At 36.7% G+C, this 144,179-nt stretch overlaps 9 protein-coding genes and 2 pseudogenes across 11 annotated transcripts; 5 read left to right on the top strand and 6 right to left on the bottom strand.

Moving 5' to 3' along the window:
- Positions 1 to 4,218: 4,218 nt before the first annotated feature.
- LOC127516171 (GTPase IMAP family member 7-like) lies at positions 4,219 to 6,753 on the bottom strand (annotated as a pseudogene).
- Positions 6,754 to 13,619: 6,866 nt separating this feature from the next.
- LOC127515644 (apolipoprotein L3-like) lies at positions 13,620 to 17,817 on the bottom strand (annotated as a pseudogene).
- A 1,088-nt stretch (positions 17,818 to 18,905) lies between these two features.
- LOC127516161 (uncharacterized) lies at positions 18,906 to 26,214 on the top strand. Its single transcript, XM_051900531.1, has 3 exons — positions 18,906 to 19,292; positions 20,089 to 20,133; positions 23,827 to 26,214. Exons 2-3 carry the CDS (start codon positions 20,123 to 20,125, stop codon positions 25,421 to 25,423), a joined length of 1,608 nt encoding a protein of 535 aa, XP_051756491.1. The 5' UTR covers positions 18,906 to 19,292; positions 20,089 to 20,122; the 3' UTR covers positions 25,424 to 26,214.
- A 2,888-nt stretch (positions 26,215 to 29,102) lies between these two features.
- On the top strand, positions 29,103 to 36,190 carry LOC127516160 (uncharacterized). The gene is made up of 3 exons (XM_051900530.1): positions 29,103 to 29,281; positions 30,140 to 30,188; positions 33,265 to 36,190. The coding sequence occupies exons 2-3, from the start codon at positions 30,178 to 30,180 to the stop codon at positions 34,862 to 34,864; spliced, it is 1,611 nt and encodes a 536-aa protein (XP_051756490.1). The 5' UTR covers positions 29,103 to 29,281; positions 30,140 to 30,177; the 3' UTR covers positions 34,865 to 36,190.
- Positions 36,191 to 38,747: 2,557 nt separating this feature from the next.
- On the bottom strand, positions 38,748 to 63,991 carry LOC127516156 (uncharacterized). Of its 2 annotated transcripts, none has more exons than XM_051900527.1 (8): positions 63,834 to 63,991; positions 52,410 to 52,494; positions 51,739 to 51,785; positions 51,511 to 51,596; positions 42,140 to 42,297; positions 41,923 to 41,957; positions 41,594 to 41,730; positions 38,748 to 41,284 (listed from the first exon to the last, which is right to left on the bottom strand). In XM_051900527.1, the coding sequence occupies exons 7-8, from the start codon at positions 41,629 to 41,631 to the stop codon at positions 39,688 to 39,690; spliced, it is 1,635 nt and encodes a 544-aa protein (XP_051756487.1). In that variant the 5' UTR covers positions 41,632 to 41,730; positions 41,923 to 41,957; positions 42,140 to 42,297; positions 51,511 to 51,596; positions 51,739 to 51,785; positions 52,410 to 52,494; positions 63,834 to 63,991; the 3' UTR covers positions 38,748 to 39,687. The 2 variants fall into 2 exon arrangements, with proteins under 2 accessions (XP_051756487.1, XP_051756488.1); XM_051900528.1 differs by having other exon boundaries at positions 51,739 to 51,809.
- LOC127516173 (uncharacterized) lies at positions 46,074 to 49,427 on the bottom strand. The gene is made up of 2 exons (XM_051900548.1): positions 47,708 to 49,427; positions 46,074 to 47,481 (listed from the first exon to the last, which is right to left on the bottom strand). Exons 1-2 carry the CDS (start codon positions 47,728 to 47,730, stop codon positions 46,599 to 46,601), a joined length of 906 nt encoding a protein of 301 aa, XP_051756508.1. The 5' UTR covers positions 47,731 to 49,427; the 3' UTR covers positions 46,074 to 46,598.
- A 1,338-nt stretch (positions 63,992 to 65,329) lies between the features above and the next one.
- Positions 65,330 to 68,151, bottom strand: LOC127516154 (uncharacterized). Its single transcript, XM_051900520.1, has 2 exons — positions 67,875 to 68,151; positions 65,330 to 67,575 (listed from the first exon to the last, which is right to left on the bottom strand). Exons 1-2 carry the CDS (start codon positions 67,934 to 67,936, stop codon positions 65,982 to 65,984), a joined length of 1,656 nt encoding a protein of 551 aa, XP_051756480.1. The 5' UTR covers positions 67,937 to 68,151; the 3' UTR covers positions 65,330 to 65,981.
- A 3,014-nt stretch (positions 68,152 to 71,165) lies between these two features.
- LOC127516159 (uncharacterized) lies at positions 71,166 to 77,027 on the bottom strand. Its single transcript, XM_051900529.1, has 2 exons — positions 76,652 to 77,027; positions 71,166 to 74,829 (listed from the first exon to the last, which is right to left on the bottom strand). Exons 1-2 carry the CDS (start codon positions 76,660 to 76,662, stop codon positions 73,236 to 73,238), a joined length of 1,605 nt encoding a protein of 534 aa, XP_051756489.1. The 5' UTR covers positions 76,663 to 77,027; the 3' UTR covers positions 71,166 to 73,235.
- Positions 77,028 to 85,765: 8,738 nt separating this feature from the next.
- Positions 85,766 to 90,445, top strand: LOC127516172 (macrophage mannose receptor 1-like). Its single transcript, XM_051900546.1, has 5 exons — positions 85,766 to 85,837; positions 86,185 to 86,541; positions 87,613 to 87,975; positions 88,718 to 88,809; positions 88,884 to 90,445. Exons 1-5 carry the CDS (start codon positions 85,801 to 85,803, stop codon positions 88,986 to 88,988), a joined length of 954 nt encoding a protein of 317 aa, XP_051756506.1. The 5' UTR covers positions 85,766 to 85,800; the 3' UTR covers positions 88,989 to 90,445.
- A 1,577-nt stretch (positions 90,446 to 92,022) lies between these two features.
- si:cabz01007807.1 (uncharacterized) lies at positions 92,023 to 125,105 on the top strand. 2 transcript variants are annotated; one of them, XM_051900516.1, is made up of 38 exons: positions 92,023 to 92,144; positions 93,152 to 93,193; positions 93,646 to 93,690; positions 96,287 to 96,346; positions 96,440 to 97,267; positions 97,632 to 97,700; positions 99,626 to 99,688; positions 100,700 to 100,759; positions 100,843 to 100,878; positions 101,769 to 101,822; positions 101,901 to 101,951; positions 108,439 to 108,504; positions 108,635 to 108,706; positions 108,789 to 108,836; positions 110,059 to 110,106; positions 110,192 to 110,272; positions 110,360 to 110,407; positions 110,895 to 110,954; positions 111,606 to 111,674; positions 112,878 to 112,955; positions 113,057 to 113,122; positions 113,222 to 113,269; positions 115,735 to 115,794; positions 115,876 to 115,935; positions 116,020 to 116,076; positions 116,155 to 116,202; positions 116,300 to 116,395; positions 116,479 to 116,529; positions 117,673 to 117,717; positions 117,828 to 117,881; positions 117,964 to 118,062; positions 118,142 to 118,195; positions 118,272 to 118,346; positions 118,479 to 118,565; positions 118,700 to 118,739; positions 118,820 to 118,874; positions 121,469 to 121,802; positions 122,671 to 125,105. In XM_051900516.1, the coding sequence occupies exons 2-38, from the start codon at positions 93,188 to 93,190 to the stop codon at positions 123,082 to 123,084; spliced, it is 3,585 nt and encodes a 1,194-aa protein (XP_051756476.1). In that variant the 5' UTR covers positions 92,023 to 92,144; positions 93,152 to 93,187; the 3' UTR covers positions 123,085 to 125,105. The 2 variants fall into 2 exon arrangements, with proteins under 2 accessions (XP_051756476.1, XP_051756477.1); XM_051900517.1 differs by having other exon boundaries at positions 108,635 to 108,697.
- A 133-nt stretch (positions 125,106 to 125,238) lies between these two features.
- On the top strand, positions 125,239 to 138,965 carry apold1b (apolipoprotein L domain containing 1b). Its single transcript, XM_051900535.1, has 13 exons — positions 125,239 to 125,505; positions 128,675 to 128,722; positions 130,269 to 130,314; positions 130,419 to 130,493; positions 130,716 to 130,775; positions 131,222 to 131,272; positions 131,413 to 131,448; positions 132,785 to 132,841; positions 133,757 to 133,834; positions 133,922 to 133,961; positions 134,048 to 134,099; positions 134,884 to 135,298; positions 136,532 to 138,965. The coding sequence occupies exons 5-13, from the start codon at positions 130,725 to 130,727 to the stop codon at positions 137,000 to 137,002; spliced, it is 1,251 nt and encodes a 416-aa protein (XP_051756495.1). The 5' UTR covers positions 125,239 to 125,505; positions 128,675 to 128,722; positions 130,269 to 130,314; positions 130,419 to 130,493; positions 130,716 to 130,724; the 3' UTR covers positions 137,003 to 138,965.
- Positions 138,966 to 144,179: the final 5,214 nt, after the last annotated feature.

The following is a 144,179-nucleotide window of genomic DNA, read 5'->3' on the forward strand; positions in this document are numbered from 1 at the left end:
TGCTGAGATACTAACATAAAGCAGATGTATGTTTACATGAAGAGTTTTATCTCACCTGTAACACAATATACACCACAGCTCAGGAGGGTGAGAAGAAGCCTCTGCTCCATGACTCTGTCCTGTCAACAGCAAATATTGACAAACTAAGAACTCAAATAATGCCTAAAAATAATCCTCAGGATTTTTTGTCTTGTTTTCTGGTACAAATATCTAAACATTCTTAAATCAAGATACATTTACTGGATGAACAAAATGACACCAGAACTGTTGTTTTGAACAATTTATGAAAATTACAACACAGTGAGTTTATAAAAGTAAGCAGATTAATGAGAAGAAATCTCTACCAGTGAGGTTAGACAAATAATCTTGTTTTAAACAACTTTTTCAGAAAACAAAACCTTTTATCTAAAGTCATTTTGCTTATCCAGTAAATGTATCTTGAATTAAGAATGTTTACATTGAGGAAGAACATCTCTTTAAATGATTATGGCCAAAAAAAAAAAAAAAAAAAAGTAGTTTTTGTTGTTGTTGTTGTTGTTGTTGTTGTTTATTGTTTTCTAATAAGACTAAAAAAAAAGACTAAAAAAACAAGTTAAACTTGTTTTTCCTTTATATTTGTTCTTGTTTTAAGCAAAAACTCACTTCAGTTTGATACAGTTTTGAATATTTTATATTTTATTAAATTAGGGCTTGTTTTGTTTAATGGAGAGTTTGACTAATCTAATCAATAAGACAAACTTTTAAATATAAATCATAAAAAAAAAATAAAAAAAAATCATAAAACTGATCACGATCAATAAAAATCATATGGTTCATAGGTTCACAGAGATTCTGCCTAGTGGTGAACCATTAAAATTTCAAAACATTTATGACATAACAAAGCCTCGTTCACTAAAACGGGGATTCCCCCGAGGGAAAGTGCTTAGGGAAGTTCGCAAGCATAGGTCTGTCAAGTTTTCAAGCCACAAATATTTAGATCACCTTTCAAGAGAAGAAAAACAAAAATATGTTAACATAGCGCAAGTTCTGGGCATTTGTGATCTATATACAGCACCTGCTGTATACGTTTGAATCATTAAAAAGAATGGATATTCGAAAATGCTTAACATGAAGAACATTAGTGCCTTAATGTACTAAAACAGAGATATTAAAACATCAGTGTCTGTTTTACAAACAAGGCTTAAGCTAGTCCTAAATGACTGTTTGAGCTGTCATAACTGAATGCAACTTGTGATGAGATATCTTAAAATATTTCAGTGTCATTGTTTTGTCTCAAGATGAACACCAGTAATGTTTTTGATAATACTTTCTATGAAGACCATGCTTATAATGAATTATAGCTTCATTTATACTTATTTATAAGCAAGTATTACTATTTTATAAATATATTTATAAAGGCTTATTAAGACCCATACCACATTATAAGAACAGTTATAGTTACATTTATATTATTTTTATAATTACTTATAAGTCATGCATTTTCCTTTTCAATGCATGTTCATAATTCATTATACACTGATTTATAAGTATTAATTAGCCTGTCGTATGGTTCCATGAATCTATTTATAAAGATGCAGCTTGTATTGCTATAATGTTATTGTGACAATTCAGAAGTGTATTGATCCATTTGCAGTTTATTCAACAGTTCAGTCAGTACAGAAATCATAAACCAGTAGACAGGCAATAGGTCAAGGCAGGCAGCAGACAGGGATAAACAAAGCCAGGCAGGAATCGGGGCAGGCAGCAAGAATCACAGATCAGAATTACCGTCCAAGTCGATATCAGAACAGCAAACAGGGTAAACCGCTCAAAAATGCACACCATGGCAATACAAGACTTCGCACAGGACTGCGTGTGAGTGTGGGCTTTATAGTGAGTGAGAGATGATGTGATTGGCGGCAGGTGCACGGGTAATCAGTCCCAGGTATGTGGGTGCATGGGAAATGAAGTCCAATAGTAACTAATACTCTGGTGACGGCTCCCTCTGGCGGTTCAGGAGATCTGGTGCAGGAGACTCAATCGTGACAGTTATATTATAATTACAATGACTTTTTATTCAGATTTATTTGTCAAATTAGTGAATATATTGTTATTAATAGCCGTGTTGTGTTCTTATAAATACTTATTGTGAGTAATAATAGTTACTAATCTCTATAAATGCATCATTGTTGGCTTTAAGTAAAATGAAAACATAGGATGCAATTTTCCTAAATCAAGGAAATTAAATTAAAAAATCACGAATATGTGCTCATTTTACATTTACATTTAAGTTTCTTACTTCTAAATGTAACTAATGAACAACAGTTCCTGTAATGAAATAAAAAAATGGAAATCATTAATACAAACAGTTGAAAAAAAAAAAGGTTTTTTTTTTTTAATATTACATACTAGCAAAACACTGCAACAATATTTTTAAAGTATAATTCCAAACTGCTATGAGCAATACCATGCAAATGGCTGAGGAGATATAGATTTTAACAAATCAAAATTACCATTCATTACCTCTAATGCAAACTTTAGGCATTAAAGACATAACTAGTTGATACAGCAAACAAGTGTCTCTGGAACTATTTTATATTTGATCATTTATAAATCAGTGTATAATGGCTTATGAGCATGTGCATTGAAAAAGCAAATGCATGGCTTATAAGTTATTATAAAAATAATATAAATGTATCTATAACTGTTCTCATAATGCAGTATAAATCTTAATGAGTCTTTATAAATATATTTATAGAACAGTAATACTTACTTATAAATAAGTATAAACGTAGCTATAAATCATTATAAGCATGGTCTCCATAGAAAGTGTTACCATGTTTTTTTTCTAAGGCACGTTTATAAAAGCTACATAAACGTTCTAATTTAACGAAGGCCTAATCCTGGCTTAATCTAAGCCCTGTGTTACGTATCCGGCGCCTGCTGGTTCCTGCTACTCCCCACCAGAGGTCGCCGGTTCACCATTTCAGTGCACGCACAGTTATACATCACTCTGGACTACATTTCCCATAATTCCTCATCTAGGAACCAATCACACACTCGCACCTGTTTCCCATCAGTGGACCCTTTATAAACTGCACCCAGACACACACATATGTTGTCATATGTTTTCCGTGTTAATCCTAGTTCCTAGCCTTGTTTTTGACCCTGGACTGTTTATTCCTTGTTTGATGATCATTTGCTGCCTGCCTTGACCATTGCCTGTGACTTGAATTACTCTTCTGCCTTGCCCTTATGTCTCTGTTTGCTGGTGTTGGACCCTTGCCTGTACGACTACGCTCATTCTAATAAAGCCTGCTTTTGGATCTACCCCTTGTCGTCACGACTCCCAACGTTGCACCCTGTCTGTGAAACCAGACCAAATTTCACTTTATTGACATTCTACTGATGATGGATATACAGGCGAGAAGATGAGTCCAGAATATGAATGCAACAGACTATGGTTAAGTGTTTTCTATGGAAAAACACTTAACAAGAAACTGCATGTTACATTTATATTCTGGGTTCATCTGCCTGCCTGTACATATTATGAATCATCAATAAGTTGTATTTTGAAGTTGGTCTTAATATCAGTCTCACTACACTAGTACTTAGTACAACCCTGGTAAAATAAATAAATAAATAACTGGTTGGCAGTGGAGGAAAGCCTTGTTTTTTGATGACACATGTAAATCATGAATAACCAGTATACAAATAGAGGGGTTTTAAGCTGACATAATGTTTAGATATTTTAAAGTGGAAGTTAAACTCATTTTAAACTGTAAAACATGAAATCATATTCTGTCTCTTGAAAGGTCCCTTACTAAAAAAGTATACTTCAAAATAAGTTCAAATGTATTCTCTGAATATATTTTATGTAGTAAGTGTAGTAATACAGTATGAATGTTCTAGTAGTATAGTTCTAAGTGTACTATTTTAATACTTTTTGGGACTAAATTGGCCTTTATAAATTAAACTTTTAGTTTATAAAAGTATACATTTATGTGGACCAGAAGCGTAGTCAACTACACTATGCGCTATACAACAAGTGAACTTGTTTACTGTTAGTTTCCTCGATATAAATACTACTAGTTTTTCTAATATACTCGCAAGTAAGCACAACTACAATCCATGTATACTTAGAATAGTTCAGAATAGCAGCACAGCATTTCCTTCACCCTGAGAATCTGGTTTGTTGTGAGATTCAAAATGAGAAACAGACATACAAATTGACATTTCTGAAATTGTTTAATGATATGCAAGTAGTTGTGCTGTGTGTGACAGTATGTGTGTTTGACATCAGTGAATCTGGGCCCACTTGATAACTACTAATAGCTTATTGTGAGCCAAGGCAAAGCTAGAAAACTCTAAAGGCTGATTTATACTTCTGCGTCAGACCTACCCCGGAGCCTCTGCGCCATAGGTTATGCGTCTGCTTTCATTTATACTTCTGCGTCGTTGTCTGCGTCGATGTGCATGCAGGCCACAAGTAGACAGTGTCCGCGGTCATGTTGCGTATCAAGGCAAAAGCCGAAGAAGAAGCAGTTTGTCATGTACGCTGTCAGAGAAGCTTACAAATAGAAACGGCAGAGAAGTGGCAAATAGGTAACGACTTTTGTTGCAGTATGTCTGCATGTGTCCCCTGAAACAGAGCGTATGTCATTCCTATGGAAGTTAAAAACGCTCGCTCTTCTCCTATTGCCCCGCGCCAGTTTTTTGATCTGAGGGAGGGGTTCTAGCAGACCAATCACAGCGCTTGCGGTCCGCGTAGAATTGACACGTTGTTACATTTTTGAAGAGGTGCACATCAGGCTACGTCATAGGCTACACGTGGTACACACAGCCTACGCTGTAGCTACGGCGTACACTCGACGCAGAAGTATAAATCAGCCTTAACTGTGCGTTCACACCGCCGCTGGCGAGAGCGTCAAAATTCGCCTTGGCTGCCCTGCCAACAACACTGTACTGTGCGTTCAAACCGCCGCCGGCGGGAGGGTCAAAGTGAATGACAAGTTGTGGCAACCAATCGGAATCCTCTGAAGTGATGACCTCTACATTCCGATTTGTTGCCGCTGAACCGCGTCATAGCTCATTACCATAAAGTTGACCTGACTTCAACTCTCCTCGACGCTCTCACCGTCCAAGACTCGCCGCACCGCTCTCGCTGGAGCTCGCCGCCGGCTCACATTGAAAATGAATGACTTCTCGTCACTTTGAGGCTCTCACCGGCAGCGGTGTGAACGCACAGTAAGACAGTGATTTACAAACAGACTGAAACATGGGGCTATAAATACACTGGATGATGATTGTGTGAACTAATAAATCAAAAGCACACGGGTAAATAGTGACAGATACATCAAATGGTTCTAAAATGTAGAAATAGACATTTTAGCATTTTATTCACACGTGTCATCTATTCCTTGTAAAAAACATGGGAGGTTTGCCATTCCAACAATGGGTTTTGCATTCTCATGGTTTGCTATTGCTGCCCTTTTTATTGCATCACAGACAGAATCAGCTTCTTCCGCCGCTTTGTATCCAGTGATTCCTCCTCCAACACCTCCTATGATAGCTGCAGCTCCACAAATACAACCTGCTGTTGCTCCGATGCCGGCACCTGCAGCAGCCTCCATCCCAATGGCTTTCACAGCTGATGTAAACTTTAAAGCTTTCAGTAGAGCCACAACTGCTGTCACTGCGACACCGATTCCCAGAAAAGCACCAATCAGTGTCCCTGTGGTCACTCCGGCAAGCCTAACAAGAAGTTTTTTATAAACATTTTTCTTAGCTTTTTTTCGTTTCTCCTCTTTATGCAAATTGTCCTCCTTTATATTTTCAATCTCCTTCTGAATTTCTTCCTCCACCATCTGAAGCAGCTCATTGTTATAGCAGCCGCTCTCACTGTCCTTCAGCTTCTGCTCGATGGTCTTCAGCAGTTTTTTCACCTGAAATCTGTTGCTCTTGTATCCCCACCGGCGTTTTTTCCAGTGTTTATTGTCAATAACATGACAGTGACCTCCACATTTATCGATGAGCTCCTGCAGTTTTGGACTCTTCTTCACAAAGTCCTCAATAGTTTGACCTTCTAGATCATCACCGTGAGTGAATAAAATTGATATATGTTTAAGGATATCTCCACACTGCTCAAAATATGAATTCATAATATCTACAATCTCCATTTCTTGTTTTGTGTACCTTGCAACCTTTAGAATCATGATACACGTGTCAGGATTTGGACCCATTTCAGTGATGGATTTAATGATTTCAGCTCTGATGGCCTCCTCACTAACAAGGATTGTTAGGATCTAAGGATTGTATTCCCAGTGCTGCTTTTGCCATCTCCTGTCTTCCCGAAAAGGACAATCCTTCTTTCAGGTTTAGATTCTTTACCTATTTGAAGAAGACAATTTGTTACTAAAGATTTCATTTAGAGTTTTGTTAGGAAACATTTTTTTTATAGATTCATAACATAATTATTTTAATGCATTGTAATATAGAGTTTTACAGTGGTGTAACTTTGTTTTAAAAAGTGGGTGGGACAGGAGTGTATGCGTATGAAATGTGTATGAAATGTTCAGTAATAAATGCACAGTATTAAATGCACAAAATGTATTGACATAGAACTCATGTTTAACGTGATAGTGTCATTACATATACTATAATACAATATATTGTTAGTCTTGAGAGTATTTACATTAGTCAATAAATAGATCTTAGATGTGTGTATGTCTGCGCAAGCAGGTGCGCGAGGGTATAAAAAATACTTACGTTAACAGGCAGGTGGGACATTGTATCATTGCATATGGATCGAATGCAATGATTGGATGAACATTGTATGGTCCTACACCTTCCACAGGTGATCTATATATATATATATATATATGTATATATATATATATATACACAGGGCTTGACATGAACTTTTTTGTTCACTAGTCACTGTGGCTAGTGGTTTTCCATATATTTTAAATATCATCTCATAATTTGGCAGCAGGTATATTAGGCTGCTGTCACTTTAAGACCTGACACATGGATCCATTATACTGTTACACATGCGTTTTCTTTCTCAACTGTTTATGTTCACTTAAAACATAACTGACTGTGTTTACGTGAATGCTCGCCAAGATCGGCATTTTGACATTATTTTGTGTATTTGACTGTTTAAAGGGATAGTTCACCAAAAAAATGCAAATTCTGTCATTTATTACTCACCCTCATGTCATTCCAAAGACCTTCGTTCATCTTCAGAACACAAATTAAGATATTTTTGATGAAATTAGAGAGGTATATTACTCGTCCATAGACAGCAATATAACCGACACTTTCAAAGTCCAGAAAGGTACTAAAGACATCGTTAAAACAGTCGACGTGACTGCAGTGGTTCAACCTTAACACTTGTGCGTCAATTAAAAAAAAGTGACACATAGGTCCATAGAGGACAAAAATGTCCATGTCAAAAAACTGTCATAAAAATTTGAAACTTGAGAGCACAGACTTAAGTTTTGTCTCATTTTAAAGAAGACCCTTGGCAGATTATTGTTGAAGTAAAAAAAAAAAAAAAAAAAAAAAAAAGTTATAGAGGTTTAAGTTTCTGGAAATTATTTATGAACATTATTTTATATAAAATACATATTTATGAAACATGTTGAACTCTAAAACTACTAGAAAATCAAAGCCATAAATCTAAACAAGTTGTGTTCCAAATTTGAGGTTGATATCTAAAAAATAAAAAGAGCTTTCAGTAAGATTTTGTTTGGACGCCTTTTCAAATTTTCCCCATTAGACGCCAACAAAACTCCACTGGTACACACAGTGGTTGGATTTGTGATTTGGAGTAGAGTTTTTCTCTCTCAAATTTTACAACACACATGCACACACTAATTTTTTTTTTTTTATAACAATTCATACAAACACTCAGACATCCATACCAACACACCCACACAATTATAGCTGCATAATTTATCCAAATGGGTCTATAATATACAGAAGCAGAAAACAGGAATAAAGTGAGTTGCTTTATAGGCCAAACTTGAGAAAATGGCACCATCTGGTAAAAAAAAAAATAGTAACAATTTTAAATTTTGAAGCTTTGCCAACAGAATGAAAGCCTATTAAAAATGATTGCAACATTTTATAGTTAAATGGCTTTTAATGGGGACATTTTTGTCCTTAAGGTCCTGAGAGGAACTATTTTTTTGTACCAAGGAAATTGGGGTGAAATGGTAAAATTCCAATAAAAATACACACCTGTGCCAAAATGTATGCAGTTGGCATTAACATGGGCAAAATGATCAAAAAAACAAAACTGAAACGTCGCACAAGGGTTAATGTTAGAGACGAGAATACTTTCTGTGTGCAAAAACAAAACAAAAATAAGGACTTTATTCAACAATCTCTTCTTGGGTGAACTATCTCTTTAAGCGCAATAAGCAATGAAAAAGAACTCAATTTAGCACTGAGAGTCGGCTTTATGTGGTACACTTTGGGTGTGAGCACAAAATTTGCGGGAATGAGTAAAAGTATGCACAATATGAGCAATCCTACACAGAATTTTTGACCACACTACATTGCACTTAGTTTATTATTTCAGATGCCTTTTTAAAAGATTACAATTGAAAAATGTATATATTTTATATAAAATTCCTCCACCAAAGTGGACTTTTAGAATTTTGTTAGAGGTTCTGGGTCCAACAAGCCCTAGTATAGTTTATTTATTTATTTATTTTTACTCATTGAAACCAAATATGTTCATCAGTGATTGTAGCACGTTTATGTGCATTTTGTTTTGTGATTTCTCTGGAACGAATAGAGAGTCTCTGCAACAGCATTAAGCGATAGATTGAAGCACTCGTCTGTGTGAAGTGCACAAGTGCCAAGAGAACAGTGGCGATGAACGCTCAGCATGATTTCAAAATGCATTCCAGCGCCAGATCGCCTCTGATTTAACACAAAGGAACGAATTGTATTGAAAAGTATTAGATACATTTGTGCTGTGAGATGTTTAAAAAAGTGGTGGGAACAATATCAACTCTGGCAAAAAGTGGTGAGGACATTACGTTTATGGAGTTTTATACTGCATTACTATTTATTGTATCCCAAGCTACTTGTCAAAGCACTTGTTTCAAACAGATAGGAATTCATTTTACTTTTCTACCAATTTTTATTTAATGTAATTTACAGTGCAAATCAGTCAAACATGTATTATACAGTTATTTTATGCCATCATTTCTTACCTCCCATTATCCTTGTCCTTTAGTGAAGTTATGCCGTGTAATCTATGAAACAAGAAGTGTTGCATTAATTAAATTGTCCTTCTCTTTATACAGTCTTAATTTACTAAATGTTTAAAATGAGCATTGCTCTGAATGCTGAAACAAATCTGTACCAAAATGTATCGAGACGCATGAAAGTTTTTGTTTCTCATTATCTTGATCTCAAGACTATTGCTGAAATTTTCTAAAATTAGTTTTGTAGACAAAAATAAACATTCTGCATATGAATTTCTGGTGACACTTTATTTTACGGTGTCCTTGTTACAGTGTATTCATACATTTAAGTACTGAGTTATACTAATTAACTTCATGTACTCACTATAGGGTTAGGGGTTTTGTTTAGGCTCATGTAATTATGAATAATTTACTGTTATTACTATAGCAAGTACATGTAACGTGTAAAACTGTAAAATAAAGTGTTACCAAATTTCTTTACAAAACAAAAATGAAATAATTAAAATAAAAAATAAAAAAATACATGCATACATGTACCTTCTTCAACAGTGTTTAAAAAAAATCCCAGTATGCACCTGATGAAGTTGGCTGATGAATCCAGAGTGAGCAGAGTTGAAATCTATCAAAGAAGAAGCTCAAATATGGTGTCACATGTTTTGCTGACCACATTCCCATATGCTTCCTTTTGTGACTTTAAGTAGATTTGTCTAGACTTCTGTCTGTTAATCTGAATCTTTTTTTTCTTCATTGCTTGGAATGCAAAATATCTGTAGTTACAGAATCATCCATAAGCTTTTGGTCTGAAGCACTGATTAGAGCTGGAGAGAACTGAGGTTCAATCACCAATCAACAATGATTCTGAAAATCTCAATAATTAAAGGTTTAGTTGTTTCTGGAACAGTATAATGATAAAGTTTATTTTCTTATAAAGTTTACTTTCATCACATTTCTTTTATAAGATTTTAACAACAAAATTCACTTTTCTTAGTAGAACAATGCAGTAAATTATATGAACTTCCTCATTAAAAACCACTTATTGTCAGTAACGTTCTGAACTTCCTCACTAATGTTCTGCTTTCAGTTAAGATGTTTCAGTGGGTACAGTTCACACACAGTACTGCACACAGCATGTGAATACAAGGACTAATGCAAGTTGTGACATTTGTGGTTTAAACTTCCCCTCTGATTTTACACACACTTTCTGGTTTCTTGCAAAGGTAAGTGTAAAACATTCTCTCTGAGGTTCTTGAGGTCACTGTTGACTGGATGGTAATTGTAAGGGACGCAAGGTATTTTCAACATTTACAGGGGCTAGTCTGTGATTTTATTGCCGTAAGAAACCAGAATGTCAGAGTATTTCTCTTACCACCCACGTAAAAACCCACGGCTGAATTACTTACTGTTTTTTGACAAACGCCAAGGTCGTGTGGTGATTTAATTGCAGAGACCAATTAAAAATTCACCATTTAAATCTATTTTGACCACTGCGAAACACCGTATGATAACTGTTGCGCTTCACTGTAATTTGCATGCAATTTAAATATGTACACTTTTATTACTGAAATGCTGGGAAGGATTTAGAAGAACAGTATTTCATCACCACTCCACCTCAGCAAAAGGAGAAAGAGGAAAAGAAGCACATAAACATTTGAAATGGGCCGTTACAGCAATGCAATTTTAAAAAGTATTATACAATTCTATACATTAAAAATATAATAAATAGCAGCATTTACTAGAGCTGTGCTTCACTGACAAGCTGCGCATAAAATAAAACGTAGCCTTTGCGATTTCATAATCACACTAAGCAAAATCGGTGTAAGCACGATTTCAGGTTAATTTCGATTAATCTTGCAGCCCTAATAATAATTTTTTTTTTAAAAATTGTAATTTCATTACATTTATTTAGTTGGTTCATGCATTATGTTTCGCGCTTCAGAAATGTGATGTAATTTTCGGCAAGGGAGCATAGTGAGCATCGATGCACCCTGTTTTTTGTGGTGCATTGTGGGTTTTTGCAGGGAGCTAACATTCCAGTGCACTGGAATAATTTTGCCATTGAGACAGCCCTTAAAATGGACGACTCCCTGATCAGTGCCCTGACTAATGAACTAGGGCGCTGATTGAGGCGCACCCATTGTCACTTCATTTTTGTAATAAATCATTATGAAAGTGGCTCTGTTACAGACAACAGACAACTTTTCATCTCATTGTTTTGTTTAACTGCCGCACTGCCAACCGTACACTTGCTTGCTAAACTTATCTCTATTTATCTGTTTTTATTTTTGTTGTAATTATACTGCTTATTCTAAAAATAAATAAATACATAAATAATACAAGAAGTTTATACTAGTAGTCCCATGTTTATAATTGTGTCCCCACAGTCTGTTTACATTACAGCTATTGTGAACCAATGGCTCGGTGAGCCATTTGAATTTAAAGGGTTAGTTCACCCAAAAATGAAAAGCCTGTCATTTATTACTCACCCTCATGTCGTTCCACATCTATAAGACCTTCGTTCATCTTTGGAACACAAATTAAGATCTTTTTGATGAAGTCTGAGAGGTTTTTGTCTCTCCATCGAGATCCAACGCAACTACCACTCCAAGGTCCAGAAAGGTAGGAAACAGACATCATTAAAGTACTCCATGTGACTCCAGTGGCTTAAACTCAATGTGACTGCTTTGTTTGTGCAAAAAAACATAATTTACAACTTTACTTACAAAAATATTGATCTGCAACTCGCGTTCACAAGAGTTTCATGACGCATACGTTTTGTGTTCACGCGAGAGCTGGCATTGTTGCGTGAATGCTTTGGATAATATTATTTAAAGTGGTAAATTATGTTTTTTTTGCGCAAACGAAGTACAAAGGGTTTTTGCCTTACCCTGATTCACTATGCTAAGTCTGTTATAAGTGTATGGTGTTGGAGTGGCATAAGTTAAGGCGGGCATAAACTGCGATTTTCGTCCGATTTTGAGCCGAATTCTGGCTCTTTTTTTTAAGTCGGGCCGATTTTCATCTTTGTCGCGCGTCATTTGTCGTGCAGTGTACATGGGGAAACAAGAGGCAATAAACCTTTCCCAACCGGCAATCGGATGGTCGGATGAATTTCTGGCATGTCAGAAATTTTGGTCAACCCCCGTGAGGATATCGCACAGTTGAAGCAGAGCTACGAACCGATTGCCCTAAACTCTGTGTTTCTTCCCTCACTGCGCCTGCGCAAAACCAGAAATTAAACCATTTCATCTTCAATGCAGCAAAAAAAAAAAAAAAAAAAACGAAAAGAGGGTGATCTTTAAGTTATGTAGCTATCAAACTAGCTGCAATTTAGCAAACTGCTTACCTCCAGTTCGTGTTGCATAATGGATAAACCATAGGCTATTATCGTCTTCCAAGCCACCTGGATGTAGGCTACATATACACCAGTGCCTCTTGTATTAATTTACTTAATCATTAATTTACTTGTTTCACTTTTCATTTTCTATTTACTCATGTAGGCTATTTAATGTTTACTTAATTTTATTATCATTGTAAATGCGGAAATGTAAACCGTTGTCCATCATTTGGCAATTGGTGATAGCCTAAAGAAAAATGTCACGTTGCAATATTGGAATTTTTTAATTTTTATCCTTTTTTTATTTTATTTTATTTTAAACCATGAAGACGACGAGTCAGTGTACTGTATCACGCAAGCAATGTGCAAACTTTGCATGAGAGTTATGCCGTCTCAATCCAATTATTCCTTTACTGAAAATAAAAGTAAAACCGACAAGCTTTCAGCCTCATTTATAAAATGTTGCGTAGAAACTGTCCTTCATTTGATCTTACGATCATTTCTCAAATGTGCGTACGTGCGATTCGGAGAACGAACATACGCACAAAAAACATGCGTACGCCTCTCTTCCAGAAGTGACATTTACAAATCGCAAATGATCTTGAAATTGTGCGCAGATTAATGGTTTCAGATCACCTTCTTGTAAATGCCACTTAATTAATGTCATTAACATATAAAAGAGCACCAGTCAACATCCAAATGCTTTACTTGAGAACGTCGAGCGGAAAGAATGCTCTCTGCCACAAGAAAAAGTGTGTACGTCTGTTCAGACCCTGATGTGGCGCTAAACACATTTCCACGTCAAGGACAATTTTTTATAAATATGAACATTGCCGTGGATTTTAGCTTACACACACTCTAAGATCAAATCTGTCCGTACGCACATTTTAGAAACGAGGCACGTGAAGTGGATCATAATTTTACATTAAATTTTCTTTTCACCATGACACTGTAAAATCATTGTATGATTTTCAATTTAAAGTCAAACTTTTATTAGTTGGAACTAATTAGTTTTCTTTAAGGTTATAATTATTCCAAGACCACACCTGAATTTACGTTTTTATTCAGCAATCGCCTGTCTGTCTAACGCCAAAATCTCATCAGACCTGTTCATTTATACATTGGGGGGAAAAAAAGCATTAAAGAAACCTAAAGATGCGTCACAATGGGTTTGATGGGCCTATCAGGTTACACTCTGATCCTCAATCAAAATTATTGCACCAATGCTCTCAGTTCTGTGTTTATTTCACTTCAAGTGTACTATACAAAGACAGCAGAAAATCAGGAAATATTGTGTTTACATTTTCAAAAGATGAAAATAAAGGTGAAGTCCCAATGTACATTATTAACATAATTAATTGGTAGTGAAGATGCTTCTTTTACTGCTTCCTAAGTTTACTCTGAGCATTATCCTAACTAGCGATATTGATTTAGAGACTAAAATCATGAAAACCTGAATATGCAGTTACCACTAACTAACCTTTGCTACTACAACAATGAATACATATAAATCTATTGATGAAAGAGCACACTGAGCATTACAAACTGCCATCTCTGGTAAGTATTAGTCATAATAAGTGTGTCTCAGTTTGGGTGCAATGCATCTCGTAATGTATCAAGAATCACTTGAAGCTCCTCTGTAGTCTCCTTGATTTTTGTCACAAATTTCAGCTCTTGCTCTGTGGACAGCAGATTTGTTGTGTCTTTGTGCTCTGAAGTCTGGTCAGTTGAAACAGTGGTTTGGTTGCTGGTGGATTTTGATTCTCGTTGACTCTTTAAAAGCGCAATCTTGACGGATGTTGTGGATTTCCCTTGAGTTGAGAAAAACAAAGAAGACGTCAACAGCAACAAAAAGTGCAGATAAAATCCTTGTGGCTGCTTCAGCCACTCGAACGGCTCTCGCAGCCTGAGCTGCAACTTTCCCAACATTTACAACTTCATGTAAATGGAAAAGCTTTGGAATTACTCTCAGTCGTTGTCCAAGTCCAGCTTTAGCACTCTTTCTAGCAAGTGGATTGGAACATGGCCTTTTGTTCATGGAAAACACACTTTCTAGAGTTTTTATTGCAATTTGGATGTTTTGGACGCAGCAAATTGTGGATGTAATTTTTTCTTGGAACTCTGTTATCGTCATTTTAATCATTTGCCGGTTTGTTTGCTGGTTAACCATGTTTGTTATGTTGCTCACACCAGCTGTTACTCCACCAGCTACTGCTACACCGATTCCCACTCCTGTTACTATCAGAGACACTCTGAGAGTGAACGGAGCGAGAATAACTCCAACCACAGATGTGATTCCTCCAGCCAATCCTACTACACCTCCTGTGAGGCTGCTGACGGTTGTGTTGAAGTGGACCGTCTCCAAACCATTGGCCAGCTCTCTCAGTGCATCTAGAGTCTTACAAAGCTCTTCAGTAGTTTGTATGCTCTGAAAAAAAATATCAAATTTTAGTTCATTTGCTTAAAATCAGTGCCAGTGTCTGAAACATTGTTACTTTCTCATTTCAAAAAACCTGTTTTTGTACAATAAAATGTAAACATTAATAAGATAACTCACCATTTTATGAAGGTGTTTAATAATGAAAGGCCTGGTCAAGATCTCACTGACAGACGGCCGGTTCTCTGGATCCATCTGAAGTGTGTCTGTTACCAGCTGACGAAGGTCCTCAGAGAAGGTGTCGGGCAGAGCTTCATAGGAGCAGTTAAGTATCTTTATAATAATCTCAACTGTGCTTCTTGCTGAAAACTAAATGGAATTAATATTCCAGTTGCAATCTTAAAAACATACAACGTTTACACCCATTGAGACAAAACAACCTACTGTCAAACCAACAAACACAATTTCAAAACCAAAATTTAACCCGTACCCTAATGCTACCCAAGCTCATGTTGGAAATATGCTCTAAGGCACTGAAACTGCAATATGAACACAACATGTGTAGAACGAAATATAGTTCTACTGGGATAGAAAAACCTTTTCCAAATACAATATAGTACGTATAAAGGAACTGAACACAAAATTTGGATTTGTGTGCTACTTGTATTTGTTTCTATATATCATGTGAAGAGAAACTGGAAAAGCGTAGTGCCAGATCACAGTCCAAACAAATACTCGTACATACAACGTACATACAATAAACCCAAAAAAGCTTAAACAAATTTATTTTCCAGAGGCCACAAAAAGTGCAAGTGCAAAACGTTTTCAGGATCAACTGATGAAGGGTTGATCCTGAAAACGTTTTGCACTTGCACTTTTTGTGGCCTCTGGAAAATAAATTTGTATTTTCATCTCATTTGCATTACATCATCTGCATATCATTTTCATGCATATCCCATTCACGTGACACCGTGTTTAACGGTACAAAACATTAGGAAAATATGACAATAAATGCCGTCACATTACATTGCTAAAAAATCATTCACTATCCTTGTCTTGTTTTAGAAAAATAAATAAATCAAAATTGTATAAAATACTGTTCAGAAAAAGTTTAATAAAGAGTTATTCTCATTCTTTTCCAAAATATTTTCTGTCTGCTATTGAGTCGCACATTTTAAACTAAATGTGGAAATTGAAATGTTCAAATGGAAAACAGTTTAAAATCATTCTGTTTACTTCATTACTTCGCTCACTCCAGTAGTGCATACATACAGTATGGTCCAGAGCTCCCGTACGGTGCGCACATATTTACGCTGTTTATTTTTTATAAATCCCAGTATGTGCGTGGAAAATGAAGTATGCACATTTCAATGCCTTTCTTGTGCATACGCAACATTTATACATCTGAACTTTTTTGGTTACATGCAAGAAGAGACGAGTACTGTATATGCAAACTTTGGTTCTCGTGAGTATGATCAATGTGCCAGACATGAATGTACACAATTTGAAAACTAATTAATTACAACTAATGATTCATTTAATTCGTAATTTCGTTCGGGAGATTCTGTACTCATTCAGGAGATGCGTAATAGCGCCCCCGAGTGTATAACAGTAAAAACATGGAAACCCGTGGGGAAAACAAACAAACAAACATACTGGAGAAGAACCTGACTGAACTTAGTAGCCTACCAGGTTCGTCAGTGTTGAAATATGTATGAGGACATCCCAAATTAACTTTCTTTCATGACTGTGTTTGGTTTTGGTTCATGTTTTTTTTTTTTTTTTTTTTCATTGAAATTTGCCATAGTCATGTTTCCTGATATTGTGTCATGTGATTCCCTTGTTTCTCATGTCTTCATATAATTCAAATGATGATATAAAATCCTGGTGATATTACAAATACAATATTGTAACATAGGCCTACTTATTAAATTATTTCTCATGAGCAGATAGAGAAAGAGAAGTGTGACACTTATTGCTTCGCTGTGATAAATATAGAGGCGAGAGAAATACTTTAACCTTATGCCATAGTATTCCTGTTCTTCAGAAACTGATCAAAAAAAGGATATTATTGGGGGCAGTTACCCATTAACTGAAGAAAAATTATTTTTTCAGCTGCACACCCTCAGAAACCAACTGCACGTTTCTTTATAGAACTTTTGTGACCCCATTTAAGAAAAGTCAGACCTGTCCAGTAATCAAACAGTGAGCATGAAGAAATCACGAAAAGACACTGGGACTGGAGAGGACACACCATCTGCAAGACCTGAAAGTCCCTCTATAATTTCATCTTTTAAAACTAATCTTTATTCACCAAAATTACATATTTATTTATTTATTTTTCCTGTGTGAAAAAAAAAAAAAAAAAAAAAAAACATGCCTTAAAATAGCTTGAATGTAACTCTTGCTTTATTTAGTATACACGGATCTATGAATATGCTAATTAGCCCCGCCTCCACTTACTCGCACAAGCTCAGATCTACCCGATCAACTTACTGAGGTAAACACTGCACAATGGTATGGCTTTTTACAACATTGGGCACAACAGTAATTAATATGATTAGCCCTTTTCTTGATTATGTTATCAAACAGCTGCTAATAATGTGTTGCATGTGCTGGATTTTTTTTTTTTTTTTTTTTCTGAGACCAAGAAAAAGGCATTTAATGAATCATTATATTATGAATTATTTTGGAATAACAATACAGCATGAACCTCTTAGGTCTAAAGAAGTATATTTCTCCACGGGAAAAAAAAAAAGAAAAAGAAAAAGAAACAGTCTCACCTTATTTTCAAGAATATCTGCTTGTGTCTCAAAACTCTCAAAGGCAACAGTCACTGAACTCACTTGGTTTGTGACAAGACATTGGTCAATGGCAGGTGAATTTACTGTACAGGCCATTAATAATATCATACTTTTCATTATAGGGCCCGAGCACTGATGGTGTGAGGACCCTATTGGAATTGCTCAGTTTCTTATTCTTGTTCTCTGAAATGAATCGCACATTTGAGGGCCTAAACATGCTTGAAAACTCACAAAGCTTTGCATACGCCTCAGTAGTGGCAAAAATTTACATCTGATATGTGTTTCAGAATTAGTTGTGGCAAAATAGCTCAATAGCGCCACTTACAAAATGTTTAACTGAGTGCCCCTCCAGCTACATTTCACATACAAGTGTGAAATTCAGTACACGCATGTAATAGCACCTACAAAAAAGTTTCTTGGAGCAAAATCTGAAAACCAACGTGAATTCAGTTATTTTGAATTTGAATTTTCTTTGCAACATTTTTGCCATTTCCAGATGTTGAACTTTAACGAACTAATTGATTTAACAATTTTAATCAGATTAACATTAATAATACCTTTATTTTATATAGTGCCTTTAAAAGCAGCTTCTCAAAGCGCTGTACATAAGAACATAAAATCACAACAGAATATAACAACAATTTCAAAAATACAACTAAAAGCAACATTATATTTGGTCAGTCTAATCTAAAGGCCTTTGTGACGTTAAATTGCAAAGATCTTGAGTTTTTGCTAAAGGGCGTGTCTGTGGTGGCCTGACAAAGTTCAATGTTTCGCCATGAAACAGGACATGTCATGTCCAGTCATGGCCTGAAGACATCTACATGCTAATATTCAGTTAGTCACAGTGCCATCTGCTGGCAACAATTAATGGCATGCTTTACACTGTAATTCACTGCCAGAAACACATTTAAATATGCCATGAAGTGCTAAACATACTAGAAACACGTTAAATGCAACACTTGGCTAAGTGCTAATTAGATTAATATACGAGTATGTGATTAACGCCACGAAACAGGAAGTTGTTGTAACTCAGGCATACAATGTCCAATCTGCCCAAACTTCACATATTTGATAATAGTCCTGACCTGAAGACTACATGGCAGTATTCAGTTACAGTCAAAGGACCATTGGCTGGCAGCAGGAAGTGTCCTCTTATATTTACCTACTTAAATGCATATCGCCCACCGCGCTCTGTTTTCCTAAAGCCACCAGGTGACATAATATTTCAATATGAACCTTAGAACTTTTGAATGAACTTTAATATTTCATAGCAAAGCACTTATCAGAACCCGGAAGATTGTAAAACTTTCGTTGTAAGATAATTCTCGAACATCACACGGACCCTATAATGAGTACAAAGGTTGTTTTCATCAAACGAAATCAAGGATGACTATGATTTTACTGTATGTTGGTTGAGTACCTTCTAGTGTCATTTTTGCCTTACACTTTTCTGAAAAAAATTGTATACCTGTAGGCCCACAATAGTCATCGTTGGCTCTCTGACTTAAAATATCTCAGCTTTTCTGGATTATTCTCTATCCTGACCCGGGACCATTTTCTCTGAGGAGGTAAGGGAGATCGTTCACTCGTAGTCCTCTGTATGTTATGAGCAGTGCATAATCTGTGTATTTACCCTTGATATGTGTGACATTTGAAGCCATGAAGTAGTTTGGATTTGATAAGAGAAAAATAAGAACATTACAGGAAAACACCCTGCAAATGCAAATGCAAAAAAAAAAAAAAACTATAAAAATGCAAACATAGAACAACATTTGAACAATGACTGTATTGTATATTCAGTTTGTGAAAAAGAAAATTGAAATACAATTAGAAATTGTTAAAAATATATTGTTTTGGTAATGGGGAAGGATATAGGGTTTTTTGACCATACAAAGGGCAGCTTGCAATTTGGGTTGTTTTGCAACATACTGATGGGTCAAATATGGACAAATCCAACCGTGAGTTATTTAAACTTAACATGTTGAGATGTTCATTTAACATCACATAATGGGTTGATTTATGCTAGTTCATTTTTACAGGGATACTTATTTTTTGTTTACATCTTAACTTATCTTGTAAAAATTTTCAAAATACAGTACACAGACACTGTTTACACGATACGTCCTTTATTTCAGAAAAAACACACTTCTAAATACAGCACATATATAGTTTGTATTTATGCAAAAAAAAAAAACAAAAAAAAAAAACATTTAAACTTAAACATTTTTAGACACTTTGTGAACCTCAGACCACCGCTCAGCATTTCTCATAGCTGAAGGATACTGTGACAACATACAAAATACTTTTTTACAATTAAAACAGTCATATTCTGAAGAAACTAATGAATTGTTTTGCTGTAAGCAGACTGGAGAGTGAGAGTGAATGTCTTCTGATCACCATGGATTCCAGGTGAGTTGAAATGAACATGCTTTTACAGGAGGGTAAATTATTTACTTTTTTAAAATCAAATTGAAGGCAATAAATTGCTACGTTTGTACATATAGTCTGTTGTGATACTATGTGAACTGATTTTTATATCATTCCAACAGTCGTAACCTATATATGTCACAGCTCTGACTGTCATAATAAGGGCCAGACTGGGACAAAATTTCAGGCCGGGAAATCTCACGCTCATCCAGGCCATCCCATACACCCACAACAAATTTTGGAACCACTGACAACCCTATTTTTTGTATGGGCATCACGTAAAAAATGTCTAAATCCTTAGGCTGGGGCCGCGCAAGATACTGTAATTACAGTTTTTTTTTTTTTTTTTACAGTCACTAGGACACATTTCTCAATAGGTCATTTTTTCAAAACTCTTCACACAGTTCTACAGATTTCCAACTTGGCACAGCAGTTAATTTCACATTAAGTCACAGTAATGCTGCTTCAAGGTTTTTGTGGATACTCGCATGGCCATGATCCAGGAGCTTACAGGAGAGAGAACCTGGCGCTATGTTGACTCTGTGCAGAACCCGGAAGATGATGTGATCCGAGGAAAGAGCAGAGTTAGCCGAGCCCTAATCGCTGGGGCTAAGGGCCCTCTATCCTCCTCAAGGGACCTGCTGAATGGCTATCCTCACCTGGAGAGGTACCAGAAGAGGATATCACAGAGTATAAGAACTCGGCTTCATGTGGAATGATATCTATAGCGGACAGGCAGGAGATCCATCCGGGCCAATCATACCTGTCTTGGAAGAATATGCTCGAGGAGCTGCATGAGTTGGTAGACTTAGATGAGCCCTTAACAGCAGTGGCCTATCGGCAGGCTGAGATCTTCCAGAGAGTCTTCCCAGAGGAGTTGTGTAGTTGCCTAGTTCAGTATTTATGATGTATTTTCAGTTGATTCCACTCATCTCAGTATAGCAATATACAGTAGTTTGGGAATAGCAAATATGGCATGTTTACTGATGTAAGTTATGTATAGTAAACAAAATCAGGCATCTGCGCCATTCATACAGAGACACACAAAACTTGCAGGATTCATATTTATACAGTCTTTTTGCAGTTTAATATTCACAGACATCATATCGCGTATAGAATAAAGAACTTAAGAATACAAAAAAAAAAAAAAAAAAACGTTCACAATCATCGGCTTGATCAAGTTCTTCCAGAATTATTCCTCACTTCATCTCAAAATGATGTACATGAATCTGACTAAGCTTGATTCGTTTTTTCGAGTTGATGAGGGCGTTGCCTCTGTTGCATGGATCACCTCAGAATTTGCCTTTGAATGCTGTGTGCTCTCCGTGGGTGTGGCCGCATTAGCGGATAATGAGCTGACTCGTGAATGACTGACATCTCTCTCTTTTCAAACAGATTACTTAAACAGAGAATATTTGTATTCGTTTTGACTTAAAACCTGACATTTCAATGTTTCTTTAGACATATGTCTCATGTTTGTGTGATAAATATTCACTAATATTCACTAAATATTCAGTTACAGTTCATTTTCTAATGACTATCAGAATAGACTTCATTGAGAAAGAGACTGCAGCACGCGCATCGTGTTAGTTTTCTTTATTTTGCAAAAAGCACAACATTTTGTTTTTACTGTGAGTGTACTCAAATAAAAGAAGACATTCCACAGTTTTTATCAATGAAAGCTCTTATTTGTATGTCCAAAATTGATGGAGTATTTTGAGTCTCTTTCGCACTGGTAAGAAATAAACCGAGGTGGTATCGCCGGCATGACTGCCGACCCCTGAGGGTTTAGGCAGGGAAAGCGGAACTTTGAAGTAGTCATCTCCTTTCCCTGTCCCTGCATTCAAACATCCTATTGTCATGGATCCATTGCATCCAGCAACAAATCTCCTTATCCAGGACTGTGATTGCCGTCTCTGTCATCCGGTCCCTGAGCGAGTATTCACGGAGATTGCCAGGCCTTTTGGATTCTCCGTCGAAGAGAGGCTGTTCGGAGGTTGCAACACTAATGCTTTGGTCCCAAAGATGGCCGACATACATGTGGCACATCTGTGCTTCTACAGACATCGACTGATTTGGCCACTTTCACATCAGGATAGGAGGACGCTCAGAGAAGAGAGGGGGCATAATCTATAAATTCCTTACCACACGGGCGGTGCATCTAGACATTGTCCACAATATGGACACTGACTCCTTCCTGATGAGCTTCAGGCGGTTTATTACTCACAGAGGGACTCCAGTTGAGCTCTATTTTAACCAGGGTACAAACTTCAAGGCAGGAGAGAAGGAGCTCTGTGAGTCTTTTAACATCATGTCCTCCGACCTCCAACAAACTCCTAGACAGAAGATTAATTCCCACTTCAATCCCCCTGCAGGACTTCACTTTGTGGGAAAATGAGAGAGGGAGATCAATAGGCGCATAGTGTTTCTTTACAAAGTGACTTTGCCAACTACTGGCCTGGCAGTTTTTATCATTTTTGTTGATCCGTGTGAACAGGGATCGTTTTGACAATCTGTACAAAGGAAAAACTTCTGTTTTTAGTATATCGTTGTCATATAAACGTACCCTTAGTTCAGTTTATGGTGCTCTTTCCTAATGAGTTGATGATCTGAATCAGGTGTGTTAAATAAATGAGACATACGAAATGTGCAGAGAGTGACTAAATCAGGATTGAAAACCACTGAATAATAATATAGGTTAATAATATAGGTTTTATGACTTTTAAATCAATCTCCTAGTGTCCATGTCGTGGTGATATACAGCATCGGTTCACACAGAATGCATTTTTGCAGTCCACTGCGTACTTTTTCATTGTTTTAACAAGCGCTAGACGGACATGACCATTGCACTTTTTCAGTGTCTCACACTTGAGACTGCAATAAAAAAATGGGGCACTCAATTTTAAAGAAGTTACATTTTTAAAAAAAACAAGCATTGAGAATTTGCGCTCTATTCCATTACATTTTGTGTTCATTCAGCTCATGGCAGATGTAAATCCCTATTTTTATGAGGTTTTTATCCTGTTGAACACAACCTGTTCCAGACAGTGGGTAGGGCTGTCAGTTAAAAAGCTCCTTTTCTCCTCCAACCCTTTTGCGAAGAAAATGATGATAATGATAAGTAGTCCCTAAGGAGCCCCGCACATGACATGCAAGAAAAAAAATTAAATCGTGTGCACGATTTACTAATTTGTTTGCACAAATTACTAATGCGTTCCCTCGATTTACTAAATCGTGCGCACGATTTACTAAAACATGCGCACAATTTACTATTTCATTCCCTCAATTTATAAATCATGTGCATATTATAAATCGAGGGAACGAAATAGTAAATTGTGCGCAAGATTTAGTCTACTATTTTTTTCCTGCATGTCATATCCGGGGCTCCGTAGGTCCCATATGTTTAAGTCAATTTAATTGATTCAAAAACTCTGCATTCCAACAGTCTATATCTAAATGTAACATGGAAATGTCATGAGAAGACTGCTGACCTCAAGATAATTATTAATGTTTTAAATATTAACTGTAATTAGAGTAAAATATTGGTTCTTTACATTACTATTCATGTTAAAATTCATGTTAAAACTCAAAATGTCTGCATTTTGATGGGTGTTTATACTCTTTATTTCTTTCTATACAGAATTTCTGACATTTGTCTCCATATTTATTTTACAGAGATTTGAGTCTTCCACTAAACAGATCAACTCTAATTCATGGAGGTCCTCCAAAACGATACCGTCTACATACAGAGAGAAAAGTTCTTGATGATCATGGAAAAGTCAGAAAATGGACTTATGGGGAAAAAGACACCAGTAAACAACAGAAAATTGTTCTGTTGGTGGGAGAGACCGGCGCTGGCAAGACGACTCTCATCAACACCATGGTCAACTACTTACTGGGAGTGAAGTTTGAGGATGAACTATGGTATGAAATCACAGAAGAAGAAGCCAAAGACCAATCAGAATCACAAACATCTGAAATCACCATGTATGAGGTCTGTCCTGTAGAGAATCCTGTATCTCTCACCATCATTGATACTCCAGGATACGGAGACACTAGAGGTCTGGAAAAAGATCTGGAAGTTGCTTCAAACTTATCCACTCTGTTTCAGAACAACGATGGAGTTCGTGAGATTGATGCAGTGTGTTTTGTGATTCAAGCATCTAAGAATCGTCTCTCAGACAGACAGCATTACATTATCAGTTCAGTTCTGTCTTTATTTGGAAAAGACATTGTGAACAACATTGTGTTTTTAATCACACACTCTGATGGTCTGCCACCCAAAAATGTCATCAGCGCCATTAATAAAGCTAAAATTCCCTGCAGACGAGATCAAAGTGGCCAACCTGTTTATTTCTTATTCAACAACCGGCAGGCTGAAGCCCACCACAGTGAGACACGTTACGTCCGTGCACAAAGAGCTGCTTGGGAAGATAGCATGGAAGAGACAAAGCATTTCCTTCAGCATCTGGATAAAAAGAACAGAAAAAGTTTAGAGTTGACTTCAGATGTCCTGATCGAGCGCATTATATTAGAAGCGTCCATGTGCAACTTACAGCTGCGAACTCAAGAGAAAGAACTGAAAAAGGCAGAAAAACTTCAGATTCAGAAGGCAATGATGGAAAACAAGGAAAAGATTGAGGAACGTAAAAACTTCACCGTTAAATTCAGAAGGACTATCAAAGAGAAGGTGCCAATTGAAAGCGCATCATGGAAGAGCAGGATGGCGACGACTTGCACCGTCTGTGAGGAAAACTGCCATGAGTTTGACTGCTGGTGGGTTTCTGATCCCAGCAAATGTGAAGTCATGAAAGACGGATACTGCACCGTGTGCACAGGGAAGTGCCACCACAGTAAACACGTCAAAGAAAACAAGAAATATGTCATCAAAAAGTCAAGCATGATGATAGAATTTGATGATTTTAGAAAGGAATATGAAAAAGCTCAAGAACAGTTAAAGAGGTTTTTGGTTATAATGGATGATCTTGACAAAGATCTGAAGGAGCTTGAGGACCAAAAATTCATTCTTCTGTTCAATGCTTACAAGACCATCAAGCATCTGTCTCAGATCGCATTAAAGCCAGACTCAGCCTTCACTCTTCAGCATCTCGACTTCTTCATCCCCAAACTGAGGGAGGCTGGGAAGAAAGACTGGGTCCAAGAGCTAGAGGAATTAAGGAAAACCGCAGAAGCTGAAGAAGCAAATAAAGACGCTCTGAGTTACCTTCAAGCAGGTCTGTCAAACTGGAACATTTCTTTGGTGGGCAAGTGAAGACAAGAGATGAAATGGTGAAAATAAAGAAGACTGCTTACAATGAGAAATCAATGCAGTCGACTTTCGGTAGATCTGAATGTAGTAAAAAAATTTGCTTAATCAGAGCATCAAGCTATTTTCATCTGTTTTTAGTGTTAAAAGACAAGGCATTCCAATCCAATCAGTTTATCCATGAACTGTAAAAATAAATGAATATCTTTCATTTTGGAGTAATGGATGGAAGTTTTAACAAAAAAAAAAAAAAAAAAAAAAAAGTAATCTATGAATGTTAATGTGTTTACTCTCGTGGTAATCCTTTGTGTTGAACTCTTCATCATTTGCTGGAGTCTTTCCTTTTTATCTCTTTTTGCTTTTATTATGTTGTTTCCCTCAGATTGTCTGTCTTTCTTTTCTGTCTGCCTGTTTCTTTTCTTTATTTCTTGTTAAATAAAAAACAAAAATAAATACAAAAATATTTAAAAATATATTATAAGTGTTTATAATACAATATTTAAAATGCATTTAATGATCTAACATGTTTAATCAGTAATAAACCTAGGGATGAAATCTGTGGCCCAGGATATTCAGTGATGATGATGATCAATAAATCCCCAACAGATTGTCCCCGGCATTTCTCTAGACGTTTTGCCATAATGACTTTATCTTACAGCTACAGCAGCCAGACAGACAAAAAATAAATAAATAAATAAATAAAAAGTCAGGGGTCAAGAGCCCAACTAAAGCAAACACTGATCACCATAGTGGTGACTACAAACTTTATTATTTTCAAAAAAAAAAAAAATCATCAATATCTAAACCTTCATTAATTTTCAATAAGAACTTCTATGCTTCAGTCCAGGAGAAAACCAAGAATCACTGATGTTATGCTGCATGTTGTTTTATTTAAAAGGCAGTAACTGTATTACAGTGATGTTTATTAACTACCTTAAGTGTTTTTTTGTTGTTGTTGTTGTTGTTGTTGTTGTTTTGTTTTTATTTATTTAGTTAAGTTTCCGACACACAAAGTATTTGCAGCTTAATAAATACAAATAAATGCACAGTCTATTATTTTCCCAACACTCTTTTGTATGTCTTTGTATTAACAACTTACAACTTCGAATAAAACATCCTTGAGAAATTTAAGACAATCGTTTTCTAAGTACACTCAATGTAATTACATTTTACAGTGTAAATACATTGTCACATTTTTCACTATACTGTATGAAAAGCAGCAGTTCCTTATGTATTATTCAATATATTATAATATATTACCTCAATATATTGCATTAATATATAATACAATAATATTTGCATAATGACTTCACATAAATGAATTAGTCCACCATTCTGTGTCATGATATCACTGATTGGCTGATGTCACCATGCGGAAACATACCATTCCCACAAAATCCCAATCCTGCAGGTCCATGCATGAATGCTGTGCAGACTAATCAATATCGGCTTGATCATAATAATTTAAAAAAACAAAAATAACAATGTAGCTGTCACATCCACGCCTTCCCGGACTCCGTTTCCCAGTATCCTCCTGTTCCGCACTCCTGTTTGCACTTCCCTCATCAGTCTTCCCGCCATCTCCCCGGATTCCCAGCACCTGTTGTCCTCGTCAGCACTCCCTTTAAGTTGGACTCACTCCCTGCACTCCTTTGTCAGTTCTTACGTTGTCCTGCATGTGTATGGTTGTGTTACTTGCTCCTTGTTGATTAAATACCCGTATTATTGTGGATTTCCGTATTCGCCTCGTCTCTACACCACCTACACGTAACAGAAGAACTGACCTAACCTTTGGAAGTCTACAACAATTATGGGATTATTCCTGGTTCCCGAGCCTCCCCAGCAAGCTTCAGCGGTGGATCGCCTGTGTGGATGCCGGCAGGACGGTCGCCCGCTGGAGAGGTATGTGGAGGAATTTACCGAGCTTGCTTATTTGGTGAACTGGCCAGATGCCCCGTTAAACGCTTGTTTTCTAGCGGGGCTGGACGAGAACATGATTCGTTTTATTGAACCAGCGTGTTTTTTTTCCCTAGACAATTAATCTGATTCTCTTTCTGAATTGTTCTGATTTTGTAATTGAAGAGGTTCAAGAAAAGTCATGTATTCCTCGTCCAGTCCCCACAGAAAAACAGGCGGCCTGGCCAGTTCGCCAACCGCCGGTTTCCTCCGTCTACCCCTCCGGTGGGTGTTCTCCTGGGGTCCTGCCGGACCCAAACCCCAAGCCGGCAAAGAAAAGGAAGAAGGCCGCCAAGCAGCCCCAGTCTCCTGAGTTTTCTGCCTCCGTGCAGCCCCAGTCTCCTGAGTTTTCTGCCTCCGTGCAGCCCGAGTCTCCTGAGTTGTCTGTCACTGTGCAGCCCAAGATGCCAGTCCTGGACACGGAGGACTGGTTAATAGACTTTTGGGCTGAACCAGCTCCCAATCTCCTCGACCTTGTTTCAGCCTTCCATGTGCCAGCCCTCACCGAGCCCGCTCAAGGGTCCGCCGAATCTGCTCCAGCCGCCGCCGCCGCCGAGCCAGCCGCTCCAGCCGCCGCCGCCGAGCCAGCCGCCGCCGCCGCCGAGCCCACCCCAACCGCTGCTGAACCCACTCCAGTAACCCACGAGCCCTTTGAGCCCCTGAGTCTCCCAAAATATATTTTTTTTTTGGGGGGGGAGGGAGGGTATCTGAGGGTGGGAAAGATGGGGGTGGGCTAGGAGACCCGCCGTGGCCTGCCAAGGCTCCTGACCCGCCGTGGCCTGCCAAGGCTCCTGACCCTCCGTGGCCTGCCAAGGCTCCTGACCCTCCGTGGCCTGCCAAGGCTCCTGACCCTCCGTGGCCTGCCAAGGCTCCTGACCCGCCCTGGAGACCTCCGCACCCGCCTGCACCCCCGCACCTGCCTGTAGGTCTCCAGGGTGCCCACCCCCCCCTCCCCGCTGTCTCATCTGAGGCGTGAGGACACGCCTTCCGGGGAGGGGGAGGTAATGTCACATCCACGCCTTCCCGGACTCCGTTTCCCAATATCCTCCTGTTCCGCACTCCTGTTTGCACTTCCCTCATCAGTCTTCCCGCCATCTCCCCGGATTCCCAGCACCTGTTTTCCTCGTCAGCACTCCCTTTAAGTTGGACTCACTCCCTGCACTCCTTTGTCAGTTCTTACGTTTTCCTGCATGTGTATGGTTGTGTTACTTGCTCCTTGTTGATTAAATACCCGTATTATTGTGGATTTCCGTATTCGCCTCGTCTCTACACCACCTACACGTAACCGTAGCTAGACTTCAGCAAGGTGAGGTGAGCCACTGTAGTTGCTGCCAATGGGTAAAATTTAGCTGCTTAGTGGTCCAATTAGCAGCTGCTGGTAGAAATCCTTACTACACCATCTGGCCAAAAAGTGATGTCTCTCTACTGCTGGCCATTCAAAAGTTGTCATGTTTCTAATGAAACATTCTGTGTTATTTTGTTTATATATTTTAATTAAATAAAAATAAAAAATTACTGAGAATAATTACTGAGATTTGTTCTGCAGTGCACCAAAAATAAAACTCACGTTTGCACAGCTGTGAAAGTATTTTAAAAGTTTCATAAATAAACTGGATCAAAGTGGTTATCAGAACCAGGAAGTTTATAAAACTCTCTGTAGTTGTAAGATAATTCTTGAACACCACACACACCCTATAATGAGTGCAAAGGTTGTTTTCATCAAATGAAATCAAGGATGACTATGCTTTTACGTTTGGTTGAACACCTTCTAATGCCATTTTGCCTTTCTAAAAAAAAAAAATCGTACACCTGTAGGCCCATAATAGTCGTCTTTGGCTCTCTGACTGAAAATATCTCTGCTTTTCTGGATTATTCTCTATCCTGACCCGGGAGCATTTCTCTTAGGAGGTAAGGGAGCTCGTTCACTCGGAGACCTCAGTGAATAATCTGTGTATTTACCCTTGATATGTGTGGCATTTGAAGTCATACAGTAGATTGGATTTGATGAGACTGTTTTGAGTGAAAATTTGTCCTGGATTATCCTGGCCCCTCAGTCAAGATGAATGTGAGAATGGATTTTAATGATGAAATGGACTATTTAAAAAAAAAATCTGAAGTGCCAAGTGCATAGGCTTTCTAGCATTAATATTAGGCTACTATAGCAACATTTTAGTTACGGACAGTCTGTCTTGCAAAGTCACACTTTTATTGGCACATTCGACATATTAATCTATGAACTTCCTGCACCGCAAAGAATGCAGCTCTACTGAGTAGGCTAAAGGCATGGTTATTTATTTATTTATTTCAGGTTTAGAGGGCTAGATAATTGGTTGTAGTTAGTTGATTATTTCACTGTGTATTGTTTGTCACCGGTTGCAGTTCAGGCTGTTCTAACGTACCATAAAGTTATGGTCACAAGTGTGTGTTACGTGTTAGCTCTCAAAATGAGCATGTGTTTTAAAGCAGACGCAATTACTTTTGGTAATGGAGGTATCATGGTAACTTGTCTGTATTCATGGTAAAACCACTGAAATTGTATATCTAAGACATATTTATGTCTGATGGTCTAAAATGTGTTTATTTTATGGATATTGATTAGTTGAATTTTCGAATATGTTGGCCTAAGCAATTTTCCTGTTCATTTTATATAATATTATTCCATGCTCTCTGCATTTGCTCAGTATGTGTGTGTATACAGAAATGTGTGTGTGAATATATATAAGCCATCATATTCTGAGGAAACTTTGAATTGTTTTGTTGTAACAGATTGGAGAGTGACAGTGGTGTTAGTTCAAGCGATCACCATGGCTTCCAGGTGAGTTGAAATTCACATGCTTTCTACGGGATTGCAAGTTATTTACCTTTAAAAAAAAATCAATTTGAAAGTAATTAACTCTTTCCCTGCCATTGACGGAATTTTCTGGCTATCTATGTTTTCGCTGTTATATGGTAGAGGACGCTATTACACATCTTCTGAAAGAGTACAGAATCTCCAGATCGAAACACAGGCGAAGAAGAAGCAGAAACAAGCAATAGCATATGTAAGCAGATGCATATGTAAAATAAAATGATCATCAAATATTAAACAGCATATAAATCAAAACTGCCTAACGTTAATTACTGAAAAGTCCACCCAGGACGAGCTATAGGACTGTGAAGCCTTCGTGGCATTGATGGACTCAATCTACTCCATCTACTCCATGTTTTGATCATCATTCTGAATACGATCTAGACATAGTCTTTGACAAAAGCACGTTTTTTGTTCAAAATGTAGCTTTTTTAAATTAAACTTACAAGTGTTGATAAAAAAAAATAAAAAAAAAAATGGATGAAGCTAGAATCAAATATATATATAAAAAAAAAAAAAAAAAACATATTGCATGTTCAGATATTCATACAACAAAATATTCTGCGGGCCATGAAAGTTTTGTGAAAATTAAGGGTGTTGCGATATACCGGTATTGATGATAACCGTGATATTTAAAAAAAAAAAAAGAAATATCATTATGTTAATTAGGGGTGTCACAATATACCAGTATTGTCAATAACCATAATATTTCAAATGAATAGTAGTACAAACGATAATGTGGCATGTAAATGATCCAGTGCCAGTATCTGGTTGACATCCCCAACGTACAGTAGGTGGCGGTATTGCACCTTAACTTGTTTCCATCTGTCATAAAACACCAGCAGTCACAGTGTGCAGCTGTTACTGCCGCGTAAAAGCAAGTCTTTGGAAATGACAGATGAGACTCTATTCTACCTGCACTCCAAGAAAGTTAGAGCTCGCCAGTGTGGAAGGGTTATAAATTCAGCGAAAATGACCCATTAATCACCCCAGTCTGCAGGACCTATCAACAGTGAGCGCAAAATGGGGCAAAACAACCACCCTGTTCACCCTCTTCAACCTCTGTTACCTTTCAGATTTGTACAGAGAGTAAGTTGCCATTATTTTGCTAGTCCTAAAAAGAGAAGTGTTAAATTAACCTGTTGACACAATTCTCTTTATTTATATTAAAATAGGGTGATGTGAGCATTATGGAGCGCTAAACTCTCACATGTAATTTATGTTTCATTCATACTCAACGCCGGAGGGCGCCCTCTTGCAGAAAGTCTACAAGTGAGATTTGTGAGTAATAAGTAGGGATGGGCCACTTATTATACCACTTATTTTGTTTTCGATACAATACCGATACTTTCAAGGCCAATATCGCCGATATCGATACTGATACGATACCTCTAATATGAACTTATAGATTTTAACATTTATTCAATTATTAAATTACTAAGAGTAAAATGGGTAATGATACCCACTCAACATTATATTTGAAAGGCATTTTAACATTCAATATGCCTTAATTGCAGTTTATTAGATTATATTTTTGTTTACACATGGTTAAAATGTTTACTTGGAAAATCTACAAATAAGCCTACTATATGCCTAGCTGAACTGTGGTCACTGTAGTAATGATTCATTTTCATAAGGGACTGCCAGTGACAGGCTGTTGCATGTTGTTTGTATTCTGACAGAACATCAATATGAACTTTTAACGTTCAATTTAAATAAATGTAATTGCACAAACTATGTAGGCTATTATTTCATTTGGTTTATTGTGAAATAACTAATAATAATAATATTATATTGTATTGTAGTGTCGGCAGTGAGCGAACGCTCTCTGTGATTGATTGGTTCTGACTTGCAGCATTTGTGTGTTCAGATGAGCAGGAAAACACTTCTATAAATTATTCGCTAACATAGGTTATTTGTACAATTCAATGCATCTAGTATGCATTAAATTTATTGATAAATAAACAAAATAACTGGTAAAAAAAAAAAAAACACACCTTAGTATCGATATTTTAATTTGAGTATCAATACTTTCAATACTCAACGTCAGTATCGATATATCGATACTTCATATCGATCTGCCCATCCCTAGTAATAAGTTCCAGGAAATCCCTAAAATGGACAAAGACTTTTGTTGCATCCCAATTTGCATACTATCTGTCTTAAATAGTATTCGAAATAAGAATTAGTGCATCCCAAATCGTAGTAAGTTGAAATGAGTATTCCAAAGATACCCAGATGGTTTACTTTTTTTGATTAGAATCCGAAGTGCAGATCCATACACACTCTAACAGCTAATATTGCCCACAAACACATGAGGAGAGTCTCCGCATGAAAGACACATGACTAGCGTGCTGCTACATTTCTCTCCGATACGGTAGGAAATTAAATGAAATTGAATGTGGATTATTGTAACTGTGACAAGATGATTGACAGGGCAGTCTAAATGGTGACAGGATGCCCGTAACTAAGCGACAGAGCTGTCTGTTATAGATGACGAAGTAGTTTGTCCCAAGCTTCTCTTCTGCAACACACTCTAACATATGTACTTTTTCTTCACAAAAACAGTACATACTTTTAGGGCGTAGTATAAGTAGGAAAATTTGCATTTTGTGTTCATTCAGCTCACCATGATTAGCCCTATTTTTACCAGGAGGTTTATATTTTGTTGAACAGTACCTGTTCTAGACAGTAGGTGGGGAAGTCATTTGGCTGTTTTTTTTCTCTTCCAACACTTTTTTTTTTTTTGATAATTAATGATAATGTTAATGATAAATGGTCCAAACTGTTTCAAATTAACTGATGCAAAAACACTGGCATCCAGCCATCTACTGTATATTTAACAGTAACATGGCAACATGTCATGAGAAGACTGCTGACCTCAATGTGAATATGAAAATCTTTTCAATGTCAACTGTACTTACAACTGTCAACTATTACTATGTTCATGTAACACAAATTGTCTGCATTTTGTTTGTTTTTAATACTCCAGAATTCTTTCAACACAAAATTTCTAACATTTGCCTCCATCTTTACTTTACAGAGATCCGAGTCTTCCAACAAACAGCTCAACTCTGATTCATCAAGGTCCTCCAAAACAATACCGGCTACACACAGAGAGAAACACACTTGATGATCATGGAAAAGTCAGAAAATGGACTTATGGGAATAAAGACACCAGTAAACAAAACAAAATTGTTCTGCTGGTGGGAGAGACCGGCGCTGGCAAGACGACTCTCATCAACACCATGGTCAACTACTTACTGGAGGTGAAGTTTGAAGAAGAACTATGGTATGAAATCACAGAAGAAGCAGCCAAAGACCAATCAGAATCACAAACATCTGAAATCACCATGTATGAGGTCTGTCCTATAAAGAGTCCTGTATCTCTCACCATCATTGATACTCCAGGATACGGAGACACTAGAGGTCTGGAAAGAGATCTGGAAGTTGCTTCAAACTTATCCACTCTGTTTCAGAGCAATGATGGAGTTCGTGATGTTGATGCAGTGTGTTTTGTGATTCAAGCGTCTAAGAATCGTCTCTCAGACAGACAGCATTACATTATCAGTTCAGTTCTGTCTTTATTTGGAAAAGACATTGTGAACAACATTGTGTTTTTAATCACACACTCTGATGGTCTGCCACCCCAAAATGTCATCAGCGCCATTAATAAAGCTAGAATCCCCTGCAGACGAGACCAAAGTGACCAACCTGTTTATTTCTTATTCAACAACCGGCAGGCTGACGCCCGTCACGATGAAAGACGTTACCTTCGTGCTCAAAGAGAAGCCTGGGAAGACAGCATGGACAGCATGAAGCATTTCCTTCAGTCTCTGACTCTAAAGAACAGAAGAAGTTTAGAGTTGACTTCAGATGTCCTGGTAGAGCGCATTCAATTTGAAGCATTTATTTGCAACTTACAGCTGCGAGTTCAAGAGAAAGAGTCAAAGAAGTCTGAAAAAATTCAGATTCAGGCGGCAATGAGACAAAACAAGGATAAGATCGAGGAACAGAAAAACTTCAACATTAAATTCAAAAAGACTGTCAAAATAAAGGTTCCCATTGAAAGTACTTCATGGAAGCACAGGAAGGCGACAACCTGCACCGTCTGTGAGGAAAACTGCCATGAGTTTGACTGCTGGTGGGTTTCTCATCCCAGCAAATGTGAAGTCATGAAAGACGGATACTGCACCGTGTGTACAGGGAAGTGCCACCACAGCAAACACGTCAAAGAAAACAAGAAATACATCATCAGAAATTCAAGCATTGTGCTAGAATTTGATGATTTTAAAAAGGAATATGAAAAAGCTCAAGAAAAAACCAAGAGGTTTTCAGTTATAATGGATGATCTTGACAAAGATCTGCAGGTGATTGAGGACCAAAAGTCAATTCTTCTGTTCAATGCTTACAAGAACATAAAGCATCTTTCTCAGATCGCATTAAAGCCAGACTCGGCATTTACTCTTCAACATCTGGACTTCTTCATCCCCAGAGTGAAGGAGGCTGGGAAAAAAGACTGGGTCCGAGAGCTGGAGGAAATGAGGAGAAATGCTGAAGCAGAGGAAGCCAATAAAGATGCTCTGAGTTATCTGAAAGCTGGTCTGGCAAAACTTTTCTTTGGTGACCAATCAGAGGCGTAGCAATAGGGCAGGCAATTGCCTGGGACCCTGCATTTTGAGGGGACCCCCGAGGGCTGATTATTTAAACAATCAGAAATGTTAATATAAATACACAGCAATGTCTCTGCATCCCCCTTTGTGGGCCCCCTCTCGTTACACTAGTTATGCTTTTGCTGCCTCGCCTTGGCCGCCTTTTTCAAACTGGCACAGCACTTACTCACAGTACTGTAGGAAATGCATGATTTCATCTGTTAAACATGAAGAGGATTCATCCATCTGGCATAGCCACTGGATAAATGTGCACTATTATTAGATACATATCCAAGTGTTCATGTGGAGTGTGAAAGTATAGCGTGCTTACTGCATAAAACGGAGACGCTGGCACGACCACTTGCATTTTTTTTTCCTGATAACAGCGGAAAGAACTTAAAATACTCTGTCATTTATGGTCATACGGATAAGAGTGATACATCATTTAAAACTGTTAAGGGTCTACTTTTATTTGTGTTAACTCACAATAATGACAAAGAAAACAGGGTGCGCTTTCTGTTGTCTCTGTCTCCATGAACTGAAGAAATTAACGAAACTCAGCATATAGGCTACTTGCCTCACAGACATATGAAATGTATCTATAGAAAGCTTGGAATTTCTACTTTTAAACAAAACAATTTGATTTGAAAAGAAATACTCTCTGATTATGTAATCCATATGAAAGGCGCATTCACTATACTGCGGAGATGACGAGTCAGCATCGCCATCTCCATCTTTGCAGCTGACATTGACTCAAAAAACATTAGTTTATTGATAAATTATTAAAATGTCTCCTTGTTATTTTTTCCAACACATTTATGATCATTACTTTTGCTGGTGCTTTGCAGCTTTATGCATACGCTTGAGTGCAGAATAGGCTATATTCCTCCATGCAGCCAAATGAAATTAATATAAATGTGTAATTAGTTGCTTAAATGAATGACTACTAGTCGACTAGAAAAATCTTTAGTCGGGGGCAGCCCTAACCAATACATTTACTTAACTGACATTATTTAATTAGTAATTAGTTGTTTATAGCTCTTCTACAATAAATTAATTATGGTAAACTAATAAAATAAAGATTAAATTAAGATGCTAACCATACATTTCTATATGTAGGAGCTTTATTTGTTTATGCAACACCACATAAATCACTGTTTTTAAACTGAGAATCCGTTATAAATAGATTGTAGCCTACTGTATTTTGAAGATTGTATTGTATTGTATCTTCTGTTATAAAGATGAAGATTGGCATTTTATTAATTAAAACATAAACCCTTTAATGTTGTCAAAAAATAAACAATTTATGTTCCGTTAGATGTGTTTTGCCTACTTTTTGTATGTTGAATAGTATCTCTAGGTAATAAAGCTATATTAACAAAAAATCTTTTAGAAGGGCCTCAATGATTAATTTTGCCTGGGGTCCCCAGGTTCGCCTTTGTGGGGCAGAGAAGATGAAATGAAGACTGCTTAAAATGTGAAGTTAATGCAGGTGACTTTCTGTAGATCTGAAAATAATTAATGTCAAGTTAATTTTCATGTCTGATTTTAGCGTATATTTAAAACAAGGCACTCTTGGCAAACATCTCCAGTCTGTTAGTTCATTTTCTGTAACAATAAATGAGTATCATTACATTTTGGGTAATGTATGATAGTTTACGTAAGAGAAAAAAATGACAAACAGTGATTTGTTCACCATTGTGTTAATTCTGGTTGAGCTCTTCTCTATTTTATGTCCATCAAATTCCCGTTATCTCTTTTGCTTTTATGTCAGTTATTGGTCTGTCTCTTTGTACAAACTCTTCTTAAATAAAATAAATCAAAAACTAAACAGTGATTGCTTTAGTTGGGCTCTTGACCCTTTTATATTTTTAAAGACATTACTACTAAACTGTAATGGAATATTTTTTCAGGTGATGTTCTGGCTGCTTTTAGAGTCTTTCTATAACGGGAAGTGCTGTCTTTCCACGCAATTCTAAAGAACTCTAAATAAGTTTGTCTCCACTTGCACTCTAGATCACGAGTTTCTCTCTTGATAGCGTGAGTAATACTGTTGTACCATGGTGCAGTATTTTTCTCTCTAACCTTTTTTAATCTGATGGGTGCAACAGTTTCTAATGTACTAGAGAAAATGGTGCCCATACTGCTAGTAATTTCCTCAAATTTATTTGTGTGTTTGGGTACACTGAGCAGCTGAGACAGATTATTGAGATTTATGAGATTATAGTGGTTGGGATAATGACCTACCTATTTGATAATGTGGCGCAATATAGCAAATATCAGCAGTACGCAGTATGCACGTTACAAGGTAGTGATCAGTGACATCGTCACATTGAGGTAGAATATCTATATCGGTAGGATTGGCTCCATGCAATATAATTACATCTAATGTATGACAAAAATGATGGGTGGTCTAGTAAATCTGAAATGCAGCCCCTAACACGTCATTTGTATTATCTACGTGAATGTTAAAATCTCCAACAATCAATGTTTTATCAGTGTTGACCAATAGGTCTGAGACAAAATCTGCAAACTCTTTTAGGCGGTGCATTCCAAACGGAATATAGGGCACTTCGGAGTGAAAACAATCATGGCCACCATATTGAAGGGTTGTTCCAAACCGAAGTGCTTAAAACTGGCCACTTCAAAGGGTCCTTCAGAATAAAGGATTTCGAAGGGTACAACTGATGGACACTTCGGGCCCCCATGATCCTTTTCACAGGGAAGTTGTTTGATGTCACAGAATGGGTACAGGAGGCTCGGAGTTCGATTTTACCTGTAAATGTATGTGTAGTATTTCCTTGATTGTCTCGTTTAAGATGACTCAGAAGTGAGTTCCAAAAAAAGAGTTTTTTACCCCTATACCCTTCATCCCTTCAAAGCTCTCATTCCGGAGGGTAAACCCTTTGAAGAAATTAGGGCATAGGGATGAGCCCTTCCGAATGGAACGCAGGGAGGAAATCAACATAGGGCTCTGGAGGTCTATACATGTTAGCCAAAGCAAGAGATAGTAGGGACTTTTATCTGAGTGTTTAACATTTAGCACAAGCACTTCAAACAAATTAAATCTGTGTTCAGTTCTCCGAGTAACATTAAGAACATTAAGAATATCTCTATAGATAGTTGCAACACCACCACCATGACCAATCAGATGGGGCTCATGCTTATAACAGTAGCCTGGTGGAGTAGACTCATTAAGACCGAAATAATCATTTGGTTTAAGCCAGGTACTTTAATCTGTCTCTTTTGTCCACTTTCAACCATGTTGTCCTGATTTCTTCGAGGTGAGGGTTTTTTTCAGATCTTTAGATGTAATGGACAAAATAAGCTTGTGCAATTTACATATGAACGTGCAACACACGAAAAGCAGCAGCTTTCGTTTCTGATCTAATAGCCGCAAAGACCACGCTGAGCGCTGTGAGTGTGTGTTAGAAATCAGGAATGGTGAAAGAACATTGTGCTTGGTACGTTTTTCGTCTTCAAACCAAACTTGGGCCATTAGCCGGAGAGTAGGCAGTCTTTTGTGGCTGTTCAAACACATTCGTTTTCGACTACCTCTGGAAGTGATCGAAAGTGGACAAGCTCACAATGTTTTACACCCCGTTTACACCAATCGACCAAAATGCATTGTAATACCGGGTGTAAACAGGGCCTTATATAGACATAATTATGAACATAAAGGCCTACTACTACTTCAGATGAAGACTGTCTTTTATAAGCATGTCACGGATCTGGTCTTTCTTCTTCACTTTGCATTGTGGTTTGCTCTATGTTTACACATAGGAATATTCCTGAGATCTGACTCTATACCGGACTTAATCTCTGGCCATACTCATAAACCCCAAAAGAATGCATGAACACAAATGTTGGTTGATGTAAATCTTTTTACTGTTGAATAATAATAATAATAATAAGTTTAATTTATATGGCGCTTTTCCAGAGCTCAAAGCGCTTTACAAACAAAAAATGAACACAAGTATACAATACAAAGAAACAATACAGTATACATATCAAACATAACAGATAATCATGGTATTGGAATAAAATGCATAATCCGGAGTGAGACATATAAAATTATCTGACTAGATTGTCTGTGCAACAGAAGCAGTAGAATAAAAATGCAGCAAACAGTCCCTTGTGCAAGCAAACCGCGTCAAACTGCACCTCGAAGTTTGAACGCAACGTCCAAAAAGTGCAAACTCCAGGACCTCAAGCGGCAAACGGGAACACTCGATGATAACTTGATGTTCACCACAGAGCCCGATCGAGTGCAGAGCAGACCCCAAACGGCAAGCGGGAAAACTCGACATAGGGACATTCCGTCCATGCATCCACACTGCAAACAACGACAGGCAAGCAGGCCGGCGGGTTCAGGTAGGCCAGATGAAACACCCAACAAGCGGCATAGTGGGGCACACCATCTCTGCGCACCAGCGGGAATCATAAAATGAATTCTCCAGTTAAAGTCCAGGTGAAGTGTGTAAGACGTAAAAACACATTTTAACAGGACAAAACAGACAAACAATGAAATAAAACATCCTCTAAGTGGTTGTGTTTCACTGCAGGCATAACACACCCACAGCACTACTCACGGCAACTGCTGTGTTGCGTCATCTTTCGTCTAACTAAACATTTCTGCAGTCCCCATACAAACACACGAGGGCACCATACAACATGGAATTAACAGCTGCTGCTGAATTCAGAAGAATTCACAATAAGACTAATTAAAATCCTAACTTTGTTACACATATAGGCTACAGTATTTCACAATTCTTCATTTTCATTGATTCTTCTCTTTTCTTCTCTGAATTTGTTCACTGCCCACCAAAGAAATCTCCCAGTTTTGCCAGACCAGCTCTCAGATAACTCAGAGCATCTTTATTTGCTTCTTCAGCTACAGCTTTTCTCCTCATTTCCTCCAGCTCTCTGACCCAGTCTTCTTTCCCAGCCTCCCTCACTCTGGGGATGAAGAAGTCCAGATGCTGAAGAGTGAAGGCCGAGTCTGGCTTTAATGCGATCTGAGACAGATGCTCGATGGTCTTGTAAGCTTTGGAAAGAAGAACTGACTTTTGGTGCTCAATCACCTGCAGATCTTCATCAAGATAATCCATTACAACTGAAAACCTCTTGGACAGTCTTTGAGCTTTTTCATATTTCTTTTTTATGGAGTCATATTCCAACTGTTTGCTTGAGGTGCTCATGACATATTTCTTGTTTTCTTTGACGTGTTTGCTGTGGTGGCACTTCCTCGTACACACGGTGCAAAAGCCATCTTTCATGACTTCACATTTGCTGGGATTCGAACCCCACCAGCAGTCAAACTCATGGCAGTTTTCCTCACAGACGGTGCAGGTTGTCGCCTTCCTGCTCTTCCATGATGAGCTTTCAATGGGAACCTTCTCCTTGACAGTCTTTTTGATGTTAATGGTAAAGTTTTTACACTCCTTAATCTTTTCCTTGTTTTGTCTCATTGCCGCCTGGATCTGAAGTTTTTCAGACTTCTTTGACTCTTTCTCTTGAACTCGCAGCTTTAAGTTGCACATGGACGCTTCTAATCGAATGCGCTCTATCAGGACATCTGAAGTCAACTCCAAACTTCTTCTGTTCTTTTCATCCAGAGACTGAAGGAAATGCTTCATACCATCCATGCTGTCTTCCCAGGCGTCTCTTTGAGCACGGACGTAACGTTCTCCAGTGTGACGGGTGTCAGCCTGCCGGTTGTTGAATAAGAAATGAACAGGTTGGCCTTTTTTGTCTCGTCTGCAGGGGATTTTAGCTTTATCAATGGCGCCGAGGACATTTTTGGATGGCAGACCATCAGAGTGTGTGATTAAAAACACAATGTTGTTCACAATGTCTTTTCCAAATAAAGACAGAATTGAACTGATAATGTAATGCTGTCTGTCTGAGAGACGATTCTTAGACGCTTGAGTCACAAAACACACTGCATCAACTTCACAAACTCCATCATTGCTCTGAAACAGCATAGATAAATTCTCAGCAACTTCCAGATCTCTTTCCAGTCCTCTAGTGTCTCCGTATCCTGGAGTATCAATGATGGTGAGAGATATGCGACTCTTTATAGGAAAGACCTCATACATGGTGATTTCAGATGTTTGTGATTCTGATTGGTCTCTGGATGATTCTTCTGTGATTTCATACCATAGTTCTTCCTCAAACTTCACTCCCATTAAGTAGTTGACCATGGTGTTAATGATGGTGGTCTTTCCAACACCAGTTTCTCCCACCAACAGCACAATTTTGTTTGCTTTTCTGGTGTCTTTTTTCCCAAAAGTCCATTTTCTGACTTTTCCATGATCATCAAGCACTTTTTTCTCCGTATGAAGACGGTATCGTTTTGGAGGTCCTTGATGAATCAGAGTTGGTCTTCGTGGTGGAAGACTTGGCTTTCTGCAGATGGAGGAAAATATTTCTCAGAATGTATGTGTAGCAAGAATTTAAAATTAAATACCCATTAAAAACTGTAAAAAGTTATGTAAAATGTAAACATTTAATTTATACTTTTTAGCATGAACATAATAATGTAATTTGTAGAAACTGTTTTAAACCAGGAAGTTCCACTGAATATAGTTAACATGTAAAAGATCAACATGTACCACCAGCCATAAAGCCTTAATACAACAGGCACATTTTTGTTTAAACACCCAATTATTCTTGTCTTCTGAATCAAGCAAGTAATTCATAAGGACATTCTCTTACATACTGCAGCGCAGACTGGTGTTACGGCGTAAGTCCATTGTTGCTGAGGTTAAAGGTATAGTTCACCCAAAAATACAAATTCTGTCATCATTTACTCTCCCTCATGTCGTTCCAAACCTGTATGACTTAATTTTTCTCTGTGAAACACAAAATAACACTGTAAAACAAACAACATTGGACCTCATTGACTTTCATTGTATGGACAAAAAACACAAACATTTCTCAAAATAAATTCTTTTGTGGATAATTCTGAGGTTCTTGATCAAATAATAGCAAAATTCACTCTGTGTTACAAGTGGATCAAGGAAGTAAATAACAGAAACACTTACAACGGTTGCTGATTTTGTCTGTTGAGTTGAAGCTCCTTAAAAGTAAAGAATATATGATTTAGTATTCTGTATAGTGGTATTTTGAACACACTTCTTCTGTTTTCAAAACTCTGGAAATCCAGTTGATATTTTTCACAATTTTCATATATACACACACAACAAAATTAAGAATAATATAGTTTCCTTGTTTTAGAGAGAATTTATTTATAATACTTACACCATTCGAGACCATATTGTTGTGGAGATCTCACAGCAAACCTCATCGTGAGTCAGTCTGAGAAAAAGACGTCTCTCCTGCTCTAGTATTTCCAGTAAAACCAGTTCATTTTCAGTTTGTCACGATTGAAAGGAGCATGAGGCACATTTGTGAAATAACTGAAAACAAAACAAAGTTAGTTTAAAATGTAGTGAACTGAATTGTAACAACTAATTCAACAATTAGACTTCTTTTCACAAGCCAAACCTACTGTACATGAACCTACTGCAAGCACTCAGCTCTCTGTAGTCAGCGGTCTACTTGTATATTGTGCTGTTTTACTTCAGAGTTTGTGCCTTTGTTTGAGAATATTACCAGTTTTGTTTCAGAAATTGTAATGAATGAAGTTCCCAATAAGAACTTGTTTGCTGTTTTAATCAGCGAAAAGTTAATTAGTGGTGTGAGAATGTAGTTTTATGCATGTATTAAGTAACTATTATTTAAAAAAAAACACATATATAGAACTTGAATTAAACTGACTGGAACTACCTGTGCTGGTCTGAACGCCAAAAAGAATCCTACAGACCATGGTTATAAACGCAGATATGATTTTTTTTTCAAAGCATTTAATTATTTTTTAATTGAAAACATAATAATGATAGAAGAATGAATCATTTAAACAGGGAAGCCCCTAAATACTTCCCAAATCATGCTGCCATTTCTATTGCAAGTCGCTCACAGGGCAGTCAATGTAGTGAAGTGTTTGAAACTGTGTGGCTGAGCTTGAAATAACATATTAACATATTACTCTTGGTTTTTCCTACATAGTTTTCTATGGCAGAAATGAGAGTAGCTATATTATTCTGAAATCAGCCTGTTTTTGTGGTTTCGTCTTCCAGAGTGTGGTCTTGACATCATTTGCACCTCTAGCGTCATTACTCGTAAAGTCGGCTGTTTCTGGTTAATGGAATTTTGAGTATTTTTCCTTGTTGCTTCTTCATTGTTTCAGACTGCACTGCTTATGAGTTTTGATTTTAATTATCTTCATTTTAACAATCGCGTTGTTGATTCTCAAACCTCAAGATCGATTTTTTTTTAGTTTAAGCAACAAGTGATGTGAACCCTCTTAACTACAGTATAGTTGTGGCATGAAATAAACTTGAATGAAACTCAGAAGGAATGTTGACAGAACAACATACGGAAACGTATCGGTGCTCAAGTGAAGGAGGAGATTCTGGAATCCACTGCTGCTTCATATTTTGAGTGATTTATGATCAAGTTATTACTCAGGTATATCTTGATAAGAAGAGGACATCTCTCATGCTCTGGGATTTCCCGGAAGGTCAATTGTCATCAGTATGTCACGCAATTTAAAGGAATTCTCGGCTGTATTTTATTTGTTTTAGAAGAACTGTTTGTGCAGATCTGTAAAACCATGCACAGCTAAATTAAAATTGACTGAAAAACAATTACATCCTAATTCAACATTAAACTACTGTAAGCATGTCGTTTTATCTTTTTGTTCGCTCACATACAGACACCGTGTGTCATCCTGATTTTGTTGCCTGTCTGCATATTCTTTCACATTGGTAAGTACAGAAAATATTTAATGGTGTTACTTGTTTCCTTATGCATACAGGTTTCTTTGTGTTTCAGGCGTGGTGGAGTTTTCCTTCAACTACTGGTTATCTACCTCCTGCGAGGACTCCAGATGAAGCAAACTTTCAGCTTTTCAGAGTAGCTACTTTTAGCCACTCTGATCTCCTTTGTTAGTCTGTTTCTGCCTGGTTATAGAAGATTTTATCTCCACTTCTGTAAGCATCCTCTTTGGCATGACAAAGCTGTTCGAGTTTCCCAGTAGAACATGGTTTGTCATTAGAGAATGATAAGAATGTCCTGGTAGGAGTGCACCAGGGGCGTTTCCTCCAAGGAGGCAAGGGAGGCAGTGCCTCCTCAAAAAAAAATAGGATGAAAAAAAATATAATACAAATTATGACATTAAAAAGAGCGCAAGTCACTCGTATTTCTTAAGGAACACTGCCCAACAGCGACACCCGCAGGTAAAGTTATTGCAGGAGTCATGCCTCCCTTTGCTCTCATAGAAAACCATTAGACCCCTATGGCGTGCGGTGGGTTTTGTGGGGGGTAATTGAGAATGAATGGGGGAAAGTCACGTGAGAGGAGGCAATGTCTCCATCGTGCTACGATTGGATGTAATTGGTTATGATTGGATATGATTGGTTTGTGTGATAAATCCCGCCTCTTGTTGACGTTCACCGCTCCACACTCAGTTTGAATGAACAAATGATGGCGTCAATGGGAAGACTAATTGAAAAGTAAGTAAACAGATCACCAAGTTAGATATCACACTTTGTCACGTCAAAATCAAACTTGAAATGGACTGAAAACATGATGACTGCGGGGGTTTTTAGTGCAATCAGCTTGGTGAAATTAAAAATCCATCTTCGTGTCTGTGACAGACGGTGTTTACGGAGCATGACTGATGATCCAAAATAGCTTAAGCTGACAATTAAAAAGAAAAACATCAATACACAAATAAAATATATTGTTTAAATTGTTACAGCCTTTAGTTATTATTTTGGAATGAATGTAGAAATGCTTAAAACACTAACTTGATGAGATTGACTTGGTTTTGATAAATAGAACATTTATTACATTACATTGTTAATGTAAAATTACAAAATAGAATTGTATTTGGTTTCTTTTTTGATGTAACGTAAAGTAATGTTCATTTAACAAGGAAGATGTGTCAACATGTTAAGAGTAATGCATATGAATTTACATTGATTCATAAAAAATAAAAAAAAATGTGCCTTCTCATTTCAGAACACCACTGCACGCCACTGGAGTGAACATATCCTCACAGAAACTGATATATGATGTTACAGTATCAGTGAGCTCATCCAGCCTCAAAAACACTCCAGTCAGTGCAATCGAAGCAGGCTTATAAATACCGCTCTGTTTCATTAGTCCATCTTTTAATATACCATACCATAAGCATAGGAAAACTTACATCCCACTTAAACTTATGTTTTGGTCTAATAAGAAAAGGTCAAACAGACTTATCCATTATGTCATAGTTGGTGTAACAGCTAGGTCAGAGTGACTGGTCAAATGTCAAAGATAGATGAAAATACAAGGTGTTATTTTGACACCTTTAAGAGAACATTGCAGATCTTGCATTATCTCATGTCTGCAGAGATGGAAACAGACATATTTTGATACAAAGGTATATCAAGTTCAAATGAGCAGCAATGTCTCTCTGTGATTGGTCGGGTAATGTGTCCATCATGATGAAACGTCCAATCATTAACTGGTTCAAGATAAAAGACGCCGTGGAGAACGGAAGAGGAGGGAGCTTGGAGTGTTTGTTGGCTGTGCCAGTTTGTTTGTTGATGCTGCTGTTTAGTGGTGGTTCGCTTACTTTACTTTGCTTGCTTGTTGTGTTTGAAACAGAGAACGTCTTATATGACCTAAACTTCACCAGCCCGGAGATAAAGAAAAGGGATTTCACGTGATTTACACCTTACAAACACGCAGAATTACCTCTGTTAGACACATTAGGGAAGGAGCGTGTGCAACCTTGTGTACGTTTTGTTTGTCAGCTAGTGAAGCTTTAGTTATGGCGTGTTGAACGCCAAAGATTTCTTAATTTTCTACTTTTGTTTTCAGTTAGTTTAGAGGGCGGGGATTTAGTTAGTAAATGTTTTGGTTTTGTTATTTTTGTTTGTTTAGCACCGCTCATTTTCTTTTTCTCTGTGGCTTTTCAATTTATTATTATTTTTCTTTTCTTTGTATATAGCTGTAAATAATGATTTTGGTTTGTATGTTTTCATTTGTGTAAATTATATTTCCATTGTAAATAAAGCGAACCACTTATTGTATGTCCGTTGTCCTTGTGTCATTCTCCCACAGTACTCCCCAGAGACCAAAATTAAAAGGGTTGTGTTTAAATTTTATTATGTAAGTCTTCCTCGTACCTCTACGCCACCAGGGGACATAACAAGCAAGCATACATACTCTTAAAGATACAAGATACAATGAAGAATAACCATAAATGAGTACAATAAAGAGTAAATACTTAATATATGGAGTAGGAGTACATGCATATATGAAATCAAAGATAATGTTGATAAATCATAAGCCATAAATGATTAATATGAAATATGAATAAAAAGCATGAATATGAATAATGACCATTTTGGATCCACCATACCTCAAAACCCTTTGTAATGATTCTCAAAGTAAACAAAACTTAAATAACCAAAAATAATCACTTTTCAAAATAATATATATACCCATTATATTAAATAATACAGAGAGTTTATTCATACGTCAACCTTTTCCGAAATTTTTCATCAAAATAACTGGATGAAATCCTGACTGAGATTGAACATATGTGCTGTTACCTTTAACTTGAATAACTCGAATAACTCCTGTTGTTCCGGGACCTCTGATTTTACAGATTAAGCTCTGGCAACAGGTCAAATGCAAATAAAATTCCAATTAACGGAACACATAGCAAGGGAATATATAACTTAAACATTCTTGTCAATAAAGATCTTTCTGGTTTTAATCCTTTTTCAATTATGTCTTTTGTTTTCTTAAGCTCATCCATGATGTTCTGTAACTCATGAATTACTTTCCTCATTTTAACAATGAATTTCCCAGCATTGGTATTGATCTCACTTTCACTTATTTGGCCATTTTTTGCAAGATTGTCCATGTCATCGAGGGCCTCGTTATCATCGATAACTGAGTGAATGTTGTGCACAAGACCAGCAAAAATTTCTTCCAGGGTTCCAGCCAATTTAGACAACTGTGCAGCCACTTTATCAATGTCATACATACATATTAATTCACTGGCGGAGGCAACACATTTACTAAAAGCACTGATATCGTACTCTGGTTTATTAAGTTCGCTCAGTATTTCATTAGTGCATTGACAAATGCCTTTCAAAATGTCAATCATAGGGATGATTTTGTTCTGAAATTCTTCAAGTCCATTTTTGATGTTTTGACATATTTTTTCCTGCTGGTTCATTTTCAAGAAATTGAAGATTCCACCACCGATTCCACCAACTGCAGCCACCGCTGCTCCTGCTCCACCGACAACAGCTGAAGCCCCCAGAGTGAATGGAGCTAAAGCTAATCCTGCAATCATGGCGACTCTTCCACTTATTCCTGCTATTCCTCCAATTCTGGATGCTTCAGTAGCACATCTGAAATCTTCTTCAAAAGTTTTAACGAGACGACTCAGTCTCTTTATGCACTGCTGGAGTTCAAGGTGATCTCTCTCATAGAGTCTAATGAATTGCTCTTTGAGATGAAAAACATCAGATCTAAAGAGAACATAAATATTAAGAATTTATTATTCTATATTACACAATTTGTAATATGAATATTTTTAACTGTATTAGCTGATATGTTGATGAAAGTTTCTTTAGTAGTTTATTTTGATTCTTTATGCTATATTGCTTCATAATGAAATAATTCATTTTTTGCTTAAAAATCTAGTTATTCTGGTCTATTGAACCAAGTGAGTAATTCATAAGAACAATCTCTTACAGCATTCTGGGAGGTTCATCCATTCTGCTGCACCAGCGGTGACTTTTAAATAATGCCAGCTGTTGCTGTGATTAAGAAAACACAAGTGAATACATTATATGTTTGCATTTATTATTACGATCACATAATATAACTATAAACAAAACAAAATGGTTCTTTCTGAGGTTCTTTGTTTTATTTCACATATCTTTTTCAAAATTGTTTAAAACAGATTTAAAATCTTAAAAATGTGTTTGTGCTTTTTACACTGTTCAAGAAGAATAATCAAATCTGATCAAAAGAAATAGAAATCAGTCTTTGGCATTATAGTTCACACTAGTCAAGGAAGTAAATGTGCCAGGTCCCTTACAAAAATAAGTATATGATACTTCGAGTTCACTTTATCAAATAATCCTACTTGATTAAAGTTCAAGTATATTTTAAGTATACTTTATGTAGTAAGTATACTAATATCAATGTACTAGAAGTACACTTGAAAGTGTACTATTTCAATACTACTTGGGACTATATTGGCCCAATTATTATGGTGTGAAAATGTATACTTTAAATGCAACAGTAGTAAACTTTGAGTACATAACTGCAACTATACTACAAGGGAACTTATAGGCATGATATGATATTTACTATAATATTTGTAGCACGTTTTTAGTTTATGAAGTATACTCTCAGTAAACTATTAGTTTAGTAGTTTTGTAGTGCAGTTATACTTGTAAGTTTCCTTTATAAATCAGTATTTTCAAACAGTGTAAGTTTATAAGAGACAATGTAAAACTGAAAAAAGTAATAGGCTACTTAATCAAAAGAGTAAACACGACTACAATCCAAGTATACTTATAATACTCAGCAAAATCCCCAGTGTTAAATTAACACCACCCAGTGTTCATGTGTGCACACTACAGGGTGTTAAAATAACACTGAAACAGTGTTGAAGTTAATGAGATAATTAAGTGATTAATTAAGTGATGATTAGTGGTGACACCTGATGTTAATAAGCAGAATCACTGAAGGAAAGAGAAACAACAAAGATAACACTTTATTTTAGGTTCTTTTAACTAGTTGCTAATTATGATGCATATTACTAGAATATTTGCTGTTTATTAGTACTTATTAAGCACATATTAATGCCTTATTTTACACTCTTAATCCTACCCAATATCTAAACTTAACAATTAACTTACTAAGTATTAAATTGGGAGTTTATTGAGGGAAAAGTCGTAGTTAATAGTGAATACATGTTCCCTATACTAAAGTGTTAGTGTTTTAACATATTGGGGAGCCAGAATGTGTATCCATTGACAGAAACATAGGAGAGCGCGGGGCACAACCTAACGCGGGGTTAATTGTAACACACATGGTTTAAATACTTCCACATATGCTGGCGTGATGAATCTTTGTGTATTTACTAGTTGCCATATGGACAATATATATAGAAAAAAAATGTGCAAAAATTCAGAAATCTTTGGGAGATATCACTGAACATTATTGCAAGAAATTTACAGCATTTGCACTGGCTCGTCTACTTATCTTGTGTTCTGTGAGAGCTGTGAGTGGAGGGAGGGGAGTGTTTTGTTCAGCTCTGTGTTTTTCTGAATGTCTGAACATGTTTCTTCATCTGTTTGGGTGTATTGTTTTGACTAGTGCTGTATAGCTGTGTTTTTCAGAGTGTTCATTGTCAAACTACAAAATTATTTAAATTTGAATTTCTAAAAGAAAAAAGAAAAAAAAAAAAAAATATATATATATATATATATATATATATATATATATGAAAAAAATAATAATTGTCTTTTATTGACAAAATATTTTAGTTTATCATGTTTATTTATTTATTTATTTATTTATTTATTTATTTCATTAAATCAGATAAGATTTTAAGCTTTCATATGATCTTGTTCCATATGGGGCATGTTGTCACATTTCACTTCCCTTCTTTCAGAGTAAATAAATAAAAAAGTATACACTACATTAATGAAACAAAGCCATATTTGTACCAGACATGTGTGAAATTAATGTGCAACAAAAGGAACCCTAAGCAGATTTACACAAACTGTGAAAGTCAAAAAGCGAAAAAAGCCAGTCTGTCTTTTTTACTCGTTATTTTCAATGAACTATATTACAGATGCGTCGTCAGATTTACAACTATTACACCTCTATACAACGAGACTAAAAGCATGCCCTAATAAAAAGAAAAAAATATATATGTTTATACTGAACATTTATGGAGCAACAGATTTTGTGTGAAAATAAAGTTTATTTTGTTTAAAAATCTTATAAATGTATGATGTGGTGAGGGGGCTTTTTACCCCACAGACACATGGGGTAAAACCAGCATGGGAAAAAAGACACAGAGTACTGATGCAAATACTTCAGCTAAAATAATATATTTTAATAATGTTGTACAATCACCAGCTGGAGTGCTCTGGTTTTCCACTAGAGGGCCCCAGACTATTGCCACTCAGTATTGGACTTCATTTCCCATCATCCTCTGCCCGATTTCATTATCAGCTGTTTCTGATATATCATTACCCTTGCCTTCAAAAGCCAGCTATCTATCAGTCACTCTTTGCTAGATCTTGTATGCCTGTTTGTTACTGCATTTCTGAGCCTTTGCATCTCGTTTCTCCCATGTCTTGGATTTTGGTTGGTTTGCATGATCTCTGGAATTCCCTGTTTTTGCCTATGCCCTGGACTTTATCTTTGTTAGGAGGACTGTTTACCTGTAGTTTGACCTATGCCTGGCTTTCTGGATTAAGTTTGTGGATTACCCTTCTATTAAATACTGCATTTGGATCCTCGACCTTCGAGTCTCGGAGCAGTTTTGTTACATAATGTCTAATTTAATACTTGTTCAAATCATTCATTTTAGCAAAGTTTGTACTATATTTTTTAAATATACTGTCATTAAAATGTTCATTTTAAAAACACAGAAACAAATTTATTTAAAAAAGTAAAGATTCTGAAAGCATTGGAGGAGATCCCACAATAATTTATATAGGTTTACAGTAGTAACAAATAAATATATTTATTATATGATATAATTAATATTTAAATATGGTGATTTATCTCTAAGGTGAACAAACAGATTAATATATGATATTTACCATCTGAATCTTAACTTGTCAACAAATGGAAAAGTCATCCAGCTGTTTATTATCATGTTAATTATTGTGCCTTTCACCCCAAATACCATACTTTTACATTTTCTTCCATTATTGAAAAATTGTTTAATTACCTTGAGCAAAACTAAAAATCATTAACGACACCTTTCAAAATATAGAAAATAAATGAGAATCGATTAGCGCAGAATCAACTTTACTTTGCTGTCTGTGTGCATCAGAAAAGTGCTGAGCTGAATATTTGTGCCATCTAGTGGTTTAAAAGAGAATAAAGTCAAATGCGCCTTTTACCCCAGTGCGCCTTTATCCCCGTTGTACCCTAATGTTCATTCATGTTTTCTATAGCTTATTAAAGTCTGATCTCAGTGGAGAGATTTGTTTTCAGCAATCAGCAGGCAGATACAACGATCTGTCACGCCACAGTAAGGCACGTCAAAGTAACATTCCGACTCAAAATGAACTGTGTGTCAGATATCGCCTAAATAATCACAAGCTCACATGTTTTTATTCCAAACAAAATCGTAAAAATTAATTTGCAGTTACAGTTATATATTTATATATATGCTTTCAATTTTTGCCCTAGTTTCGCTTTGGCCATATGTTTTCATTTCAATGCGTCACTTACTGGCAAATTCAAATACAAGTTACAGCAAACTGTACATCAGCGCCCCATTAAACTGGACCAACCTTGTTTCAGTCTTTCACTCGAAGATCTTGTGTGTTTTGTGTCGATGTGATGAAGGTGGAAAAGCTGATGTCCAAATGATGACCCCCTAAAAATAAATAAATAAATAAATTACACTTAACACACGGAACCAATGCATCCAAATTAGTTTAAAACCATTTACCTAACACAAATAAAAGATGAATAAAGTTAGTCATTTTGAGTTATCCAAAATAAAGTCAAACTTTCACCTTCATTCTTCCTCTTCTCTTATACTCTGCTCTCTGTCTGTCCTGCCCTAAAACAGGTTGAACAGGTTAACCTAACAGAGCGGACAACATGGAAATGATGTTTCAAAATATTCAGCAGAGATGAGACAGACAGACAGTAAAGAATCTTTCATGCCAAAATCAAAACCAATGCACCAAAAAACTGTTTTCAAAGTGCTTTCATGTGTGGTAAAATAACTTAACACAGTGAAAAACGTGTTTTAGATTAGGGAAATATATATAGCTACCACAATAACAAATGTTGTAGATAATTTATTCTGAATATGAAAGTGTTTTACTGAAACAATTATTATTTTTTTTTTATCTGTCATTCAGAAGCTTCTAGTCTGCATGTTGGATAAATTAAGACTTGTCCAACATATTGCTATAACAAGCAGAATCACTGAAGAAAAGGGAAACACAAGAACTACAACTGAATTCAGTCATAGCCTTAGATGAAATCAACTGAAGATAAAAGAAGACATTAAATCTCTCAAGATCTAATTAAACAACTCTGCAAACAGCATTACCAGCTTCACTTATTACTAACCAGATTGACTTCATTTCTGTCATATGTCATGTACATGTACAGGTTCTTATTGAGATAAACAGAGCTTTAGATGTTAATAATTTATTGTTTCATTTGAAGTCACCATGATGGAGGTCAGCGGTTGGTTTAGTTGGGTTCTTGACTGCACCAAAATGCCGATTAACAATCCAATGAAACAAACGACCATTCTGTGAAGAAAAAACCCCAAAACAAAGCAATGAGCCAGTGGTAAAACAGGAAGTGGAAATCATAAGAGATAAATCACTCTCCAGGTATGTGTGTGGTGGATCCAAAATGGTCAATATTCATATTCATGCAATTTATTCATATTTCATGTTAATCATTTATGGCATATGATTTATCAATATTACTTTTGATTTCATATATTCATGTACTCCTACTCCATATATTAATCCTCATCATATTCTCAAGTATTCACTTTCTATTGTACCCTTTATGGTTATCCTTCTTTTATCTTTAAGAGTATGTATGCTTGCTATATTCAATTGTTCTTCAAAGTGTTCCAGTGTGACAGGTCACGTTGACACGTTTGTGGTTAGATATTGGACGCCTACCAAGTACTGCAGAAGTGATGTTTTCGGAATGAGTTGCTCATTTGAACTCGATGTACCTTTGTATCAAAATATGTCCATTTCTATTTCTGCTGACATGTGATAATGTAAGAACTGCAAAATTCCCTTAAGGGGGTCAAACATCCCCTATATCTATTTTCATCTATTTTTTTGACATCGGACCAGTCTATGACATAATGGATAAATTCATTTGACCTTTTCTCATTAGAACAAAACATAAGTTTGAGTCGTTGATAGTTTAGCCTTTCCCTTTGCTCTTTCCTTTGCTTTTCTTTGCTCTTCTGCTTCTTCTCTTCTATCTCTCATTTCATTCTGCAAATGTCTTTTTTTTGTCCCTTCTTTCTGTATATTCTGATCTTCATCTATTAGATACAATACTCTTGATTATACAATACTCTAAATTGTATTATTAACTATTAATTACTTAATGAATTTGTGTGTCTCTATAATTTCTAATTAATACATTTGTTATTCCTTATTTAAATTTGATCTCTGACATAATTATTGCTGGACTGCCTGGATCTCATTTTCTCAAGTTTTTGCATCAGTTTTGGTGTTTCCGCCCGGTTCTTCATGACCCGTCGCTTAAATAGAGGTGAGTAATATCCTCTGTTTTATCTGGTCTTCTATTTTCTAATTGTTTGAGCCTTGAAGCTATCTGCCTGTGGATGTGGTCTTTCAATTTGGCTGCAGACAAAGAAAGTACCACGAGTCCAGGCCTCTGCTGAATATTTGAATATTGAATAAATGGTGTTCATACTGAATTATCAATTTTATTCTAGAGTGTGTCAGTCGGGCAGAGAGCATAAATAGGGGAGCGCTCTGTTGCGAGGGTGACTGCCGTTTGATATCAATACCTACTGTTGGTTTCCCTGTGTAATTTTCGGGTGGGACTGTGTTTGTAGGCTATTGAAAGTCTGTTTAGTCAACTCATGTTAAGGCGGAAGCTTCTGTTGAGGGCTCAGCAATTACGATAGCTGTGGACTGGCCTTGCTTGATTACTAATTGAGATCCATTTATTAAACTGAGATCCAGAGGTCAATAATATATTACTTTTAAAATTAAAACCAAGAAAAATTTGAAGTTTGCCTTAATCCAGAAACCAGAAATTTAAATTGTACAAATTTGTAGAATTTATTGTATATATATATATATATATAAAAAAATATTAACAATGTGTTTAGCCATATATTTTCTTTGAGTGTTTTATCTAATGGATGAAGTTATACGGTCATGACATATTCTATTGTATAGTGAAGTCCTTGCAAGGCACTAAAACCTAAAACGCTAAATAACTTTTTTAATTTCCTCCATAAATCGATCTTGTCAGAATGGGTGTCAAAGCAGAGCAGTACATCAGCAATTATTTTTGTATGTGGATGTCCGTATCATAAAGGAGATTGGATTGTAAAAAAGGCTTACAAATTCAGCTAATGGCTATTTGCCACTATTTCCTCTAAGTCACTTTGATGAGGTGAAGTTAGTTTTGAACCAATTCCTGTTCTGCTTTGTTTTGTCCCAGCTGTGTTAGATCGAGTGTGCTGCTATCTTTAGATAATTCTGCTGAAGAGTTTATTTTTTTATTTTTTTATTTCATTTATGCATTGTATCAGATAGGTTAAAAGTTAAAGAACATACTATATACATGAAATGTGGAGCTAGTTAAAAAGAGAAATTAATAAATAGTACAATAGTAACTGAATGAAGCAAAAATATAGTTTTTTTTATTATCCTGTTATTTGTAATCTGAACACGTCTGAAATATGTATTCATAATCCCTGGTGGACAGCTTGAAGTTTGATCTATTGTAGAGATTTTAGTATGTGTTAATGGAAATAACTTTTGCAGAGAAACACAGGCACTGGTTGATGGGCCTTCAGCTCACCCCTGAAAGAGGAAGCTGACACTTCTGAGGGCTGACAATGAAAAGACTGAGTTAATGCAGAAACAACAATGGAAACAACCTGCCATGAGATGCAGAAAGAGAAAGACAACTGCATTCAGAGTCAACCTCATGCTCCACCTGGTCCTCATCACAGACTAAGAGACCCAACGCACGGGATGAAGAGAGACACTAAAACAGCCAAACAGGCTCAACTGACTGATGATACAAGTGGGGGACTTCCATCTCTTTTCTCGTGTGTGTGCAGGTACTACATATACAGTGATCACTACAGAGAATGCCTCAAAATTGGACTTGTCATCACAAATTACAAAATTGGTAATTCTCTAGTCTCATAGCAGTTCTTTATTTTGTTAACCTACCGCACTTTTCTTTCAATAAGCACCAGTCCAACCCTTTATGAAACGGAAGTTAAGTGTTTGCTTGACTCATGTTCAGTTAAAACTGGGTCTGGACTCAGTTAGAGAGCACTGAATTCACTAACTAGGAGTAATTCTGTGCAATGAAGAGAGTTTAGACTCTGCTCTCAGGACAGACATTTATATTACAGAGTTCACTTAAATAGAAAATGGATGGTAAAGATATGATATTAGTCACTCCATCTTGGTTAATAGATATTTATGTTTTTATTATAGGGAAAATTCCAAAAGTGTGAAAACATTATATTACAAATGCTGTCATCAGAGATTATGGTTATAGTTAGCCATGGATCCAAAATTATGAGATCCCCAGTTTTATTAGAACAGCTCATGAGCAACTGTAACAAGGATACTTTTTTTTTTATTATTATTATTATACAGATGAATGATAAAATATATTTAAGAAATTGGTTCTCTTAACTGACATGCCAAGGCTTAAAATAATATTTCTTTAAAATTGGTGTTCGTTACCACAGTGTTAAAATCAATTCTATTGCGACCAACGTTGTCTGACTAAATCCTTCCAAGAACTTAGACACTGTTGCACGGGGAATGCCACAGTGCCTATGTTTCGTCGTTTCCAACATCATCGAAAGAGTTTTATTCGATTCGACTTGGTGGTATTCCACCCTTAACAATATTCCCCATTTAGTTCACTGTTTGCAGAGGCAGTGACAAAAAAAAAAAGATACTCTGGCCAGAGACAGAAAGTGTGTGAAAGTGTGTGTGTGTGTGTGTGTGTGTGTGTGTGTGTGTGTGTGTGTGTGTGAGAGAGTGATGGTGCACCAAGGCAAAGAAAAATGCCATAAACAGCTGTATTCAATTTTTCTAAAATGGGCACATTATGTGGATTATGCCTAATAAAATAATGGTCATGGATGAATTTGGCTAACTATCCTGACCTGGGTTATTGTGGCAGAAGAAAGAAACAATGCCACACCTGCGCAGGGGATTTTCTTGGGAAGGCAGAACAAGCAAGCTTGTCCTGTTTACCCCACACCTAACGTTTCCTTTCTTTTCAGCATGTCATGATGGATTCCACTGAATGAACTGATTCTGTTCTAAATGTATAAAATATTGTCTTGTGATTGTTAACATGTTGAAGGTGGGATGAGTGTTATCCAGATTGAAAAATCGATATTACTGGGTAAAAACAAGAAATGATTTAATGATAATGGATTTATTTAAGCCAACAAAGAAAATATTATAACTATAAAATCAAATTATGTATGAGATTGCCAGATCAGGGAATATCATGGGTTCAAGCCCTGAACAGCCCTGGATAGCCCTCAAACCAAACGAAATTTCACAGGTTTTGTTACCCCAAGGAGGAATGGACTGGGTGATGTGTAAATATATGTTGTCTCTAACAAAAGCATTTCAAGGTTTTCATTCACAGGTCAAAGCCGTGCTGTTAATATTGAGGAAATTCATCCTACTAATCCGAGTGCTAATGCTATTGTTAACTGTATGAAAAAAACGACAATGTTGTTGTCTTGTTTTGTTCCTGTTGTTTTTTTCTGTGTCCACTCCATCTCCTCCATGTTTAGGTACGGTACGAGTAGATGAAATCAGAAGATTACGTGTGGTATATTCATCGAACCAGTTTGCTTTTCTGTGTGACGCCTGATTGTGACCACTTGAAAGGAAGAGTCCCTTAGGGGAACCAACGAGGAGAACGACCAGACTCAACTGGTGGCTTAAAAGCCCAATGTTTGCTCCAACTGATCAAGAGCATCTTAGAACCAAGGAAGGATCAACAAGCACCTCAGTGCTTAGCAGCACAAGGGGAATGCGACAGAGAGACTGTTTAAATCATCCTGATGCTGAAGCACAGAATGAAGGGATTGAGACTTTGAAGGATTGAGTTGTTTAGATTTATCAAAGGATATATTTTGTCTATTTTGTCCATTTGTGTGATACATCTGATAGTGATGTTATGTTACTTGGTTCAAGTATTGATACCGATTTCACAATTAATTTTGGCAGATTAATTTGACTATTAAGGTACATTACTAAAACTGGCTAAAATTAAAGATTAGTGAAAGAAATTTGACCACACCTTTATCCACCTGACAGTTGCGGTAAGTCCTCAAGCCAGCAAAAGTCCAGGGGACGTTCGGGGTCGGGTTCTTTTAGTGGCCCTCATCGGACCAGCCTGGTGAAAGCTTCCAGTCAATATTCTATGCAGTTAGCTGGGGTTAGAGAGGTACCCGTAGCTTCATTTACAGGTGCTGGTCATATAATTAGAATATCATCAAAAAGTTCATTTTTTTATTATAAATTATTTTTAAAAATGAAAGTTTCATATATTCTAGATTCCCTACATGTAAAGTAAAACATTTCAAAAGTTTTTTTTTTTTTTTTAATTTTGATGATTAGAGCGTACAGCTCATGAAAGTCCAAAATCCAGTATTTCAAAATATTAGAATATTTCCTAAGATCAATCAAAAAATGGATTTGCAAAACAGTAAAGTTCAAGTATTTTAAAGTATGTTCTTTTGTGCACTCAATACTTGATCGGCAGGACATATTACAGCAAATGACTTGCTCCTAGCACAAATTACTGCATCAGTGAAGTGTGGCATGGAAGTGATCAGCCTGTGGCACTGCTGAGGCACTATTGAGCCTTCAGATCATCTGTATATTGTTGGATCGACTGTTTCTCATCTTTCTCTTGAAAATATCCCATAGATTCAGGTCAGGCATATTGGCTGGCCAATAAAGCACAGTAATATCATGGTCAGCAAACCACTTGGAAGTGGTTTTTGCACTGTGGGCAGGTGCTAAAGTCCTGCTGGAAAAGGAAATCAGCATCTCCATAAAGCTTGTCAGCAGATGGAAGCATAAAGTGCTCCAAAATCTCCTGGAAGATGGCTGCATTGACTTTGCACTTGATAAAACACAATGGACCAACACCAGCAGACGTCACGGCCCCCCCAAATCATTATTGACTTCAGAAACTTCACACTAGACTTCAAGCAGCTTGGATTCTGTGCCTCTCCAGTCTTCCTTCAGACTCTGGGACCATGATTTCAACATGAAATGCAAAATTTACTTTTATCTGAAAAGAGGACTTTCGACCACTGTTCACTGTCCAGTTCTTTTTCTCCTTAGCCCAGGTAAGATGCTTCTGACGTTGTCTCTGGTTCAGAAGTGGCTTGGTAGTCCTTTTCCTGAAGATGTCTGAGTGTGGTGACTCTTGATGCGCTGACTCCGGCTTCATTCTACTCATTGTGAAGCTCTCCCAAGTGTTTGAATCGGCTTTACTTGACAGTATTCTCAAGCTTGCGGTCATCCCTGTTGCTTGTGCACCTTTGCCTACCCAATTTCTTCCTTCCAGTCAACTTTGCATTTAATATGCTTTGATACATCACTCTGTAAACAGCCACCCCATTCAGTAATGACCTTCTGTGACTTACTCTCTTTGTGGAGGGTGTCAATGATTGTCTCCTGGACCATTGCCAAGTCAGCAGTCTTCCCCATTAGTGTGGTTTCAAAGAACAAAAGATACCCGGAATTTATACTGTAGGGATGGTCATTTAATGAAACTCAAATGTAAATATTCTAATATTTTGAGATACTGGATTTTGGACTTTCATTAGCTGTACGCTCTAATCAACAAATTAAAAAAAAAAAAACTTTTGAAATGTTTTACTTTACATGTAGTGAATCTAGAATATATGAAAGTTTCATTTTTTAAAATAATTTACAATAAAAAAATGAACTTTTTCACGATATTCTAATTATATGACCAGCACCTGTATATTTGATGTTTTTATATCTCATTCGTTCTGTATCCATTTTGTATCTTTTAAATTTTGTAATGAATCAATACTCAAGTGGGGGATTGGTGGATCCAAAATGGTCAATATTCATATTCATGCATTTTATTCATATTTCATGTTAATCATTTATGGCATATGATTTATCAATATTACTTTTGATTTCATATATTCATGTACTCCTACTCCATATATTAATCCTCATCATATTCTCAAGTATTCACTTTCTATTGTACCCTTTATGGTTATCCTTCTTTTATCTTTAAGAGTATGTATGCTTGCTATATTTAATTGTTCTTCAAAGTGTTCCAGTGTGACAGGTCACGTTGACACGTTTGTGGTTAGATATTGGACGCCTACCAAGTACTGCAGAAGTGATGTTTTCGGAATTAGTCGCTCATTTGAACTCGATGTACCTTTGTATCAAAATATGTCCATTTCTATTTCTGCTGACATGTGATAATGTAAGAACTGCAAAATTCCCTTAAGGGGGTCAAACATCCCCTATATCTATTTTCATCTATTTTTTTGGCATCGGACCAGTCTATGACATAATGGATAAATTCATTTGACCTTTTCTCATTAGAACAAAACATAAGTTTGAGTGGGATGTAAATTTCCCTATGCTTATGGTATAAAATGGAGTCGTTGATAGTTTAGCCTTTCCCTTTGCTCTTTCCTTTGCTTTTCTTTGCTCTTCTGCTTCTTCTCTTCTATCTCTCATTTCATTCCGCAAATGTCTTAATTTTGTCCCTTCTTTCTGTATATTCTGATTTTCATCTATTAGATACAATACTCTTGATTATACAATACTCTAAATTTTATTATTAACTATTAATTACTTAATGAATTTGTGTGTCTCTATAATTTCTAATTAATAAATTTGGTATTCCATATTTAAATTTGATCTCTGACATAATTATTGCTGGACTGCCTGGATCTCATTTTCTGAAGTTTTTGCATCAGTGTGTGATTTTTATTTTCTTTAATCTATATTATATTAACATATCAATTACATTACTTACAGGATACAGATGGAGTGATTGTCCTGAGATAATTCATGTCTGATGTTATCTGTTATCATATGTCTGATGCAAATGTCTACGCAGATACATGGCAATGGACACATTACTCTTTATACCACACTCAATTCTCAAGAAATACCTGCTCTAAATCCATAAACACTGTAACAAAATAAATCTAAATGTGTTCGGTGCTCACTCTCACAAGGTATAAAGGAAAGGTATGATGAACATCACTAAAGTTACTAATCTTTCTTGGAGTTGATAACACTCTTGTCCGCCATTTTAGGTAAGACACTCTTAATCACGTTTAAAGTCAACATTTCTTAATATCTCAGGTGCGAACTATGACTCTATAAGAACTAGTGATGGGACGTTTGACACCGAGGCTTCGAAGCTTGAATCAAACGGTTACTTTTTTAAAATGAGACCGCCTCGATAAAGAATTCAGTCTTCAAATGCAACCTCCGGAGGACGCAGCCTTCGAAATGAGACGCAGCTAGTGAAGCCCTGTACCGGAGCTTGATTTGTTTTGCCATAACCACGTGATCAGTGACATCCGAAGCTCCGTTTTCACACACAACCACATGACTGCTTCTATTCTGATCCGCGAACCCCTTGTGTGACACGTGAAAGAGTATTTATATAGATTAATTATTTTTATTGCCTTTATGTTTTTCATAGCACAAACTGATTTATTAGGCTAAATGAAAATCAAAAAAATGGCTGGGTCGCATGGGAGGCAAAGGCAGCTTTTCCACCTTTTGACTACAAGATGTTGTTAGTGTGCGTGGTGTTGAAAAGTACAGAGCCCCGCACATGACATGCAAGAAGAAAAATTAAATTGTGTGCACAAATTACTATTTCGTTCTCTCGATTTAAAAATCATGTGCATGATTTATAAATCGAGGAAACAAAATAGTACATTGTGCACACGATTTAGTAAATCGAGGGAACAACTTGGTAAAGCGTGCGCATGATTTAGCCTACTATTTTTTTTTCCCTGCATGTCATGCCCGGGGCTCCGTAGAAAAGCTTAGAGTAATGAACCATTTTTTAGCACAATTTGATGAAAGCCTCAAACGCACAGGCGTAGCCACAGGTGTGCCGGTGCCACCCACATAATGAATCAGCGTGTCGAATCATGATTCGGATCGCGTGTCAAACCGCCAAACTGCTGAAATCACGTGACTTTGGCGCTCCGAACTGCGGATTCGACACGCTGATTCATTATGCTCCAAATCTTCCTGAAGCAGTGTTTTGAAATTGGCCATCACTAAATAATTCGTTATTTTGTTTTTTTTGGAGCACCAAAAATATTCTGGTCGCTTTATAATATTAATATTGAACCACTGTACTCACAAGAACTGATTTAAATATGTTTTTAGTACCTTTATGGATCTTGAGAGTAGAGGTCGACTGATATATCGGGCCGATATTTGTCTTTTTTTAATATATCGGCATCGGCCGATATCCGTGTTTAGTAGCGCCGATTTAAAGCCAGGCACGTCCGCGGGCAGTCCTGTGTTATTGGTGCGGTGGAATGTGCTGCTGCCGCATGTGAATTGAAACTTTTGGAAGATTCAACAACAGTCCTGGGAGATAAAGGTAGCCTAAGGCTTAAATTCTGATATTTTAAAGTCTTATGGCCATATATTTACTATATATTACTAGTAAACTATGAAGTGTTGCTTCACTTAGTGAAAGAAACAACGGATAGCATAGAACCGTCGGGAACTGGCATAATGCTACAGCTGGTTGAAGGTTCGCTTACTTGTAGTTAACTTTAAGGACTGTAGTCCAACACTACCAGCAGCTTGCTTGCTAACATATTAGCCCCAATGTTATAAGTTCTGTTTTATTGTTCCTGTATCGGAGTCGGAGAATTTCACTCTGTGCTTGTGGTGGAGAAGGCGGCAGCTCTGACAAACACTGCAGCGTGATTGAGGGCTACGTTACTCCGACAAATACTGGCAATATTAAGAGGATTTGGCATTTCCAATTAATGTAAGCCTGTTACATTCTTCTAGTCTATTATTATTACTATTAGGTAAGCTACTTTTATTATTAAATTAATATTATAATAAATTTGCCCCGCAATAATTTCACAGCGCATCACCGCATAACTGACGTGTGAGGATAATAAAAGATTAGGCTATCAGCTCCTCTTTGAAAATGTTTTAAACATTTTTTTTAGGTCTATTATACAATGAATTAGACCTATAATTAAAATTATTAACAGTCTATAATATTTCCTAACACTGCAGTCATAAATGAAAATTAAGAGCAGCTTTAGGCTACTTCATCAACTTAAAAAAAAAAAACAAAAACAAAAAAACAAGCTGTTTAACACGAAATACTATTCTTCTCATTTGTTTCACTATATGTACGGGCCACAAAGGAAATTATGGAATAAATTAAGACAGTTATATACCGTTATCAGCATATTATGTTGAAATTCGTGTCTGAGAGAAAATGCAGCGTCAGGCAGCTCCGTCACTTTTACTTTCACTTTGAATACTGACCGAGGTTAAGCTTTTACCGGCATAACTTTTCCGCAAAGTTTGCACGTTGCTTCTTGTGTAATATCCATTGGCTCCCCTTCTTGGTTGAACCTTCCTTCGGGTGGCCTCGGACTTTCGGCTCGCGGGGGGCCCCGCGGATTTGCGCTACGCCACTGCGCAGAAGTGTATGACATTTGTTCGGAAGCATGGTTTGAGGCAAATAATAGCCGGGTTTCCATCCAACTTTGCATTAATGAAAATTCAGCTCAAAAATATGAGCATCTGCGTGTATTTCCATCAACTGTGTAATGCGAATAAAAATGGACATCAGCCTAATAAAGTGATGTGTTCCGACCAATGACTATATATATATATGTATATATATATATATATATATATATATATATAATGTCGCACAGTTATTATCCTCATTAAACCTGTCTAACGTTAACCGTCAAGAATGTCAGAAATCACTAAGAGTTTAGCACTGTCCTTGCATACAAGGCTGTGCAACATGACAAAGTTTTTAAATGATTTTTATTTATAAAGTTGTATTTATTTTATTTAAATGTATATTTAAGTTTACATTTATGTTCCAACAAACTTGAAAAATTCAGCTTGATAAATGCTCTAAAACTTTTATGTAAATCAAGCCAGTGTTCAATAAATGATGTTAAGTTTAGAAATGTTGTGCATCCACTTATTATTAGTGTGACATTTTAGCATGCAAATGAAGAGGAAAACGTCAAGATATCGGCCCTAAAAATCGGCAGCACATATCGGCCATCGGCTGACCCTGACCTCTAAACATCGGCATCGGCATCGGTTATAGAAAAACCCATATCGGTCGATCTCTACTTGAGAGAGGAAATGTCATTGCTCCCTATGTAGGCCTCACGGAGCCATCGGATTTAAACAAAAATATCTCAATTTGCGTTCCGAAGATTAATGAAGGTCTTACGGGTCTGGGACGGCATGAGCGTGAGTAATAAATGACATTATTTTCATTTTTGGGTGAACAAACCCTTTAAAATCACAAAAAAAAAAAAAAAAAAAAAAAAAAAATGTTTTATGTGCCCCCAGACCCCCCTACAGCAATTTAGTCTGTAAAAATGTCAACTTTTTCACCCATTTTACAGTTTGCAGGACTGAGCCCAGACTATTCTGTAACTTCAGTGATTAATAGGACAATAAATGTGGCACACCCAGAGTCTCTTTTCTGGCTAAGCTTCGGTTTCCCATCACTAATAAAAACACAGTACTGTTGGGCATTAGTACAGTAATGATTATTGTCAGCTTACCTGTTAAAGAACATGAAAAACACATGTTAAACAAGGAGCGCGTTCCGTTGCATCTACACCGACATTAGACCATTGGACACTCATCACGTACTGAATGCTATTTCTGTTCTGTTAGTCAGCTGCTGATGCGTAGTGTAAAGCTTGGGTGCCCCCTGCTGGCAAACATGAGTTTAACAAGAACAATCTTACACGGAACAAGTGCAATTCCGTCATGCAATTTAATGTCAAAATAATTTTCATTGTAATGACTGTTGTCAATGAAAAGAGTTCAAAATTGTAAGGGGTATTTTTTAAAATCTGTCTTTTTTAAATACTCAGGGCTACATAAAAGGTACCCTACCTCTCAAAGAGAGATCTCTTTGTAGCCATGGTTAAATCTCTTCTGAACTTTATCCGTAAGAGGTTGAAAATTAAAGGTGCATCTTTTTTTTTTTTGGTCCTTTGCTATAATAATAATAATAATATCTCATCAAGTTATGGTTGTGTTCATATGTTTTTGTTTTGTTTTTTTCAAAAAAAGTTTGATCATTTCATCTTGTTAAATATGAAATCAGTTTTTATACATTCCTCTGAACAGGCATCATGACCGTTTTACAGAGTATCATGGGTAATGCACAGAGTAAAGTCTGATGAGCAACAGTGAGAAAAGTGACATTAGATATTAGTAAAAAAAACACAAATAAATCACCCTTCATTCTCACCATAACAGTATATTTTTGCTGCATCATTAAATAACTAGAAATCTGGTTCTGAGTAAAATATGTGAATAAATACATTTATTAAGCATTTATAACATGTGAGTTAAAAATGGCTCACTATTTGGCAGGTATTACATTAAAGTCACCCTTTTTATTAATGCAGTTCTAACTGCTTATCAACGACTTATCAAATACATATATTCATCATCATTAATAACACAGAAACACATACATTTCAAACACATATGATCACTCTATACACAAGACAATGGTTTCAATGCTTGTTTCAGGATAGTGGGGAGCATGCTATTGAATCAAAGAAGATGAAAGTCAAAAGGAATCCTAAAAACATTTTCTGTCATTCTTAGAACCCACTGAGAAACATTTGGAAGAAGTTCCCATGTTGCTAAATGTCATAAGAGAGGAATCACTTTCTTGATCTTGATCTTTCTTGAAAGAGGGTTTATTTGTTCATGGCCCTGAAGCAACATGCTCTCAGGAAACCCACAAACTTTGTTTAAGGGGAATTTGTTGAGAAGGGAGTGCCCAATCTGCTGGAGGGGACAGACACCCTTGTGTGACAATACTTGAAGGGAAGGCGGGTGCCACACTCTGGTAGCCATGATTCGCAGAGTAAGTTTTCTGTGGTTGTTTATCACATCAGTTTGCACTTTGTGCTCACATGTCTGCTTACAGTTTTCATATTGTAGTTAAATGAGACTAAAGTCAATTCAAGGACAACATTATTCACCTTTTAATGATACAACACAGTATACAAGAATATAAATATAAGTCAAGTCAAGTCAAGTCACCTTTATTTATATAGCGCTTTTTACAATGTAGATTGTGTCAAAGCAGCTTTACATTGATAACTGGTACATTATTTGGCTGCACAGCAGCTCTTAAAAGAATAGTGTCAATGCAGGCAGATCAAAGCACTGTTGAATATCAAATGTCAAGTTAAATGTCAAGTGTCCCCAACTAAGCAAGCTAGAGGCGACAGTGGCAAGGAACCCAAACTCCATCAATATAATACAATACTTACTGTATAATAGTGTAATACAGCACGGATGACAGTCTTGACATATTTAGCATGTATAGTAATTAAAATTGCTTAAAACGGATTACTTATGGTTAAGTCCTTTGTGTATTTATAACGTTTCAAAAAATTTAAATCTATATTTATATTTTTAAATATTTCAGATTCTAAGAAAGTTTGGAATAAGGGTAAAATATGTACACAAAAGTAGCACAAATAAAAGAAAAGGATTGACAAAAGGATTCCAAAGCATTTTGTGTGTGACCTTCATATTACAAAAAGAACATAGCTGAAATCTGTTAGTTGTAATAAAAGTCAACCCCTGATATACAAGTGCTGTTGAAACACCTGTGTACAGAAGTAATTGATTTCTCTTTTACCAGTTGTTTGTTTCACTTGTACTAAATCTGTTCATTGATGCTCACCAAGGAACAGTTTTGCCAGACCAGCTCTCAGATAACTCAGAGCGTCTTTGTTTGCTTCTTCAGCTACAGCTTTTCTCCTCATTTCCTCCAGCTCTCTGACCCAGTCTTCTTTCCCAGCCTCTCTCACTCTGGGGATGAAGAAGTCCAGATGCTGAAGAGTGAAGGCCGAGTCTGGCTTTAATGCGATCTGAGACAGATGCTTGATGTTCTGGTAAGCATCAGACAGAAGAATTGACTTTTGGTCCTCAAGCTCCTTCAGATCTTTGTCAAGATGTTCCATTAAAACTAAATATGTCTTGGTTTGTTCTTGGGCTTTTTCATATTCCATTTTTATGGAGTCAAACTCCATTGTCGTGCTTGAGGTGGTCATGACATATTTCTTGTTTTCTTTGACGTGTTTGCTGTGGTGGCACTTCCCTGTGCACACGGTGCAGTATCCGTTTTTCATGACTTCACATTTGCTGGGATTAGAAACCCACCAGCAGTCAAACTCATGGCAGTTTTCCTCACAGACATTGCAGGTCGTCGCCTTCCTGTGCTTCCATGACTTGCTCTCAATGGGCACCTTCGTTTTCACAGTCTTTTTGACTTTAATGGTAAAATTTCTACTCTCCTCAATCTTTTCCCTGTTTACTTTCATTGCCTCCTGGATCTGAAGTTTTTCAGACTTTTTCAGTTCTTTCTCTTGAACTCGCAGCTGTAAGTTGCAAATGGACGCTTCAAATTGAATGCGCTCTATCAGGACATCTGAAGTCAACTTTAAGCTTCTTCTGTTCTTTAGAGTCAGAGATTGAAGGAAATGCTTCATGCCATCCATGCTGTCTTCCCAGGCGTCTCTTTGAGCACGTATTTGACGCTCCCTAGTGTGACGGGCGTCAGCCTGCCGGTTGTTGAATAAGAAATAAACAGGTTGGCCACTTTGGTCTCGTCTGCAGGGGATTCTAGCTTTATTAATGGCGCCGAGGACGTTATTGGGTTCCATACCATCCGAGTGAGTGATTAAAAACACAATGTTTTTTACAATGTCTTTTCCAAACAAAGACAGAATTGAACTGATAATGTAATGCTGTCTGTCTGAGAGACGATTCTTAGATGCTTGAGTCACAAAACACACTGCATCAACTTCACAAACTCCATCAATGCTCTGAAACAGCATAGATAAATTCTCAGCAACTTCCAGATCTTTTTCCAGTCCTCTAGTGTCTCCGTATCCTGGAGTATCAATGATGGTGAGAGATATGCGACTTTTTATAGGAAAGACCTCATACATGGTGATTTCAGATGTTTGTGATTCTGATTGGTCTCTGGATTCTTCTTCTGTGATTTCATACCATATTTCATCCTCAAACTTCACTCCCAGTAAGTAGTTGACCATGGTGTTGATGAGAGTCGTCTTGCCAGCACCGGTCTCTCCCACCAACAGAACAATTTTGTTTGCTTTTCCGTTGTCTTTTTTCCCAAAAGTCCATTTTCTGACTTTTCCATGATCATCAAGCACTTTTCTCTCTGTGTGTAGAAGGAATCGTTTTGGAGGTCCTCTGTGAATCAAAGCTAGTCTGCGTGGTGGAAGACTTGGCCTTCTGTAAAATGCAGACGGAGGCAAATATTTACAGAATATTTGTGTAGGAAGAATTTATCACTAAATACCCATCAACCATTTTGTGATTATGTAAAAAATAAATATTTAATTAATAATTTTTCAGCATGAGCATACATGCAATTATAAATAATCTAATAGAAACAATGTTTTAAACCGAGAAGTCCATCATAGTTAGCTTATAAAAGATTAACCTTTCCATCCAGCCAGACCAGACTTAATACAACAATCACATTTTTGTTTAAAACCCAATTATTATAATAATTAAGAACATTCTCTTACAGCACATTGGAGCCTTCATTCATGCTTCTGCTGCGCTGACAGCGATTTTTGGATGATTCCATTGTTGCTGAGGTTAAAGAGACAGTCCACCCAAAAATGAAAATTCTGTCTTTATTTACTCTCCCTCATGCCGGTCCAAACCTGTATGACTTTAATTCCTCTGTGGAACACAAAAGAAGATATTTTAAAGAACATTGGAAACCAAACAACATTGAAATTCATTGTGTGGATAACAAACAAAGACATTTCTCAATTTCTTCTTTTGTGCGTAATTCTGAGGTTCTTGATCAAATAATAAAATTAGCTTCCTTTCTTAAGGAATTTCATGAATTGCCTAAATCTTTGAAAGATTAAGTTACTAACAAAGTTCAGTCTGTTACATGCATAAATAAGTCACATAATACAAACTTTTATGCTGTTGCTGATCTTATTGAATCTCCTTAAATGTAAAGAATATTTAATTTAGTAGCATCTTTTTGTTTTCACAAATACAACAATAGATATTATGTTTTAAAAAAATGCATTCTTAAAGTTATTTTTTTCTGAGAGAATTTATTTATGATACTTACACCATTCGAGATCATATCGTTGTGGAGTTTTCACAGCAAACCTCATCGTGAGTCAGTCTCAAGGGAAACTTTTTAATAATCAGTAAGAATGGGATGTCTCTCATCTTTCCTGTAATACCAGTTTGTCACATGATTAAAAGGAGCTTGAGTTGTTTGGTTTTATTTGTCTGACACATTTTGTGAAATCTGTAAAAGCATACAAAGGTTGTTTAAAATGTAGTAAACTGAATTGTGGACTAATTCAATTAATTTTTTTTCTTTTTTTCTTTTTCGCATGTGAAACCTACTGTACATGAATGTTTTGCACGCAAGATACAATAATTTAAACAGGGAAGGCCCTCTGAATACTTATCAAATCATGCTGCCATGATGAGTTTCTATTGCAAGTCGCTTGCAGGGCAGTGAATGTAGTGAAGGGTTTCAAACTGCATGTCTAGATAATATCGCTATTTTCACTGTCTTTATATGGCAGATATTATTCGGAATTCTTTTGATTTCATCTGCCACAGTGTGGTTTTGACGTCATTTTCGCCGCTAGTGTTATTACCCATAAAGCTGGCTATTTCTTGTTAATGGAATTCTGAGTATGTTTTCCTTGTTCCTTCTTCATGTTTCAGACTGCACTGCTTATGGGTTTGGTTTAACCAACACCGTCCAAACAGGCAGGGAATGTTGCACTCTTACAGGCAAGCAGGAAGAGCAGCTACTGTAACTAGCTCAAGATTACAGTAGGCTGGAGAGCAGTTATGGCAGGGCAGAGTGAGAACAGAAGATAGCAGCGATGGCCAGGCAGGTACTCTATGCGCAACTGGCTATACACTCAGGTATCTCAGGTGCTGCACTAGTCTTGCTGCTAGGCAGGGAGAGTAAGTGGAGAGAAGCTCTGTTTGCAGGACAGGACTGGAACTAGATACACAGCAAACAAGACAAGACACTACAAGGCAGATGACAGTAATGCCCACCAATGTCTGGTTGGGCCACACAAGTCTTAAAATGGCATGCACCTTTCAATTTCTGTAGTGTTGTAGGCTGTAGGGAGTATGGCGCGTGGAAGTAACTTTGGACGCGATCGACCCGAGTTTGAATCTGCCTTTTGCCGTCACATATCAGATCGGAAAGACATTTGTTTTCCATAAAAATATTTGAAAAGTAGAAACAAAGTGCCTAACTAGTGTTTAATAATAAAGTGTTATAATTCAGTGCTTGCTGAAACAGTCACTCACTTCATCTCATGGTGAGGACACAGCATTCTTTCAAAACTCCCATTATAATCAATGAAGCTGACTACAGGGCATAATGAATCTCTTATTTACATCATGTCTACACTTTGTTGGTTATAGTGAAATGATTCACGAGGGTATAGATGAAAGCAGTCAATGAGCAAGTGCTAAATGAGAACTGCCATTTTGAGCTGGTTTCTGGTCTGACGCCTCTGACTGGCCTCATTGCTCAATGCTGTAAAAACATGATGTAAATAAGAAACTTTAGACTCTTTAAGGGTATAAACACAGGACTGTTTGAATACAGACCCTATCTGCGGGTATAGCTAGTTGATGCAGGTACAGCTGAAATACTGGTATCATCGCATTCTTTACATGTTTATTATCGATTTGGCGCCGATCTGCATTATACTGCAGCTGGTGTCGTGAATACTGCACTGAAGCAGTTTTATCCACCTCATTGTATAAGCAACCTCAAGAGTAGCAGTAGCACAATTTCAACGTCTAGCGTTTGAATGATCAAGGATACAGGTTTGCTATACTTATTTGCTTATAGTGCAGGAATGGACTGAATTATCAATTTTGTGGAAACATTTGTGTGGCTAAATGTAAATGATACGTGCCAACCCAATCTGACTGACCAGGCTGTAAATAGGCCCTCTCTGTTTAATCTTTCTATTTTAAGTTTGAAAGTTTGGAAAAAGGGTAAAGCAAAACTGTAAAAAATTGTGCTGTGTAAAACAATGGTAAAATACTGGCAGCTGTACTGAAATAAGTACTGTGAACTTATTTCATTTGAGTCAACTGAAAATTAATATTTCTTAATAAAACTGCAAACACGATCCCCCCCGGTTTCACAGACAAGGCTTAAAGGGGTCATGAACTGCGTTGTTTTATTGCTTTATAATGTTTCCTGTGGTGCAATTATAATGTTAGTATGCTTTTTACATCCAGTAATTTATAAATAAAAGGCATTTTTCCTACCCTGATTTTAGCCCTCTGGTTTGAACGCTCTGTTTGAAGGGGCGTGTCTGTGTGAGACTTCAGTGTAAATTTGAAATAGAATTGAAGTATTACTCTCTTTTTGTGTGTTTTTACTATTACAGCTCTCAAGGTTAAATAATCGTGAAAAGTGCTGCATTACATTTAGATCTATGGCATTATATTTAGATCGTGGCATGAAAGGTTGCAGAGATGAACATTAGTCGATCACAGACATGTTGAGCGCATGAAAGCAGTGATCTCGTCATTGCAACTTAATTTCTGTACACTAACAAATGCTTTCATCTTCACTAACAGTGCAAACGCGATTATAACTAAGAGATTCGTTGAATTAAACGGGAGTTTTGCGCGTCAGTCACTGATAAACTCGCGCTGTTTGATTGACAGCTTCAGCGCGCGCTGCTCCAACGATTGCAAAGGAAGCTTTCTTTGATCGCTTTCTTTATATAATTTAATCACCATTAAATAACAGATTATTTTCATCCTACTAAGAGAAACAACGTAAGTTGGCGTTTAGTCACTGGTTTGATTTACTGACACACAGACAAGGAACATCTGACTGTACATGAATCATTAATATCAGATCAGGCATTAGATTTAACACCGTTACTTACATGTTGCATTACTGTCGAGTCCAGGCACTGCACAATATTTTGTAATCCTCAACGGCATGTTTATTGCTTGGTAGCTCGATCTGGTTTAGAACCACATAGGCCTATGTTACTTAGGCTACCTATTCTATTGCATGTCATGCGCGAATCGGTGGGCGGGGCTAAACAGGCAGTGAAGAAGTAGGCGTTGATCTTCTTCTGCGGAGGCGGTGCTTGCTGCGCTTTCATAGATCCCCACTTTGAAAAACCTTTCATTTGCTGGGTCTGGTGTCAATAAAAGCTTTTATTGGACTAACAAGAAAGTTTTCAGTTCTGAAACTTACAGGATATTCTTATAGTATGATGACCTCTTATGTCAAAAGCTCAAGGAAAATTTGATTTCTCAGTTCATCACCCCTTTAAGCTAGTCCCAGAATAAATGCATGTTTGAGCTGTTTTAACTGAAAGCGACCATTGTTTTGTCTCAAGATGCACACCAGTAATGTTTTTTTTTTCTATTGTACATTTATAAAAGACACTTAAACATTCTAATTGAACTAAGGCCTAATCCTGCCTTAGGCTAAGCCCTGTCTGTGAATGTGTCTTAGGCCCTGTCTTGTTAGGCTGCATAAATTAGAGCAGCCGGAACCGGGAACATTTCCTATAACACCTGATGTACTTGATACATCATAAGAAAATTGGCATCTATGCTAATATCAGTCTATCTGTTTATCCCGAGGTTTACCGTAGTCAGCCGGATCCGGGTCATATCCAGATGAAGGAGGACCTGCGTCTAGACATGACGACAACGCTGAAGTGTCAGCAGAGATTGTGTCAACTAGATCATCCCCTGTGAAGGCCTCATCAACATGACAGCCAGTGGCACAGGTCACCAACAAACCGTTTCCATACCGGCGTGATGAATCCGATCTTCAACCAGATGGAACGGGATTAAATATTTTGACTGTTGTGATCCCAATCTGACTTATGACCTGTAACGCTGCCTGAATCATAATCAAGCACTGTTCACTGTTGGCCAGAGGAGAACTGGCCCCCCGACTGAGCCTAGTTTCTCTCAAGGTTTTTTTCTCCATTTTTGTCAGCTGATGGAGTTTGGGTTCCTTGCCACTGGCGCATCTGGCTTGCTTAGTTGGGGACACTTGATATTCAACAATGTTTTTGATCTGCCTGCATTGACACCATTGTATGCAAACTGAACTGAGCTGGACGATGACATTACTGTTTTCTCCAGTGCTGCTGAATAGATAAATTAACTAAATTAATAACTGATGTTTTTTACAATGGCAATGAAGCAATACTGAACTTACTTAAGCTGGACAATGACACTATTTTTCTACAGCTTCTGTACATACAAAATCATGTTCCTGTTATCACTGTAAAGCTGCTTTGAAACGATCTGCATTGTAAAAAGTGTTATATAAATAAAGGTGACTTGACTTGACTAAACAACTTTACAAACAGCATTACCAGCTTTACTTGTTACTAACCAGATTGACTTTATTTCTTTCATACGTCTACAGAAGCTCTTATTGAGAATTCACAGAGGTTTAGATGTTGATGATTTATTGTTTCATTTGATGTTACCATGATGGAGATTAGTGTTTGCTTTAGTTGTGCGTTTGACCTTTGGCTTCTTAACATTAGTGTTTATTTGGCTGCTGGCTGGAAAATGACAAATATTACTCTAGTAAAGTTTGTTGATACGGGAAGAAGGAGGTGGGAACCGGCAAACGTTAAACATAACTTTAATAATATTCAAAATAAACAAAGAACAAAATGAAAGTAAAATGCCTGCAGACCCTCACAGACGTCTGCCGGCCACACAAACATAATAAAACCATAAAATAAATCCAGTCCCAAAAACTTGGCTTATGTAAAAAGTAATTCATAAAAAATGATGAAGGCAACCCCTGGTATATACAAGTGCTGTAGAAATTCCTGTGTACAGAAATCATCCACTTATTGATGCTCACCAAGGAAAAGTTTTGCCAGACCAGCTCTCAGGTAACTCAGAGCATCTTTATTTGCTTCTTCAGCTACAGCTTTTCTCCTCATTTCCTCCAGCTCTCTCACCCAGTCTTCTTTCCCAGCCTCCCTCACTCTGGGGATGAAGAAGTCCAGATGCTGAAGAGTGAAGGCTGAGTCTGGCTTTAATGCGATCTGAGACAGATGCTTGATGTTCTGGTAAGCTTCAGACAGAAGAATTGACTTTTGGTCCTCAATCTCCTTCAGATCTTTGTCAAGATGTTTCATTAAAACCAAATATGTCTTGGATTTTTCTTGAGCTTTTTCATATTCCTTTTTTATGGAGTCAAATTCCATCACGAAGCTTGAGGTGCTCATGACATATTTCTTGTTTTCTTTGACGTGTTTGCTGTGATGACACTTCCCTGTACACACGGTGCAGTAGCCTTTTTTCATGACTTCACATTTGCTGGGATCAGAAACCCACCAGCAGTCAAACTCATGACAGTTTTCTTCACAGATGGTGCAGGTCGTCGCCTTCCTGTGCTTCCATGAAGCACTTTGAATGGGAACCTTCATTTTGACCGTTTTTTTTACGTGAATGTTGAAATTTTTACACTTCTCAATCTTATCCTTGTTTTGCATCATTGCCTGCTGGATCTGAAGTTTTTCAGCCTTTTTCAGTTCTTTCTCTTGAATTCGCAGCTGTAAGTTGCAGATGGACGCTTCAAATTGAATGCGCTCAATTAGGACATTTGAAGTCATCTCTAAACTTCTTCTGTTCTTTTCATCCAGAGACTGAAGGAAATGCTTCATACCATCCATGCTGTCTTCCCAAGCATCTCTTTGGGCACGAATGTGACGTTCTTTAGTGTGACGGGCGTCAGCCTGCCGGTTGTTGAATAAGAAATAAACAGGTTGGCCACTTTGGTCTCGTCTGCAGGGGATTTTAGCTTTATCAATGGCGCCAAGGACATTTTTGGGTGGCAGACCATCAGAGTGTGTGATTAAAAACACAATGTTTTTCACAATGTCTTTTCCAAACAAAGACAGAATTGAACTGATAATGTAATTCTGTCTGTCTGAGAGACGATTCTTAGATGCTTGAGTCACAAAACACACTGCATCAACTTCACAAACTCCATCATTGCTCTGAAACAGCATAGATAAATTCTCAGCAACTTCCAGATCTTTTTCCAGTCCTCTAGTGTCTCCGTATCCTGGAGTATCAATGATGGTGAGAGATACAGGATTCTTTACAGGACAGACCTCATACATGGTGATTTCAGATGTTTGTGATTCTGATTGGTCTCTGGATTCTTCTTCTGTGATTTCATACCATAGTTCATCCTCAAACTTCACTCCCAGTAAGTAGTTGACCATGGTGTTGATAAGAGTCGTCTTGCCAGCACCGGTCTCTCCCACCAACAGTACAATCTTCTTTTGTTTACTGGCGTCTTTTATCCCATAAGTCCATTTTCTGACTTTTCCATGATCATCAAGCACTTTTCTCTCTGTATGTAGACGATATCGTTTCGGAGGACCTCCATGAATAAGAGTTGGTCTGCGTTGTGGAAGTCTAGGCTTTCTGTAAAATAAGGAGGTAAATGTTTCCTGACTTATTTGCATACAGCAAGAATCTATGACTAGAAATGACTATTAAAAAGCAGACATTCCAGATTAAAGTCAAGTCAATTTATTTGTATAGCGCATCTTACAATTCACAGTTTCTTGATGTTACTGCCTAATTGTCCATATTTAACATCTTAGAACACTGACAATAGTATAGATATCATTGTGATATTGGTGATATAAACAATCAAGCAGTTGGTTTTGCTCTGTTTTGTGATTTGAGAGTAGGCTACCAAATGAATGCAGATATGAAATTATGAAACATGTAAAGAAATACTTCTCAAATCATGCTGCCATGTCAAGTTTGTATTGCAAGTCGCTTGCAGGGCAGTCAGTGTAGCGAAGGGTTTGAAAAAGTGTGTGGCTGAACTTGAAATAACATACTAACATACTATTGCTATTTTTCTCCATGGCTTTATAAGGCAAAATTGAGAGTAGCATGCTAGTATATTATTCTGAAATCAGCCTGTTCTCGTGGTTTCACCAGCCAAGGTGTGGGTTTGACTCTTGACATCTGAGTATGTTTTCCTTGTTGCTACTTCATCATTTCAGACTGCACTGCTTATGCATTTTGATTTATAACTTTTTTTTTTTTAATTTTTTATTATGGCTTGGTCAAAAATATCGATTTCCCGAATTTTCATCTTTAACCATCTTGACGTCAATTCTCAAATCTCAAGATTGACCTTTGTATGCCTATCGAACTTCACTAAACGTTATTTAGCTTCTCCCATCCAATAATCAAAAAATATTGTGATTTTCAATAAGAAATTAAATTAGCTTTCAAATTCTGTCAATGTTATCACAAAATTCAAACAATAAATGTTGTTTTGGCGCTCTTTAATGTGTCGGGACAGATCGCTGTAGTAGAGGCACGTGAACCGATCATCTTCATTTTTACTACTCAGGAAATCAATGAATAAACATAGGGTTGCATAATAAAACCCGCCCAATCACAGCCAAAACTACCTCAACACAGGGGGCAACTTACTGAAACTTATCAGCGCTCTGGTAAATGTCAAATCAATGCTTTAACCGCGTAATGATTACAATAAAACAACTAAAAAGTTGGAAATTAACAACATGTCACTTAATGTTATAAAATTGAGCTTTTCTTATACATATTTGCCCTATATTGTATATTCATTATATATTTACTTAACCTGTTAGTGATGTCTTAATTATTTAATGTTGATTGAATCTGTCATAAAGACGTTTTATGAAAACTACCATTGTGTGAAATTTAAATGTTTGTATACATAAATGTTATACAATGTTATATAAATGTATACAAAATGATTGTATAGCTAGTTTAAAGCATTATTTGGGGGGGTATTAAATGCCCTTCAGGACCAAACTAATTTTTAGTTGTTAAAACAGCAACATCTTTGTTTTGAACCATAAATGATCACTAGATTATTTTCAACAGGTATACGATTAATCACGGCTTCAGAATTCGTAGCAGTGACCTGTTTGCTGTTTTTAATCAATTATCCAAGTTTATTAGTGGCATAAGAAAGGGCAAAGACCATCAGATGGCGCCATAAAACACATTACAGCCAATGAAATTCTTCAGTTGATCACATTTTGTCTTTGTAAAGATCAGACAGGATCTGTATGTAAGTGTTGGGTTGTTATAAAATCAGTTCAAATTTTAGTATCACTAGAGAAGATACACAGCATTTTAGCAATTGATCCGCTTCAATTTTATTAAAAAAAAAAAAAAAAAAAAAAAAAGTAAATGTATCCTTCTGTAGAAAGAATGAGTTTCATCTCACCCAGAATCCATGGTGATTGCTGGACTAAATGTGTCCACCTGACAGAAGACCTTCACTGTCACTCTCCAGTCTGACAATTCAATCCTTTCTTGAAGAATATGATGATTTTTGTATTATATATTTAATATTATTACTATATTCAATTATTTAATCATTAAAGCATCTATTTAAGGTATGTTACTCCCTGTATTTTGACAGACACAGTTTTGCTATTAACCATAAATATAAATGAATATTCCTACACAGCAGCCTCTGCATATGAGCGTCTGGCGTGATTGTTTGCTATGACGGAAATACTGGTTTTATTTAACAAGACTAGCTAGCTGAAGTCCCTCCCCAGAAAAATGTGTCTTCTAGTATCTGATTATGAATGAAATGCCAGGAACAACATGCTTATGTGTGCATATGCAGAAATTATTTTTCACCCTCTTGTCATTTATTCATACAGTTAATGGACTATGTAAATTATTGACTGTGCATGTTTTGAATCACGCATACAGAAATGTTCCCACATACATATTTGATAAAGTAGCTTTCATATAAGTAATTAGGAACGTGAAAAAATACAGGTACTTAAAACAATAAAATATTGTTATTCTCAGTTTTCAATAGTTTTCAATATCTCCATGCAGAAAGACTGTTTCATATTATTATTTTAGGTAAACAAAAGTGATCATTTTCTGGACTTTTCACAAACATGTTTATCAGCAGCAGCAGCATTTGAACAGCAGCAGTTTCCATAATGACATCCTTGGGCTTAGTATCATTAGAAAGCTACTTTAATTTTTATATTAGTGCATAAAACTAATGTGTTTGTGGGTCAAAGTGACTGAAAAGGAAGCCACATTTATTATCTTCCTCATTCTATGATCAGAATCCAGATGATATCAGAGTTTTGAGCAGATGTAAAGGTGTTAATCTTATAGATTATCATGTGTTTAGGTTAATGCACAGCTAAAATAGTTTAAATGAAAACTATAAATGATTGCTGAATATGGTGGCTGTAGTTCTTCCTTAATCTTTGTTATCAGGTTTGTTTTTCCTGTTTTGAAATATGTAAGGCATGAAGATTCTTTAAAACCTGTCTTTGTGTTTCATAGAAAATAACAACAGTAACTGTCATGATCATGCTAGAAGTGTTTAGTCAATTTGTACTTCATTTCTTTAGTTGGGAAATTTCCTGCTGCGTTTCAATACAGGAATGTCAAAAATCAGATCAAGGGTAAATGATTAGTTTTCAAAGAGCTGTCAAGACCTTCAGATAAAAAAGAAGCTTCTTGAGAAACATGCAGCAAGTAAGGTTTATTATACTAACATTAAATAAATAAACATTGTTTTGTATGTTCACCTGTGACTTTCTGACTCTGTGACATTGAAACAACTAATACAATGTTGTGTAACAACTTTCAATGTTTTTTACTAGTTGGAACTTAAAAAATGCAACTGGGTGCGTGACATCAAACTAACCTCTGTGAGTTACCGTAAACCCTCTGTGTGCTTATAAGGAAGCAAACTCATCTGTGGTAACTAATCTTTGATCAGAAAGGTGCACTGTTATGCCCGGTTTAGGGAAAATGGTGCAATATGAAAGACTCTGGAATGCAGTGAATTTGGAACAGCAATGATGAATTTATTGTCTTAAATTGGGAGTCTAGATTCAGGAGCTGACCAAGCCAAAATAACAAACAAAACTTTCTTATTTTAAAACCTCTTTCCTAAACCCTAACCAAAAAAAAGAAAAGAAAATACAATATATGAACCTAACTTCCATTTGACCCGAAGCCCCAGATGGCTGAGGAGCCTGAGTACCAGGTCCCTGTGTTTGCACAACAGATCTCGGGAGTGAGCTTATGAATAGTCATCGAGCCAGGCGTCGAGATAGTTCAGGGCAAGAATAGCCTCTGTGACCTTGGTAAAGATGCAGAGAGAAAGGGACAGGCCAAAGGGGAGGACCTTGTACTGATAAGTTCGACCCTTGTTTGAAGGTGAGGGAAAATCAAGATATGGAAGTACGAGTCCTTCAGGTAGATTGTTGCAAACTAATCTTGGGGGAGAACGCACATGAGGATGTGTTTCTGCATGCCAAGTCTGATTGTATGAATGAGCCAGTGGGATGGGATGGGAAGCACTAGCCAGGCTCCAAGGCACCCACTGCGGAGGTGCAGCGAGGAGCTCTGGGGCCTAACTCGGGACTGGCTGGAGATGCACGAGGAAGCAGCACGTCCTCAAAGCGCAAACTCCTAGCGAAAAGAGGGGGATTTAGGAGTGAGGAAGCAGTGCATCGCTTACTGCCATTGTATGACCTGGAGAGTGAGGAAATCACTCTTTCTTTGAGAATTTGATATCAGAACTAAAACGAAATAAAAGATTCTCCTCATGGCCCTCATCCAGGGGAAGGAGTGGTGTATTTACCACCTCCTGGGAAAGAGTGGTCTTCTCCATCTTCAGGTTGCCTGTCTCAGGGCCGCTTCACTGATCGTTTGAGGGTTTAGCGGCGGCCTGGGTGTCGGGCTGTGTCGCCTTCCTGTGGGGGGCTCAAAGTTGTGGCTGAGGTGTTTCTGGCCATGTCGGAGCTCTTTTTTTTTGCTGTAGAAGCTGCAGGGGGATGCCCTTGGCAACGAGCAGACTGGGGGATGGCCCGTGGCAGCCTGGTGGCAGAGGTGTCATGCCGGGGCAGGATGTTTGCTTGATTGCCTCAGTCTGCTTCTGGACTGCCAAAAACTGCTGGGCTAAGTCCTCAACAGTGTCACAGAGAATGTGAGCATCTAGAAAGCACACTCTGTCGACATCTCGCATCTCTGCAAGGTTTAGCCAGAGATGGCGCTCCTGGACCACCAAGGTAGACATCGTCTGGACACTGTGACTTTCGTTGCCTGGAGGACAAGGTCAGTTGCTGTGCGCAATTCCTGCATCAACCCCAGAACCGTATTACCCTTGTGCATTATGAGTGCTTTTTTGCTCTGGTGGACTTGCAGGATGGCCATCACATGGAAGGCAGAGATGGTCTGTCCAGCAGCACTGTAAGGCTTGGGAGCCAGAGTTTCCGTTGTCTCACAGGCGCTGGACAGGAATTGCGGATGACTCCTCCAGGTGGCGGCACATTGTGGGCATAAATGCACCACAATTTCACACTCCACTTGTGGAATCCCCACAAACCCCCTGACCGCCCCACCGTCGAGGGTAATGAGAGAGGAAAATTTTTGAGATTTTTGAAGCAGTCTGCCCTACATACTGTCTAATGTCTTCATACACTTCTGGGAAGAAAGGCACTGGGGCGGGACGAGGCAGTCTTTGCGCAACGCTCCAAGCCCAGAAACCAATTATCCAGCCGCGACCCAGGCAAGCATGGCTGTCAACTCTGAATTGGATTCAGCATGAGCAAACACTGCCGAAGAGGGATGCTCGGCTACACCTTCCTTTTCAGAAGACAATAGTCCTCTCTCCGATGCAGCTTTCGACATCTGATCTTCATCCAGAGCCCCGAATGATGCGCTGTGTTGCCTGTGATAGGGACCCGTGCTGTCATTGGTCAGCTTGACGGCAACAGGAGGTCCATGGGGATTCGCTCCCACTGTAACCCTCAGAAGCGTTCCCAATGTAATCCCCAAGTCTCCAAAGTGTTAACCACACTTAAGGCTGTGCTTTGCACACAGGTGGCAGGCTGGGTAACAGCAGAGGGGACTCTAGCTTTCACGAGAAAGGCAAGTTGCAACCTCCATTCCGACATAGTCATGTTCTCACTATGAGAAACTTTCACCAGCAAGAGAGATGTCCTCTCGTAGGCAAGCTCTTTTAGGTCAGGAACAATGCTCTTTGTGAAGCGATTAGAGGAGAGTGATCACTGTGTGCAACCTATTGGCTCCGAAGCAAAAATCTGAAAGAGTTGCCAGCTGGCTTATATACCCATATGTCCGAAACCACTCTGTTTTAGCATGTGCAGAATGAGGCCTGACATTGTCTTGCTTCAAGATGTCATCTTAATGGCAGTATATGTCTCTGTACAATCCCAACCCACACAGCAGGAGACTCCTAGGCGAATCCGCATTCAAGTCGCCAAACCCGCGTGACTGTCACATTTGTTTTAATGCCGCCCAGAGGATCAGCTCCGCCTCCGGGCAGCGCCGTAAATTCTACTGTCAATCAGCGGATCCTGAGCGGACCCATGTCGGATCCGTGGACGTGCACGCGCCTTTACTGTAACGGTTGTATCAATTTGCGGGTCCCAAATGGACCCGCCGCGGAGGTAAGGTTTTAATCGCGGATGCGGAGTGGATGCAGCGCGGAGCCACGGCGGGTCCGCGATCCGCCTTCGTTGCAGATCCGTCACTGCGCGCAAGTAGACGCCGATACGGGTCCGTTCGCGGATATGTTCCGGAAGCCGCGATACCTCCGCGGCCGATCCACCGCGGAATACTTTTGCTGTGTGGGAATATACATCTCCAGTCAGTGGTACCTTGTCGTTTGCAGTGATGCACCTTCATACCATGACAGATGTTTGCTTTTGCACCTGTCGCTGATGAAAGTCTGGATGGTCCCTTTCGTCTTTAGGACTAAGAACTCAATGTCAGTTTTTCCCAAAACATGCTGAAATGTGGACTCATCTGACCAAAGCACAGATTTCCACCGTTTTTTAGACCATCTGTAAAATCTATAGAACTGATGTATAGATTTCTCCTTGCCTAACAGAGATTCGAGTTGCATTTCTTGATGCATTGGCAGACTGTGTTAAGTGACAATGGTGTTCCAAAGTACTCTTGACAGTTTTTTAATGCAGTGCCATCTGAGGGGTCAAATGTCCCGCACATTCAACTGAGGTCTCCTGTCTTGTCCTACATGGACTGAGATTTCTCTCGATTCCTTGAATCTTATCACAATTTTATTTCAGTCAGAACCACTTTGACAATAAAAAATATATATGTTGTTATTCATTTACAACATTTGGTTTGGTGGTATGGTTCCATTTATGCTGATGTTCCCCGTTATGCTGATGGTCCCCCGTAACATTGAAACAATTACTGTACAAACAAAGATATGAATGGAGATGGTGAATGAGACGATGTTCGAGGACTGCTTGGAAGGTATATCCTGATGCAGTGATCTGAAACAGAGAGAGAAGAAAAACAACAAACAGCAAAGGTGCAGAACATACAGCTATATGGAATAGGAATAACCTGCTAAAATCAAGGAGGGTGGGAGGGAGGGTTAGCTGCAAGCTGACTAAGCTGAAAGTGCGTAATAGTGCCACGTATATACATGTATACATGTACCTTGATAGGAGAATCATTGAGATTGGAAAGATTGAACAGCTGAGCTATGTCTACGTGGCCAGCCTGAATGAACGCTTCCGCTAGATATGTATGATAGATGCTGAAAGACCTTGCATTGAGAAATGTGATTTTTGAATTGTTTGACAATTTTCTCATCATATTTGGCACAAAGTGGTTAGCCATGACCCATCTTTCCTTGCAAAGACTGAGAAGCTCTTTTACACCCCTCACATTTGACCAGTTCACCTGCTAATTGTGGACTGTTTCAAAACCGTTTAACTTGGATATTCTGTGATCTTTTCACTTGCCTCTGTCCCAACTTTTTTGGAGTGTTGCAGCCATCAGAATCAAAATTTGTTTCTATTTACAAAATACAATTAAGTTGGCCCGTGAAAATAATGGAAATCTTTTCGTTGTACTTTTGTCAGATAAATAAACATTAAATAGAATGAACAAATCACAGATTCTTGATTTTATTACATTTTACAAAATCTCAAATTCAAATCTGACTTAAAATGTATTTTAGTTATGTCGATTTAAACATGTCTCTTTTTTTAATGACATTTAAGCTGTCTGTGCATGTTTTTAGAGAAACACCCTGAAAGTTTAGTAAATTTAAGGTAAATTATGCAAATGGATGTAAAGGTTCTTTTCATTTTTAGAACATAATCACATTTAAAATGAACATTTCTTTCAAATCAAATGTACTATCTGTTCTTTTTAAGCTGTTAAAGTGAATGTTAATGAATAATTTTTAAACAAATAGTTATTTAAGGTTACACTGGATTTCGATAGTCCACTTCAGACATTTTACTAACTATAAGTAACTTAGCAACTACATGTTTACTAGCAGTCATTAGAGTATTAGTAGACTGTCTGCCTAATGCTAACACTTTATTTTGATGCTCCCCAACAGACATTCTACTATGTAACTTTCCAAATACATGTAACTAACTCTCACCAATTTGCAACTACATGTCAACTAACTCTCATTAGACTGTTAGGTTAGGGTTAGTAGAGAAAGTTGACATGTAGTTGCAAAGTTACTTATATTCAGAATGTCTGTTGAGGAGCATCAAAATAAAGCGTTAGCAGATGTTCAGCAGACAGTCTACTAATACTCTAATGACTGCTGGTTGACATGTAGTTGCAAAGTTACTTATTGTTAGAATGTCTAATGTGGACCATCAAAATAAAGTGTAACCATATTTACTTATCTTGTTTGTCTGTTTTTGCTACTACATGAAGAAAGATGGCAACTAAGTTCGGGAAGCTAACTGAGTCTATAAGTAATCCAAGACTATTTTTAGTGAAATCTAGTTACACAAGATTCTTTCAGAAGATTTCAAATGTGTGTCATCAGTGAAGACCTGTTCTAGAGGAAACTAGTTTGCATGATGTTTATGTATGTGTGTGTGTAGTGAAATACGTATAACCAATTTAACTTAACCAATTGACCTCTCTTTTTGTTCTATAAACATCAGATTTGTTTTTTTGTTTTTTTAATCAATTACCTTCAAGTAATACTGTGTTTAAAATAAAGCTGACATAACTAATGCCCTGCTTAAAATCCAGCTGCTTCTTGCTTTATACAGGAGCTCCATCTGCTGAATATGAGATAGAAATGTTTTCTTAACCGAGATTGTGGATGAGAATTTATAGTCTTAAGTTATATCTCTTACAGTTTTTAATTAATTTTAGACAAAACTAATTATAAAGTTAAAATATTGTCTAAACATTTAGCAGTCACCAAATGTTTTGTTACATGTCATATTACTATCAAAAAAGAACCTTTATTTTTAAGAGTGGATAAACAGTCTTTTTATTCTGTTTTAAAGTGACTGACTGGATTGCATGAACAAATTCCTCCTGTACTTACATTTAAAAAGTTCATTTAAATATATGTTTGTTTTTATAGCTTTTATTTTACCAATCATAAACGAATAAATAAATATCCACAATTCCGATCTGAACTGTTAGATTATTTTAAACAAAGTTTGGGAATTGTAAAGGTGAATTCTTTATAGTTATAATGTAATTATATGTGTTCCAGTGCAGCTTGTTTGTTTCTTCCACAGATGAAGTGATTTATGTCCAGTTCAGGCAAAACATTGTGTTGTTTTAAAGATGCAAAATGTTTCAGTCTGGACACACAGACACTGATTTCCATTCAGACTTTGGTTCTTTATTTAAATGGCATCGCAGAGCATGAAAATAACCAGTAACTGAGCTCATCCAGATGGAGAAATTAACTATGTAGTGTTTGTTTAATGTAACATTTGCTCTTTTTATGTTTGCTACACCCTGAAGTGACAGGATACTTGCAAGGACAAGAAATAAAACACAATGAAATGTTTAAACTTTTATGGGAGGAACATCACAGAAATTGCAACATTTACAAAAATAAATAAAAAATATATTGTTTTGGGGGCACATTTCATCTTCCTTGATCACAGTAGCATGTAACAATTTGAAGTTTGTAGTTTCTTAAAGGTAAAGGGTAAAGTGGTGTGTGTGTGTGTGGGGGGGGGAGTTTAATATATATATATATATATATATATATATATATATATATGTATATATACATACAAAATAGCACAAAGGCACAAGAGGATGACCAAATTGGTTTTTAAAAATGAACAAGTAACCAAAGTAATACAAAAACTAAAAAATAATGACTTGTAACAAGGTCCCTGAAATAATCAAGTCTCTTAAAGGGATAGTTCACCCAAAAATGAAAATTATCCCATGATATATTCACCCTCAAGTCATCCTAGGTGTATATGTCTATTTTCTTTCAGATGAACACAATTGGAGATATATTTAAAAACATTCTGGCTCTTCCAAGCTTTATAAAGGCAGTGAATGGGGCTCAAAATTTTGAAGCCCAAAAAATGGGCATCTATCCATCATAAAAGTAATCCATACAGCTCCAGGGGGTTAATAAAGGCCTTCTGAAGTGAAGCGATGGGTTTTTGTAAGAAATGTTTTTTTTTTTTTTTTTCCATTTTTGGGTGAACTAACCTATAACATCACAGACCCCAATGGAAACAAATTTTTCATTGACGAGTGAGTGTATTTCACTACTTTTGTCCAATGAAATCAAATAAGCTTTCATTTCGTGATGAGTGATTTTTGCTAAGAAAAGAGCAGGGAGTTTCCGTTTTTACAAGCATGTAAAAATGATTCATTTCCATAAGGATAATCTCAGTTACTGGCTATTTTCATGCTCTGCGATGCCATTTGAATAAAGATCCTCATGTTGCAGCAACGTCAGAAAGGCAGTCAGTCTCGGCGTCTCCACACTGAATTTCTGCTCCGAAGGAGGTTTTCCATGACAGGTAAACATTTATATTAGGAATAAAGTGAGAATGCTGAAAGAAAAAAACTTTGAAAGAACACAGAGGCTTAAGAAATCAGTCGTGCTTGATCTTCAGTCTGTCTGTTAATGCAGATAAATTCAGATCTGCTGATATTGATTGCATTGTACGCATTTTGTCTAAGTCAAGATGCTTTTTTTAAAAGATGAATTGATATTTTAAAGATAAACTGTCATGAGCTATATTTTAATTGATTAATACAGTAGGCTATATTAATCTTATAATTGCTTATTGCATAACTTTTTTTAACATGGCACTGCATTCCTGATGTCTTTTTTATTATTTTATGAGTTTCTTGTCTTGAGGCTTTTCAGTCTGGCACACTCATAAAAGGACTTCACGTTTTCATAATTTTAAAGTGAAACACAGATTAATACACATGATTTTCTATTCCAACCAAATTAGTTTAAACCTGCTATTATTTAATCATTATTTTTTCCCATTTTTATGTATCTCATAACTGTTTTACTTATTTCAGTGAACAAACCTGAGAGCAGCAGAAATGATCCAAAAAACAGCTTGTCTACTTTTTTTACTAGGTGGGTTTGTTACTGAATGAATGTTATTGTTTGTTACTATAACTAGTCAGTATTATTTGTTTCATATTCATCCACTTAATAACAAGTAATATATGTCCTGGATTGGATAATGTGAGTGTTATCAGGAACCTAGCCTTTGTGAACTTTAGTTAAAATCTAATTGTTCATTGTTTGTTCATGTTATTGCATTAACCAATGTTAACAAATTTAACCTTTCCGACCTCACATTATATCTGTGCTGATTTAAGATCAGATTCCTTCCTTCCACAATTGACTGTCAGTGAAATCACAGATCAGAAACTAAATGTAACCTGCTGCTGTTTCATTTAATACTGTGCTGTCGACAGGACTCGTCTCCGAGACCTTGTGCTACTTCATTCTGATCCAGGAACCAAAGACCTGGACCGAAGCCCAGTCATTCTGTAAGAAGTTTCACCTGGACCTGGCCACGGTTCAGAGCGATCAGGACAGAGCTAAGATAGAGGAGATCGCCAGCTCCACAAGTTTTAGGGCCTGGATGGGACTGTACGATGGCTTATGCACTTGGCGCTGGTCGTTCCAAGATCAGGACGTAGTGTTTACAAACTGGGGGCTCAACGAAGACACGACCTCCAGGACTCAGAGGATGTGTGGCATGATTCAACATAGCGGAACCTGGCATACTGCCCCTTGTGATGAAAAAAATGACTTTTTTTGCTACACTGGTAAGTTGTTTTTTTATGGGGTTGTAATGAACTGTAATTTTCAAAAGGCTTGTCTCATTTTTGTACATTTGTACTTATTGCAGGTACAAAAGTTTGAAATAACTGTGATTTTTTTAAACGTTTCTGAAAGAAGTCTCTTCTGCTCACCAAGGCTGCATTCATTTGATCAATAATAAAATGAATGTTTTCTATGTAAATATATTTTAAAATGTAATTTATTCCTGTGACCAAAGCTGAATTTCAGCATCATTAATTCAGTCTTCTGTATCACATGATCCTTCAGAAATTATTCCAATGTTATTATCAATTAGAGCTCAGTAATTATTATTATCAATATTGAACACAATTTCTGCTGCTGAATATTTTTACTTTTTTTTTTTTTCAGGATGAATAGAAAGTTGAAAAGAACAGAATTTATTTCTAAATCTTTTGTCATGTTACGTGTTTCTAATACTCTCAATTTTTATCAATCTAATGAATCCTTGCTGAATTAAAGTGTTTCTTTAAAAGCAAACAAAACAAAAAAAAAAACATGTACTGACCCCAGACTTTTGAATGGTAGTGTATCACTGTTTCCACAAAAAACATATTAAGCAGCAAATCTGAAACATCAAAAAATAAATGAACAGACAAATAAATACCGTAATAATAATCATTTTTGGTATTTTAAGTTTCAGAAGAAATGGTTTTGGAGGGCCAAAATCATTGACCCAACAGTGACGTTTAATTACTGTTTAAACTACAACTAGTAAACATGTGATCTGTGTGGATGGACGCACTCCACCGGGAACAAAAATGATGCTAGAATGTAAATTTGTTCAGCTAGAATATTGAGAGGCAGCTTGTTGCCTAAGAACTTTATGACTGGTTTAATTTATCACCTCTACATTCCCATTTAATTTAATTACCAAAACTTTGGTAATTACAATTACAAATCTTCGGTTTCGGACTTTTTCCTCATCAAAGCCTTTTATGGCAGAAGATGACTGTTATCAGTGCTGAATGTGTGAGCGTTTCTCATGCACTCATCACGATGTTTCTCTGTTCTGACCAAAACACTAAATCCTACAGGAAATGACACTGGAGAAAAATTTCTTCTCATCAAGATCAGACTGACGTGGCGTGACGCTCTGCGTTACTGTAGGATGTACTACATCGACCTGGCCATCATTAGTGACCTCACTGACAACAGGTACATTGTAGATCTCACTGTTAAATGGATGAATTACTATGGTTACTATGCATTTGAGGGCTGGATCGGCCTGTCCAAGAACCTGTGGCTGTGGTCGGACCAGAGCAGTGTGAGCTGGCTGTCTTTGAAATGGATTTCGGGAGAGCCTAATAACAACAGTGGGAATGAAAAGTGTGGGTTTGTCCAAGAGACTGGATTGATCGGGAATGAAGGATGCTTGCATCAGTTACCTTTCTTCTGCAGTGAGTGTTATTCCTGCCTATTTCTATTATAAACTGGATTTCAGTCAGTTACTGTAAAAAACAAATACATTATGTCATAAGAGATTACTTAAAAAAAAAAAAAAAAAGATTTACAATCAAGAATACACTGTAAACTCACAGTGCATATTTAACAGCTTTTAAGGCAGCACAAACAGCTTTTAAGTTGAAAAATAGTTTTTGCAGTAAATATTGCATTCATATTTTTACTATGAGATCAATGCAAGATGGTGTTGAAGTCATTTTCTGTCATAACGGCAAATTAATGTAAAAAAGCAAAGAATGACAAATAATCAAGAACACTGTACATTCACACTACGTTTCTGCAGTTTTTTAAGGCAGTGTGAACACTTACATTACCTTTTTCACAGTAAATACTGAATTCATATTTTATCAATGCAAGATTGTAATCACTAATTGCTTTTAAAAAGGCAAAGAATGACAATAATCAAGAATATACTGTAAATTCACTACATTTTTTAAGGCAGCATAAACACTTTAAGTTGAAACAACTTTTTACAGTAAATGCTTGATTCATACTATAAAAAATTTTTTTTTAAAAAACGCAAGATCATTTTTAGGTCATTTTCTCTCGTAACAGCAAATTACTCATAAAGTAGGAATATACTGTGAATTCACACTACATTTTTTACAGTGTCAGTTAATCTGACAACAAATGCTCTTCTCTTAATTATTATTTTAAGTATGTTTCTGTTTCTGTAAGCTAAAAGGAAGAAAATGCAGCTTGTGCGAGTGGCAGTGAAATCAGACGGACATCTGAATGAATCTGCAGTGATGGTGGCCGTAGAAGAGAAGGTCAGATGAACCTTTGCTCTGCTGCATTTCACTCATTATTGATCTCATTCACTAATCAATGACGAAATCTCCAGATCAATCAGATCCTCACGGAGCAGGAGATGGATGCGGGATCCAGCTTAACATGGACAGTCCAGCCTGATGGGAAGATCTTCCAGCAGCAGGAAAATGACATATGAAACACGACAACAGAGTGTGAAGAAAGATTCACTGCTGCCCTTTTGCCCGAAGATAATCAAGATCTCTGACAACTATAATGAATGTTCTGACAGATGTTTTGGTTACACTTTATTTTACAGTGTCCTTGTAAATGGCAAGTAATTATTATAGTTCATTAGTTGCATAATTACATGCAACCGAACCCTATAGTAGGCACATGTTGTTCATTTATATTAATTGCAATCTAACAAGGACATCATCGTAAGTGTAAACAATAGTCCTTTTTAGGAATGGACATTTCAAGTAATTTTATATGACTCATATTACATTATTAATTATTATATTATTGTTAATGACAAATATATATTTTTTAAACTTAAGATTTCAGATGAAAATATAAGCATGAAGCTGTTTATTCACAAAAACTGTAATTTCAACCAGTGCTGTTCTCTTGAAGTAAATACATAGATGATCCACATTAACACACCTAAATCTTAAATATAAGATACAGAGAAGTTGAATGCTGTCATTAGTGTACTGTCCATAGTCTGCGGAAAACCTGTTTTTATTATAAATAAGTCTATAATTTTTCTTTTTATCACATATTCAGAAAAAATAGGTTATGAAAGTGAAGTTGAAAAATTACTGTTGAACATCCCTAGTTATTTTGACCTGAAAGACATGAACAAACACAGTAATACTGCAGGAAATTCATGTGATTATTATGAAATTACTTCTTACATTCTCATTATTTAATAGAATGATTGAATCAGGAAACATTTCAGGTCATAAACTGTTGTAGCCAATTTCAAATTTAGAAGAATAATATAAATAGCGTTATAAGCCTGTATAGTTTAACCTTGTGAAATGTAGGTTTTATGCATGTTCTAACATATTTCAAAAATATTATTTTTTTTTTTTTTTCATTTATTTCTCCTTTTTTGTTCATGTCATACAGTGTAAACTTGACAACATGCATGTTAAGAAATACTTTATTCACATTAAACTAAAATAAATAAATTGCATGATTTCTTTTGACTTTTTAAACCAATAGTGCACAAGGTAGAATGACATGAATAATATTAAAATATTTGCACGATAAATTGTGCTTGTGTATGAATTTCATTACAAAGCTAATTTCTTTTCTATTGGTAGTATTTCAAAGTCCTTTGCATAGACATCATTTATACCATTTGGAAAGGACAACATTAACTCATCTAACATTTAAAAGGGCAATGCTAACCATCAAAATCGCACTACAGCCAAGTCCCTTAAGGCAAGTCATTTCAATCGGCGGCCATCTTTAAACCACCTCTCAGGACTTGCCTTCACCTGCTATCGGAATTATCACAAATACGAGTTTCCTAATTAAAAATTGGCCATAAATGCAATCTCAAGTCATATTTACCATTGGGAAACATATTTTTGATACCCAAGTTCAAAAGATGGACAGGCCATAAACTTTAAATATAGCAGAAGGGAGAACGATTGCTGCTGTGACTGGTATTATTGTTCTTTTTTTGTTGTTGTTTTTTCCCACAACAGCTACATCATCTTGTCTTGTCATTAAAGTAGTGCACATATATGAATAATCATTTGAAGCGTATTGTATGTTTTATACACATCGAAGCCTGTATTTGGCCGAAATTCCAGAGTTGTCAGCAATCTGATAAACTACACAGCACAGTGAATGTTTATATGGCTGTCGAATGAATGGGATGCTAACATCATTTTGGCTTTAATAAGATTTTCCCAATAAATAGGCAAGAAAAACGCGGTGTCCTCCAAGGTTCTTTCCGACAACAAAGCACTCGAATTCAACGAGCTAGTAATCATGACTTAAAGGATAGTTTACCCAAAAATGAAAATTATCCCATGATTTACTCACCCTCAAGCCATCCTAGGTGTATATGACCATATGCAGAATGCACAAGTCGATTTGGGCGGAGCAACCTTTGACCCGAACACAATGACGTAATGACAAACACAGAGGATAGAGCAAAACAAATCACCAGTCACGAATTAGAAGTCGAAAACGATCATTTTTAAAGAGAAATGTCAGAGGATTTCGATAAAAGATAAGAGGAGCTTGAGTTTGTTGCACAGCCACGAAAGGCGTCTAAACTACATCCTGCGTCATACATCGCATCACGGGTTACTCATTTGGCGCAAGTCGACTTGAACATTCTGCGTACGGTCGTCTGCCAGAAGCTAGTTATTTGAGTTTATAAAATTTTAAATATGGATATTTTTCTTACAAAAAATGCATTGCTTCGCTTTAGAAGGCCTTTATTATCCCACTGGAGTCGTATGGATTACTTTGATTATGGATGGATGCATTATTTTTGACTTCAAAATGCGGGCCCCATTCACTACCATACAGTAAACCTTGGAGGACTAAGGATATTTTTAAATATATCTCTGATTGAGTTCGTCTGAAAGAAGATAGTCATATACACCTAGGATGGCTTGAGGGTGAGTAAATCATGGGATAATTTTCATTTTTGGAGAAAGCAAATAAACATTTAAATCTAACAGGGTTATCTAGCACTGGACGCAAATTCTTCACTACTGAAGAATCAAAGACTATGAGTTGGGTGCCAATTGAAGGCTCGATCAGATTACACTGAAATATGTGTCAGATATGCAGTTCCTGATTTTGAAATGCATGTGCAAAAGTCAATGTATTTAGGAAAGTTTCTGAGTTGGTAAAAATGTTTATTCCCAAATTAGGACTGACGAATTGCTGAAATCTCACTTTAACTTAAACTCAGGGGGATAAAGAGGAAGATTATTCTTTAAACTTATTTTATGACGGGTAAATATCATAAGACAAGTTAACTAACTAATGAGGGCATATGCCATATCATTGCATTAAGTTTTGAATAAACTGTACATATTTGTACTTATTATTTGTGCGTGAATTTATTGCGGTTTGGGTTCACTTAAGTCTCTTTCAGCTGTCATGATGACTTACGACCTACCTGAGATCACCAACAGGACAGGTAGGTCCACATAGTTTTGCCCAGGTGAGTGTTGAAAGAGGCGCGAGCTTCACCTGTTGCGCGACTGAAAACGAGTCGCTGCGTTTATTTGTTTTAATAACTAGTTTGGTGAGTGGTTCAGTTCGTCCACAGGCGTCCTGTAAGCCTCTCTGGAAACTCTCCGGCTACTTGGTAAGTTTGTTTTCATTAAAATAGCTTTGCGTCAAACTTGAAACGATAAAGAACTGAATATAGTGAGCTGCACAACGTGAAGCTACTTCCAAAATATCTATATAGTTTATCCTATATAGAAAGTTTCGTTAGCTTTAATACTTATGCAGATACTCATGCCGATGCTTGATTTAGCTCATAATATTAATTTTGTTGGTAGGTATTTAGGTCGATTCGGCAATATAAAATATTTTTGACTTGAATACCAGTTATTTTAGATGTTATAATTGTACTAAATGCTGTAAATATGGAGTTTGAGGACAGAATCTGAGTGAAATGCGTCTCATTTTTTGAATGTTTTCGAATGTCATTAAATAATTTTCAGGCTTTATTGTGGCTTTATTTAGCTCTACTTACTTATCTATGGTGACCACATGTAAGTGGTTTGTGGCGTCATCATTGACGTCGCTTATTTTGGGTTTCTACGCGTCGTCTTGCTTACGTTGCTAAAAATGCAACTGTTTTTGCAACTCTTCATGATCAAGTGATAAGCAAGATTTTACACAACTGACAGCTATTCTCTTAAATTATGAACGAACGTTCTTCCAGTAACGCTAATAGAACTTTTGTACAAAGTTATCTGGTCTTTAAATAACGTTCTCAAAACATTATTTAGCCAATACATCGTTAATGGAATGTTTTTTACTCAAAGTTTTTGGTTGGACATTTTTTAAGTGTTACCATTTGTTTCGGAATGTTCAAAAGTAACATTTCAGCAATGTTTGAAGAATGATTAATGAATGCTTCCTTAATGTTCACACGACCAAGAAAGGTTTGGACAATTAAGAGAACATTTGGAAATTTTCATACGTTAGTAAAACAAGTTCTTAGAACAACATATGTGTTAGCTGGGTAGTTCACGCCTTCAAGTTGTTGTTTTCTTTAATAAACTTATGGAATAAAACCATAAAAGTATACAGTGCTCTGGAACTTATTCCATCTTTCCACCTTCTTTGTGTCTGTCACAGGATGCTGATTCACTGTTTGGTCCATCAGGTCTGATTATGGAGGTGAGATTCTGATTAACATCTTTTTAAATAATTTAATAAGAATTAACAGTAAGAATATATCAGTCCAGACAGTCCATTTTACACACAGTTCAAGTATAGATCTTCACTTTTCTGTAGTTGAGGATCATTGATCCAGTCCATAACATAGTGTGCATGTACAAATAAAACAATATATACATCCTTTCAAAATGGGTTTTTTGCAGCGATACCATTGAAGAGCCATTTTGGCTCCCCAAAGTACCTTTCAGTGAGCAGTTCTTAAAAGAGCCTTTTTTTTTTTTTTTTTTTTTTTTTAAATAATCTAAACCTTTTGTGGAATGGAAAGATTTCATGGATGTTAAAGGTTCTTCATGGAATCATCAATGCCAAAAAAGAACGTCTATTTGTAGGAGTATGTGAGATGTGAATGAGAGCCAATCTAAACTGTTTAATTTCAATTTTCTCTCCACTAGAATGGGATCAACAGCTCCTGGAATCCTTTCCATTCAAACCCACAGGTATCAGTGGCCAGTACACACTTGTGTTACTGTTCAAAACTTTAGAGTCTGAAAGATTTTATTAAGAAAGTAATGCTTTTATTCAGCAAGGATGCAAAAAAAAACAAAAAAAAAAAAAAAAAAACAAATCTAAAGCAGCGAAGCGGTTTTCAACATAACACAATCTGTTATGAGATGTCTTTAAGAAACATGGTAGAAAAAAAACAAACAAACTTACTAACTCCATACATTTGTGACCCTGGACCACAAAACCAGTTGTTATGTCCCGCATAAGTCTAGGGGTCTAGGCGGACGCAACAAATCAACAAATATTTTAAGAGCGTTGGTCCTGCCACAGCACCACAAGCAACAAATTACCATAAGGATTTTTTATTTGACAGCTCATGGAACAAATACAGAAAAAAAGGTGTTGTAATAAAACAAAAATAGAAAAGAAAAGGGAAGCAATAGCTTCAGGAGAGGGCAAGGCCAAAATAATAAACAAAAAGCAATCTAACTGGATAATTTAAACCTCTAACTAAACTAACAAAGAAAAGAAAAAAATAATAACAGAATTGTACCCTAACTCCCTTCCTGGCCCCAAAACGGGGTTCAACAAAAATGGCACCCACCTCCCTACAGCTTCCAAATAAAACAAACATACAAACATACAAATAAGCAAATATTAAAGTAACTGCTAAACTTGATGTTAACAGCAACAGCGGCAATAAACCAAAAAGATAAACAAAACTGATAAAGATGAGGGGTGGCATGAAGCTCCACACTTAAACTGCAAATATAAATGTTGGAGACACTCACAACAAACAAATCAAAAATACAGTGCCAGAGTAGGATATTAAGCAGCTGTGTTCAACAACCACAATTGTAAACTGCAGCAGGAGGCTGGGCAGGAGAAAGCTCTTGGGGGAACATTTTCTCAAACTCTGTTTGACATAATGAATATGACGTCATCTATTGACTTTTAACGAATATATATATATATATATATATATATATATATATATATATATATATATATATATAATATATTAGGGCTGTCAATAGATTATTTATTTATTTATTTTTAATCGCAATTAATCGCACACTTATCGTGAAATTAAGCACCATTTATCTTGTTTAACACTTTTATGCTGGCTCACTAACTGGTAAGCAGGTGCCGCTGGGGGTAATCAGCTACCTGCCAGACAGATTGAGTAGGAGGAACCAAAGAGGAAACAGAGAAAGAAACAGAAAAAGCACAAAAAACACATTAAAGAAAACAGCTTTTCTGATAAATCAATAAAAACTGCATCTCTGGACGTAACACAGTCATAAAGGTAAAATAAAAATAGTACATCATATACATCATCCAAAATAAATAATCTTTCCATTGATGTAGGTTTGTTAGGATAGGACAATATTTGACTGAGATACAACTATTTAAATAAATCTGGAATCTGAGGGTGCAAAAAAAAAGAAAATATTGAGAAAATCGCCTTTAAAATTGTACAAATGAAGTCCTTAGCAATGCATATCCACTCACAAACATACATTTTTGATATATTTACGGTAGGAAATTTACAAAATATCTTCATGGAACATGATCTTTACTTAAAGGTTTAGTTCACTTTCAAATGAAAATCAGCCCAAGCTTTACTCACCCTCAAGCCATCCTAGGTGTAGATGACTTTCTTCTTTCTGATGAACATAATTGAAGAAATATTTTAAATATCCTGACGCATCCGAGCTTTATAATGGCAGTGAATAAGGTTCACGTGTATGAGCTGAAGAAAGCGCTCCGGGGGGTTAATAAACACCTTCTGAAGCGAAGCGAGGCATTTGTGTAAAAAAAATATCCACATTTAAACAAGTCATGAAGCCAAATATCTAGATTCCGCCAGACCGCCTTCCATATCCAACGTATGCAGAAAGTGTAAACCTCTTGCAGTTCACAAAGCTTACGCTACGTCAGTCGGCTTCCCTATTGAACTTACAGAAAAAGTGTAATTGACGCGACGCCAGTTTACTCTTTCTTCGTAACTTGTATACGGAAGGCGGTCTGGCGGAAGCTCGACATTTAACTTCATAACTTGTTTAAATATGGATTTTTTTTTTTTTTTTTTTTTTACACAAACGCATCGCTTCACTTCAGAAGGCCTTTATTAACCCTCCGGATCCGTGTGGAGTACGTTTATGATGGATGGATGTGGATGGAAGCACTTTTTCTTCAGCTCATACACGTGAACCCTATTCACTGCCATTATAAAGCTCGGATGCATCAGGATATTTGTTAATATTTCTTCAATTATGTTCATCAGAAAGACGAAAGTCATATACACTAGGATGGTTTGAGGGTGAGTAAAGCTTGGGCTAATTTTCATTTGAAAGTGAACTAATCCTTTAATATCATAATGATTTTTGGCACGAAAGAAAAATCGATAATTTTGACCCATACAATGTATTATTGATTATTGCTACAAAAATACCCGTGCGACTGGTTTAGTGGTCCAGGGTCACATTTAATTGCATTTGCTTCCTTGCATATAATAAAATGCATTGTTTTGGTTATGATGTCACACAGTCTTAGTAATTGAGAAAAAAACGTTCTGATTCTCAGAGTCCAGTGAATGGAGATCGAGATGATATTAACTCGATCAGAGAAAACCGCACTGCTCAGGTGACCTTGACATAAAATAAAAAGAAAACTTTAGATTGTGTTTAAAAGTTCATGGCAATCCTCACGTTCTTTTGAATGCACTTGTATTTGCAGGACTACGATGTGGAAACGGTTGAAGAGGAAAACAGTGTGTTACCTAATGTAACAGGACAAATCAATGTCATTCATCAGACGCCTCCGTTTTCGGACTTTAATGTGGACAGCAATCCTTTTGCGGCTCCAGACTGGGTTGGGTTTCCTCCACCTGATTTTTATAAAGATAAAACACCTGATGTGTTTCAAACCACATCAGCATCAGGCATTTGGGGTGAAGAAACAGACATTTTCCAGCCTTTTAAAGAAAAAGTGGACACTGATGTGACACAAAGCAGCTCAACCAATCAGAACACGGAATCCTCGTCTTCATCCAATCAGAGGGATCCTCTGCTGGAGTTCATCCTCTCCAGACAGAAGAAATTCCAAGCCACACCCTCCTTCACATCACCGTCTGATCCTTCCGATGTTTTCCAAGAAACGTCCACTAAAACCGTCTCAGGTTATGACTATAACCATGGTTCCCTGAGAGAGGGAACGAGACACTGCGTCCCGAAAGGGGCGCTATGGGAACGCCCCTTTCGGGACGCAGTGCGAGTTCCCTCAAAAGGGAAAGACAGTTTCTTCGAGACACCATACGTCTCTAACACTGACCCAGTATTTGATGATATTTTCAAGACACCCTCGTCCACGGCAGGAACCTCTGACATCAAAGCATTCGATCCTCTGTTCGACCCTCAGAATGAAGTTCAGTCCAATCGGAATAGCAATTATGATCTGCTGCTCACCGGTCAAGATACAAAGCAGGATGTTCGTATGTCTCATGTTGGTTTGCAGAACGGAGCCGTTCAGGAGATTGCTTCCACAAACACCTCCAACGGAGACCTGGTGAGAACGTCTTTCCTCTAAAGACCCCATGAATCAGGTTTTGTGGTGTTTCGTCCGTATCTGTTGGTTTTGAGCTCATCTAGCCTATATCTAGTGTGACTCTAAAAGTTGACAAAATTAGTTTTTATACTATGATAGATAGAAAAGATATACACAGGTATTGTAAAATACAATATTTATCTTCCAAATCATAATATTGATGATTCATATTGCACTTCATAGATTTTTGTCCAATAATATACGACTAACCCTGACTTCCTGTCACACAGGATGAAATCAAATCATTTCATAAGGGTCCTTTGGGCTTCATCAGACCCATTTATTTCTCATCCAAAATAAACTGTCAGTGATTTTGTTCTTGTAGATGTTCAGGAGGCGTCCGCCGAAACCTGCTCCTCGCAGTAAAGCCGCTAAGAGCATCCATCTGCCTCAGGTATCAATCCTTCAGCAGAAACTTCTCTCATTATTCCTTCTCATCCCTTTCCTTTTCCCCATATTAGTGTTCTGTGGGAGATGGACTGTAGTGGATGTTCATCTGGATGTTATTTGATGATAGTATTAGTGTGGATACAGACATTTCTCTCTTTTTTATTACTACAATAAAACTACAGGTAAACAACATGATTTAAAAAAAAAAAAAGTGTAGAATTACAAATATTATCATGTCAATTTACAAAAAAAAAAAAGTGTAACATTGCTGTGTAGTATTACTACTCTTTATAAATTGCTATTAAATTATATATTACTAAATTAATATTTTATTATGTATAAAAGTTTTAGTACAGAGAGATACACAATGGGGCAACTAACTCTCATTAGTCTGCAACTGCATGTCAACTAATTTATTAATTTGCAACTACATGTCAACTAACATTAATCTGTAACTTCATGTCAACTAACTCATTAATTTACTACTACATGTCAACAAATTCTCATTAATCTTTAACTAAATGTCAACTAGCTCATTAATTTGCAACTACATGTCAACTAACTCTCATTAATTTGCAATTACATGTCAACAAAAGCTCATTAATCTGCATCTGTCAACACGTGCTTATTCATCTGCAACTACAAGTCAACTCTCATTAATCTGCGACTACATGTCAACTAATTCATTCATTTGCAATTACATGTCAACAAAAGCTCATTAATCTGAAACTATATGTCAACTAACTCCCATTAATTTGCAGCTGCATGTCAACTAGTCTTGCATAGCCAGACCTTCAGACTGACGGCAGAAGGTCTGGACTCTATCGCAGCTTTCATTGGCCAAGGACCGTCCAAGAAGACGTTTGACTGATGTGTAACACAACCAATCACAATTTGTTTTGTTCCGCGTCATGTTTAGGGGCGTGAAAATGTAAAGTCGATGTCCCTGCCATAACAGACCGGCGTGCATCTAATAATTTATTAATTCAAGAACGTTGTGCAAGTTTACTGCAACAATGGAGCCACGAACTTCACATACTTTTGAAAATCCAGTGTTTAGTTGATCCTGGTAAGCGCTCATTGTCACACTTGTAAACATGACAGCGTTCTTCTTCTACGAGGGGGTTTGGCATCACAGCATTTGTTTCCAAGCGGGCCGTTAAAAAACGCAACACACACATCTCCCGGACATCCTGTAGAATGACAACTTTGAAACTCCTGAAGTGTTTCCAGATAAGTGTACCATATGCATCAGACGTTCAGCCAACAGTCCGTAGGTGTGACGTCTGAGGCTGAGACTATATGTCAACTAACTCTCATTAATTTGCAACTACATGTTAACAAATGCTCAATCTGCAACTACATATCAACTAAGTCATTAATCTGCAACTACATGTCAACTAACTCATTAGTGTTAGTAGATTGTAGTAGACTGTTGGGTCAGGGTTCAGGTTTCACAGACAAGGCTTAAGCTAGTCCTAGACTAAAATGCATGTTTAAGCTGTTTTAACTGAAAGCGACTTGTACTGACATATCTTAAAATATGTCAGTGCCATTGTGTTGTCTCAAGATGCACACCAGTAATGTCTTTTTTTTCTAGGGTACATTTATAAAAGCTACTTAATTGAACTAAGGCCTAATCCTGGATTAGTCTAAGCCCTGTCTATGAAACCGGACTATAGTCAGTAGAATGTCTGTTGAGGAGCATCAGAATAAATGTTAGCAGATGTTAAGCAGACATTCTACTAATACTCTAATGACTGCTGGTTGACAAGTAGAATGTCTAAAGTGGACTTTCGAAGTGTTACTGTACCTGCATTTTACTTTCACTCCACTATTATTATATTTTTGAGTTTAAATGCAGTCTTCCCTTGTTATCTGCTGTCTGTTATCTGTTCGACACTATCATGAAATGTTTTGATCTGGCAGAACACGACGGCTGAGGTTGAGCACGATCTGCCAGTTTACGAGGATGTTCTTCTTATCGGTCAGGTATGTGTGCTGCATTCCTGTTTGCAAACTTTTGTGGGTGATTCACCAACTCTATCTGTTTTTACAATAGATTGCAACAGAAGCCCAGCCCTCTTTTTAGCAGCATTGGTTCCGGAAGTTTTTTTTTTTTTTTTTTAATTCGTTTTTACCATAGGAATTTCAAAACAGTCTTCGTTAAAGTGTTATAATCCGCGAAATAAACCAACCAGCTACGAGGAGAATCATAACATTATAAACTTTAATTTGATGCAAAAAAAATTTTGAAAATCGGACAAAAATACAAAGGTACAAGACTGTGAACGGCTTTAGTGAGGAAAAGAACTACAATCCCATGAAGCATTGTGAACAGCATAATCAAATTAAAAATGAAAGAGAAATTTAAAATTTTAAAATTTTACTAAAAAAGTGTTTATCATTAAGTTTTCAACTCTCTGATTGGTGGAGTTTTCTGCACAGAATCATGGGTAATGTAGTTTTTACCAAAAATTCTGCTGTTAAACGATTATTTTAAAACTAAGTTTAAATAATACAGGCTAATGGATACTATTCATTAACCTCATAGTTCACCGTACGGCTGACTTTAATGGTTTATAAAGAAATGTTAAAAATCAATTTCCCTATGGAGAAAATGAATGAAGTTTTTACTTCTGGAACCTGACTTTTGAAATCTATAGCTGAATCAGAAAAAAAAAAAAAAAAAAAAAAAATGTTTTATAATTGTTAGAATATTTCTATAAATATTTATTTATTTATTTAAAATTATATTTCATACATTTTGCATAATTTGACAGACTGTAGATAAAAGGCATTTATAAATAAAATGCTGAAGGCATGGGAAAAAGTCTCCAAGACTGTAATTGTAATTGTTCATTTTAATTAAAAAAATGTGCCTGTAGTTGCGGAAACACCCTCATATGAATTCATATCCCTGTTGAGTGCCATGCATGATTTGTAAAAAAAACAAAACAAAACAAAAAAAATACACCTACACAACTGAAACATGATTTACAGGAAAGGTGTGTGGAGGACTGGCCCGAACACAGTCCAGAACTCTCTCCAGCATGGAAACCTGTAAGTTCTTATTGTGTGAAACACAGTACAGCAAACATGTGCACAAAAATACTAGTGTGTCATCTGCTCTTTCTCTGTTGCAGGCTGGGAAATTCAGGCTTCGGAGAGACTCTGTACGGGTGAGTCAGACCTTCAGATAACTGAAATAAAACTGAAATAAAATTAAACTAAACTTCATTTAGTTGCCAAGGCAACATTTCATAATTTTCATAATTTCACAACCAGTTTTACTTCATTTTACAATCAGCAGCAAACACATTTTACAAAAAAAAAAAAAAAAAAAAAAAAAATATATATATATATATATATATATATATATATATATATATATATATAAACAAAAATGTCTTTACAATTAAACATTGAATTCAATTTTATTCTAAATACAACAAATAATAATTAAACTAAAAACTAAAATAATATAATAATCTCTGCAGCTAAAAAATAAAATAAACTAAAATGTCTTTAAAATTAAACATTCAATTTTATTTTATTCTAAATAAAACAAATAGTAATAATTGAAGTAATAATTAAAATAATATAATCTCTGCAGCAAAAATATAAACAAAATGTCTTTAAAATTAAACATCAAATTCAATTTTATTCTAAATAAAACAAATAATAATTAAATTAATAATTAAAATAATATAATAATCTCTGCAGCCCCCCAAAAATTACAATCAAAAATGTCTTTAAAATGAAACAAATTAAATGTTAGAGTAATTAAAACAAATAATTAAAGTAATATAATAATCTCTGTAATCAATAATTAACCTCACAAAACATTGTGGCCCACATATTTACTGCATTTTCGTTTATTTTCTGTAGTTTTGTTGATGTTTTCAGATGTTGAGGGTGTGGAATGCACTAAAAACCACAGAACTCGTTAGCGTATAGCAATAGCCACATAGCAATGCCTTGGCAACCATCCAAATCACATGTGTCATGCTGGCGAGTTTCTTACACTGTAAAAACCTGGTTTCATAATATTGTTGACTCTTGTTATTAGATTGCAGAAGCGTCTGATGGAGTCGATGGGATTGCGAAGAAGAACGGAAAGCAGGTACGATGCGAATTATTAAACTTGAGTGACTTTGCGTCTGTTTGTCACGTGTTCATGTCATCCTGTTGATCTTCATAGACTCTTGGAAGGAAACTGCGACACTCTCTGCTGATCAGGAGGAGCTCAAAGGTAAATGACTGAAAATTTTTGAAAACCAGTTTTAAAGTGGCCCTATTATGATTTTTTCAGATATTCCCCTTCATGTAGTGTGTAATAGAGCTGTTTGTGAATGTAAAAGGTCTGCAAAGATTCAAAGAAGAAAGTGCAGATAAATAGAGTTATTGTCTCCCAAAAGAAAGAAGCGATTCTGAACCGCTGAAACGAGTCATCCGTAATTCCGGTCTCACTTCCTGCTGAACCTACCTAGGTTTCTAACTAATCTGCAAAATGCCAGCCCATTGGCTGCTGGTGAATAAGGTCTCCTTAGCCCCGCCCTCAAACACTGTAGTTGTATTTGAGACTGGAAGAGTGTGGTTCGTGCTGTTCATGTCGAGAAAATGCTGTTTTCTGCTGCCAAAGCAAATCCACTTTGATGAGATTGATACGGTAAAACTGACGCCATCGTTACTGTTCGTATCACTGTGTGTCAAGTGCTGAAATTCAGATATGCTAATGAGTGTTTGATTTCCAACCAATCAAAACAGACCGGGCCATCTGACCAATCACAGCAGAGCAGAACAGTCACAACAGACTGGAACATCTGACCAATCAGAGCAGAGTAGACCAATCACAACAGACTGGAACATCTGACCAATCAGACCAGACTGAACCATCTGACCAATTGCCCAGAGTAGATCAATCACAACAGACTGGGTCATCTGACCAATCAGACCAGAGTAGATCAGTCACAACAGACTGGGTCATCTGACCAATCAGAGCAGAGTAGATCAATCACAACAGACTGGGTCATCTGACCAATCAGAGCAGAGTAGATCAATCACAACACACTGGGTCATCTGACCAATCAGAGCGGAGTAGATCAATCACAACACACTGCGTCATCTGACCAATCAGAGCAGAGTAGATCAATCACAACAGACTGGGTCATCTGACCAATCAGAGCAGAGTAGATCAATCACAACAGACTGGGTCATCTGACTAATCACAACAGACTGGGTCATCTGACCAATCAGAGCAGAGTAGATCAATCACAACAGACTGGGTCATCTGACCAATCAGACCAGAGTAGATCAATCACAACAGACTGGGTCATCTGACCAATCTGAGCTGAGTAGATCAATCACAACAGACTGGGTCATCTGACCAATCACAACAGACTGGGTCATCTGACCAATCACAACAGACTGGGTCATCTGACCAATCAGACCAGAGTAGATCAATCACAACACACTGGGTCATCTGACCAATCACAACAGACTGGGTCATCTGACTAATCACAACAGACTGGGTCATCTGACCAATCACAACAGACTGGGTCATCTGACCAATCTGAGCAGAGTAGATCAATCACAACAGACTGGGTCATCTGACCAATCACAACAGACTGGGTCATCTGACCAATCACAACAGACTGGGTCATCTGACCAATCAGAGCAGAGTAGATCAATCACAACAGACTGGGTCATCTGACCAATCAGACCAGAGTAGATCAATCACAACAGACTGGGTCATCTGACCAATCTGAGCTGAGTAGATCAATCACAACAGACTGGGTCATCTGACCAATCACAACAGACTGGGTCATCTGACCAATCACAACAGACTGGGTCATCTGACCAATCAGACCAGAGTAGATCAATCACAACAGACTGGGTCATCTGACCAATCACAACAGACTGGGTCATCTGACTAATCACAACAGACTGGGTCATCTGACCAATCACAACAGACTGGGTCATCTGACTAATCACAACAGACTGGGTCATCTGACCAATCACAACAAACTGGGTCATCTGACTAATCACAACAGACTGGGTCATCTGACCAATCAGAGCAGAGTAGATCAATCACAACAGACTGGGTCATCTGACCAATCAGACCAGAGTAGATCAATCACAACAGACTGGGTCATCTGACCAATCAGAGCAGAGTAGATCAATCACAACACACTGGGTCATCTGACCAATCAGAGCAGAGTAGATCAATCACAACACACTGCGTCATCTGACCAATCACAACAGACTGGGTCATCTGACCAATCAGAGCAGAGTAGATCAATCACAACAGACTGGATCATTTGACTAATCAGACCAGAGTAGATCAATCACAACACACTGGGTCATCTGACCAATCAGAGCAGACTGGATCAATCACAACAGACTGGGTCATCTGACCAATCAGACCAGAGTAGATCAATCACAACAGACTGGGTCATCTGACCAATCTGAGCTGAGTAGATCAATCACAACAGACTGGGTCATCTGACCAATCACAACAGACTGGGTCATCTGACCAATCACAACAGACTGGGTCATCTGACTAATCACAACAGACTGGGTCATCTGACCAATCACAACAGACTGGGTCATCTGACTAATCACAACAGACTGGGCCATCTGACCAATCACAACAGACTGGGTCATCTGACTAATCACAACAGACTGGGTCATCTGACCAATCAGAGCAGAGTAGATCAATCACAACAGACTGGGTCATCTGACCAATCAGACCAGAGTAGATCAATCACAACAGACTGGGTCATCTGACCAATCAGAGCAGAGTAGATCAATCACAACACATTGGGTCATCTGACCAATCAGAGCAGAGTAGATCAATCACAACAGACTGGGTCATCTGACCAATCAGAGCAGACTGGATCAATCACAACAGACTGGGTCATCTGACCAATCAGAGCAGACTGGATCAATCACAACACACTGGGTCATTTGACCAATCACAACAGACTGGGTCATCTGACCAATCAGACCAGAGTAGATCAATCACAACAGACTGGGTCATTTGACTAATCAGACCAGAGTAGATCAATCACAACAGACTGGGTCATCTGACCAATCAGAGCAGACTGGATCAATCACAACAGACTGGGTCATCTGACCAATCAGACCAGAGTAGATCAATCACAACAGACTGGGTCATCTGACCAATCTGAGCTGAGTAGATCAATCACAACAGACTGGGTCATCTGACCAATCACAACAGACTGGGTCATCTGACTAATCACAACAGACTGGGTCATCTGACCAATCACAACAGACTGGGTCATCTGACTAATCACAACAGACTGGGTCATCTGACCAATCACAACACACTGCGTCATCTGACCAATCACAACAGACTGGGTCATCTGACCAATCAGAGCAGAGTAGATCAATCACAACACACTGGGTCATCTGACCAATCAGAGCAGAATAGATCAATCACTCACAACAGACTGGGTCATTTAACTAATCAGAGCAGAGTAGATCAATCACAACACACTGCGTCATATGACCAATCAGAGCTGAGTAGATCAATCACAACAGACTGGGTCATCTGACCAATCAGACCAGAGTAGATCAATCACAACACACTGGGTCATCTGACCAATCAGAGCAGAGTAGATCAATCACAACAGACTGGGTCATTTGACTAATCAGAGCAGAGTAGATCAATCACAACAGACTGGGTCATCTGACCAATCAGAGCAGAGTAGATCAATCACAACACACTGGGTCATCTGACCAATCAGAGCAGAGTAGATCAATCACAACACACTGCGTCATCTGACCAATCAGAGAAGAGTAGATCAATCACAACACACTGGGTCATCTGACCAATCAGAGCAGAGTAGATCAATCACAACACACTGTGTCATCTGACCAATCAGAGCAGAGTAGATCAATCACAACACACTGGGTCATCTGACCAATCAGAGCAGAGTAGATCAATCACAACAGACTGGGTCATTTGACTAATCAGAGCAGAGTAGATCAATCACAACAGACTGGGTCATCTGACCAATCAGAGCAGACTGGATCAATCACAACACACTGGGTCATTTGACCAATCACAACAGACTGGGTCATCTGACCAATCAGACCAGAGTAGATCAATCACAACAGACTGGGTCTTCTGACCAATCACAACAGACTGCAACATCTGACCAATCACAACAGACTGGGTCATCTGACCAATCTGAGCAGAGTAGATCAATCACAACAGACTGGGTCATCTGACCAATCACAACAGACTGGGTCATCTGACTAATCACAACAGACTGGGTCATCTGACCAATCAGACCAGAGTAGATCAATCACAACACACTGGGTCATCTGACCAATCAGAGCAGAGTAGATCAATCACAACAGACTGGGTCATTTGACTAATCAGAGCAGAGTAGATCAATCACAACAGACTGGGTCATCTGACCAATCAGAGCAGAGTAGATCAATCACAACACACTGGGTCATCTGACCAATCAGAGCAGAGTAGATCAATCACAACACACTGTGTCATCTGACCAATCAGAGAAGAGTAGATCAATCACAACAGACTGGGTCATCTGACCAATCAGAGCAGAGTAGATCAATCACAACACACAACAGACTGGGTCATCTGACCAATCAGAGAAGAGTAGATCAGTCACAACAGACTGGGTCATCTGTCCAATCAGAGCAGAGTAGATCAATCACAACACACTGTGTCATCTGACCAATCAGAGCAGAGTAGATCAATCACAACACACTGGGTCATCTGACCAATCAGAGCAGAGTAGATCAATCACAACAGACTGGGTCATCTGACCAATCAGAGCAGACTGGATCAATCACAACACACTGGGTCATTTGACCAATCACAACAGACTGGGTCATCTGACCAATCAGACCAGAGTAGATCAATCACAACAGACTGGGTCTTCTGACCAATCACAACAGACTGCAACATCTGACCAATCACAACAGACTGGGTCATCTGACCAATCTGAGCAGAGTAGATCAATCACAACAGACTGGGTCATCTGACCAATCACAACAGACTGGGTCATCTGACTAATCACAACAGACTGGGTCATCTGACCAATCAGACCAGAGTAGATCAATCACAACACACTGGGTCATCTGACCAATCAGAGCAGAGTAGATCAATCACAACAGACTGGGTCATTTGACTAATCAGAGCAGAGTAGATCAATCACAACAGACTGGGTCATCTGACCAATCAGAGCAGAGTAGATCAATCACAACACACTGGGTCATCTGACCAATCAGAGCAGAGTAGATCAATCACAACACACTGTGTCATCTGACCAATCAGAGAAGAGTAGATCAATCACAACAGACTGGGTCATCTGACCAATCAGAGCAGAGTAGATCAATCACAACACACAACAGACTGGGTCATCTGACCAATCAGAGAAGAGTAGATCAGTCACAACAGACTGGGTCATCTGACCAATCAGAGCAGAGTAGATCAATCACAACACACTGTGTCATCTGACCAATCAGAGCAGAGTAGATCAATCACAACACACTGGGTCATCTGACCAATCAGAGCAGAGTAGATCAATCACAACAGACTGGGTCATTTGACTAATCAGAGCAGAGTAGATCAATCACAACAGACTGGGTCATCTGACCAATCAGAGCAGACTGGATCAATCACAACACACTGGGTCATTTGACCAATCACAACAGACTGGGTCATCTGACCAATCAGACCAGAGTAGATCAATCACAACAGACTGGGTCTTCTGACCAATCACAACAGACTGCAACATCTGACCAATCACAACAGACTGGGTCATCTGACCAATCTGAGCAGAGTAGATCAATCACAACAGACTGGGTCATCTGACCAATCACAACAGACTGGGTCATCTGACCAATCACAACAGACTGGGTCATCTGACCAATCAGACCAGAGTAGATCAATCACAACAGACTGGGTCTTCTGACCAATCAGAGCAGAGTAGATCAATCACAACAGACTGGGTCTTCTGACCAATCACAACAGACTGCAACATCTGACCAATCACAACAGACTGGGTCATCTGACCAATCTGAGCAGAGTAGATCAATCACAACAGACTGGGTCTTCTGACCAATCACAACAGACTGCAACATCTGACCAATCACAACAGACTGGGTCATCTGACCAATCTGAGCAGAGTAGATCAATCACAACAGACTGGGTCATTTGACCAATCACAACAGACTGGGTCATCTGATCAATCACAACAGACTGGGTCATCTGACCAGTCAGAGCAGAGCAGGCTCTCAGAAAGGAGGAGTTTAGAGAGACTCAATCCTTGATCAACCATTTTCTAGCAGGACATTATCTGTTTTCATTTAACCCTGAAACACAATGCAATCCGTAATTCAAAATACAGGAGAAAACAATCAATATGTAAAATTGCTTAATTTTATCTCAGAAGGCTTTTTACAGAGTTTTCATAAAGTGTAGATTTGAAATACAGAACAGCAAAAATATTGACTGTTGCAAAACTGTTATTGGCAAGTGAAATCTATATACAGTCCTGACCCAAAATCACACTCTAGCTGTGCCAGTGTTGGGCTGATCGGGATGAAAGTCTTTCACTGCTGATTTTGGGGAAATCAAGCTCTGATTGTCTCTGATGTTAACCTGGGAAAAATATTTTAACTTCGAACAACTCCATATTTGTCCGCTGTCATAAACTGAAAATCTTTGATTTCAGGATAAAATTGGAGATGAAGTGAAGAGCTCTGAGACGAACTCAGACACGCTGCATCGAGGGTCAAAGGTGAATATCTTCATGTACGATCGACCTCAAATAAAAGAGGAATAAATGTCAGCAGCAATTATTGTTTTAGTGTTCAGTTCATTTGCAGATCATATTCATTCTTTCTCATGATTTGTGTATTTCTCTTCAGCTCGTCATTGACAGCACGGAGGAGTTTTTCGCTCTAGATGAAGAGCAGAATGAAGCCGGCGAGGTTAAATCAGTATGAAGCTCTTTATTTCTGAATCATGTTTCAGTCTTTTCAGATTCATGTCTTTCATCGCAGATTTTGTTGCTCTCAACAGAAGAAATCATCAAAACCCAAGATTATTTCACAGCGCAGAGGATCGAAGGTGAAACATCATGATTACTGTCATCTGAAGGGCTCAATAATTGTGTTTTATTAGTATTTGTACATAATACAAGATTAAAAGAATATAATATTTACTTGATAAAATAATAATCTTCATGATCTTTATTTTTTAATAATAAAATAATATATACAAATTAATTTTAAATAATTAAAAAAATACAAATAAAATGTTTATAATTTTAAAATAATATTTTACAAATTATATTATAAAAATAAAATAATTTTAATAATATAAATAATTAATGTACATTGCAATATTTCCCAACATTATTCTAAACAAATGATAAAATAATATAATTTGCTTAATAAAAAATGAATGATCTTCATAATCTTTACTTTTTTAATAATAATACAATAATTTATAATATTGTTTAAAACAAAATGTATTCTAAATAGAGTAGTTTTTATAATTTTAAAATAATTTACAAATACTTTTATTAAAATAAAATAGTTTTATTATATAATATTTTAGAATAATTTATAACAGATAAATTTATACATTATAATATAAATAATAATGTACATTTCTATATTTCCCAATATTATTCTAAACAAATTATAAAAGAATATAATATTTATTTGATAAAATAATTAATCATCTTCATAATCTTTACTTATTAAATAAATAAAGTTATTTATATTTTTTAAAAATAAAATCATTTTCATTTATATTAATGTATTACAATATATATATATATATATATATATATATATATTAATTATAATAAATTGAATTATTATAGCTTACAATTATAATATAAATTATAAATAATGTACATTGCAACATTATTCTAAACAAAAATATCCTGTACTGTTTGTTTATTAGAGGAAAGGCTGCTCATTTCCAGTTTCTCACACAATTTTTAAATATTTTTTTAATAACAAGCCTGTTTATATTTTCCTTTAACACTTTCATTGATGTTTCTGGTATGTAAAACACAATGCATTGATCCGGATAGATGATTACCACAGTAAACTAACTCTCATTTCAGAGTGAAAGAGCTTAAATGTGACATTTGGAAATTCATCATGTAATACATGTGCTGCAAGAATCTTTCATGTTTGTCATGTTCTACAGCATAAACTGTGTAAATTATTGTCAGATGGGATAACTGTCTGTGTGTCTAAAATGTGCCATTATTTTGTCTAGCCAACTTTAATATTAGATCTTCAGTGTTTATGATGTTCTGTTATACCTTTAGGGGAAACACGCTGAAGCTTCAGCTAAAGGATTCACTCCAGACTATCAGGTTTAACACTGTACTTTAATAATCAGTTTATTATGTTAAAGATGGGTAACATTTGAACTCTGACCACACTGAATTGTCTTATTAGGATGATTTAAAGTCCTCATCCAAAACTGCTGATCTCACGGCTCTGGGAGAGAAGAGGGATGAAGATGTGGACTGCAAACCGGTACAGACACACGTTTCTCTTTGTGCTGCGATTTGACCTCAGTGTCCGCTCTTTAACATATCTATTTTATTATTATTTATTTTCCAGAAGCAAACACAGAAATTCAAGCCTCCTGTGCCACATCGACCATCAAAGGTATGAGAAGTATAAAATGTATATATGGTTTTAATACTTGAATATTCATAAAACACATTATTTTCCTCATATTCTCCATTGCAGCTCCTCTCCATATTCTCCAGTCTGTCAGTAATGCTCTGTTTAGTTCCCGTCTCTATGAAGCCCCTCCTTCTGAAAGGCGCACTGCGCTCTGATTGGTTGGCAGGATCAGCGTATTTGGGAAATGTCCCGATAATCCCCATAACCGCCAGTTTCAACACACTACTAACTAACTCAACCAGGCCCCATCCCTTTATTCTGTGTATGAATTATTTAAATGAGGAATATTGTAAAGAAAACTCAAGACTACAGCGTAGAAACAGTGACACTGATATAGAGAATAACTCCCACTCTTTGCAGAGCTTTTTCAAGCTCAAACAGTAACATTACATACTAAAGAAAGATGAACTTGGAAAAAAGCAGAATAGGTTCTCGTTAATCTACAAATCTTTGCTCATTTCTGTAGGATGCTTCTGCAGTTGGTCTGAAATCATTGCCTGGTCCTCCTCCATCGATGCAGTCAAAGGTATTTTCATTGGCCTTTTGGAGAGGTGAAGACAGATATTCAAATGATGGCAGGAAAAACATACTAGAAAGCTGCTAGATTTCTGCTGCTGTGTTTTGAACCGTATTTCCAGATAGAAAGCTACCATCGAAACAATGCTAAATCAGCGTTAATTGTCAATTTTAACTACATTGAATCAACTTTTGATTTGAATTAATGTTGAAAAATTTTGAAATTTCATCCACAAATCAATGGTAATGGCATTGAATCAATGTTACAACGTAATTTTGGTTCAACATCATGCTTGCACTCTCAGAAAATGAAACACAACTACAACTGACTCAAAGCCACACAGCCGGAAATCAACTGAAGATAAAAGAAAAAATCTCTCAAGATCACAGCAGAAGTGCTTTTTGAGAATAAACAAAGGTTTAGATGTTGTTTTATTGAAAATGTTCACCATTATGGTGATCAGTGTTTCCTTTAGTTGGGCAGTTTGACTCTTGGCTTTTTATGTGACTTGATTCAATGCAGTTAACATTGATTTAATGTTGTTTCGATGGCTGCTTGCTATCTGGGTCTGTATCGTGATCTCAGTTTACTGATCAAGCCTATCTGAATTTAAATCTTACAATATCTTATTATTTGAAAACACGTGTGTACTGTTTGCAGTCCTTTTCCAAAGATCCCTTTTTGGAAGAAGACTTGGATCTCGGCTCTTCACACCATGACAGACATCAGGTAAATCCATTTCCCATTTGTAGTTTCTTGTTTAGTTTGTTTGGCTGACTGATGGCGATGAACTTCAAACTGACACCAAACGTCAGTCCATTGAACTCACACAACAGAGTATCTGATAATAATTACTGAGACTGACTAGTATTTATCAGGCTGAAATGAGGGAGAAATCAAAACATTCATTCCAAATTTATCTAAAAAAAAACACACACAGGCACTTTGATATTTGTGTGATATTTAAAGGGGAAAAAATAATAAATTAAATAAATACAAAATTAAATATGAAATAAAATAAAATAAAATAAAAAAGTAAAATAAAAATATAAAAAATAAAATGTAAAATAAAATATAAGAAAATACAAAAAACATAAACATAAATATAAAAAACCAATGAAAACAGCTCATAACTCTTTCTTCTTCTCAATCACACAGTTTTTCCCAAATCAGAATATATTCTAGAGGTGGAAGTCCATGTTCACAAAGTTGCACCATATTTATAAAGTTTATTTGTATTACACAAATAAATCCTATATATTGTCTGAGTATGAAAAATACTAAAAATGAATACATTATCATAACAATTTATCAAATAAATGCACAACTTTGCCAAAATTCTGACTGGTGTATTTAAGGATATTGTTATTAAATAAAATACATAATTCCCAAAGCAATGTGGTTTTATTTTTATTTTATTGTTTTTTTCATTACACATCTGTGACCAGCAGATGTCAGTGTTATTTTAGTGTTTTTGAGATACTACAGTGTTTAGTAAAATACTAAATTATTTTTTATTTTTATTTTCAGTCTTCATTTTAATTTCAGTTAAAGTTTTAGTAATTTTGTATTTTTGTCATTTTTAGTAGTCCCCCCTCCCCCCCAAAATATGTTTATATAGTTTTTTATATTTTTATTTTTTTCCAAAACATTGATATCTTGGCAATACAATCTCTATGTTGGTGTGAAAATGCCTAGCCAGAAAGTTTGAGATAGTTTGAAAAAATTAAAAAGTAGTAATAAAAGTAGTTTTAACTTTGAAGCAGTTTGAAAAGCTCAAAGTTTGAAGGTTTTAAGGCCATGCGGTCTCTCAGACAGACTGATAGTTCACAGTGGTTGCTAGGGTATTCTGGGTGGTTGTTAATGTGTTGCTATGTTGTTTTGATAATCCAAAACAACAGACTTTGAGCAACACATGATTTTCTGTTGTAGAAGATAGCAGAGATCGAGACGCATCCGGATGATGAAGGCAGAAACACAGAGGGGATCAATGAGAATGCTGATGGACAGGTAGAGAGAGCAGATCTGTCATCTTTCTGTTCTATCTGTTATTTTCTCATTAATGCATTATTTTAATCACTGTTATTTTTTTATTTTATTTTTTTTGTCAGAAACAAAAAAAGAAAGTCAAAGTCAAATTTGTTCCTCAAAGAGGTTTCGTGATCGGCTTATCCAAGGTGAGTGTCGATGAGACTGTGTCTGTTTTCACACTTCTATGAGTGTTTATATCAGATTGTGTTTTTAATGAGATGTTTTGTATTTGTTACCTTGTATAGGTTGACAAGGCTAATAATGAAACAAAGGAAGAAATTCCACATTTTAAGGTATTTTCAGAAGAGAATTCTGTAGCTTTACTTACTGTATACTGTACAGCATTTAATGCAATTAATAAATTCAACACATTATAGAAAGATAAACATTTCAAACAGTAATACACTTCATTCTTTAAAGCATCTCGTCACTTCAGTGCTTAATTCAGCAGGTGGCGTCAGTTTTCATCTAATTTTTAAGCCAATTTAGTGTAAAAATGTCTTTTGGCCAGTGTTATTTTTCTATTACTGATACTATTATTTTAATGTTAATAATTTTTATCTTTATATTAATATTTTTGTTTTAATACCTGAGTTTTATTTTAATGTTAATATTTTTAATTAGACCCCCCCCCCCCATATATGTATGTATGTATGTATGTATGTGTATGTATGTATGTATGTATGTAACGGAGGCCAGCTAGTAGTCACTGTGCAAGTAAACCTGATCTGAAGAGATGCTCTAGCGACTGACGCTAGGGGTTGGAGTCTTTAGCCTCCTTGTTAGAGCATCCGACTCCCATGCCGGAGACCCAGGTTCGAAGCCCGCTCAGAGCAGGGCGAGTAGGACCTGGGTAGAGGGGTTACATTGGTGCCATGATCCGGATGGGAGTGAGGTTTAGGGGGGGTGAGTGTAACGGAGGCCAGCTAGCAGTCGCTGTGTGAGTAAACCTCACTCCTCTGATCTGAAGAGATGCTCTAGCGACTGACGCTAGAGATTACAATCTTTAGCCTCCTTGTTAGAGCGTCTGACTCCCACGCCGGAGACCCAGGTTCGAGGCCTGCGCATCGCGGGGCGAGTAGGACCTGGGTAGAGGGGTTACACACATATATATATATATATATATATATATATATATACACACAATTAATTTCAGCTAAGGTTAATTTTTTATTTCAAGTAACAAAAGGTTTTTATGGAATCACAAACAGTAAGTCAAGAAGGAGGTGATGTTGATATATAATATCACAGCTGATATTATTGTTTCTGGGATTCAGGGATTTTGTGGTGTGTGTTTTGTTGTGTAATGCAAATGTTGGCCCTTTCACACTGAGAGCAACCCGATAGAGCGAAGCAAATCACCGGCGAATGGAGCTTTCACACTGAACATGAAACGATTGATTGCCTTTGGCTAATTCATGCCTGCACAATAGGTGGCTCCAAGAATGCATTTTCCCATTCCCGTTTCCCATTTTTCCCATGTGGCTTTAACCTCGTCCGCTGCACAACATACAACAATATATTAAGATGAATAAAGTTTAATACTTCACCAGAAACACGAACTATCTATAATGCTTATGAGACCTTACGAGAATTCTTTTGACCAAATACATCATAAAATTTAATTAGAGCTACAATTAGCATCAAGCTACACATCTCAGTTTATGAGATTATTACTGTTTTTTCTCAAATCATCCAAAACCATCATCAACTGCTTGTAATAACTTCGATTGCAATCTGAAGTGGATTTTGATTATATAATGGGCAGATATGCATGTTTTATAATGAACTGAATGCTATACCTGCTTAGCATTTCTCATGTAAACATCCTTTACTGTTATAAAAATACCCTGAGCTGCATGAAAAACACAAACAGAACATATATCATCATAATCATATGTCTATTTGGCTTCATGTTTCATCCGTTGAGCCTTTTCTCTCAGTTGTTTATGTACAGAACTCAGAACGAGGAAGTATATAGGACAACATCATCTGGAAGGACGGGAGTAACCCAGATAGCAAGCAAACACCGAAACAACATTAAATCACTGTTAATGTGTCAATGTTAACTGCATTGAATCAACTTCATCACTTTTGCAGCTGTAATTAATGTTGAAAAAATGTTGAAATTTCAGCCAAAAATCAATGGGAATGGCACTGAATCAATGTTGCAATGTGATGTTGGTTCAACATCATGCTACTCTCAGAAAATGAAACACAACTACAACTGACTTAAAGCCACACAGCCTGAAATCAGCTGAAGATAAAAGAAGACAATAAATCTCTCAAGATCATAGAGGAAGTGCTTTTTGAGAATTAACAGAGGATTAGATGTTGGTGTTTTATTGAAAATGTTTGGTCACCATTATGCTGATCGGTGATCCCTTTAGTTGGCCATTTTGACTCTTGCCTTTTTATGTGAGTTTGTGGTCTTTGTAACAGTGTTTACCCAAACACATAATTTGTTGCAAAGAAAGACGCCAGTGTTCTGGGCGCGTGATCTAAAGCTCAAATCTTATTGGACGTTCTGTGTTTCATCGCAGAGTGATGGGGAAAGAAATCAACACAATGGCCAAAAAAATAAAATCTTGCTTTGACACACTGCGATTGTCATCACGTCATTTGCATCGCTTAATCACGCTCAGTGTGAAAGGCCCTTAAGATTTGTATTCGTACAGTATGCATTCTATATACTGCATATATATCTGTCCGATGTCCATTATAACAGTATTTTCGGATCTCTGGATCTGTGTTACAGGAGAATGATGATGCTGAACTGAAGGGAGCTTGTGGTTTCACACCTCATCCAGAACTTAAGGTTTGTTCGACTCGTACGGATGTTTTTGGAAAGCTCAGATATGTGTCTGGGATTATTAACACAGATCAGCTGTGGTTTTAGGATCACGACGGGCTGGATGAGCTGAAGGGAATGAGCAGTTACACGCCTCAGGAGTTCAAGGTAGAGAAACCGTCGACATGTCAGTGCATGAGTTTCATATCCCACGTCTGTACTCTTAATATCTTTTAATATCCCTGTTTCTAGGAAGACACATTACAGAGAACCGAAGCCGGACGCAGTTATTCACCAAATAATTTTAAGGTTCAAACTAAACCATATTCTGTTTCTGCTCACTTTTCGTGAAATTATTATTGCTTATATGAATTGTTTTTTTTCCAGAGTTCATATTCCAATGGGTTTATGGGTCCATCTTCATGGGATTCAAAGGTAGGGCACTTGATAAGAAGTAATACTCATTTTTAAAGCCAAAGACCTAATTCAGAAGCCAAAGACAAGCATCACTGGTTTTGTTTCATATTTTTAGGCAGCCGATTGGGAGAAAGACGGCTGTAAAGCAGCAGATCTCTTCACATCTTCAGACTTCAGTGAGAAACATCAGGAAATGCAAGACTGTCGACCTGTACGTTCACAAAACGCTCTCATGATCTCTATGAAGCTTTGAATTGCATTTGAATTTTAAATGACATTTTTCTGTTTGTACAGAAGAAAACAGGGAAGTTTAAAATCCATCTTTTACACCGCAGACATTCAAAGGTAAATCATCAAACTCAGAACTTAGGTTTTTATTACAGTTTTAGTTATTTTAGTCTTTCGAGTTAAACTTCGTTAAACCAAAAATGAGAAATGTTGTATTGGCAAGTAGTTAAATAAAGAATATTTTATTATATTTTATTTGTATATTTCCCATTTTTATTTTGATTAAAGTTTTTGTAATTTTGTTAGTCTTGTTTCTGTTTTGTTTTTGTTTTGTTTGTTTTTTGTGAAAATGTTTTTTTTTTATCAATTTTTATTTCAGTTTTAATTTAATATAGTTTTTTATTAATATTTTGAATTAATACTTTTTATATCTTGCATTTCATTTGAATTTTGTTGTTTTTGTCATTTTTATTATTTCTTTTAAATCTAAAATATTAAATATATATAGTTGTATATAGTTTTTAAATACTATAAAGATTGAAAGTTTTTTTTTTCCAAAAACTTTGTTTTGTGCTGAGTTTTTCAGAAAAAAATGTTTTCATTTTTAATTCAGTTTTAGTTATTTTAGTACTTTTAGTAAATTAAATGTTGCCTTGACAACTAGCTTAAATAAAATGAGTTTACATTTTTTTATATTATATATTTATATATTTTATAAAAATATTTTATTTCAGTTAGCATTTATTTTATTTCAAGCATGCATGCTATATCAATAATTTATTAGTATAGTTTTTATTAATATTTTAGATTAGTTTTTTTATCTTAAATTTTCGTTTTAATTTTGTCATTTTTATTAGGTTTTTTAATATAATATATTAAAAATATATATTTTTATAGTATATTTTAAATACTATAAAGCTCTATAATTTCTTATTTTTATTTCAGTTTTAGTTTTAGTTATTTTAGCACTTCAAGTTAAAATCATGGGGGGAAAAAAAACATTTTATTTCAGCTAGTATTTTATTTGATTTCATGTCAGTTTATTTTATTTCAACTAATGAAACATTTTTTTTTTATGGTTTTAGTTGACGATAATAACCCTCACTTCAGTTTGCGTAATTATTGGTGTATTTAAAAATCAGTTCTGACCATTTTTTTGAACATTAAATGATCTACGAAAGCAGTAATTAGTACTTCGTACTGAAGTGGGCAGCTGAATTCGACACACTGTTCACAGGCGTCACTGTTTGTGTTTTATAGAACATTGAAGAATCTGAGATCAGGACAACTAAAGATCATGATGAGGTGAAAATTATTTTCTATTGTAGTCAACAGTCAACAAATGCCACATATGCTGTTTGATCATCATCCGTTTTGTTAAATTTCACACTTTTTTTTTTTTTTTTTTTTTGCAGATGAAGAAGCCTCCTATTCTTAAAGTGCCGCCACTGTCCCGCCGAGACTCAAAGGTGTGATTCTGACTTTCTTCTCAACTTACTATTTAAATATTAAAATTTATCTGAAAACGTTGTTGACGTCTGAAATCTCTAGAGTGTTGAGGAAGACGAGGTCCCTCAGAAGGGTGCAGATCTGTTCAAGGCCCGAGACGCTGAGCTGGCGGAGGACATCGGCTGGGAGGAATACACACCGGTATCTATTATCCTTTCACTGTCATGCTTTTCTGTTGTTCACACAAATGAGTTTAGCACTGATGCTCCCTCTCACACAGGACAATAAACCACAGAAACCTAAAGAAACTGACTCGGATCGCAGAGGGTCAAAGGTAAGTGTGCGCTCATCTCAGTCTACAGGAAACTCATTCAGTACGACTTCATCTGATCTAAATCCTGCTTTTTCAGGATACTTTTCCCGAAGACTTTCTGGACTCTCTGGGTGCCACATCTGGAGATTTTTACCTGTCTGATGCTGCTAAGGTAATTATCAACAATATAGCAGGGACTGTAACATTTCTGTGTGATTATAGTCAGTAAAACTGATTAAATTGCTGATTATAGTTTCTGTCACTGGTGTTTTGTCTCATTCTTCATCACGTCTTTCTCTTTAAGGCTGAGTGGATGTCGGCTCAGATGGACATGAGGCGACTGAGAGATCAAGAGGAAGAGCGGAAGCATGAGGAAGAGGAGGACGAAGGGGTCAGTAAAGCAAACGAATCATTAGATTCTTTACCTTTTATTCTGAGGTATCTGTGTAGCCGCAAAGAAGCCTTTCACTTTCTTTTGATGTGATTTTGAAGTCTGTTCATCATAAATGTGTGTTTGATTGGCAGGACACTGACAGTCTGATGGAGTGGTGGAATACAGTCGAGTGTGAGTCAAGATTAATTCTCTAATTCACCTGGCGTTCATCCAATCGAACGCATTTCACATTCAATCTCTGTGTTTTTCAGTTTGGGATGAACTACCTTCCAATGAGACGATCAGCTCTAAAGAGGAAGAGACCATGTAAGATTCGTAATGACATACTGATAAGTCATGTTTTTTGAGGAAAGGCCAAAATAAAGTGTGTTTATGCTTAAAACGAGAACAAATATCTCCCAATCGGGTGCAAAAAACAAACTAATTCAAAAGAAAAAAAGTAATGATTTCTCTGACCCCATTAGTGAATTTATGCTTAAAAGATGAAGATCTACACGTCTTGATTTAAAGGGTTAGTTCACCCAAAAATGAATATTATCCCATAATTTACTCACCCTCAAGCCATCCTAGGTGTATATGACTATCTTCTTTTAGCCAAACACAATCGGAGTTATATTTAAAAATATTCTGGCTCTTCCAGGCTTTATAATGGGAGTGAATGGGGCTTTAGATTTTGAAGCCCAAAAAAGCACATCCATCCATCATAAAAGTAGGGCTGCCCTCGACTAAAGATTTTTCTAGTCGTTAATTTGAAGCGATTACTAATCACACGTTTATTAATAAAGCATATAAATCATAATAAAGAGCCTTTAATGCCTACATAGTCTAATCAGTACTCAACCGCACATATAAAGCTTGCCACAGCGCACCGGCAGAAGTAATGATTATGAATGCGTCAGGAAAAACAGCAAGGGAGACTGCTTAAACATTTTGATAATTAATTGATAAACTAGTGTTTTCGGCTGCAGTGATGAAGTTGATGATGCTGACTCGTCATCTCCGCAGTAGTGGACGCACCTATATGCACGTTTCATAAGGATTAGATAACCTGAGAATATTTGTTGTTCTCCATTTGAATTGGTTAATTTAAAAGTAGACATTTCGCTTTCTATAGATATATTTTTAATGTCTGTGAGGCAAGTTTACATGGAGTTTCGGTTCTTTTTTTCGGCACGCTCAAGTTCACAGAGAGATGGCAGAAAGCGGACCCTGTTTGCTTTCATTATTTTACAAAAGCACAAGGTTTTGTTGTTGTTGTGAGTGCACACAAATAAAAGTAGACTCTTCACAGATTCAAAAAATGTAGTCACTCTTATCCATATGACCAAAAATGACGGAGTATTTTAAGTGCAAGTGATCGCACCGGCGCCTCCATGTTAGCCGCCATGCAGTAATCGTGCTACTATTCATCTTTCACACTCCGCATTTCTAGGTTAACGTTAAAGTGAGTGGCCATGTAAAGTTGCTACTACTTAGAGGTTTCAAATGATTTGAGGTCGATGAATGATAGGCGAGCGTTTGTATGTCCTGCCCGATGTACTGTAATTACCACATAGACCAGCTGTTAATGATCTGTCCCTCACAGACTGCGTGATTTCGCCACTTCCTGTGTATTTTTTTTTCTACGACAAAGTGACTAATAAAATTTTGGTCGACTAAGCCTCTTCTCATCAACTAACGGTGAGTCGACTATTAAGGCAGGAACACACCAAGCCGACGCCAACGAACTAGTGGCGACAAAAGCAGACTGCGGGGTTGGCTCACGTCGGCAGCGTCTGTGTCCAAAGTTGGCCTGACACACCAAACCAACGCTCTAAAGCCGACGGCCAAGTAGCATGTCCATTCTGCGCCTGCGTAAGATGAAATGCCTTTCTGAACTAGCAGGTGCCAGTAGCTCAACAGCCAATCGGAATGATCAGATGGCCCGACGAACTGACGCCGATTCAACATGTCGAATCGGCCGAAAAAAGGACCACACTGAGGACCACACTGGTGTGGAACACACTGAGAAAACTTAGTCGGCCGACGAACAAAAACTGCCCGATGACCGACCGTCGGCTTGGTGTGTTCCTGCCTTTAGGGGGCAGCCCTACATAAAAGTAATTTTTGTAAGAAAAAATCCATATTTATAACTTAATAAACTATAATAACTGGCTTCCGGCAACGGACGTACGCAAGTCGAGTTCTGGCGGAAGAGTGACCTCTGACCTGACGCATGACGTATTAACGAATGTGGAAGTACAGAGGATAGAGCAAAACAAAACTCCAGTCACGAATTAGAAGTCTAAAACAATAATTCTTAAAGAGAAATTTCGAAGGATTTCAATATAAGAGAAGAGGAGCTTGAGTTTGAACCTCGAGAGGCATCTAAGCTTATGCTACTCCTACATCCTACATCATGCCAGTGATTATAGTGGTTTTAAATATGGATATTTTTCTTTCAAAAATGCATCGCTTTACTTCAGAAGGCCTTTATTAACCCCCTGGAGTCGTATGGATTACTTTTATTATGGATGGATGTGCTTTTTTTGGGCTTCAAAATCTCAGGTACCATTCACTCCTGTTATAAATCTTGGAAGAGTCAGAATATTTTTAATATAACACCGATTGGGTTTGGCTGAAAGAAGAAAGTCATATACACCTAGGATACACCTAGGTTAGTTTTTGGGTGAACTAACCCTTTAAGAACATTTAGATATTTTCCTGGAAAACAAGATAAAAATCTGTTTTTGCAGTGTTCAATTTTAACACTGTCCACCATCCAGTCAATCAGTTCGTCATTAATAAAAACCTAAAGTCCTGCCGTTTGTCTTTGTTTTGGTCTTAGAGAGTCGGGTTTTGACTTTTAAGTATCACACATATTGAAACTTCACTAACTGGTCCTCTTTCTCTCCTGTCAGATCGTTTAAAGCAGTCGCCGATAAGGTCCATCGTGGCCTCCGCGTATACCTGAAGCTCTTCATGGAGCAAGCCGAGCTGCTCTACCAGCACGTGCTGATCTTATACGGCATCGCAGACGACATCAGCAACTTCCACCATCGCACTAAAATCGCCAACATCACGGGTGGCACGACCACAGCTGTCGGAGGAGCCGCGGCCATCGCAGGACTGGCGCTGATTCCGGTTACATTTGGCGCTTCCATCATCGTCTCGGCCATTGGATTGGGCGTGGCTACGGCGGGCGGCATCACGGCGGCTTCAGCCAGCATTTCAGACAATATCCACAACATGCATGTACGTTCCCCTTCATTATGTTCCCCTTCATTGTTAGGAGGTCAAACACTGGAAGTGCATATGCGCCTGTTATATGATTACAAACAAACACATTTTCTGTCATTTTAAACTATTTATGTTGACTCTTTAATAAAACTGACTTAGCTGATCTTCAAATCAGGCCTCGCAAATATGAACTAGATGAGTAAAGTTTGATGACAAACTTTGATGTTGGCTTGACAAAGCCTTGTCTGAAAGTTTGAAATAACTTTGAAAAGCTTTAAGTTTGCAAATTTTGCTCGAAGTCAATAGAATGTTATTAACACATTCTAGCCCATTGTTAGCATGTTTTAACAAGCTGCTAGCATATTTTAACAGATTGTTAACGTTTTAGTAAGTTGCTAACATGTTTTAACATGATTTAGCATGCTGCAGGCATGTTTCTATCATGAATTAGCACATTGCTAACATGATTGTAGCATGATTTAGTATGTTGGTAGCATGTTTCTAACGTGATTTAACAGATATAACAGATATTCGCATGATTTAACACATTACTAAAATGTTTATAGCATGAATTAGCATGTTTTAGCATTTTGCTAACATGATTTAGTACGGTGTTAGCATGATTTAGCACTGCTATAATGTTTTAACATCTTGCTAGCATGATTTAACACACTGTTAGCATATTTCTAGCATGAATTAGCACATCGTTAACATGATTTAACATATTGTTAGCATGATTCTAGTATGATTTAGTACATTGAAAGCTTATCTTAGATTTGTGCGTCAGGTTTCTTTTGATCATGTTGATAATTTAGAGGCATTAGAAATTCATGTATCAAATTTAATACAATTGAAATGTTGTTTTTGCTCCTTCCTCACGCAGGACCGTAAAAAGATCGAGATAATCATTCAGGACTACGAGGCTCAGCTGGTGGAAATGCAGCGCTGCTTGCGATTCATCATTGAAGGTCTTTGTCGATTGCGCACTCATCCGCTGCTGCGACGCAACAACTACTACACCGGCGACTGGGAAGTGCGACGGGCGCTCCAAACCATCAGCCTAGTTACTGACCCGGTCGAGCAAGCTGAAGAAATCACTAACTACACTCTGGCCAAGTTAGCCAGTCTGCATACAGGAATAGACAAGTACTTCACTAAAGACATGAAGGAGGTGAAGAAGGGCTGTAAGAAGGAGGCGACGGCGGAGGTGCGAAGCCTGGCCAAACAACTGCATGAAGGTTTAGTAGAGCTCAGCTCCATCAGAGAGCAGCTGCTCGATGCCAGCGGAAACATCTGAAGTCAGAGTCAGAGTCGCTGTGTGTGTTTTTGGTCCCAGCTGTCTGCGCTCCCATTGGCTGCTTTGCTTTGCTGCTCATTTGCATAAAAGAAACTCTGCTCAACCTGCTGGAAATAAATCCCACTGAAAATGAATGAAGTGCGGCTGCTTTGTTGCAGCAAATCGCTGTCAGTGTGAACGCGTCTTACAAGGGATTAAAATGAGTTTTTCTCTTGAGAAAGAATGTCTTTTGATGAAACAAGAAATCCATCATTCAGCATGCAAATGATTGCCACGCCACGCAATAAAAAAAGTAAAAACGCTAATTGCGAGTTTATATCTCACAATTCAGACTTTTCTTCTTACACTGTGTCTACACTGGACGCGAGCGGTGCGACGCGTCAAAAGATAATAGAACCCATTATAATCAGTGATATTGGGCCCTATTTTAAGCACAGTGCAAGTGAACTTAGGACATTTACATGGCGGAATTTGCAAGCGGAAAAAAACTGAACACTTCTATAGTGAGGAAACGGATCTACTCGTGCGTGAGGAGATCATCTGCGGGTCAAGCTAGATTCCACCAAAGCATTTTTATCTTTATGCACACAATAATAATCTACATTGTAATCTTTTTATTTTTAATATTTAGCATGTTTGTGTGCTGCTGTGCGTCCCTGTATGTGTAACAAGCAGAGTGTATGCACGACTATAGGCGCATATTACTAACGCGCTCTTTAAATAACAAAACAAATATTGCGGCATTGACTTTAGAGCAGGTTTTAGTTGGTCAATGGTGCAGTTGTATTCAGTTGCCTCAAATAGCAATGCGCCAACAATGCACCTGAACACACCTCGTTTCCAGACCAGCATGCCCATGGGCGAACAGATGGGCACAAGTGCATTTGCAATTTAAATAACATGGCACAGGATGTGAAAATGATAACTGTGTCGGGCTGAAAATGGCAAAAATCACTTGCGTCTCGCCTGCCGCCGCATTGCGCCGGGTGCATGATAGGGCCCCTAGTCTACACTGGATGCGGCGTGACGTGACGCGACACAACAAATTCCCGACAGTAAACGGATTCCCCGTTCTATTTCTGACGTAGTCCAAGTGCGGTTTGTCGCGTTCAGTGTAGACAGGTTTTAGCTGTTGCGGCGCGATTTTTCTTAGAAATGTAAGTTTATATATCGCAATTGGAAGTTATAAACACGCAAATTCTGATATTTTATCTCACAATTGCAAATTTATATAATCAGAATTGTGAGTTTTAAACAAGCAATTGATTTTTTTTTTTTTTTCTCAGAATTCTAAATTTACATTTTGCAATTATTTTTGTTTTGTTTTGTTTTTATTTGTTTGTTTCTGGCATGGAATAAAAAATAATAGCAGTTTTTTTTTTTTTTTCACAATCACAAATCAGACATTTCTCACAATTGCAACTTTCTATCTCACAATTCAGACTTTTACAATTCAAAGTTTCTATCTCACAATTGCAATTGGAAGTTATAAACTTGTGAGTTTATATCTTGCAGTTCGGACTTGTGAGAAACAAACTTAGAATCGTGAGTCACACTAACCTTTTTAAGTTTTTTTTTTTTTTTTTTTTTGTGGCAGAAATAAGCATCTATGCATCCTCTACATAAATATTAAAAGATTAAGAGACTTCCAGAAGGGGTAAGCCTGATATTTTTCCCATTTGATCAACAGTTCCCATCAAGCTTTACTGGACTACATGACCTAAAAACAAATGTTTTCTATACTATTTCTGTTTGTAGTCACAAATCATATTTCATATTTAACTGTTCTGCCAGACTTTGTGGTTAAAATCCAGTTTTTGTTCACAATCATTGTGGTGAGAATGAAGCCCACAGACAAGATTTGTTTTTATGTACAGCAATTGAGATTTATGCTCTTGTTTTGCACTAATTGTATTATTTCTAACATTAAAGCTGTTACAGAAAAGTTCTTTCATGTCATGACATGATTTTGTGCAATACAGCAATAAAGATATGATGTAAATAAAATTAATTCAAATATACTTAGCTGTATTTAATTGTGCATAACATAATCAGTTCTATGCAACAGTTTTATACATGCAAAGCATACCGAAGAGCTCAAGTTCGAGTGGAAAATCACTATTTTTCTACAAACACGCCCCGTGATCATGTGCTTTTTCGAGGAAGAGCCGGTGGACTTGCAGGGAAAGAGGTTTTTTTCTCACCTCAGGAATTGAACTATTTTGGGTTGTTTTGTTTCGTGCTTTTAGTACTTTTCGTATTTTGGAGCTGTCAGTTTTTGAGGGCTTTTTTCCCAACTAAACGTAATTCGTTTAAATGTTTTAGAACATTGACAACTTTAGTGCTTTGTGTCCGTTTGTTTTTGTTTCCTTTTGGTAGAGGATATAAAGAGAAGACCGTCACAATCGGAGCACTGTTAAGGTAAGAGATGTTTGCTTGCGGTTTAGCGTATTTTGTTGAGTGCGGTCAGATGTGTGTTGTGAACTTGAATGCTTTAAGGGGAAGTGGAAAGAGGGAAAATATTATTAGCACTACAAGCTGGGGAACTTTTGTTATGTTTATGACATGGCCTTTGAACGCAGTGTCGTGTATCGTCCGAATATTAAAAGAGATTTGCTTTCAAAACACGTGCGCGAGTCTAACAAAACTTTATGAACATTCCATCGCCTGAAGCAAAGTTCTTGTGGTTAGTCTGTCAGTCTTATAACCTAATTAATATTCATGAGCCAAGCCTTCCCCTTAGGACTTGTCAGCTGATTACGCCCTCGTCTTTCAACAAATCAAAGGCGTTCACACGTGTTTTTGCGTTGCGTCTGCGTTTGTAAGGCGTCAACTTAAAAATAGGATAAATTCTGAATTCAGAGTTTAGCTTTTGTTTGGCTACGTAGCAACTTTACAGCTGTGGGCGGGACAGCACGTCGGATTGTTTTTTTTTTTTTGTAGCAGCTGTATTTCTCTGCTACAATTTCGTGTCTTTTTAATATCTTAAATGAGTGATTTTCAAACTTTTTGATTTCTGGGAATATAATAAAAGGAACCCCGTTCCTTTGGAAGCCCATTTCCCAAATCATGCTTTTGTAGCTAAATCTTAACTGTTACATTAAAAAGTCGAAATTATGACATAAGTCATATTAATAGATTAAAAAAGTCGAAATTATGAGGTAAATTTGAAATGAAAAAGTCAATATTATGACTTGAATGTCATCATTTCTGCTTTTTGTCAAAATGTTCAACTTTTTCTCACAGTTATAACTGTCACAGTTTCTACTTTTTAATGTCATAATTTCTATTTATTGTCATAATTTTGACTTTTCATAAGTTGTAATTGAAATGTAATTAAAGTCATAATTTTTAATTTAAAGGTGCAATGTGTAAAATATGAGGACGATCTAATGACAGAAATGCAATATAATATACATAACTATATTTTCAGTATTGTATAAAGACCTTACATAATGAACCGTTATGTTTTAATTACCTTAGAATGAGCCATTTCTATCTACATAGGCTGAATCCCAAATGGCACACTTCTATGCACTTTCGGTCTTGTGGACTTATAAAGGCTTCTGCGTGTGCATGTCATAGTTTATTGAATCTGATTAGACCGTTAGCATCTCCTTAAAAAATGACCAAAGAGTTTCGATATTTTTCCAATTTAAAACTTGACTGTTCTGTAGTTACATTGTGTACTAAGACCTACGGAAAATGAAAAGTTGCGATTTTCTAGGCCGATATGGCTAGGAACTATACTCTCATTCTGGCGTAATAATCAAGGAACTTTGCTGCTGTACCATGGGTGCAGCAGGCGCAATGATATTACGCAGCGCCTCCACAAAAGTCTCCAAATGTCAAGTTTTAAATAGGAAAAATATTGAAACTCTTCGGTCATTTTTGAGCGAGATGCTAATGGTCTAATCAGATTCAATGAACTATGCTAAGCTATGCTAAAAGTGGTACCGCCAGACCCGGAGATCGGCTGAATGGATTCGAAAACAGTAAAACTCAACTGTTTAACTCTAGGGGAGTTGGAAAATGAGCCTATTTTCAAAAAAAGTGGAGTGTTCCTTTAAGTTTCAGAAGGGTGCTCCCGAGCGCCCCCTTTGTGGCTGCTATGCGCCCTCGATGCGCACTTCAGATGAGCCCGCAAGTCTGCGAGCTATGCAGAGGACTTTACCCAGCTGTCAAAGTGGCATTACATCATGAAAGTGCGGACTCAGATGTGCATATTATCCATCCTAAATAGTATGTGACATTAGTAATATTCAATACTATTTAGGGTGGATCGTATGCAAATTTAGATGCAGGGTTACTCTATGCTGTCTCAGACGATGACATCTTTGTCCTGCAATTCGCAACCTCACCACTAGATGCCGCTAAAATTTACACACTGCACCTTTTTTTTTTTTTTTGTCGTAAGTTCAATTTTCAATCTATTAATTATGACTTAGTATGTCGTAATTTTTACTTTTTGGTCATAATTTCGACTTGTGTCCTAGTTATGACATAAAAAATCAAAATTATGACTATGTCATTGACTTTGTCATGATTATGATTTACAAAAGCATTATTTATTTATTTTTCTTATGGAAATGTATATATTCCTAATATATAAACATATGAGTGTGAGGGTACATATGTGTGAGTTTTTCACATATAAAGATACATTTATTATGTGTGAGAGAAAAATAGCATATTATAAAGACAACATGTTTTCAAAAATAAAATGAGTAACATTTCAATATCAAATAGATTTTATAACAAATTTCACTGTAAATATCGTTCCAGAGCAGTTTTACAGAAACTCATGAACTCCTCACAGGAAAGAAGAGATGAACACTTAGAAAGATTTATTGATTTTGTTTTTATTTTTTTTCTGTTCAAAACTAGAGCCGTAAACAGAATAAAACAATTCAAGATTTACAACCTGACTTAAAAAAAAAAAAAAAAAAAAAAAAAAATGAAATTAAATGATGATAATATTAAATCTGACAAATGTTAACTTTTTAATTTATTTTTTCACCATTTTTTTTTTCCTCATTGAAAACCCCAATCCTACATTATGACCTCAAGTTACATAATTAATATTCAGGAGCTGAGCCTTGCATATGCGTCAGATGGGCGTCTTGGACCAGTGTTTTGTGTCAAGTTAAAAATAGTTATTAGTGCTGCGTCAGTTGTGAAACATCGGACCAATCAAAGGACGCCCATCTCGAGTGTATTGAGTGTTTACAATAGCAACTGAATGACTGTGTGTCATCATGGTGTGACTAAATAAAGCCGTGAAGGGAAGTGAGTTTAGGTATGTCTAGATTTCTTTTATGACTTGACCTTTAAGTTACGTATAGGGTTACGTATAAGTGTTTACTCTCTATTTAAAGGACCAGCGTTTAACGTGAATTCAAGAGTCAAAAAACAGCCATATAAATAATGAGATCCACTCAAATAACAAGTAAACGCCTCCGTTCACCGGCCGTCCAGACTAATACAAACAGGTTCAACCGGTGTAAAAATGATGTCTTCTTTAATTAAAGCATTGTTGTTGTTGCTGATGAGTGTGTGGTTAAAACTGCAGAAGTGTTTTGTTTCTCAGGAAGGACTGGTGATGCAGAAACTATATCCCTTTAAATCCTCTCCACAGGTAACAGTTCAGAGGGTTGTGGTTAAAAACTGGGCTGGTAATATGAAACCTCAACTAATGCCAAACTGGAACGCTTTAGATAAAGTGTCCACTAAATCATGGGTTTTCAGTTGACATAAATAAAATTATGAGATAAAGTTGAAATTATGACATACTAAGTCATAACTATGAGATTAAAAAGTCAAAATTATGACATAAAAATCGTTAACAACTTAGTATGTCATAATTTTGAGTTAGCGTGTCCTAATTTCTACTTTTTATGTCACTTTTGACCTTTCATCTAATAATTACGACTGAATATGTTATAATTCTGACTTTTATGTCATAATGTTGTTTTTTTTCTTATGTCCTACACTCTAAAAAATGGCTGAAAAAACAAAATAAATTTACACAGTAAAACACAGTTTTCCATTGAAACAGTAATATACCATAAAATGCATATGGGATGCTCTCTTAGATTATTATTTATTATTATTTTATTTTTTACTTCTATTATGTCTAAAAGTATGTTTACTAAATAGTATAAAAACTCTCTTAGTTTTGATAATTCTTTTTCAGAAATCAAGACTTTATCTTATGCCGTTTTGCTTCTCAAGTAAATTTTTATCTGTATTGATGTATAAACAGTAATATACCATAAAAAAACAATGCATTCTGGGTAATATTTGTTGTTTTAAGAAAAGAGGCCTATAGGCTACTTTCTCAAAAACAACAAATAATAGTACCCAGAATGCATTGTAATATTCAGAAGTAATATACCGTAAAAACAACACTTTCTGGGTAATATTTGTTATTTTCGAGAAAGTAGCCTATAGGTAAATTTCTTGAAAATGACTAATAATATTAACCAGAATGCATTTTTTTCACAGTATATTACTGTTTCAATAGAAAACGGTGTTTTACTGTGTAAATTTGTTTAATTTTTTTAGTTAGTGTAATATATAAATGCAGATTTTTTTCATGTATAAATACCACATTTATACAGTGAAAATTAATATTCTAAATATACGTAAAATATATATACTTTAATATATATATATATATATGTTTAGTTTTTATTGTTACATTGTTTTTTTCTGGTCGCTATATTATTGTGCTGTACTGTAGATGCATTATTTATTTATATGTATTATTTATGTTTTTATAAATCTATTTTAATTCATGCTTTATTTTATTACATTTATTTATTTAGATATACAGTTTATTTATTTTATTTTTTTTTACATTTTTACACTGTTTTTCTTGCAGTAAATAATTAATTATCGAACCCAGAAGAGCGTAATCCTCTTACTAATGAGCCAGACCAAAGGCGAAGTGAATTTTCAGTCACATTTATTCACTGTTCATACAGTAATAATAATTCCTCAAACTTTTAGAAAACTCTCTGTTTCTGGTTGTTGACCTCTGAAATGTAAACCAGACTGAGCAGATTTTTGTAAATTCACTGTAAAGTGACCGAGTAAAAAAAGTGCCTAATAAATAAAACATTATTAATAGTAGTAGTGTTGTTCTTGTTGTTGTTAATGATGTTATTTTCTAACCTCAGAGCTCAACGATAACCAAAGCTTCAGGTGAATAATGACGGCAAACAGGTGCGGCTCATTTTTGTCATCATTATATACACAGAAGTGACATTTGCAGTGTTTTAGGCTGCACAGAACTGACCTCCCTCATACTCTTTATTCTTTCACTGTAGGACACAGCTGTATGCAGCAGTTCATCCACCTGGACAGAAGAGGCAGCAGAGAGCAGAACTACTGAAGCCAAACAGGTCAGGAGCCATTTTGAGTTATTTTAGTTTATAGCCCTAAAGTTTTAAACCTTTTCCTTTTTGTGTGTTTTTGTGATTTATATTAGTTTTTTAAAATGTTTTATATTGTACAACTTTATTTATTAGACTTAGTTTTTGTTACTAATTAACTATAATAACCTTAGTAATGTTGATAATGTTGAAATTTTGGATATTTATTTATTTATTTATTTTTGTTCTCAGGATCCTGGAATGATCATGGGAATGATTCAAAAACTAAACCCATTCAGGTTTTACTCGCAGGTACACACACTGACACAAACACACACACATACTTGTATATGTGGTTTATGGGGACTTTCCATAGGCGTAATGGTTTTTATACTGTACAAACTATACATTCTCTCCCCCTACCCTACCCCTAAAGCTATTTTAAATACAAGGGCTCATGAAATGTCCTCATATCATGTTTACGTTGTAATACTAGTGTAATACCCATGTCATTATACAAATTTGTGTCCTCATAAATCACAAAAATGCGCACACTCTCTCTCTCACACACACACACTCACACTCACTCACACAATCTCTCTCTCTCTCTCTCTCTCTCTCTCTCTCTCTCTTTCTCTTTCTCTCTCTGTCTCTCACACACACACACAGCTCCTTAAGGTCTCAGCACAATCCGATCTTTACGCCACTCAGCAGTAAATGTTTGTCTGTTTCAGCATCTCTCTCATTTCTTTCTGTAGAATAAGACCAATGAGGCTCACAGTGTCTCGGCAGCAGAGGAGAAAGCACAGGTGAACTGCGTCATGAAGCAGATACTCATTCCTTCAGAGAACAGCATGAGCACTTGTGTTTGATCAGTCAGCAGCAGGACAGTGTTAATGCATGTCTTGATCAGTGTTTTCTGACTTCAGTGAGTTTGTTTGTGTTTCAGGCTGGGATGCGGGACCATCTGAAATCCACCGCTCAGGTACGAGAGTCTGTCGTCTTGGTTCATGTGACGGTGGGACATCAGTATATATACAGCAGACGCTAGCTTTATTTCTGGAGAACCCGGCGGACAGCCCGTGTTTGTGATATTTGATCCGTCTGGCAGCTCCGACACTAGTTGTTTATATTGAATGTTGTAAGCGGTTTGAGTCTTTTATTCTCACCGCTGATGACGACACAGGGCAGGACGAGCTCTTCAGGAACACAAAACAGCTTTTTAGCACACTGTCTGCGTGTTTGATTACATGGAATTAAAGGAGTGTTGCATATTAAATATGCTAAATATGCGGTATTTGCAGTCAGAGGCACGAGTCTGAACTGTCTGACAAATCTGATATTTACACTGGCTTCAAGTGCAAAAAAATGCGTCACTGTCGGCACATAACAGTCGACGTATTCCTTTCTCTTTTGTTTGTTTGTGCTCAAGCTAAAACTGAAATAAAAATTAATAAAAGCTACAGTATATAGACATTTAAAAAAAAAAACTAATAAAAGTTACAAAAACACAACAAAATTAGTAAAATTAAAATGAAAACAACATAATAAACTATAATAATATATTAATGAAACTAAAATAACATTGATTTAAACAATATTTTAATTATACTTTTTATCATGAATGGTGATCAGATTATTTTACATAACAGTCATTTATATATATATATATATATATATATATATATATATATATATATATATATATATAAAATCATGAGTATCAAATAAGATCATCAGGGTTTTGAGGAAGGTTTATTTGTTCATCTCTCAATCATCACTGTATTGCATTATATGTTTTAAAACTACAGAGATTTGATCATAAAACTAAGCATTTTTGAATATATCATCTTACCAAGACACATTTTTAGCAGATATTGATATTTATATGCATTTTATGTAAATATCTGCTATATTGTTATAAAGACCTCATTTATATACATTACAAGCATTAGAAATGAATCACTTCTTGGCCATATTAATATCAGCATCTTTACCAAATTGTATATTTTTGCTCATTTTGAGTCTCTGAATAAAATAGAGCCAGTTTTCCTCCATATTCTCACTATATGAGCCATAAAAGCCTGATGTATCAAATATGATACGCAACAAAAAACACACATGCAAACTTAAAATAATGTGTGTGTGTGTGTATATAATATATATATATATATATATATATGGTTCCATTTAAAAAAAAAAAAAAAAAAAAAGGATTTTTCCGACCATTATTTCATATGTCAAGCTTTCCACCCTTCCCCTGAATGTGTTTATTATTTGCTTTATTTGGAGTATAAAGTCATTCTGATCTCTTTTTGCAGGTGTGTGATGGAGATGCGACTTCATCTTCAACAGACGGAGAATGTTTGGCCACACAGGTGTGTGTTCGTCTGTTCATGTTCACTTGTATGTCATTTTATCATATGGTGTATATACAGTGTGTGCAGAATTATTAGGCATGTTAATTTTCTGATCATTTTTTTTTTCCTGGCACATCTTACCGATTCCAAACCACATTAATCTTAATAACTACTATTGAATCATTTATAAGTGATGTATGGAAAGGCTGGAAATGAAAACGCCTTATATTCAGGTGTGCAGAATTATTAGGTATGTTTTCTTTTAAAGATAAAATGAGCCAAAAAAAAAAAAGAGATTTAACTCAAAGTCAAAAATTATTAAATGCCCATGAGAAGAATGCAGTACTAGAAATTGCAGTTAAGGCATGACCATTGGACAGTGAATTGCTCATTGGGTCAGACAAAAACAGATGAAGAAGAAAAGACACATGTTAACTGCAAAAGAAATAAGAATTAAGGTGAAGAATTAAGTGTGAATCCATCAGGAGCACTTTAGTCTCCAGCGCCGCCTTTTCCAGACCTGCAACCTATCTAGAGTCTCCAAAAGTGCAAGGTGTCAGGATCTCAGAGACTTAGGTTAGGTAAAGAATCCTAAAAAATGACCCCAACTTAATAAGAATCACAAGCTGAAGTGTTGTAAAATACAAGAAAAAGACTATGTTTTATAGGCTTTATAGACAGACAAATTGAGAGTGTCTCTTGAAGGACCAGCACCACATCCTCTTGTACCACTGTTTGAAGAATTCATCTTCCAGAATCTGGCAGTAAGGTTTGGATGCATTTTTGGGAGTTCATTTTTAATCCATCTCCTACCCTGAAGTCTGTTTTGCAGAAATGGACTAAAAATGAACTCCCAAAAATGCATCGATGCAACGAAAATTGTTTTGTAAGAATCAGGGATCATCACTATATCGCTCACTGTTTCATTTCCAGAGCAGCTCTGCTGAAGTTCAGATAGCAGAAACAGATGTCGTCCGCTCCAGTGACGGGAATCCTCTGGACAATGAAGATGTACGTGAAAACTCAAGTTTAGTCCTTGATTGCTAGTTTTATCAAGCATGTTTGGTGGCAGAGAACTGAGTTGCGTCTCATTGACAGGATGAAGATGGTTTGCTGGATTGGTGGAGAACAGTGGAAGGTATTTTCTGTAAAGTTTTGTCATGTTTTAAAGACGTTTGACTTGTGTTTGATCTCGCAGAGACAGGTTTATGTTTTATTCGTCAGGTTGGGGCGAATGGAACGAGTCGAAACAGTTTAATGAGGAAGATGGAGAACGGTAAGAAAGATTTATATTTATATAACATTTTCTAAGAAAAAAAAAAAAAATTTTCTTTAAGTGTTACTGCAAAGTGTTTTATTGTATTTAAACCAGGGTTTAAATAAAACTATAACTACTAAAAAAAACATTTTTTGTTAAATTAAATAAAATAAACGTTGACTGAAATAAAATATATGAAAAAAATATTTTATTTCAGTTAGATGCCAAATTTATAAAGCTAAAACTGAAATAAAATTAATAAAAACTATATATATATAACAATTGATAAAAATACAAAAATACAACAAAAGTACTAAAACTTAACTGTAACTAAAATGAAATGATAGTTAGTTAGACCCAAGAAAACAAAATCACTCCAGACTGGTTAATTTGAGTAATTAATTATAGAAATTATGGACTTAAAACTCAATTGATTAAAAAGTTACTTTTATTAATTTCATTTTATTTTGAATATTATTTTAATTGTATTAAATGTTAATTGTGGACATGTAGAACAATAATAAACATTCACAGCCTGGTTTTTGGATATAGGTAAAATGTATGTTATATATTTAACATCTTGCTATAAATAGCTTAAAAAACATATAGTATATTAATGATACTAAACTAACACTGATTTTAACATAGTATAAGTATACTAGTTTGTAGATATTTTTAGTGGTGCAGATGCAGATGACAATTTTTGTGACATTTATGAGAAACTTTAATTAGCTTGACCAAACTTTGTTTGTATGGCAGAATATCTGTGAGTTATTAAGTAAAATATCTCTCTGTCTTCCAGAGCGATCGAAGCGGCTGCTAACCGGGTGTTCATGGCTGCCAAGTTATTCGTTCACCTGCTGAACCAGCGGGAGGCGTCGCTGCAGCAGCGGATCCACGAGCTTCTGGCTTTAGCGGACGCGGCGGACAGTTTCCACAAGAAGACGGTGACCGCTAGCGTCGGCGGCGGAGTGGCCAGCGTAGCCGGCAGCATCACCACCATCACCGGCCTGGTTTTGGCACCCTTCACCTTCGGGACGTCCCTCATCGTGACGGCGGTGGGCATCGGTGTGGCGACCGCAGGCGGCGTGACGTCAGCGTCAGCTAACATCACAGACACGGTTCACTCCAACACGGACCGGAAGAAGGTGGAGAAGATGATCCAAGACTATCAGCACGAAATTCAAGATATTAAAGAATGCCTGGACTTTCTGCAGGTCAGACGCGTTTATTTTATATAAACCTTTATTTTAGTATAAATGATATACTATTAAAGTATATAGAGTTAGTTTTGATATTTTCTGCTTTCATCTTAATTTTAAAGTTTTAGTCATTTTGTTGCATTTTTTTTTTTTTTTTTTTTAGTTATTTTAGTAGTTCAAGCTAAACTGAACAAAAATGATAAATGTTTTCTTGGCAACTAGATGAAACAAAATAAGTTTAAAATAAACATTAACTGAGAAAAAATATTTAAACAAATCATATTTTTCTTTTTCAAGTAACAAAATTTTTTTTTTTTTTTTTTTTTATGGTTTTAGTTAATGATAATAACCCTGATCCTATACTGTTTTGTTTTTGTATTAATGTTTTACTATACTCTACTTTACTATATATATATATATATATATATTAGTTATTTTAGTACTTGTTTTTGTCATTGTGTCACTTTTTTTTTCTTTTTTAAATATGCATATTGTTTATTTATTTATGTTTTGTTTTAGTTATTTCACTTCAAGTTAAAGTAAATAAAAATGACAAATGTTTTCTTGGCAACATAAAACTCTCTAAAAAGTAAAAATAGCTCTAAAAACCTACCCATACAAATAAAATACTAAAGTGACTAATGCATATGGTCTCTTAGGTAATTATTTATTATTATTTTATTTTTTACTTATTTATTATTTCTAAATGTATTTTTTTTTTTTTTTTTAGTATAAAAGCTGTCTTAGTTTTGATCATTTTTTTTTTTTCAGAAATCAAGACTTTCTTATGCCATTTTGCTTCTCAAGTAATTGTATCTTTGTTTTAAAATGTTTAGATATTTGCGTTGTAAAACAAAGACAAAAATACAAAGGACAAATTTTTTTTTTTTTTTTAAATCTTTCATATCTTTCAGAAAAGAGATGAAATATCTTTCATCTCTTTGATCCACTAGTGTTTATGTGAGCCTTCTTGTATTGCTGTATATCATCTAAAATAAAGCGTAATGTAGTTTGACAGAATTTAATCAGCCCTGATCTTCCGCTGTTTTTAAACAATCGGCTGTTGTCTGATAGTGTGGATAATTTCTCACGTTTCTGTTGAGTGTATGAATGCAATGGCCAATCAGAGGCGTTTAAGATTAGATTAGTCACTGGTGATGAATAAATCTGCTGATTTTTGTCACTATTCATCCTTTTAATAAACATCTCATCGTTGTGTCCCACTTCTTCTGGTTTCTGTCTCTCCAGGCCGGGATGGCGACTCTGGAGGAGTGGAACTTCGAGCAATACGTGGACAGCATCTCCAGAAAGGCACTTAACCAGAACGTCAAGCACGTTTTGAAGGAGGGCGGCCGGGCCGGGAAAGCGCTGCTTGTCAACACGGAGAACCTCATCAACACCGTGCAGGTGCTCAGCGTAGCAGGAGGAGCAGCCAAAGCCGCACAGGTCATCAGTGTCACCACCGGCGTCATGTCCGGCCTCTTCCTCGCTCTCGACGTCTTCTTCCTGGCCAAGGGATCGCTGGAGCTGCGTAAGGGCGCAAAGACAGAGTTCGCGGCCAAGATCAGAGAGGTTTGCAAGGAGCTCCGGGATGGACTGCAGGAGCTGAAGAGAATCCAACAGCAGCTGCAGAAAACCCTGGATGGGGTTGAGTTGGAGGAGGAGGAGGAGGAAGATGATGAAGATGATGTAGAGGAAGAGGTAGAAAATGAGAACTGACAAAAGAGTCCAGATAGAGGAATAAGCATAGATGATTATCTTGAGCAATAATAAGTACAAATAAAATATATTAATAATAATTTAATTAATAATTTCTATTAAATTAGTTTGTAAGTTTCTTTGAATAAGTTAAGTGCTAAATGCATAAATGTAAATAAAGATGAAATAATAAATATAAAATAAAAATAAATATGTATTTATGATACACTAGCGGTCAAACGTTTGGAATAATTAGGATTTTTTCATGTTTTTGAAAATGATTTGATAATAATAATAACTATAATAATTGATAAAGATTGAGCAGCAAACCAAATATTTCCCTTTTTTACTGTATTTTTGACCAAATAAATGCAGACTTGGTGAGCAGAAGAGAAAATCTTAATTATTCCAAACTTTTGACCTGTAGTGTAAATATTTCTGCTGTTTGCCAAAGGTCATTCATCAGTAGATTACTTCAGTGCTGCTTACTAAGTGAAATGGTTGTGCAGAGTCTTGTGGTTACAAATAAGGACTGTTCAAATAATGACAAGAGATGAGTAACTCTTTTATATCCTATGCAATGAACAACACCGTGCCATGTTTTTTCATTCTCTTATTTATTATTCTCTGTTATTTCTCAATTTAAATCTGTAACTGCTCAGGTATGATGGGTCTGTATATCTTACATTTCAGCTCCTTACTGTATATATGTTCAGTTCAGTGGTTGTTAAAATAGTGCACTAACAGCAAAGTCACATTTTCTCAGCACTGGTCTGGATGGACCGATCAGTCCTTTGTGATTACTTGATTCATTCATTTCCCACCCACTATGTTCTTTCTGTCACCACTAGAGGGCAGATGCACCAAACGTGGGACTCAAATACCACTTTTTTTTTTTTTTTTTTTTTTTGTAATTGAATGAATTCATGATATTGCATATATTTACAGTTCACAACACATGTATTTGCTGAGAAAGTACTCCAAATGAATCATTGTACCAGATGAATAAGTCATTGACTGGACTAAACAAGTCTTTAGAAGTCAAGTCAAATTGTTTAAAAGCAGCTTCTGTAATAAACAGGAAAATAACAATGTTAATGTTGCAAAATTCTGCAGTTATGAAACTAATTCGGTTGTAAAGCAGCTCTAAAAAGACAATAGTGTCATCATTGAGCTCAATTTAGTTCAAGTTTTGTTCTCATCTGATAGTGGCAGTGCAGTCTATAATATATTACTCAAACCTTTTAAACCTTTTGTTTTAAACCTTTTTTTTCTTTTAAACCTATTACCCATTTATCATCAGTCTATCTGTCCCGTTAAAATGTATGGGCCATTCACATGACATATTTTTGTGTTTTCCGTCTGTGTTATGTTGCTATTGTTGGTTTATGTACACATTTAGACTGACATTTGTGGCATTTGTCTGACTGTTGTTCCACATTTTTAAGGCATTGTGTCAAGTTAAAATAGTCAATCTTGGAAAAACATTTGGTTGTGTTCAGTACAGCTGTCCTTAAATATACATCTGAATTTCTTTAAAGATTAAATTGAAGATTAAATGTCACTTTTTTAAAACTATTTGAAATTAAGGTGTTAAATTTCCTAGAGATAGCATATTGTTCATGCCAGTTAGTCATGAAACGGGTGGGGTAATAATGTTACTTAATGACAATGTTGTTTAACCAACTATACCAGTATATCCAGCAGTTAAAAAAAAAAAAAAACAATTATGTGAAGACATGAAGTTAATGCGCCATGAATTTATAAATAGTAGAAGCTTACGCAGACACCTCACTATGACTATATTACTCAGAAATTGTATTTATTATAAACAATCCTTTACTTGTCCATCATGATGATGGTTGGTTGTATTGTGTGTTAAAATGTTTCTCATTATAAACACTTCCATAACTGGTTAAATGTGTATGGTAAGAATATTCATGTCTTGAATAATAAACAGTGCACAGATAGTATGACAAATGAAGATGGCATTTGATTTCGTCAGCAACATTTTCTTGCATCAACATGCTTGGTATATCATTCACCAACCAACCAGCCAGCCAACTATCCAACCAACTGAACCACCCAACTGAACAAACAACCATCCAACCAACTGAACAAACAACTATCCAACCAACTAAACCACCCAACTGAACAAACAACCATCCAACCAACTAAACCACCCAACTGAACAAACAACCATCCAACCAACTAAACCACCCAACTGAACAAACAACCATCCAACCAACTGAACAAACAACCATCCACCCAACTGAACAAACGACTATCCAACCAACTGAACCACCCAACTGAACAAACAACCATCCAACCAACTGAACAAACAACTATCCAACCAACTGAACCACCCAACTGAACAAACAACCATCCAACCAACTGAACAAACAACTATCCAACCGACTGAACCACCCAACTGAACAAACAACCATCCAACCAACTAAACCACCCAACTGAACAAACAACCATCCAACCAACTAAACCACCCAACTGAACAAACAACCATCCAACCAACTGAACAAACAACTATCCAACCAACTGAACCACCCAACTGAACAAACAACCATCCAACCAACTGAACCACCCAACTGAACAAACAACCATCCAACCAACTAAACCACCCAACTGAACAAACAACCATCCAACCAACTGAACAAACAACTATCCAACCAACTGAACCACCCAACTGAACAAACAACCATCCAACCAACTAAACCACCCAACTGAACAAACAACCATCCAACCAACCGAACAACCATTCAACCAACCAATTGAACCAACCATCCAACCAACAAACCAAATGGACAACCAACCGACCGAACAACCAACCAAACGAACAACCAACCATCCAACTAACTGAACAACCATCCAACTAAACAACCAACCATCTAACCAAACAAACAACCAAACAAACAACCAACCAACCAAATGGACACCCAACCAAATGAACAACCAACCATCCATCCAACAAACCAAACGAACAATCAACCATCCAACTAAACAAACAACCATCCAACTAACTGAAAAACCATCCAACCGAACAACCAACCAACCAAATGGATAACCAACCAAACAACCAACTAAACGAACAATCAACCAACTAACCAAACAAACAACCAAACAAACAACCATCCAGCCAACCGACCAAATGAACAGCTATCCAACCGAATGAACAACTGTCCAACAAACTGAACCATCCAACCGAACAACCATTCAACCAACCAAACCAACCAACCAACCTAATGGACAACCAACCAAATGTATAACCAACCAAATGAATAACCAACCAAACAACCGACTAAACGAACAATCAACCAACCAAAGGAACAACCAACCATCCAATCTAACAACCAACCAACTGAACAACCAACTAAATGAACAATCAACCAACCAACCAAACAAACAACCATCCAGCCAACCGAACAGCCATCCAACTGAATGAACAACTGTCCAACAAACTATCCAACCAACTGAACCATCCAACCGAACAACCATTCAACCAACCAAACCAACCAACCAAATGAACAACTAACCAACCTAATGGACAACCAACCAAATGTTTAACCAACCAACCGAACAACCAACCAACCAAATGAATAACCAACCAAACAACCGACTAAATGAACAATCAACCAACCAAAGGAACAACCAACCATCCAATCTAGAAAACAACCAACCAACCAAATGAACAACTAACCATCCAACCAAACGGACAACCAACCAAACGAACACCCAACCATTCAACCAAACAACCAACCAACCGAACAACCAACTAAACAACCAACCAACCAACCAAGTGAACAGCAAACCAAACAAACAATCAACCATCCAACAACCCAACCCACTGCGGTCAGATTCAAGTTTCTGCTTGGCTGACACGAATACTGTTCCAGGATCACCAAATATGTTGATTATATTTATGCTCAACACATAGTGTTTCACAGGAAAAACAAATCAGACTCCATATTCAGACAAATTAGAAAAAGAAAAACAAAATGTTCTTCTTAATGGTCTTCTTTCAAGAAGAAGGTGAGATGTTTTGGCTGTTCACCATTTGTTTGACTGGTATTTTAGGAAACAAGCACAAACGCAGGGTTTCATTTTCTTTTATTTGTTCCTCCTCAGGGTGCAGCTTAAATGGTTAGTGGAAGACTATTATGCAGTGACATGTTAAAGATGTAACCAACTCATACAAATACATTGTGTCCGCATTCCAGCAAAGAGTACTTATGAAGACATGAATATCCCACGCACAAACAGCCTTGAACATCCCGGACGTGCAAAACATTGCTGAAAAGCCCCATAGATACACTGCATTAATATATATATATGCTGTATTAATAATGTTAAAAAAATAAATAAATAAATTACAAAAAATTAACATAAGCATATGAACATAAAAATTGGGACATATGAACATAAAAATTGGGACATATGAACATTTGAAATTGGGAGTTTGATTTATTAGAAACCTAATGGTAACCAAACTGCCTGAAAAATCCATTTAAAAAAACTTTTGTCAGGAATGTTCTGGAACTTTTCTGACCCATATTTGAAGAAGACTGGATTAAATTAATTAGAAGTAGTTCTAGTTTCATGCAATTGACCAGTTGTGTCACATTTTTAAAAAGGTTTCTGTAAGTGTAAGGTTGACAGGATAAGCATAAGCCATTTCAGGCGGAAATTCTAGCTTTGGACATTTCTTCCCTCATACTTAAGTTTGAGCGAACAAGCATTCATCACATGTTCTGTACAATTCTCTTTACGTAGAAAAGATGGTGAACGTTTATTTCATGAAGTTTTTATTTACATTAAAGAGATAATTTAATGTTTATTTATTTATTTATTTATTTATTTTTTACTTAATGAAGTGTAAAATGTTCTTGACCCTACAGTAAAAACTACTGTACACTGCAAAAATGTTTTTTCGTATCTAGTATTTTTGTTGGATACAATATCTAATCATTCTTAAATTAAGATACATTTATTTGAGAAGAAAATTACTCAAGATATACGGTAGAATTGTTCCCTGAAAAAAAATATCAAAATTAAGTGAGTTTGTGCTTAAAAAAAATCTGCTAATAGGACCAGAAAAAAAACTTGTTTGAATTAAGTTTTTTTGTTTTTTTTTTGTTCAGAAAACAAGACTTAATATCTCAAGTCATTTTCCTTGTCAAGTAAATGTATCTTAATTTAAGAATGATTAGATTTTTATTGGAAACCAAGATGAAAATAGAGTTTTTTTTTTTTTTTTTTTTTTGCATTGTTACTGAATGTATAGATTTATTTACAGTGCAGCTTAAAGAATTAGCAGCATATAAAAGCGAAAATAGCTATTTATATTATTAAATGTTAAAGTAATGGTATTATTATTTTGATGAGTGTTCAAAATAATAGCTGTGAGTCACAACCAGTGAAGACGTCTGTGCCACAGGTGTGAAGATACTGCAATATTGTTTTAAGTGCTTCTGGTGAATGAGGAGGTGAGAAGTAGGGGAATCGTACAGAGGCGTGTCAAAAGGTTTCGATGTGGCTGGATAATCTTGAGCTTTACAATCACTATTTAGAGAATATGTTCCTCACATAACACTTACTGTCATTTACTGTTATTTAATCATGCATGAAGTGAGCTTGAGGAAGAGCTGAAGCCAGAAACATCTGTCGTTTCAAAAATGTCATGTGACTTTAAACTGAGAGAGAAATATTTGGTGAGCGACTGGAATTCAGTTGAGTTTCAATGGAAACATTAATATGCAAATTTGTTAATTAGTGGTGTTTGTTTACTCAAGCTTACACAAAACCTCCAACATTAGTATCACACTTCAGAGTGTAATTCATCTACAGTGTTCATAGTATGTATATATATATATATATATATATATATATAAATACACACAATCAGCAGACACTTTATTAGGGTCGGACTTTATTGGGTTGGACCCCCTTTTGCCTTCAGAACTGCCTTAATTGTTCATGGCACAAGAAGATGCTGGAAACATTCCTCTGAGATTTTGCTCCATATTGACATGATGGCATCACGCAGTTGCTACAGATTTGTCAGTTGCACATCCATGTTGCGAATCTCCTGTTCCAGCACATCCCAAAGCTGCTCTACTGGATTGAGATCTGTTGATCTGTTGGACGCCGTTTGAGATTAGTGAACTCATTGTCATGTTCAAGAAACCAGTTTGAGATGATTTGAGCTTTGTGCCGTGTGTTATCCTGTTGGAAGTAGCCATCAGAAGATGGTACACTGTGGTCATGAAGGGATGGACATGGTCAGCAACAATACTAAGATAGGCTGTGGTGTTTAAATGATGCTCATTTGGTACTAAAGGCCCAAAGTGTGCCAAGAAAACATCCCTCACACTATTACACCAACAGAAGCCTGAACCATGGATACAAGGCAGGATGGATCCATGCTTTCATATTGTTTATGCCAAATTCTGCCCCTACCATCTGAATATCGCAGAAGAAATCGAGACCCATCAGACCAGGCAATGTTTTTCCAACGTGTGTGTCCACCTCTGAAAGTACCAACAGTGGGCGCGTGAGCATTAGAACTGGACCATGGAGAAGGAAGAAGGTGGCCTGGTCTGATGAATTCCGCTGGGAAACCTTGGGTCCTGCCATCCATGTGGATGTTACTTTGACACGTACCACCTACCTAAGCATTGTTGCAGACCATGTACATCCTTTCATGGAAACGGTATTCCCTGGTGGCTGTGGCCTCTTTCAGCAGGATAATGCACCCTGACACAAAGCAAAAATGGTTCAGGAATGGTTTGAGGAGCACAACAACGAGTTTGCGGTGTCGACTTGGCCTCCAAATTCCCCTGAACTCAATCCAATGGAGCATCTGTGGGATGTGATGAACAAATAAGTCCGATCCATGGAGGCCCCACCTCGCAACTTACAGGACTTAAAGGATCTTCTGCTAACATCTTGGTGTCAGATACCACAGCACACCTTCAGGGGTCTAGAGGAGTCCATGCCTCGACGGGTCAGGGCTGTTTTGGCAGCAAAAGGGGGACCAACACAATATTAGGAAGGTGGTCATAATGTTATGCCTGATCAGTGTATATATATGGATGGATAGATGGATGGATGGAGACGTGTCAAATTGTTTGGTAACACTTTACAATTAGGTTTTGCTAGTTAACAACACTAATTAATATGAACT

The sequence above is a fragment of the Ctenopharyngodon idella genome, chromosome 7 (genome assembly GCF_019924925.1).
Source record: "Ctenopharyngodon idella isolate HZGC_01 chromosome 7, HZGC01, whole genome shotgun sequence".
In the NCBI taxonomy this organism is placed as follows: domain Eukaryota; kingdom Metazoa; phylum Chordata; class Actinopteri; order Cypriniformes; family Xenocyprididae; genus Ctenopharyngodon; species Ctenopharyngodon idella.

Bases quoted from the DNA above. Each gene is read 5' to 3' on its own strand.
- LOC127516154 (XM_051900520.1), bottom strand. From the start codon at position 67,936: ATGGAATCATCCAAAAATCGCTGTCAGCGCAGCAGAAGCATGAATGAA. The intron at 67,576-67,874 runs GTAAGAGAATGT...TGCATTTTACAG, and splicing joins AATGAAGGCTCCAATGTGCT to AAGGCCAAGTCTTCCACCAC.
- LOC127516173 (XM_051900548.1), bottom strand. From the start codon at position 47,730: ATGGATGAACCTCCCAGAATGCT. The intron at 47,482-47,707 runs GTAAGAGATTGT...TGTTCTCTTTAG, and splicing joins GATGAACCTCCCAGAATGCT to ATCTGATGTTTTTCATCTCA.
- LOC127516172 (XM_051900546.1), top strand. From the start codon at position 85,801: ATGATCCAAAAAACAGCTTGTCTACTTTTTTTACTAG. The intron at 85,838-86,184 runs GTGGGTTTGTTA...TGCTGTCGACAG, and splicing joins TTGTCTACTTTTTTTACTAG to GACTCGTCTCCGAGACCTTG. The intron at 88,810-88,883 runs GTCAGATGAACC...CGAAATCTCCAG, and splicing joins TGGTGGCCGTAGAAGAGAAG to ATCAATCAGATCCTCACGGA.
- si:cabz01007807.1 (XM_051900516.1), top strand. The intron at 116,077-116,154 runs GTTCAAACTAAA...TTTTTTTTCCAG, and splicing joins ATTCACCAAATAATTTTAAG to AGTTCATATTCCAATGGGTT. The intron at 116,530-117,672 runs GTAAATCATCAA...TGTGTTTTATAG, and splicing joins TACACCGCAGACATTCAAAG to AACATTGAAGAATCTGAGAT.
- apold1b (XM_051900535.1), top strand. From the start codon at position 130,725: ATGATCATGGGAATGATTCAAAAACTAAACCCATTCAGGTTTTACTCG. The intron at 132,842-133,756 runs GTGTGTGTTCGT...TTTCATTTCCAG, and splicing joins GAGAATGTTTGGCCACACAG to AGCAGCTCTGCTGAAGTTCA. The intron at 133,835-133,921 runs GTACGTGAAAAC...TCTCATTGACAG, and splicing joins ATCCTCTGGACAATGAAGAT to GATGAAGATGGTTTGCTGGA.
- LOC127516156 (XM_051900527.1), bottom strand. From the start codon at position 41,631: ATGGACTTACGCCGTAACACCAGTCTGCGCTGCAGTAT. The intron at 41,285-41,593 runs GTAAGAGAATGT...CTCCATCTGCAG, and splicing joins ACCAGTCTGCGCTGCAGTAT to AAAGCCAAGTCTTCCACCAC.